At 43.6% G+C, this 144,179-nt stretch overlaps 1 protein-coding gene, 1 long non-coding RNA gene and 1 other non-coding gene across 4 annotated transcripts; 1 reads left to right on the top strand and 2 right to left on the bottom strand.

Annotated features, from left to right (window-relative positions):
• Window positions 1–29,123: 29,123 nt before the first annotated feature.
• On the bottom strand, window positions 29,124–56,802 carry LOC117203501 (uncharacterized). Its single transcript, XR_004486280.2, has 3 exons — window positions 55,332–56,802; window positions 45,761–45,942; window positions 29,124–39,754 (listed from the first exon to the last, which is right to left on the bottom strand). It is a non-coding gene; the product is annotated as an uncharacterized LOC117203501 (long non-coding RNA).
• Window positions 56,803–88,573: 31,771 nt separating this feature from the next.
• On the bottom strand, window positions 88,574–113,943 carry PLEKHF2 (pleckstrin homology and FYVE domain containing 2). Of its 2 annotated transcripts, XM_049700296.1 has the most exons (3): window positions 113,802–113,936; window positions 104,910–105,130; window positions 88,574–91,192 (listed from the first exon to the last, which is right to left on the bottom strand). In XM_049700296.1, exon 3 carries the CDS (start codon window positions 91,176–91,178, stop codon window positions 90,429–90,431), a length of 750 nt encoding a protein of 249 aa, XP_049556253.1. In that variant the 5' UTR covers window positions 91,179–91,192; window positions 104,910–105,130; window positions 113,802–113,936; the 3' UTR covers window positions 88,574–90,428. The 2 variants fall into 2 exon arrangements, with proteins under 2 accessions (XP_049556253.1, XP_033294153.1); XM_033438262.2 differs by lacking the exon at window positions 104,910–105,130 and having other exon boundaries at window positions 113,802–113,943.
• A 5,427-nt stretch (window positions 113,944–119,370) lies between these two features.
• LOC117203512 (U6 spliceosomal RNA) lies at window positions 119,371–119,477 on the top strand. Its single transcript, XR_004486296.1, has one exon. It is a non-coding gene; the product is annotated as a U6 spliceosomal RNA (small nuclear RNA).
• The last annotated feature ends 24,702 nt before the right edge of the window (window positions 119,478–144,179 follow it).

Raw genomic sequence — 144,179 nt, 5'->3', positions numbered from 1 at the left:
ACTCGTATCTACCAATCTGAGAATGAGACTTTACTGATGAGACTAGTAGTGATTCGAACAAGTCATTTGCAGTGGATTTCAGTTAATTAAATAGGTTTTCATGTTTTCAGTTTTAATTTCTAATATAAATATCAATAGATATAATCACAAAAAAACAAGCTCTTTGGGGTTTGCAGTAATTTTTAAGACAGTAAAAGGGTCCTGTGACCAAAAATGTTGAGGACTGTTGCACATTCTTGATTACCTCACCCCAGCCTAAAGGTGTGATTTCTCCCCCTTCCATCTGCTCTCAAACTTTCTATTTCTCATATAATGCCTTGTATTATAATTATCTGTGTGCTTATTTTATATTCATCTTGGAGATTAGATTGCAATATCTTTATAGTCTGCAATGATCTCCTAGTGGTACAGGGGAAACTATCTGGGACCATGTGCCACTAACTTCCTGGGGCATCGTGGGTAAGCCACTGAGTCCTGGGCTTCAAATTCAAAATGAGAGTTGAATTTAATGACATATGAGTTTCCTTCCAGCTTGAGATACTTGAATACTGTTCCTCTTAGAATGCCTTGTGGGTCCAGTGTTGTGCTAGCCATACGTTGGGAGATGGTGTTCGTGTTGTGAGGAAGAGCCCAGATTCTGGGGCCAGAGAGATGCAGGTTTCCAAAACGCATGATCTGCATCCCCTTGGAGCTTTCAGTCAGTGGCAGAAAGAAGTGAACCACTGACTGCTGAGGCCATGAATACTCTCTGAGAGAAGTAAACAGCGTCCTTACAGAGCATAGGCATTGAAATCCAAGTGGGAGGGAAGGAGGCTCTTCTTTCTTGTAGGTAATGATTCTTAAGTTGTTTTTAAAGAGCTGCAAGTAAATTTCTTTGGCTTGATTTATACCGCAGATATGGCAGAGTGGTGTGGTTAGATAAGAGGCTGCACTGGAGAGGTAGGATTGGATTAAGAACCTGTCCCATGTAGTCCCATGAGATGGAACTAATTGGAAGATGCAGTCAAGGGAGAAAGATGACGAACACTTCTTCCGAGTGACGCGTACTATTTGTGTGGAACTTTTGTTCACAATTAATCTTCCCCTTCCTTCCAAGAGGACTGCATGTCCTCATCTGAACTCAGGGGGAGAAGAATAACATCTCAAACTTTGAGAATGAAAGGACCTCAGGGAGCCATTCCAAGAAAGCCTTGTTAGTTAAGGCAGTGTAAGGGCATGTGGAGTTCACCACAAAAGGGCATTCCGGAAGGTGTGGGGAATGAAGTTGCCCAGGGGCAACACTGCGGGGAGGTGAGTGAGTAGGGGATGGCTAGAGATGTTGAGCAGTGTTGAGATGAGAGCCTGAAGGAACTTACATTTTAGCCAAAAAGCAACAGGGAGAGAGACCTGGGGGGTTGGCTGGCCTCACAGATCTAACCAAACTCTGGTTCCAACTAGAAGCAAGATGGTTTCTCTGCATGACATAGGCTCATGTCCCTGAGTGATGACCCAGGCTGCTGGACTGCTGTGTCTTGCATCCGGTCAGCCGTCTACCCTTTACTCTCAGGTTTGAATAGAACTGATTCTGATAAAATCCAAATTGTTAGGAGACTGCAGAGCTCATCTCTGCCTAGAAGAGTACAAAGTACCCAAGAAAAGATGTTTTGTAATGTAGTCATCGTCATCAGAAGGCCATTTGTAGGAACTCTGAATACTAGTGAGTAAGGCCTTTCTTCTCAAGGATTTGTTTATCAAAACAAGTTATTTTCAGGGACCTGAAAGGATCGAGATTCAGACAGATAAAGAAGACCGGCCGGCCCAGGCTTCAGTTTTGCTAGAGATCAATACCAGAGGAGAGGCAAGAAGGCTGGACTCAGGAGATAGTTTTATCATTATTCTTATTTACAGATAAAGAAACTGAGACACAAAGAACTTGCCCAAAATCACATAGGTTGTAAATAGCAGAGTAGGATTCAAACCTAGATCCACTTGACTCTCCATCTGTGTGTAAAGGGAAAGGAGAAGTTGCTTTCTGCCAGATGAGCTAAAGCAGAACCTCAGTTGAGTAACCCAGGGCTTTCACCCTGGTATTCCCCAGCAGAGCCCTGGTCGACTCACTGATGAATACACTGGATGTGAGAATACACAATCCCAGCTTTACCAGAATAATACTTTCAGATATTTTCCATGACTTTGTTTAGAGGACGCAAGGTAGAGTGCCCAGGTGGAGCTAGGCTTCAGATCGTCTCCCAACACTGAAGTACAGGTGGTAGCTTCCAATGAGAAGAAGGCCAGGTTAGACGCAGCAGGAAGGAGTTCCAGAATTCATTACTCAAGCCTTCCATGTGCTCAGGAATGAGGAATGAGAGCCTGCCCCGATTTTGATAACCCTGGGAGAATATTAGGGCCTGGGTTCTTGTCTAGCCTCAGCGGGTCTCAACTTTGGCTTAAGTTTAGTTGCCTGGAGAGCTTTAAAAATTGTCAGTAACCAGGGCTTCCCTGGTGGCGCAGTGGTTGAGAGTCCGCCTGGCATTGCAGGGAACATGGGTTCGTGCCCCGATCCGGGAAGATCCCACATGCCGCGGAGCAGCTGGGCCCGTGAGCCATGGCCGCTGAGCCTGCGCGTCTGGAGCCTGTGCTCCGCAACGGGAGAGGCCACAACAGTGAGAGGCCCACGTACAGCAAAAAAAAGTGTCAGTAACCAGACCCTAGACCCAGAAACTCTTGTCTTCAGTGAGGCCCAAGTATCAGTATTTTTTAAAAACTCTCCCACTTATTTCAGTGCGCGGCCAGGTTGATAATCTACTGGCAGTGATAAGATCTTGAGCATGTCTCATTGCTCTTTGGGCTTTAGTATCTTCACTTGCTTTAAAAATAAAAAAGTTATTTGCTAAGAGCTCTTACTGCCAATATAAAACTATGAGGTTGTACTAAGTGATTTTTAATGTCCCAGGATTAAATTTTCATGGATCTCTTTCCATGATGTAAGCATTTTAAAGTAATTATTTCATATAGGGTTCAGGGTGTATTGTCATCAGTGTTTCTCTTAGTACCTAGAAACAGTGCTGAGTTTGAGGTTTGAGTCCCATAATGACTCATTCGTCTTAACATGGATAAGAATAGCAACCTCCAAATGTGGACAGTGCAGATCCTTGCCCACTAGAAGAGGCATCTCAGAAATGTGCCCTCCAGAAAGTGAGCCACTGGCACCATCTTCCATTGCAAAGAGCAGCACTCCCTAATAATATTAGGTAGAAAACAGGACTCTAGAAAAGAGATGAAGGACAATTTTAAGTCAGTAGAGAAACTTTACAGAGCTAAGAAGCCAATGTATTGGCTTGTATCTTGTATTCAAGATTTTTCTTTTAAAATTGACATCCACAAGATGTGTAGGGGAAATTATGAAAGATTTGCTCTCAAAGGATATAATGTTTTACCTTTACGTTTTTCTTAAGGGATAGGGGATTAAACAAGATTTTTCCCAGTGGATTGAGGCATAGCCTATTATAAGTCTCTTCAACCTCAGCATCTGGAGCCCGGAAGGACCCAGCAAGGGCCTTCCAAATCCCTTCTCTTGGTTTCTCCCCACAGCTGACTATGCACAAAAGACCACTCGGGCTTCTTTCCACTCAGCTTCTGTGGAAGACGTTTATATATTTAATTTAATTGCCAGCACATTTATTCTGAAATACACCCGGTCCAATAATAAACCCAGGAAATGAGAAGGAAAGGATTTATATGGCTCCACCCGTAAAGGCATAGATTTTGCAGGCACACACGTGGCCCAGCACTGTGTCCTCAGCAAAGGGGCTCCTTGAGCCTCCTTGCCTTTGCCCAGTTAATCAGTATTTAGTGCCCTACGTGAGCTGCTGGAGTGGGTGAGGTAAGGAGCACAGACCTGGAAGCAGATGGCCTGGATTGGAATCCTGGCTGTGCAGCACGCAGGGGACATGGTGTTCTGCAGGTCACTAATCCACCCCGAGCCCCTTCTCCCCGACCTGTGCAACAGAGACGGTAAGAATGCTGACCTCACAGAATTGCTGGGAGGAAGTGAGTGAGATAACCCACATAAAACGGTTAATGTGCCTGGCACTAAGTGTGAATTCTTTGCTAAGATCTCTGTCAATATAAAAATGCACACCTTAAAGATAACTTTCTGCCATGGTTCTAGATAGGTCCTCTCCTTCAGTGTTCTCCATTTTGCCTTAAGCATGTTTTAGTACCACCAGGTTTTGTCTTATAGCAGGAGACCCAAAGCGACCCATTTAAAAGGAGCTTCAAAGCACAGGCACGTTTCACCTAAAGTGCCTGCCTGCACTGTGCCAGGTTTGTGGCAGCAGGGCCCGGAGGTGATAGTTTTCAGACAGGAGTAGAGTTGGTAACACATGGGTCATTTCCTAATGAATGGTGATAACTGGTCTTTTATGTTAGGTGTATTTGACTCTGGTCAGTACCAAACATCAAAGTGTCGACATCTACAGGCAGAGCTGGTGCAGGGAGGTGATTTCACAACCAAGCGAAATTCACTGCTGGACATCTCCCTGTTTGCTCATCGTTGATTCTAATGTGACCAAAATGGAAACTGCTAACCCATGTGTCAATGCTTGTGCTAGAAACATACACTGCCCCCAGGGAAGGAGAAAGGAAAGCACTTCGTTAAACTTCCCCTTTCATAGTCTAAAATTCCTGCTGCCACTCCAGGTCAGCTGTCTAGTCATCAACCCACATTATGAGCCCAACACCAGCCATCCCTGAGGCCTGAAGGACCAGAAAAGGAAGGAAGTCCTGAAGAAGCCTTCGTGGCAACAGCTCATCACAGTGGACAGGAAAGGGACAAATTTTGTTCCAGGGACTTACTTGGTGATTTAAAAAGACCCTTCTTCTGAGTAAGGCTGACTTAGTGAAACTAATAAATTGAGAATCTAGCCCATAGGGGGCAGACCTGCACTGAGGACCAGATCTCATGTCTTTGTTGGGCTTTGGTCTCTGGGAAAAGCACCCAGAAGAACACTCTCAAACATCATGCACTCTGGTTTTTCATCAAAATGCTGTTGTTAAAGTTATCTTGTAGTGGTGGAGTTAAATGTCTTTCTCTGCCTGAAAATAGAAATCCTCCCTAGTCTAAACCACCTGTCTTTGTTCTTCGGAGAAAAGGGTAGGCGCCAAACACTAGATCAGTCTTACCGAGAATATTTCACAGCCCTTTCTACATGGAAGCACTTGTCATCTTGAGCTGTGAACCCAGGTGAGGAAGAAAAGTGGAACATTTTAACGGATTCACTTCAAAAATCAACTCCTTGAGCACTTCAAGGAATATAATAGGATCTAAAGTTAAAGAGTTTCAATGAAATGACTCCTCACAACAAAAGATGGGAAATAAGGTACCAGGCTTGTCAAAAGCAGTTGAGGAAACTGCAAGGGTGAGGGTGTTTGTGCTGACAGGCTTTCTGAGACCGGGAAACCATATCTTCCTGACCTTTAAGCATGATTGTTCAGCACAAATGTTCCCAAAATACAGTGATTTGGCTTTATTTTAAGGCTTGTTTTTTTCATTTAAATATAGAGAAAGCAAAACAGAAAATAAAAAATTATTTCCTACTCTCACTTTTTTTTGTGCATTAAAATACAATATAGAAAAATGTGAAAATCTCTCCACTATCCCAAAAGGTAAATATTATACATTTGATGCCCATCCTTCTGAACTTTTGGATGGATGGATAGATGCATGGATGGATGATAGAGATATTTCCTGAAATTTTTTTCTGAACAAAAATGGAGTCCTGATAGATATAGATATATTATCTTGCTATTTGTTTGTTTGTTTCTTACCAAATAGTATATCATGGACATCTTTCCAGACCAGTATACATAGATTTATCTCATTTGTAATGGCTTCGTGGTATTCCATGGTATGGATGTTCCAAGGTTTATTTAACTATTTTTCTATTTATGGAGATTTCTGTTTCAATATTTTTTCTGTAAAAAACAATGCTTCAGGGAATATCTTTGTAGAGATATCTGTACACTTACTAGTATTTCCTACAGATTATTAAAAATGGGATTTCTGGTCAGATTCTGCATTTCCAAGCTTTCAGGTGATGCCTATAGTGCTGGTCTATGGACCAAATTTCGAGCAGCCAGGTCATGTAAGTAGTCCATCAAATAACAAATCCAGAGCTTCCCTGGTGGTGCAGTGGTTGAGAGTCTGCCTGCCGATACAGGGGACACGGGTTCGTGCCCTGGTCCGGGAAGATGCCACATGCCGCGGAGCGGCTGGGCCCGTGAGCCATGGCCGCTGAGCCTGCGCGTCCGGAGCCTGTGCTCTGCAACGGGAGAGGCCACACAGTGAGAGGCCCACGTACCGCCAAAAAAAAAAAAAAAAGTTCCAACTAATCTGAGATATATCCAGATGCCAAAGAGGCCATGTATATAGACCCTCTGGTTGACGGTGCCAGTGGACCCCCGCCTTTCCTACTCAGTGAAGTTGTCTTAGACCATCCAAATCAGCCCCTTTGCCATCTAAATACAGTACTAGCAAGTGACCACAGTTAATGTGGAGCAGAAGAATTGCCAAGGCAAAGCCTTGTCTGAATTCATGGTCCACAAAATTGTGAGATTAAATGGTGGTGGTTTTAAGAAAAAAAAAAAGAAAGAAAGATTGCTTGATCAAATTAGCACATTTTTAATTTAGATGATATTGTCAAATTACTCTTTCACAAGATTGCTTCAATTAGTATGTTAGTATGAACTATGAATGAGGGTGACTAGTTTCTTCCCTAAAGGAATGGGATGAAGAGTCTATATTTGTTAATCATTATTAGCATTTTAAAATATATTGAATTATGAACTATTTCAAACATACAGGAAAGTACAGAGAATAGGAATACTTTCTCTGTACAGAGAAAGTACAGAGGTTAGTGGTTCATACATATTTTCATCACTTCTTGCGTCAAATTTAATAATTATTTTTCTCCAGAAAATTGCCCACTTCAGCTAAATTGTTAAATTGAGATTTCAACCCAAATTTGGTTAACTTCAAAGCCCAGACTCATTTCATTTACCAGCTTCCCTTCGCACACAGTGTAACTCAAATTGTATTCAGATAAATAGCAGTGGAAGTTTCAAACTCTGGGTCATACTGTCTGAGCAGCCTCTGGAGACCACAGAACTAAAAAAGGAAAAGAACAAACATTTGGCTTGTCCTCTGGTCCTCTCCTCCCCACTCCCTTTGCTTTGGCACCACCAGAGGCTGCTGACAAGACGTAAGCCATAATTTCAAAACCAGCAAAGGGCTTCATGGGGAAAGGGGGCCAGGACATGAGGCTGGGAGGGAGTGAGACCATGAGGTTGTTAGGAGGTTCCTGTTGGTAGGATTAAGCATGGGAGGAGGTCAGGGAGAAATAGGGAAATGAAAAATCTTTGAGAAATGCCAAGTAGGAGAAAGAAGCCAACCAAAGTCATATTCCTAAAAGAAATCTGTGTGTAACTTTTGACCGCCTGGGCAGAGAGTTCAGGCAATGCAGTCCCATCCACCTGGAGATAGGAACTTGGAGCTCCCAGTGCGGAAGCCCCTGGCACAGAAAGGCACCTGACATCCAGTGGTATGCTCCGCACCTGGGGCAGGTGATCTAGGTGAAGAGATGGAGGGCGAAGCCCTGTGCTCAGGATGCCAGAAGACAGCTGAGTCAGTTCTTCAGCTGCTGTTCCAATTCCCTGTTGGCTGCCTGGGCAACCACGAGCCCACCATCCTCAGAGGAGGGCTCCCCATGGAGCCTCCGGGAAAGAAGAGCCTGGCCCACCTCCACATACTGTGACTCCCAGTCAGTTAGGAAATGAAGGCTCAAAACAAAGTCACAGAAATACTGATATCATTTAAATGATTACATTGAGCAAATTACTGTATTAACACAAAAGCACAAGCCATGTAATAATTACAGAATTTAATGACACATATGTAATATATAAACTGTATATCTTTGTCTTTTACAGCACATTATAGGCAGTAGGGTCTATGGGGCTTGAATGGTACCTTTGCCCCCCACTCTCTCCGCCCCTCTGTGAGCAGCTGCTACTGTTCTTGCCCTACCATGAGGTCTGGATGCCAGGAGCTGCCCGTTTTCAGTGATGCGACAAACAACTTTCAGTCCTGTCACTCTACCTGTGTCCCTGAATTTATTGTCTCATTTGCTGTCGTATCGAAATCTAAAGCTGAGCCCTTGTGAATGTTCCCACCGGGCCACCTGTCTTCCTGCCCCTCAACAGAGCCTGTGCCTGAGGGGCACCCATCCTCCAGACCCACGGACCAGCCTGGGTGCTCCGCCATCACCCCGCACCAGGTCAGTGTCCTTCCAGTCATCACCAAATGCGGCCTATCACCCACCTTGCTGCTCTGATCACTGACAACCATAGCAACTGCCACCACTGCGCTCCTAAGGTGAGGGCCTTCCCCGTTCTCACGGGGGTTCTCTCAGAGGTGAGGGGCAGCAGCCTTTCAAGGGTCACGGTCACCGGCACGGGTTTTCAGCTCTGCAGAAGGCCACTGGCCGGTGGGCGAGCGCGCTGCAGCACGAGGGCGTTAGGGGGCCTGCAAGGGAGTCCCCAGGATGCAGGCCGAGTGGGGCAGGAAGCACATCAACTGCACTGTCAGCTGATTCACCACCTGCTCGTTCACTTACCTTCAGCGAGCAACATTTAAACAGAAGAAGGAACCGTGAATATTCTTGCTAGGTGCTCTGACAGGCAAGCTCTCTTCAGGGTTTAAGCTTGGCATGTCCTGAAGGTACATGTGTTATTCCCTGATTATAACTCGTGTCTTTTCTGAACAGGGGTGGGGCTTTATCACAGGGGTCACAGGGAGAGAAGACAGCATCTTGGCATAAGATCATCAGAACTGGAAAGGACTTAGGACTGGATCATTAATCCAGCCCCTTTGTTTTATTTTTATTTTATTTTTTTTTTTTTTGTGGTATGTGGGCCTCTCACTGCTGTGGCCTCTCCCGTTGCAGAGCACAAGCTCCGGACGCGCAGGCTCAGCGGCCACGGCTCACGGGCCCAGCCGCTCCGCGGCATGTGGGATCTTCCCGGACCGGAGCACGAACCTGCGTCCCCTGCATCGGCAGGCGGACTCTCAACCACTGCACCACCAGGGAAGCCCCAGCCCCTTTGTGTTATAGACGAGTCAACAGGCTTGGAAAGTTGAAAGGACGTGCCTACAGATACACAGATGGGGGTGTCAGGAACTTTTTTAGATAAGAGGAGTCTTGGAAATTATCAAGTCCAGCCAGAGACAGGTGGGCCTCTGGGAAAGAGGATTCTTGATGCCCTACCCCTCCCTTCAACCTGCCTAATTCTTCTCCCTATCACCTTGTCAGGTGTGTGATCTGCCCAGGCCAAATCTCTCCAAATGGTCCCCTGAATTCTTCATCCTTCTTTCTGACTCCCCTTCCTCAACAAGGACAAACCACTCCTGCCCAGTCTATCATGGCCTCCTGCAATAAAACCAGCTGCACCAGTTGAAAAACAAGCTATAAATAAATGCCCCCCACCCCAGTTGTTAAGAGCTGATAATGGCTTCTGGTGGTTCTGCACTCTCATGTATATTCTCTTTCTTAATTTTTGAAAAGGTAATACATTCATATGGCTCGAAACTTAAACAGTATAAAAATTCTCATTCCTACACCCACCTGTCTTCCATTGAGCCAATTCCCATCCCAGGTCTCTGCAGATAACCATTTTCATTAGTTTCCTGTGTATCTTTTCAGAGTTTCTATATACTCATATAAGCAGATACAGATATGTATTTACAGAGAATTCCTAAAAGGTCTCAGAACTGTAAACCAAAGGAATCCTGCCAACAGTAGAACTTTAGACACTTTGAAAATCTCATTGAGCAACAGGTCTTTCCCAGATGCCCTTTTGTCATGACTTGTAAGTGGCTGCTTTCTTGTAGCTGAAGTTTCCAGCTCTAAAGAAAATTGGTTGCAATGGGACTCTGTAACAAAATCATCACCCAGAAAGAACCACAAGCCACTGCCTCATTTCCGGGTCTGAAAGGAAAAAAGGGTGAGATTGGGGAAGCTCTGAGACCCCTCTCTTCATTGGTTGATTCATTTGTTGAACATTCTTATGGGCCAGGCACTAAGCCAGGCCCGGAGACACAGATATAGTCCCCGTGCTCACGGCCAAAGGAAGACAACATAGACCAATGCTATCATTTAAACTATTTCAATTGCAACTGACAGAAAATCCAACTCAAACAGGTCTATGTATTATAAGGGAATTGATTAGCTCCCATAACTGAAACGTGCAAAGATAGAGCGGGCTTTAGGTACAGCTTGATTCAGAGCTTCAGCGATATCACTAGGAGATATCTCTTGGCTGTCTTCCCTCTGGGTTGGTTCAATCTCAGTCACGGTGGTCCAGGAAAACTCAGGTTCACATCATCACAGCCTCAGGTCTGTGGAAGTGAGTCAGTGCCCCAAACCCAAATATCCAGGGGCTGAGTGTCCTTAGCCCTGATTGGCTTAATTGGATCACCTGCCCATTCCTGGACCAATCACTGAAGCCCACAGGGATGGACTATACTGATTGGTCTAGCCTAGGTCACATGTTCTACTCTCAGTGCCCAGGGGCGGGGGTCAACTTTACCCAAAGCACATAGGTCCAGAGTGAAGGAGGGGTGGTACCCTCAGATAAGACAAGGGTACTATAGCCATACATACAAAATAGGTTGCTGGTCCACAAAAATAGGAAATGTCCACTCCATCCATGTAATTACAAGCACAGTGACTATTTCAAAGGGGAACTGCAGGGTGCCGTGGAGGGTGAGGCGTCAGGGACATTCTCCCGAAGGAAGGAGCAGGTAACAGCCAGTGAAGCTCGTGGGTTTATATTCATGGGAGGGAAAACTATCTTGGGAAGGCCCAGATACGGGAGAGAATGAAGCCCTTTCCCAGAACTTAAAGATCTACGAAATGACTGGAGCCGAGAGAGCAGGAGTGGGGAGTGACCGACACTGGATGGGAAAGGAGCCCACAGGATGGACCTGCCACCTTTAACCCGAGCCATGGTCCACTGCCAAGCTCCACACCTGATGGATTCCCTGCGTTCAGTCCTGTCGCCCAGCACAGTAGCTGGAGACCCAGTGCTGCGTGAATGTGAGGTACAACTCTGGGCAGGTCACTTCCCTGCTTTAAAACACAGAGTTCCAGGTTCAACACGCCTTCAAGGCCACGCCCACTCTCCAGCCTCCTGTCTCTCCCACTCTTGACTTCTCCCTGCGCTGTTGGTTCCCCGGGCCCCAATTCAGAAGGGTATTGGGAGGGGAATCCAGCCAGGTGGGCACACCAGCTGAGAGCCTGTCCTCAGGACCTGGCCTCACTGTACTCACCGAGGCTGCCTTTCCACGGGACACCCACCCTGCAAACTGAGGCCCAGACAGCGGCTGTCTCAGGGCCTGGGGTCCAGAACAAGCATGGGGAGTTAGCAGTAATCTTCCAGGAGAGGGAAGCAGAGTAGGGGCCCACAGGACCAAAAAGATGGTCCTGAGTGCTCTCTGGGCTCAGAAACGTGCTGACAGCTGACCCAGAATCCAGCTTTGAGCTCCTGGGGAAATGTTTCATAACTTCTTTGATGGAAGCCACAGGAAATGCAACTTCTTCAGAGTCTTATGTATAGGAAGGTGAAGAAAACAAGACAAGAGAACATCGGACCTATATTTAATGCCTAGTACCTCTTACCTTGGGTTCTGGGCAGAATTTTCTCTCCACTTCCTCTCTAGTTTCTGCTCTTTCTGATTTATATTTAAGCTGCCCAGTTTACATAGGTGTTTTTAATTGTAAGTTGCCTCCATCACTTTCTGGAAGTGGATTAATCAATAAATGAAAGAAGAATATTATGAGAGTGGGTTGTTTTTTTTAATGCCGTGGAGCCACCATAGGTGTAAAATAATTTACTATAGACCTACTCCAGGCCCTCCCGTGTTTTAAAGCATTTCCTTATCTCACATGTATGCTGTCAAAGTGGAATCAGAGCCACAACTGGTGGACAGTCAGCTTCCTCTATTCAATCAGTTGTTCATTAATACTCAATATACAATTTCCTCCTGACAGCCCGACAAGTGTAACCACAGCTGCAAATGCACATCTGTGTTTAAGCTAACAGACCAGCCAGGCTCATGCCCGTCATCTCTTTTATGCAAAAACAAAAAAGCTGATAAAGCCTCACAAGGGCCCCAATGTCCTCTTGAATGTGGTTTATGTGCCGTAATTGCCATCTGCATTTTCTCATTCATCAGCTCGAAAATTACACTCCTCCAGACCTACTCTTAGCATCCGACCTTAGGGCTCTGCCAGCGTAACCCCTGGCGGCCGAGTCTCTGCCGCAACTCCAGACCCTGCCAGCGCACGGCTCCTTCTTCAGTTTCATGCAATGTATCGATAGTAAATCTCAACTTTATATTTCTTGACATTAGAACTATGTGAAGCCAGCTCAAAGCTTCTTGTTGGCTGACACTGTGACTACCAGAAAACCGGGGAAGTCCTCCCACCTGAGGGAAGACTCCTGCGGGATTCAGCCCCCCACAATGCCGTGAGCCCCTCACCAGCCCTATGCCTCAGCGCCTCTGCCCATTTTCCTCTTTTCTCCAGAGCGTCTCCAGGCACATTAAGGCGATGGCTGCCAGCTCTTCAAAGCAGGGCTTGATCTGTCTGAATGTCTGTGTGGCCACTGTTTCTCCCTCCTCCTCCCCGCAGACACTGGAGCTGCGTGGAGATGGGGCACAGAGGACGGCTCTAGGCCCTTCATCTGGCCTCTTTCCCGCGCAGGTCCTCCTCACCGCCATCAGCCAGGGCTTCCAGGTACCTGCTGAGCCCTTTCGCAACAGAGAAACTGAGTCCAGCAAAGAGCCTAAGAGCAAGCATCCCCCACCCAGAGGGAGCTCATGCCTGAAACAGCCACCTTTCTTGCTAAGCCTCATACCACTTAAAGTCTTCTTAAAAACAAGCCCTGGGGGCTTCCCTGGTGGCGCAGTGGTTGAGAGTCCGCCTGCCGATGCAGGGGACACGGGTTTGTGCCCCGGTCCGGGAAGATCCCACATGCCGCGGATTGGCTGGGCCCGTGAGCCATGGCCGCTGAGCCTGCGTGTCCGGAGCCTGTGCTCTGCAACGGGAGAGGCCACAGCAGTGAGAGGCCCGCGTACTGCAAAAAAAAAAAAAAAAAAAAAGCAGCGGCTCCTGCAATCATTCTTGGCTGGACGTCAGAAGTTTTCTCCTCCGCTTTAGGAAGATTCATCTGACAAGAGTAAGCAGCCTGCATGGAGCTGGGGAAGGCTGGAGGAGCCGGGCCTGTCAGGAGAACGGGGCAGGGCCCTGCGGAGGTGAAGAGATGCACCTACAGCCCTGCTGCTCGCATGTGGTCCTGGCGGGCAGCATGGGATCCCCGGCAGCTGGTTAGAAATGCAGGCTCACAGCTGCTGTCCCGGGCCCACTGGGTCCGAATTGGCATTTCATAGATCCCTGGGTGATTTGAACTGGAAAGTCTGAGAAGCACTGGACTCTCTGGACTCCATGATTGATTAGATCAGAGTGAGTCTCTAGGTCCTTTCTTTAACTTTCCCCTACAGCTACCGTGAACAATAAACGCCAGGTACAAAGGTCTTCACTGTGCAAAGTAAGAAAGTACAGCTTTCCTTATTTAATTCTGGTAGCAGCCCTGGGAGGTTGGAATTCTTATCCCCATTTTACAAATGAAGGAACTAGTCTTAAAGAGGTCAGACTACACGCCCAAGGTTACAAACTCAAAGAGCTAGGATGTCACCCAGGGCTGCTTGACCTTTACCTCCACCACTTGGGGCAGGAGTTCTTTGCTTTGGGGGCGGCACTTTAAAGCCCCAAGGAAAAAGCATCCCCACTCTAAATCCCAGCTGGCAGTCACTCTAGGAATCTGGGCTGAGGCTCCCTGGGGCCTCCCTGCAGGGATGGGAGGAACAGGAGGGGCTGGGCAAGGCTGTGAGCTGCTCCCATGAAACAGCTGGGCACAAGTCCCAGCACCCAGGGCCTGTCCAGGCCTGACCTGCAGCAACAAGCTCCCGTTCCCTCAGACAAAACAGAGCCCTTTGGGCCTGGGCCTGACTCGGCAGCTGTGGGGCAGGTCGGGGACACATTACCACAGATCCCCTTGCTCCTGTCCTCTGGAAGATGCCTTGCCTCAGCTTCCCCAGGTTACAGCCCACAGCTCCCAGACCTCTGTCCAGAAATGCAATTTACAGCTGCCCTCCCCAAATCTAGCGCCCGAAGTCTGTACAACGGCCCCAGGCAAAATCAAAGGCTCTAGCAGCAGGGACAATTTTGCAAATGTTAATTGGGCACATATTATGTGCCCAGTAACTATGCAGGATGCTTTTACATACTACATCTCATTTTCTCTTTAACCTATTGAGATAGGTACTATTGTTCCCATTGTACAGTTATGAAAACAAAGGCTAGTAGGTTATGGAGCTAGGGTTTGTCGACTGAAAAAAGAAATGCACGGCATGAGATTTGTGAGTTAAGTTTTATTTGGGGCCAATTGAGGACCAGAGCCCTGGAGACAGCTTCTCAGGTAGCCCGGAGGAACTGCTCCAAAGAGGTAGGGGTGAGGTCAGTACATATGTGATTTTGGTGAAGGGGAATACATGCAACCAAGCACACATTTTGGCAGAATGCACACATTTTGCTGCTAGTCACGAGGAGCAGACGTCTCCTTTAATGATTTTAGTGCTTCTCTAGATATGAGAAGCTGGAAGAATTTGGGCTCATAAAATCTTCTGAAAATATCTAACTATCTGCAGGCCTGTTCTGCCAGTTTTTCCCAGAGCAGAGCGCCTCATTCCTGATCTCCACCCTGAACTCTTTTTAGGCTGTGTTGAAGGTCAGAGACTGCAGTGGTTAGTGACGAGCTTTGTAGAGGCGGATGGCAATTGGCAGTTTTCAGCTGGCAGATTTAAACCCAGTCTTAACTCCAGATCCAATACTTCTTTACCCAAGAGCTGCATTCTTCATAGATTTATTGTAGGACTTATCGTATTACTTGATAAGGACTTAATTGCAAGTGTGTACACTTTTCCAGTAGACTGTACAACTCCAAGGGTCCCCATCTATTCATCTTGTATCCCAGTGCTTACCTTACAGTGCCTAGAACATAATATATGTGGCATAGACTATGTTGAACTGACTTATTTGGAAAACTTTTTTTTTTTTTTTTTTTTTTGCGGTACACGGGCCTCTCACTGCTGTGGCCTCTCCCGTTGCGGAGCACAGGCTCCGGACGCGCAGGCTCAGCGGCCATGGCTCACGGGCCCAGCCGCTCCGCGGCATGTGGGATCTTCCCGGACCGGGGCACGAACCCGTGTCCCCTGCATCGGCAGGCGGACTCTCAACCACTGCGCCACCAGGGAAGCCCTTGGTAAACTTTTATCAAGCAAACTACTGTGTGCCGGACCCTGTGCTAGGAGCAAGGGACACAAACATGAGAAGGAAGGAAGGGGGCAGGGGGGCAATTTGCATTAGACACACAAGCACTGCAGTAGCATTAGGTACTGGTGACAATGGAAGAAAGCACCGAGTGTGGGGGGACACCTGGAAAAGGAGCTCTGGAGCGCGGAAGGGGTTGGGGAGACACCATGGCTGATGCAGAGCCTGAGCGAGGCTGGAGACAAGAGAGGAATTTGCCACAAGGAGGATGGGCCATTTCAGGGAGGGAAGAGCAGAGGCTGAAGCATGGAGGTTTGAGAGAGCCTGGTTTGGCTCGGGTTTTAGCAGAATAATAAATAGCACTCTAAACTGGATTTCTCCTACCCCAAACCTCAGGCCTCCCCATTCCCCAAGCAAAGCCCAGCCCAGTCAATGAACACCGGCAAAACGGCACCGCACCGGCACCAAATGAATGTTTCTGCGGGACAGACGGGGAGATAACCCCCGCTGAGGGGGCTGGGCTCCTCCTCCCAGGTCCCAGAGAGCCCAGCCCCAGTCCGAGAGAACAGGGCTGCGGGGAGGGCCGCTTCCTCCACGCCTTCCCTTGGTGAGTATTCCTCCTGGTCTACGGAAACAGAAGATACTGGGCAGAGCCTCCACCCTCCCACCCACCGCGTGTTCAGAGAGGCTGCCCGGGAAGTGCTGCAGGGCCGAGGCTGCACAGGTAGCCAAGCCTCGTATGCCCTGCAGTGGGAGAGCTGAGCTCCCCAGGACGACGGGGAGCCACTGATGAAAGGAGAGCAGGTTGGAGCCAGCACCCCGGGAAGCACTCCGGGGGGCCGCGGGGTGAGATGGATGGAGAGGAGGATGTGATGGGGAGATTAACCTGTCAGGGGCCACCTCAGGACTCTGGCCAGAGCTACGAGGCTGGGAAAAAGACGAGGGAGTGGAGAGATGTTTAGGAGGCGACACACAGAGTCAGAGGATTAATTGGCTGTGACAGACAGAAAGAGAGAAGGAGTCAAGCTGCACTCCAGGCTCTGGCCGGGCAGCTGGCTGGAGGGTAAGGGGGCCTAGCTCTGGAGACTGAGAGCAGGAGGGAGAGAGGGTGTCAGGGGACGAAGCGCTCATTAGGGGACATGCTGTGTTTGAGAGCTTGGCTATCAGAAGCCAAGGTGCCCAGAGGTGCGGTTACTGGGAGGGAAGGCTGGCCTGGAGAGAGATCAGGAGTCAGCTGACTAGAAGGCACGCTTCCCAGGCAACAGGAGCTTGGAGTGAAAAGGAACGTGACGGTGAGTCACCAGGACCAGCTTTCTCTGTCTCTGCCTCTCCCCACTCCCAGGGAACTCGGGGTCATCCCACACACAATCCCAGGGAACACTTGAGCTTACTTACTTACATGAACTTACTTCTTGAACTAGACCTTTGAGGCCACGTGGCATCCACTGTTCCCCCCTCCCCGCTCCTGACCCCTGCGGACCCCCCAGACTCAGAGCCATGCCTGTGTCCCGATGCCTACCCAAGAGCCATGGCTCCAGGTCTGACCCACTGGTGCCAGGGCCCACCAGCAAGGGCACTGATGTCTGCGTTGACAGAACAAATGTTCAACAAGCAGGTGAAGTTTGACCACTATTCGAAGTGGCTTCTCTGAAAACCAACAAAACCCACTGCACCCTAGTCCCTCAACAGGCCAGGCCCCATCTAGGGCAGGGCTAACTCAAGCAGCCACCACCGCCACCCCTCCAAAGCCACCACTACCAACAGCACCACCATCACCATCACCAGGAATGTCCCCAGCATCTCCACACCTGGGCATCCAAGCCCCATGGACACCCTAGCCCCAGTCCGAGCCTGCCTCCACTCCTACCCCAGGATTAGCATCTTTCCATAATGATTGACTCTGGGAATATCAATTTGCTTCAGGGTAAAAAAAAATCCCTAGCCCACCCTGACTGTGCAACCTGAAGGCACGGTCCAAGTAGACAAGGACCAGTACCCAGAGTCTGGATCATCCAGTCTGTGGGCCCAACATTATCATTCTATTGGCGCTACCCTCAAAACCCATGCAGATTTTAGCCACTTCTCATCACCTCCATCGTTCCCAGCCCAGACCCAGCCACTGCTATCCCTTGCCTGGATTATTGAAACAGCCTCCCAACTAGTCTTCCTGTTTCTGCCCTTCAGCCTACTCTTTTTTTTTTTTTAATTTTTTACCCATGCCACGAGGCATGTGGGATCTTAGTTCCCTGACCAGGGATCGAACCCGCACCCCCTGCATTGGAAGCACAGAGTCTGAACCACTGGACCACCGGGAAGTCCCCCTTCAGCCCATTCTTAACACAGTAGCCTGAGTAAAACATCCAGCAGACCATATGCTCTGCTCAAACCCTCCCTGTTCCCCACTTCAGAGTAAAACCCAAATCCTTACAAACCCTGTGGTCTCAGCCTTAACACAACCACCACCCCCACACGCACCCCCCCACGATGCTCTGACCTTGACTCTGGGCTGTTCCTCCAGGCCTCAGGCCAAGGACCTTTGCTGTCCTCTCAGGCCCTTTGCACTTGCTGTTCCTTCAGCCTGGAACATTCTCCCTGCATGTGGCCACGCACCCTCCTTCAGTCTTTGCTTGCCTCTCAGTGATTACACTATCTCAAATGTCAGCACCCGTCCGCACACACACGCACGCACTCCTCACCTCCTCACCTGCTTGCTTTCTCTTCTTAGCATTTCTCACAGCATAGCTTACTTATTGATCTTGTTTATGTGTATTTCCATGAAGACCAAAATCTTGTCTGTTTTGTTCCCTCTGATCCCCCAGTGCCTAGAAGAGTGCTCACAAATGTGTGCTGAGGTAAATCTGTTGGTTGATTGTGAGGGAGGGAATGAAACAGTAGCTGGGTTCTTCCCAGGAGATCCCTAGTTCCCTTACAAATAGACCTGGGCGAGTTTGTCCACTGGGCTCCCAGACAGGCCCAAACATGCCTGAGAACTGGGCAACCTTAGCTTCCTTCAAACCAGGAAGCCCTGTTGGGATGCAGGGAGTGGCTGAACCCCTACGTGTGAGAGAGCTGGCTGGGGAATATGGCCCCTGAGAGAGCCGGGGGCCTGGGAGGAAGGCTGGAGAACTCGGCATGCCCAAGACACTGTGGAATGACAACAATAAAACAATTTGGTAACACGTGTGATGTCCTTTTTTTAAAAAAAATAAATTTATTTATTTATTTATAGCTGCATTGGGTCTTCGTTGCTGTGCGCGGTCTTTCTCTAGTTGCGGCGAACGGGGGCTACTCTCCGTTGCGGTGCACCGGCTTCTCATTGCAGGGGCTCCTCTTGTTGCGGAGCACGGGCTCTAGGCGCACGGACTTCAGTAGCTGTGGTGCGTGGGCTCAGTAGTTGTGGCTTGCAGGCTCTAGAGCGCAGGCTCAGTAGTTGTGGCGCACGGGCTTGGTTGCTCCGCAGCATGTGGGATCTTCCCGGACCAGGGCTGGAACCCGTGTCCCCTGCATTGGCAGGAGGATGCTTAACCACTGCGCCACCAGGGAAGCCCACATGTGATGTCCTTTATTCAAGGGGAAACAATCCAGGGGTGCAGGGAGTACAGTGCTTCACAAGCAGAGGAGCCCTCCTCTTCAGAGATTTGGCAAGAGCGAGTTTATAGAGCTTAGAAGTGACGATGGGAAACAGGCATGGTTGGCTAGGAAGTCAGGATGTCCTTGCAAGGCCAGCAGGTCCTATTTTCTAGGGCAAGGTAAGCTAAAGCCGAGTTAGAGAATCATGACTGGTGTGTTAAGTTTCCTTGATGGTGAGGTGTGTCCTACAAGTGCTGGGCTGACTTGGGTTTGTTAGATCTGTGATGTGGGCCTGGCCACCAGAGTGGCCCTCATTTTGTGGGAAATACGAATTACCTTTATCCACACGGAGAGGAAAGCAGCTAGGGCAGGGAAGCAGCGCAGAGAAGGAGTGACTGAAGAATGAGGGGTGCCTGGAAAGCTAAGGGAACAGAGATTGTGAGAGGGTAGAAAGGGGGCTGGCTGATAGCGAGCCCTGCCCACGAGGGTCACCAGGCGAGAGCTGAAAAGACCATGTCAGTGGGCACCTGGGCGGGTGTCGGGGAAATAGTACCAGTGGGAGTGCGGAGGTGGAGAGAGGCAGTGAGGAGACTTTCCAGCACTGTGAGAGGAGACTTTCCAGCACTGCGGACCTCCATAGACCGATGCGCAGAGGTACGCGGGGGCGAGATCCTCATGTTTATGTCCGGGGACGGGGAAGGCGAGGAAGACGAGGCTGAAGGTACAGGACATCCAGGGGACATGCAAAGGCGTGACAGTCCCGAGGAGGCGCGAAGGTGAGAAGTGTAGCTGCCTGCAGCCAGCTGCCTGTAGCTCCGCGAGGAGATGGGGCAGGAGGAAAAGGCTGGTCCCAGAAGCTTGGGCAGTGGGGACACGAGGCGGAGAAGGCCACACCTGAGGACCCCTTTTCTAAAAAAGTAGAAAGCGGAGTCATTCCTGGGGGCCGGAGGAAAGTGTTAGGGTTGAACTAGCGAAGGCAAATGAGAGAAAGGGACCAAGTCACGTAAGGGGCTGAGAGCAGCTGCATGGGGACCCTCGGCTCTGCGACAGGCGACAGAGGCGGGCCTGGGTCCCAGGCCTGCGACGGGGAGCCGTGCGGGGAGAGAACTGCGGGCCAGGGGCAGGAAACTGAGCACGGTAAGTGTGAAGAGGCCAGGAACTCAAGATCCTAGCGAGGACTCAGAATAGACGGGTGGGAGGGAGGAGAGCCCAGGGAGGATGAGAGGCTGTGCTCAGGCGACACTTTAGAGGTAGGATGACGAGGCCCATGCTGTGGCCGTAGGGAGGCGAGGCTGCACGGCCTGTCGTCATGGAGAGGGTCTCACTGACACGGATGCTGAGGTCTCCCACGATGATGGTAAAGTCAGAGGGAAACCAGCCCCGAAGTCCTCAGGGCTTGTGGGGGAGACCCTGGCAGTGGAGGGTCGGGCAGCAACCGAGAGTTGCCTCCCAGTATCCATCCGCCCCTTGCTACTCAGCAGAAGGGGTTGGGTCTTTTTGCTGGAACCATCATCACCCAGACTTTTAAGAATCACACTGCCCAGCCCGGCTGGCAACTTGGAGTGGCCACGTGACCACGCTGGGGTACTTCTGGAAGCCGACCTGGCGTGTTGACTGAAGCTTGCACCGCACACTGGGCCATGAGGACGAGGGTCCCATCCTAAGAAAGGCAGAGCAGTAGAAGAGAGTAAGCCTGGGTCCTGAGACCATGAAGCCAACTTACCTGCCCTGGAACACCTACCTTTGAGACTTCTTTGACTTAATAAAATCTTGTGTTTGAGACACCGTTATTTTAGGCTTTCCGTCAGCAGAGAAGCTAATCCTGAACGTTACAGACGGTGCATGAGGAACGGCCCAGATTTCAAAGGAGGACCTCCTCCAGGAGGGTGAACACGTACTGGCCTATAAATAGTAATAAGAAGCTACAAGAATATCAACAAAGCCTTCCAGGCCTGAGGTAAATTCGGGGTGTGAGAACAAACAGCTTCCCTCGCAGGGGCTCTGGGCAGTGGCATTGTTTCCTTAGCTCAAGCGAGAAGGAAGAGGGAGATTCCACAAAGAGCTAAAAGCCACCGGGGAGGGTGCTGTCCACGAACAGGGTTTCTAAAAGGCAAAGATCACAGGCCTGAGCTGGAGCTGGCAGTGAGAAGAGGAGTTGGGAGGCGTCAGGTCAGAGCTTGTGCGGTCTGTATTTAGGACAGAGGTCTGTATTTAGGAGGGTATTAGACAGAGGGACTGTATTTAGGACAGAGGTCAACGTGAGAGCCAAAGGCCTAGTCAGGCTCACATTTTTCAGTAGAGGTTAGCAGTCTCCTGCTGAACTTGTTGAGTTTGGGGAGACTGGGCTTCCTTCCTGCAGCTGCCTCCTGATGGTAGAGAGATGGGCAGGAAGCCAGCCCACGGTGGGGAGGGCAGGGGAGAGGCTGCCTAGCAGCAGGGGAGCTGGAAGGGTGGTGGCCCTCAGCTGAGAGGTCCTGAGGGTGGGGCCTCGTGTTTCCCACTTACTTTCCTCTAGTTTTTTTTTTTTTTTTTTTTTTTTTTTTTTTTTTTTTTTGCGGTACGCGGGCGTCTCACTCTTGTGGCCTCTCGCGTTGCGGAGCACAGGCTCCGGACGCACAGGCTCAGCAGCCATGGCTCACGGGCCCAGCCGCTCTGCGGCATGTGGGATCTTCCCGGACCGGGGCACGAACCCGTGTCCCCTGCATCGGCAGGCGGACTCTCAACCACTGCGCCACCAGGGAAGCCCTCCTCTAGTATTTTAATCGAGTATTTTCATTATGTGTTTTTAACCCAACTTCCCTATTAACTTCAGAGGACTGTACATGGCTATTGTGAAGGGCGGATCCTTAACCAAGGTTGAAAATGTAAACCCAGGGCAAGCATGTGGGTCTTGAAGAGGACCATTTCGTAGGAATCATCCTGCCAGGCCGCCAAAGGAGGCCAGAGCAAAACTAGCCAGAGGGAGACCCACTCAGGAATGGTGGCAGGATAGGAACCTGGGACTGGAATTATAAAGGGGCAGCTACAGGGGTCAAAGGCTGAAAGGAGACTCACCCCTGAGTGAAATGCAGGGCCACACATGAGAAAGGGAGCAGCGTTCCTGACGAGGACTTACTCCACGGAGGAGCTGGGCAGACATGCAGTTACATTAACTAGTTCACAGTGCAGACCCAGGACAAAGTCCAAAAGTCGGTTATAGGAATTCAGCACAAGGTTGGGCGGATTTACAGCCAGGAATTCTTGCTGTTAACACACTTTTTTTTAATTTTTATTAGAGTATAGTTGGTTTACAATGTTGTGTTAGTTTCAGGTGTACAGCAAAGTGAATCAGTTATACATATACCTATAGCCACTCTTTCTTTTTTTTTTCAGATTCTTTTCCCATATAGGCCATTACAGAGTATTGAGTAGAGTGCCCTGTGCTAGACAGCAGGTTCTTATTATTTATCTATTTTGTATATAGTCGTGTGTATATGTCAGTTCCGATCTCCCAATTTACCTCTCCCCCCATTCATCCCCTGGGATGAGTAACCATAAGTTTGTTTTCTACACCCATGACTCTACTTCTGTTTTGTAAATAAGTTCATTTGTACCCCTTTTTTAGATTCCACATATAAGCGATGTCCTACGATATTTGAGCTGATGATGCCTCAAGTGTCCCCGTCCCACCCCCTCACACCCCCGCCCAGGGTGAGATGGGGGCAGAGGGCTCGGGGTGGGATGGGGCTGGACTTGGGGGGTGAGATTAGGGTTTCCAGCTGTGCGGAGGGGAGGCTAGCAGAGGTCAAGGATCAGACAGGGCCTAACAGGTTGTGTGGAAGCTGGCGGCCACGGCCACTGTCCTGAAAGTCATAGTCCTTCTCCTTCTATTAACCCCGAATGGAGGAATCTAGCCACGCCACCAGGGACAGCTGCCCAAACCACGGCAGTGGTGCCTGCAAGGAGTGAACCTCCCGTCGTTTCCCATGGACCCTGGACCCTAGAGAGTGGTTCTTATTGAAACCACCTGTGTGCTATGATCAAAACAAAAGCAAAAAGCCTGATGCTCAGGCCACACCCCCAAATCAATCAAATCAGAATCTCCAGGGCCAGGAACCAAGGCCCAGTGGACTGTCAAGCTCTCCGGATATTCGCAACGTGCAGCCAGAGTTAGAACCCGAGGTTGGCCTCTGGCTTGGCCATAAAGCTGTGTGACTTTGAGCAATTTATCCAACTACACTTTGGTTTTCAGTGTGAAATGCAGCACTACCTTACAGGGTTCTTGTGAGGCTGGGGTGTGCTTAGGCAGGGCCTGGTGTGTCATAGCACTAGCTACTATTATTAATGCTAGTCAGGATGCAGTTTACAAACCCAACCTGAAAACCAACGGTTAGCCTCTTTGGCTCTTTCGGCATTTGTCAAATGTCACCCTCTTCAATAATGGCATGGTTTGTAGAGGTAGGGGTGGGTCAGGTTCTGTTGTGCTGATGGAGGATCCCATGCTGGTATTTTCTAAACAGGATAGGAGAGAAAAACAAGTCCCGCACAGGCTGGTCATTACGTCTTCAAATGAGAAACTGCCTTTTCAGGAAATCGTTATCTCCATTTTACTTTTTTAATTCTTCTGCTTTGGGGCGGGGGGCGGGGTTACGGTTTTATTCAGATATAATTCTCACACCATATGAGTCACCCACTTAAGTACACAGCTCAGTCGTTTTTAGTACATTCACAGACCTGTACAATATTCTCATTGTTGTTGTTTTGTTTTCACAAATCATCTTCCAAGGGCTTGTTCAATTGTTGCCGTGTCTGGTGATCCTCGTCTTGGAAGAAGGCTGTTAATCCAGCACTGGTTCATTACAAACTTCAACATGCCTAGTGGGGATGGTTCCTCAAAATGGGACTATTTGAGCGTGATACTGTTCAAGTGATTTTGAAATTCCTGTAACAGAAGTCATGTCAGAAAACCTAAGGCACCAGCGGCATGGGGTCCAGCGAGGAAAGCCATCCCCTTGGCAGCCACCCCGGAGAGAGACAGACAGGAGGGGCTGAGATGAGAAGAGTGGTCCTTCTAAAGAGAGGGGAGAAGGAGGGGAAAGAGAGCCTTAGCCTTCCCCTGGCTCATGTCTTGCTAAGATTGGCTAAGCAGGCCCCTCCTTGTCCCAAGAGTAGTGGGACAGGTTCTATCATTTTCTAGGCTTGAAGCACATGGGGAAGCTTAGTGCTCCCAGACTTCTCAGGTGGAAGTAGTCAGTGAAGCTACACCATCTTGGAAGGTGACTGAAGCGGGGACTCCCTGTTTCAGTTACAGGACCCTCCGTTCAGGATCGAGTCCTAAATTCTCCCCATCTGTCCATGGGCGTATCCCCTCACCCTTTTGTTTTTATTTAGTGTTAGAGGTAATATTTCTCTGAGCACTATCTCGGTCCCCAATTTCTACAATTTTAGCCAATCCTTTTTTCTACCATCATCTTAGGTAGTTTTCAGAAGTGTGTTGTTTGTAGAAACACATACACACACCAACTAAGGTTTTATGCTTTGTAATCTCCAAGCACAACTCTCATGAACAGTATTTCCAGACTCCTGCCTGGAGGTGGAGCTGAAACAGGAGGAAACAGGAGGAAAGGGGCAGGACACAGCCTTTAAAAGAATGACATAGCCATAGGATATAGCAAAAACTGGTTAGAACCAACTAGGTCCAAGATGGCAGAATATTCGACTTCCAGTGGACCTGGAGCCTCATCATACGCCCATTGTAATACATTAGCATAAACTAAGTGACACACCTCCCAGCACCATGACAGTTCCAAGGCCAACCGTCAGAGGCCAAAAAGTGGGCAATGGCCCAATTCCTGGAAATCTCCACCCCCTTCCCCCAAATATTGGAATAATCCTCCCACTCCCATTAGCCTAATCCTCCCATTAGCCTATGAAATTACCCAGCCCATAAAAACTAACCATTGCCATATTTTGAGGCCACTCTCGCCTTCTGAGATGGTCCACACTCTGTAGAGTGTGTTTCTCTCTAAATAAATCCACTTTTTACCTATCACTTTGTCTCTCCCTTTGAATTCTTTCTTCCATGAGACATCAAGAACCTGAGCTTCATTAAGTCCTGAGACCAGGTGTGCGATCTCAGTTAAAAGACCATGGGTTCAAGTCCCAATCTGAGTTACACGGTTTCAGTGCCATCACAAAGAATTGCAGGTGGGACTTCCCTGGTGGCGCAGTGGTTAAGAATCCACCTGCCAATGCAGGGGATAGGGGTTCGAGCCCTGGTCCGGGAAGATCCCACATGCCACGGAGCAACTAAGCCCGTGTGCCACAACTACGGAGCCTGTGCTCTAGAACCTGTGAGCCTGCATGCCGCAACTACTGAAGCCCGTGTGCCTAGAGCCCATGCTCCACAACAAGAGAAGCCCCCACTCTCTGCAACTAGAGAAAGCCTGCACACAGCAATGAACACCCAACATGACCAAAACATAAATAAAAATTTAAAAAGAAAAAGAATTGCAGATAGTAGAGAAGGAGGCTTCCGACTAGTTAGATGGTGCCAAAAATTCTCTCCCACAGGTCAAGCTTGCTTTAAACCAGTGCCTCCCTAACTTCTCAAAAGAAGCCCCTGTTTATTTTTGTGTATGGCATTAGAGAATGTTCTAATTTCGTTCTTTTACATGTAGCTGTCCGGTTTTCCCAGCACCACTTATTGAAGAGACTGTCTTTCCTCCATTGTGTATTCTTGCCTCCTTTGTCGTAGATTAATAATGATAGGTACATGGGTTTATTTCTGGGCTTTCTATCTCGTTCCATTGATCTCTATGTCTGTTTTTGTGCCAATACCATAGATAACCCACAAGGACCTACTGTATAGCAAGGGAACGATAGTCAATATTTTGTAATAACCTATAAGGGAAAAGAACCTGAATCACTGTGCTGTACACCTGAAACTAACACAATCAACTATACTTCAATTAAAAAAAAAGAAGCACCTGTTTAAAAATGCAAATTCCAGAACCCATCCCCAACCCTCTAAAGCAGAAAGATAGTTCTACAAGTGTCTCCAGGTGATTCTTACCATAGGAAAGGGCTTTTGTTTTTTTTAATGCAAATACCTCCTCATTAGAGATTCCAGTTTAATGAGGGGCTGGGGGCGGGTGGAACCAGGGTGGACTGATGTTTTTGAACACAGTGGCTCTGATGTGTAATCTACTGAGAATCACTGCTGACCTTCAGGCATACTTGACCCTATTCTCACCACTTTGATCAAAAAAGCCAAACTTCAGTTGGGCTTTTTTGGGGGGGGCGGTTTGGCTGCACTGGGTCTTCGTTGCTGCACAAGGGCTTTCTCTAGTTGCGGAGAGGGGACTACTCTTCGCTGCGGTGCGTGGGCTTCTCATTGCAGTGGCTTCTCTTGCGGAGCACGGGCTCTAGGCGTGCGGGCTTCAGTAGTTGCGGCACGTGAGCCCTAGAGCATGAGGACTTCAATAGTTGCAGCATACAGGCTTCAGTAGCTGCAGAGCACAGGCTCAGTAGCTGTGTCTCATAGGCTCTAGAGCGCAGGCTCAGTAGTTGCGGCGCACGGCATTAGTTGCTCTGCGGCATGTGGGATCTTCCCGGACCGGGGATTAAACTTGTGTCCCCTGCATTAGCAGGCGAATTCTTAACCACTGTGCCACCACGGAAGTCCCTCAACTGGGCTTTGTAGTGATGATTTCAATCAGGTTTTCTCCCTTTTGGATATGATATGTTAGTTTTCTTGATCATCATTATTTAAAAACAAAATATAAAAACAAACAAGAGCTCTGCTTTGGGAACTGTCCTGTGTATACCCACCCTCACGTAGCCCTCTCAACAACCCACTGAGGTTGGTTCTATCATTGCCCCACTTTACAGATGAGAAAAGAGCTTTGCTTAAGACCATCTAGCTAATGAGTAGCAAAGGCATTCTCACCATATCCCAGGCTGGGCTCTCCTCATCAAGGAGGATGCCACACCCTTCCTCTCAGGGTGTGCATCTCTGCCTTGCTTCTGTCTTCACTAAACAAACTGTTTCTCTGTGTGCTCTCCCACTTGTTGTTCTGCTACGTCTCTAATAATAAACTCTGTACCTGTTTTTACAGAGAAAAACAAAAAACGCAGACTAGCCACCGAGTGCTATGCCCCTGTGCTCAGCCTGCCCAAAACTGGCCCACAGAGCAGGGTGGCTCTGAGCCAAGGAACAAGGCTCCACCGAAAAGCACACACACCTGCTTTGTGTCAGGCCAGCAACGGTAGGCTATGTTGGAGTACCCTTACGTACAATCACTCCCAGTTGATGGTGCTTCAGAATCACCTGAGGAAGGTGTTAAAAATGCAGATACCTAGGTCCTATCCTCAGAGATTCTAGCTCATTACGTCTGGGATGCAGCCCAAGAGTCTATAAGTATAGCCAATGATTCTGATGCAAGTAATTGGAGGGCTAGGATGAAAAAAGACAAAAGGGGGAAGGAGGGAAGAAGGAAGGAAGGAAAGTAGAAAGAGTGCCCTGGGTGAGCAATCCGCCTTGACAGAAGGATAAGAAGTCCCCCGTGGAGGGGAGCCTGCAGTTTTAATGACGTCTCCTCTCTTCCTCCACACCTAGGTAATTTCCACTCCTCCTTCAAGCGCAGGTCCCATGTCACACCTCCTCTGTGCTGTCTTTTTCTCTGTGACTCCAGAAAGAGCTAAGGAGGCCTCCTCAGGAATTCATAGCCTTTAAATCTAGGCACGGGTGCATTTTCCTTATCATATTGGCTCAAGTGGTGGTTTTCACTGCTTAGCCTTTGTGGGTGAATTAGTCACTTCACGGGGGTAAAGCCACAACTCTGGGCTGCTGTCTGCAGACCTGCTGCTGGGCTGCTGGGGAGTCAGAGGAGACCCAGAGAGGAGTCCAGGTGGGCCTGAGCAGATGTTCAAAGACTAACAAGAGCTGTTAATGCTCCAGGGGTGATCTGCCTACACCCCACACGCCCACACACAGGCCAAGACTCAGCCCCTTGAGATCAGTGACCGTGCCAGACCCTTTCCTGAACTGTCAGTGCCACGCCTGGTGGTAGGCACTGAAGCAAGGATGCCAATAGGTTTCATCCAGCTTGTCGACTCCAGTCGGGGTCCAAGCAGCTGCTTGGAGGGCCCTGTGGACATGATGGAGGTGGTGTCAGGTTCTATGGGGAAGAACTCTGATAATGATTATTAATGTCTGCCTGGGGCAAAGGCGGTACTTGCCGGCCACGTGTTTGCCAGCTGCGTTAGTTTCCTGGGACTACCACAACAAATTACCACAAACTCGGTGACTTACAACAGAAATTTATTCTCTCACAGTTCTGGAGGTCAGAAGTCTGAAATTAGTCTCACTGGGTCAGAATCAAGATGTTGGTAGGACTGTGCTCTCTCCAAAGGCTCTCGGGGAGAATCCTTTCTTGCCTCTTCCAGCTTCTGGTAGCCCAGGTGTCCCATGGCTTGTGGCAGCCTCACTCCAATTGCTGCTCCCACACTCACGCTGTCTTCCTCCATGTGGTCAGGTCTCCCTCTCTTCTCTTTCATAAGGATACCAGTCACTGCATTTAGTACCCGCCCCAAATCCAGGATGACCTCATCTCAAGCTTCTTAACTACATCTGCAAAGACCCCTTTCCAAATAAGGTCACTTGCACAGCTACCAGGGGTTGGGACTTGGACATTTTTGGGGGGCGGGCGGGGTGAAGAGTGGGCATTCAACCTACTAAACTAAGCTTGCACTAAATAAATGTCAGTAATTAAGTACCCTCTGCTCTTTCTCCCCACCTCCCACCCCCTTGTTCACACCTTTCAAAACCTAATGCTGGTGAACCTCCCTTCCCACCAGGGACAGATGTGCCCTGGTGCCAGTTTGGGCTCATTTCAGGCCTATAGTTGGCATATAGTTGCTTGTAGTAATCGCTCATGATCCTTTGTATTTCTGCAGTGTCAGTTGTTACTTCTCCTTTTTTCGTTTCTAATTCTATTGATCTGAGTCTTCTCCCTTTTTTTCTTGATGAGTCTGGCTAATGGTTTATCAATTTTGTTTATCTTCTCAAAGAACCAGCTTTTAGTTTTATTGATCTTTGCTATTGTTTCCTTCATTTCTTTTTCATTTATTTCTGATCTGCTCTTTATGATTTCTTTCCTTCTGCTAACTTTGGGTTTTTTTTTTTTTGTTCTTCTTTCTCTAATTGCTTTAGGTGTAAGGTTAAGTTGGTTATTTGAGATTTTTCTTGTTTCTTGAGGTAGGACTGTATTGCTATATATTTCCCTCTTAGAACTGCTCTTGTTGCATTCCATAGGTTTAGGGTTGTCGTGTTTGCATTGTCATTTGTTTCTAGGTATTTTTGGATTTCCTGTTTGATTTCTCCAGTGATCTCTTGGTTATTTAGTAGTGTATTGTTTAGCCACCATGTGTTCCAGGCCCACAGTAGGCCTTCCATAAGCTGCTTTTTTTCTTTTTTCTTACTGAATAAAATGTGTGACAACACAGCAGGTGCATCATCCCCCGTTCACCAGGTTTGAACACACTCCTGTCTTTAACCAGCACATGCACATTGGTAACTCCTAAGTCTCTCTTCCTCCTGCACATCTGACCACCTGACCCATATCTCAATGTTTCCACGGTCAGACTCTGCATCCCCCATGCCTCACCTGTTCCTTGTCTTGTAACCTTCAGCTGCGTGAGTAGCCACCCAATCCAACATCTGACAGGCGTCTCTCCTTTACCCCCAAGTCATTCACCAATTGTTATCCGTCCTTCTTCCTTCATATACCTCGAATTTCTCTCCACCTCTTTATGTCCACCTTGTCGTCACATATTTAAAGGCACATCATTTCTCAGCTGAAATGATGAAACATGTTCCCTTCTTTGTCCCTTCCCTGCCCAGTTTATGTTGACACAGCTGACATTTCTAAGATACGCATCTAATCACGCGCGCAGACCCTTTGGGCCAAAGACCATCCTCCTCGGGGTGGCTGCAAGGCCCATGTGACCAGCCCCAGCTACCACTCCAGCCATGCTCCCACCATCCCCTGAACCAGAGCCCTGTGTAGCTGCTTGAGTTCCCAGCCACCTCTGCCCCGCCCTCTTTCATTCCTCCGTGTGTTTGCATATTCTGTTCCCTTTGCTGGGAGCATTCTTCTAGCCATTCCTCACATTATTAACCCTTCCTCAACCTTGAAGACTCAGCTCCTTCAGAAGGCCTTCTTCAACCTTCCCTCTCCAAGCTCCCATAGCATCTTGCCCTTTGTCTCTCACAACACACATTATATCATAAATGCCTATTACTTATCTATCTGCTCCACATGTCACACACCCCTACACCCTGCCCCAGACTGTGAGCTCCTTGAAGTTTGGGACTGTGTCTCTTCTCTCTGTATTTCCAGTACCTGGCACAGGGCCTGCCAATAGTGCCTTAATCAACATTTGTTGAAGTGTTGAATGCCAAGGACAGAGCAGCATGATATTAATAGATATATCTGGTTGATTCTTTTTTTATTCATAAATACGTTGTTTATTTGTTTGTTTTTAGCATTCCATATTGCAGAAAGAGATTTCTATGCCTGAAAAAAATGTTCCTTTGTTCAGTAAATCACATGGAAATCCAGCAGACATCATGAAAATTCTGAAAGGCAACATGGCCATTTTGGAAAAGCAAGTCAAAAAGACAACATATGAGCTAAAGCACTAATATTATTATTAAAATACATATGTTCTGAATCCAAAAACCAATGTAAAAACTTAATGAAGAATCCCAAATATGGTCTGTGATATGTACATAGGGTCTCTATAAATACATTTATAATTTTTGAAGCTTTTTCCTTCCAGCTTTATTGACATATATATATAATTGACATATAATTGGTTGATTCTTATACAAAGCAAAATACCATATTATTCAGTGAGCAAAATAGTAAGCAATACCCTTAACATTTTATTGAAACATATCAAAGTTTCTTCATGTGGCCATTTCTTCCAAGGGCTTAACACAAAATCCAACACAGTGAAGGTTTTTGCTAGGCACTGGGCTAACAGGGTACTTTACAGAACTTGTATTAAATGGCAGTCAGTATTTGATACAGAAATCACTGTTGAGTAAATGGATTAAAAGCTCCAACCAAAAGACATAGACTGGCTGAATGGGTACAAAAAGAAGACCCGTATATATGGTGTTTACAGGAGACCCACTTCAGAACTAGGGCACATGCAGACTGAAAGTGAGGGAATGGAAAAAGATATTCCATGCAAATGGGAATCAAAAGAAAGCTGGAGTAGCAATTCTCATATCAGACAAAATAGACTTAAAATAAAGACTATTACAAGAGACAAACAAGGACACTACATAATGATCAAGGGATCAAGCCAAGAAGAAGATATAACAATTGTAAATATTTATGCACCCAACATAGGAGCACCTCAATACATAAGGCAAATGCTAACAGCCACAAAAGGGGAAATCGACAGTAACACATTCATAGTAGGGGACTTTAACACCCCACTTTCACCAATGGACAGATCATCCAAAATGAAAATAAATAAAGAAACACAAGCTTTAAATGACGCATTAAACAGATGGATTTAATTGATATTTATAGGACATTCCATCCAAAAACAACAGAATACAGTTTCTTCTCAAGTGCTCATGAAACACCCTCCAGGATAGCTCACATCTTGGGTCACAAATCAAGCCGTGGTAAATTTAAGAAAATTGAAATCATATCAGGTATCTTTTCTGACCACAACGCTAGGAGACTAGATATAAATTACAGGAAATAATCTGTAAAAAATACAAACACATGGTGGCTAAACAATACACTACTAAATAACCAAGAGATCACTGGAGAAATCAAACAGGAAATCCAAAAATACCTAGAAACAAATGACAATGCAAACACGACAACCCTAAACCTATGGAATGCAACAAGAGCAGTTCTAAGAGGGAAATATATAGCAATACAGTCCTACCTCAAGAAACAAGAAAAATCTCAAATAACCAACTTAACCTTACACCTAAAGCAATTAGAGAAAGAAGAACAAAAAAACAAACCCAAAGTTAGCAGAAGGAAAGAAATCATAAAGAGCAGATCAGAAATAAATGAAAAAGAAATGAAGGAAACAATAGCAAAGATCAATAAAACTAAAACCTGGTTCTTTGAGAAGATAAACAAAATTGATAAACCATTAGCCAGACTCATCAAGAAAAAAAGGGAGAAGACTCAGATCAATAGAATTAGAAACGAAAAAAGGAGAAGTAACAACTGACACTGCAGAAATACAAAGGATCATGAGCGATTACTACAAGCAACTATATGCCAATAAAATGGAGAACCTGGAAGAAATGGACAAATTCTTAGAAAAGCACAACCCCCGAGACTGAACCAGGAAGAAATAGAAAATATAAACAGACCAATCACAAGCACTGAAATTGAGACTGTGATTAAAAATCTTCCAACAAACAAAAGCCCAGGACCAGATGGCTTCACAGGCGAATTCTATCAAACATTTAGAGAAGAGCTAACACCTATCCTTCTCAAACTCTTCCAAAATATAGCAGAGGGAGGAACACTCCCAAACTCATTCTACGAGGCCACCATCACCCTGATACCAAAACCAGAAAAAGATGTCACAAAAAAAGAAAACTACAGGCCAATATTACTGATGAACATAGATGCAAAAATCCTCAACAAAATACTAGCAAACAGAATCCAACAGCATATTAAAAGGATCATACACCATGATCAAGAGTTTATCCCAGGAATGCAAGGATTCTTCAATATATGCAAATCAATCAATGTGATACACTATATTAACAAATTGAAGGATAAAAACCATATGATCATCTCAATAGATGCAGAAAAAGCTTTCAACAAAATTCAACACCCATTTAGGATAAAAACCCTCCAGAAAGTAGGTATAGAGGGAACTTACCTCAACATAATAAAGACCATATATGACAAACCCACAGCCAACGTCATTCTCAATGATGAAAAACTGAAACCATTTCCACTAAGATCAGGAACAAGACAAGGTTGTCCACTCTCACCACTATTATTCAACATAGTTCTGGAAGTTTTAGCCACAGCAATCAGAGAAGAAAAAGAAATAAAAGGAATCCAAATAGGAAAAGAAGAAGTAAAGCTCTCACTGTTTGCAGATGACATGATACTATACATAGAGAATCCTAAAGATGCTACCAGAAAACTACTAGAGCTAATCAATGAATTCAGTAAAGTAGCAGGATACAAAATTAATGCACAGAAATCTCTTGCATTACTATACACTAATGATGAAAAATATGAAAGAGAAATTAAGGAAACACTCCCATGTACCACTGCAACAAAAAGAATAAAATACCTAGGAATAAACCTACCTAAGGAGACAAAAGACCTGTATGCATAAAACTATAAGACACTGATGAAAGAAATTAAGGATGATACAAATAGATGGAGAGATATACCATGTTCTTGGATTGGAAGAATTAACATTGTGAAAATGACTCTACTACCCAGAGCAATCTACAGATTCAATGCAATCCCTATCAAACTACCAATGAAATTTTTCACAGAACTAGAACAAAAAAATTCACAACTTGTATGGAAATACAATAGCCTGAATAGCCAAAGCCATCTAGAGAAAGAAAAACGGAGCTGGGGGAATCAGGCTCTTGGACTTCAGACTATACTACAAAGCTACAGTAATCAAGATAGTATGGTACTGGCACAACAACAGAAATATAGATCAATTGAATAGGATAGAAAGCCCAGAGATAAACCCATGCACATATGGTCACCTCATTTTTGATAAAGGCTGCAAGAATATGCAGTGGAGAAAAGACAGCCTCTTCAATAAGTGGTGCCGGGAAAACTGGACAGCTAAATGTAAAAGAATGAAATTAGAACACTCCATAACACCATACACAAAAATAAACTCAAAATGGATTAAAGACCTAAATATAAGGCCAAACACTATAAAACTCTTAGAGGAAAACATAGGCAGAACACTCTATGACATAAATCACAGCAAGATCCTTTTTGACCCACCTCCTAGAGAAATGGAAATAAAAACTAAAATAAACAAATGGGACCTAATGAAACTGAAAACCTTTTGCACAGCAAAGGAAACCATAAACAAGATGAAAAGACAACCCTTAGAATGGGAGAAAATATTTGCAAATGAAGCAACAGACAAAGGATTAATCTCCAAAATTTACAAGCAGCTCATGCAGCTCAATATCAAAAAAACAAACAACCCAATCCAAAAATGGGCAGAAGACCTAAACAGACATTTCTCCAAAGAAGATATACAGATTGCCAACAAACACATGAAAGGATGCTCATCATCACTAATCATTAAGAAATGCAAAACAAAACTAAAGTGAAGTATCACCTCACACCAGTCAGAATGGCCATCATCAAAAAATCTACAAACAATAAATGCTGGAGAGGGTGTGGAGAAAAGGGAAACTTCTTGCACTGTTGGTGGGAATGTAAATTGATACAGCCACTACGGAGAACAGTATGGAGATTCCTTAAAAAACTAAAAATAGAACTACTATATGACCCAGCAATCCCACTACTGGGCATACACCCTGAGAAAACCGTAATTCAAAAAGACTCATGTACCATAATATTCATTGCAGCACTTTTTACAATAGTCAGGACATGGAAGCAACCTAAGTGTCCATCGACAGAGGAATGGATAAAGAAAATGTGGCACATATATGCAATGGCATATTATTCATCCATAAAAAGAAACGAAATTGAGTTATTTGTAGTGAGGTGGATGGACCTAGAGTCTGTCATACAGAGTAAAGTAAGTCAGAAAGAAAAACAAATACTGTATGCTAACACATATATATGGAATCTAAAAAAAAAAAAAAAAAGGTTCTGATGAACCTAGGGACAGGACAGGAATAAAGACACAGACATAGAGAATGGACTTGAGGACACAGGGAGGGGGAATGGTAAGCTGGGAGGAAGTGGGAGAGTGGCATGAACATATATACACTACCAAATGTAAAATATATAGCTAGTGGGAAGCAGCCACATAGCACAGGGAGATCAGCTCGGTGCTTTGTGACCAGCTAGAGGGGTGGGAGAGGGAGGGTGGGAGACGCAAGAGGGAGGAGATTTGGGGATATATGTATATGTATGGCTGATTCACTTTGTTATAAAGCAGAAACTAACACACTATTGTAGAGCAATTATAATGCAATAAAGGTGTTAAAAAGAAAATCACTGTTGAAAGTAACACAGCCTTGGGGAGCCAACTTGTGATAGAATCTAGATCGCTGTCAGTTCAAAATTAAATTTCCTGAGTTGGGCGGATGGTGGCCACATCCTGTGTGGTTGATTAAAGAAGATTCGTTTTTGGATGGCAGGTGACAAGGACCATATTCTATGGGAAGACTGAGCAGCCTATTAAAGAGATGAAGCCTGCCCCGTCTCTACCCAAACGTGGGTCACAGGCTCCTCTACATAAATCCCACACCCCAGGTATGCTGGATCTTCACTTTCTCCAAATCCATCATTCACCTTCCCGCACCTCTGCCGTTTTCTCCACCTGGAATGCCCTCCCCCTCCAATTCCTACCCCACAATATCCTGTCCATTTGCCAAGGCCCAAGTCATTGAGATAGAGATAATATTCCCCCATTATCTCTTTCTTCCACATGGAACTTTTAGCTGGACACTTGGTTACTTGGCTATAGACTACATTTCCCAACCTGCTTTGTAATTAAATGTGGCCAAATGGCCAAGTTCTGGCCAACAGAATAGGTGAGCCACTCTGGGTCTGTGCCTTAAAGCATCTGTTTGTTCCTCCATCCTCCCTTCGCCCTTGCCACAAGGTGGGAGGTCAATGCAGCAATGACCAAGATTTAACCTTACAGATGAAGATAATACCCAACAGGACAGTGGAGCAAAGCAACAGCATAGAGCAAAACTGTGTCCCTGAATGATCCTGCGGAGCTGAGCTGTCCCACCAGACTAGTGCCACCTGCGTCTGCACTGTTATGGGAGAGGGAAATAAAATTATATCCTAAGATTGATCTTATATAGACTACTGTGTTTTGGGATCTCTGCGCCATAACTTATTTATCCACTATCTCCTCTAAAAAGACTTCCCTGAGAGCTGTCTGAAGTCCTGCCGTGACTTTGGTGGCAATGCTCATCCAGCATCCATGTGCTATTACAGCCACGTCCATGCATGTTACTTGTCACTCCTGGACTGGAAGATTCTTGAGGGCAAAGGCCACACTGACTTCATCTTTGATGTCCCCCAGAGCAATCAGCACAGCGTCCTTACACGGAAGTCACGTCTGCTGAAGAAGTGAGTGAATACACAGTGCTTCCCACTCGAATACCGTTTTTAGAAAAGAAGCAAAGATAGCAGCAGTGGAGTCAACACACAACACACTTAAACATAAACCAGAAAGAATGGGGCTGACAAATAAGAGGGCTGCGGTGTCAAACTGGTAATAGTAATACTCCAAAAATAAATGTATTGTGGTAACAAAGCCTGAAGAGACTGTACTGAAAAAACACAGAAGGTTACTGAAGCCCTGGAGCAGCGCCCCCCTTCCGCGCAGTGACTGCGTCGCCCTCAGGAGATGGCCAAGGTGGAGATGGCCACACGCTCTCAGGACCTGGACGACCACTTCTGCAAACTGGATCCCCTCCCCCTGGGCACTTGTTGTCGTACTGGGAGAGAGGGAGTAACATTGTTCTTCCAGACCATGGAAGTCTCAGTCACAGGGGTGTGAGGTCTGGGGCCAGACTGCTGAGTTTGAATCCCAGCTCAGCTGCTTACCAGCTGTGTAACCTTGGACAAGTAGCTTAACCTCTCTGCACCTCCATTTCCTCGTCTGTAAAACAGAGATGATAACAGTACGCACTTCTGAGGTTGTTGTAGGATGAAGTGAGTTCATACATTAAGGCACCTACGATAGGGCCTGGCACACAGTCTGTGGCAAGTGCTGTCATCAACATCACCCTTGTCTTTGTTGTCGTCACCCTTACAGGTAGCTCACAACGCAGACCCCTTTGTGCAGTAGGTAGAGCAAACTAAAATGCCTGATTTCCAGACTAAAAATACTGAGGTTCTAAGGGATCATGTGACTTGCCAGGGGTCACCAGGAATAGAAGCGGGACCTGGACTGCCCCTCTGGTATCCCAGCTTTAAATCATGTGCTAATGGGGAACTCTGTAACCTCCATGTGGGAATTCTTCTCCTGCTTCCAGAAGGGCTCCTGGACTTCAGGAGGGAGCAGCTCCGGGGAGGCTAAGAGCAGAGGGGAGACTATCATCTCCTCCTGTTTGACTGGCTTCTCAGGAGTCCAGGTGAGGAGCCAGACCTCTCTGCCTGCTGCCCATCCCCCAGCAGCCTCTTGACCCTCCTGGGCCCCAGGGAGCTGAGCCTTCTCTTCAGGCTGCGTGGGGGCGGGGAGGCACCAGGAATAAGTTTGGGTGCTTGCTGATAAAAATAGATGAAGAAACGTGAAGGGGCCAGAAAGTCTCAGATAACGTTGTAAGCAAACCTGCAGAAAGGAAAATGTGAATGAGGAAGTATAAATGAGAAAATAGAAAAAATGTGCTTGGGCCGTGTCAGAGCACAGGTGCTTCCGGTGATGTCCTGGCTGGCCCATTAGCGGAGGTGATCCGAATAAAGCCAGACTCTGTGTGTGTGTGTGTGTGTGTGTGTGTGTGTGTGTGTGTGTGTGTGTGTGTGTGTGAATGTGTGTGTGTGTTCAGGGGGCTGTGATCGATGCAGACACAGCACGGGACAGAAAGAGAGACAGGAAGAGTCTAGGAGCCATTCACAAAGAAAGGATGGGAGAAGAAAAGGGGAGAAGGGAGAGGAGACAGGAAGGGAAAAAAGACAAAGAGAAGCTGAGAGACGAGAAAAGAGGAGAGGCCGAGAGCCCCACCACCACAGAAGCAGGGACTGTCTTCACCATGTCACGCTCTCAAAGTGCCCCCCTCAAAAACTGAACAGAATGAGACTTCTCTCCCTGAGGGAGCTCTCTTTCAGAAAAGTGCTGGAATGTTCCAGCTACTGGGCGCTGACCAGTATCCCAGCCCCCCCCCTTCCTGGCTAACCTCCCCCTTTTTGTCTCTTCCTGATTTGGTAGGACGCCCTCCCTCTTCCTTGAGCTCTGTTTCTTCCATAAAATTGAAGATGCTGTCGTGGCCCCTCTCGGCCGATCATGTGAGTTGGGCCAGTGGAGCCCTCCAGTCTGGTGTGCCCACGGACGGCCTCCCAGAAGAGGTCACGTACATTCTCAGCCCCAGGTTGCAGTGTCACGTGACAACCAAGGTCCACAAACCCTCAGGCCCAAGGTCAACGCCCAGCAGTAGTGGCAAGGCCCAGAGGTCCCTCTGTCTGCAGGGGCAGCACTCCCTTCCCTCGGGCCAAGCAGACCCAAAAGTGACCCCAAACCACAGCTCCAGGAGCCCCGTCTCTGTCCCTGGAGACACGGGCCATGAGCTCCGTGGCTGGCAGCCTCCGCCTGTTTCCCCTGCGCCCCACACCTTGGCTGCAGGCCTCACAGTCCCCCTGGAGGTTGGCCTCTCCACGCTTCACCCCGCACACTTCCTTCCAGGTCAGACAGAAATCCAGGCCACTTTCCTCCACCACCACTGCCTTGACTTCCTGAGAAACCTGAACCAAACACCCACCTTGGGACGCACACTCCTTGCGTCTGCTTTCAGGTGAAGGAGATTCCAGGCCCTTCCTGGCCAGGCACCTGCCCCCTTAGCAGGGCCAGCAGGACAGGCCTCGGGCTTCCTCCGCCCCCCGCGGCTCCAGCCCGCAGCCCAGTCCCGGGACCCCCTCGCCTCATCCTCAACAGCATGAATCCACCCACACCCAATTCCAAGTCTTCTTAAATCTGTAGTCCCAGCAGGTCTGCCACACAGCACGTGCATAATAAGCGTTTCTGGATGGATGGCTTTCAACTTCTGATTCCTGGGAGTCTATAGACTGTTTTTTAAAACTCTTCTTTCAGACCAACCCCAGTGCATCTCCGCCTCCTCCTCTGTCTCTGCTGCAGGCACAGGGGCCCGTAGGAACCCCTTCTTGACCTTCTAGGTGGCAGAGACCAGAGGACTGCAGACTCTAAGGTGTTCCTGGGCCATCGCCCAAACCTGGTGTATCAATTTCCTGTGGCTGCCGTATCGAATTGCCGTAAACTGGGTCGTTTCAAACAATAGAAATTTATTCTCTTGTGGTTCTGGAAACCAAAGTTCTGAAATCTGTGTCCCTGGGCTGGAATCAAGGAATTGAGAAGGTGGCACTCTGTCCAGAGCCTCGAAGGAAGGAAAGAATCCATCATCTCGCCTCTTCCAGCTTCCGGTGGCATTCACTGGCTTGTGACCGCATCACTCCAATCTCCACCTTCTGGTCACATCGCCTTCTCTTTTCTGTGTGTCAAATTTCCCTCTGCCTTCCCCTTAAAAGGATACATGTGATTGCATTTGGAGCCCACCTGGATAATCGTGGCTACTCTTCCTATCTTGAGATCCTTAACCACATCTGGATTAAATTTAACTTAATCACATCTGGATTATGACAAAGCCCTTTTTGCCATATTAGGAAAGTGACATTCACAGGTTGCAGGGATTAAGACCTAGATGTATTTGGGGGGCCATTGGTCACTTTGCCCCTTGCTAGATCTGTGATTTGAACAAGTTGCTGAATTTATCCAAACATCTATCGAAAGTCTTCTGTGTGCCAGACACCATGCTAGGCATGAGTTCCCTGCAAAATGGAGAAAACAGTATGTTCAGTACTATGTTGATGTATGGACAGTGCCTGGAATTGTGCCTGACTCACAGTAAGCACTCAATAAATCCTAGCTATTACCATTATCCATAGTGTTCAGTAGGTGGGATTTATTTTTAACACCCAGATTATACAGGCATGGAAAAACCGAGACAAAACAGAATCAGGGAAGACCACAGAAAAAAGAGGTCCTCCATATCTTCTTTGATTTTCACAACCCTGTGTGAGTTGGGTGATCTTCTATTTTACTGAGGAAAAAGTAAAGTTCAGAAAGTTAAGATCCAGCAGACACAGTTGATGCTCACCACATATCCATGGGTGCTCCACAATTTCCCCTGTAGCTAGACAGGGCCACGCGACCACTTCTGTCCAATGGACTGGGAGCAAGAGTTACAAGTGTCACTAGCGGGGTAAGGCAGAGGAAGCACCCTGAACGTCCCCTCAGCTCTCCCTTCACCTGCCATGCTCACCACAGAGTTCTCACGTTGAGACGGCATAACCACAATATTGAAACAACCCAGGTCCCCAAGACACTGCTGGAAGAGAGCTGTCTGATCCACGGAGGACTTCATACAAGTGAAAAAATAAAAACAAAATCCAGAGCTTGTGTGTGTTGGGCCACTGAGGCTTGGCGTTTGTTTATCACATCATAGCCTATCCTTGACTTACTAAAATCCAGGTGTTTGTTTCAGTCTACACTTACAGTCTTTACTTCCACACCTCCCACTCACATTTTAGTCTCTTTGGTCAGCCTTCTAGCCCATCTGTCCACTGAATTTGCCCTTTGACCACCATACTGCCAAATCCAATTAACAGTATTAGACTTTTTTCATAATGAATTTCTGAGGAGTTCTGCTGAAATGTTTTCCTCCCTTGGTTACTCTAGTAGAAAGTAACAGAAAACCTAATCTAAACTGGCCAAAACAAAAATAAAATTCATTATGTCACATAGGAAAAGGCTCGATGGAAGAGTGGATTGCAGGGATGGCTGCGATAGTGGATCACCAATGTCATCAAAGATTCCAGTTCTTTCCATTTCTCCTCTCTGCCAGCTTTGGCATGTGGACTTGCTCCCTAGGCTGGGTTTCCTTATGATCACAGATAGCTGCAACTGTTTCTGGTATCCCATGCAGACTGGACAAAGTCCAGAGGTAAAATAGAACCATCTCATCCTTGCCCCCATCTTAAGAATAGGAAACCTTTCCCAGAAGCCCTTTAGAACTCTTCCTCTCACGTTTCATTGGTCAGGATGGGTCACAGGTCCATTCCTATACCAATCACTGACAAGGGGAATGAGGTTACCACCACTGGCTTCCACTGTCAAGATCCACTCTTTGGAACAGGAAGGACCACATACTTATGTCAAGGAGGATAGAGGGACAGACCTTTCTTGGTGTCCTCTCCTGGGTACTCTTCCTCTGAAGGCAACTTGAGTTTTTACTTCCCCAAGGGTTTTATGCCCAGACCTCTGGCCCTACTCCACACCCTCTCCCCAGCAGTCTCATTCATCCCTATGGTTTTAATTTCCACATATGTGACCAGGAGTCCAAATCTACACCTCCTGCTCTGAATTCTCTCAAGCTCTGGACTCAAATATAAAACGGTTTGCTACATGAGGTCCCAAAGGATCTTCAAACTCGCTGTGTCTGAATCAGAACTGATCTAAACCTTCCCACCTCAACTTCCTCAGAGTTGTTGTTCTTCTTGGGTCTGTGGTTCAGGTTAGTGGCATGAACTTCCACTCTCCACTGCTCCTTCTACCACACTGGATTAGTCATCAAGCCCTGGAGTTCCAGCTTGAAACCTCAAATTCATCCCCCCTCCCCATCCTCACAGCTGCTGCCTGGGTTCAGGTCTATGCTTCTTTCCTGGTGCATCACAATAACCTCCTAATGGCCTCCTTGCTCCAGCCTGGGGGCCGTCAATCCACCTAATACAGCCTCCAGGGCAGTGGCATTGTGCCCCTTCTAATTCCCATCCCCCAGCTCTGAACACACCTGCTGGGTCTTCCATGGGCAGACCCTGACCTGCAGCTCTTTCATCTGCATCTTGACAACACCAACCTTCCATATGATGTCACCACTCTGGGCCTTTGCACCTTCTGTTCCCACTGCCTAGAACACCCAGCAAACTTTTCTTCTTCCTTTAGTCATCACCTCCTCCAGAAAGCCTTCCCTGATTCGCTCCTGATAAAGTTAATCATTGCCTCCTCTGTGTAACATTTTCCTTCGATGATCCATTAAGCATGTACTGCCTGCTTACTATGTGCCAGGCACTGGGGTATGACAAGGAACATGACAGACACAGTCTCTCTCCTGTGGGAGGGAGAGGAAAAGGAAACAAAGCTAAGAGATGTCAAGAGGAATTGGAATAATGATGGGGAGGGCCTCAGGGAAGACTTTTCAGGGTACCTGAAAGATAAGTAGGAGCTCACCAGGTGAATGGGAGAAGGGGATTTGGGCAGAGGGATCAGCCTGTGGCGAGGCCTTGGGTGGTAAAGAACATGGCATATCAAAAATATCAAGAGGTTGGGCTTCCCTGGTGGCGCAGTGGTTGAGAGTCCGCCTGCCGATGCAGGGGACACGGGTTCGTGCCCCGGTCCGGGAGGATCCCACATGCCACGGAGCAGCTGGGCCCGTGAGCCATGGCCGCTGAGCCTGAGCGTCCGGAGCCTGAGCTCCACAACGGGAGAGGCCACAACAGTGAGAGGCCCGCGTACCGAAAAAAAAAAAAATCAAGAGGTCAAATCTAAACCTTCTACAGCTTCTCTTGCTGGACCCCCCAACACAGCGCTCACCAGAGGGTCTTCCCTACCAGGAAGAGTCCCTAGAGGGCAGGCTCCAGGACTGACTCACCTCCTTCTCTTACCACTGCAGGATGTGGCACCCAGGAGGAGCTCAGGGGGATTTGGGGAGAATGGAGAGATAGTGGATCTGACAAAGGCGTCACGTGTAAATGTGAGCCACTCTGCACAGGCAAGCTTATTCCCAGGGAAGACATTGCAGGTGGAAGCCCCCTTTGTACGCACCCTCCTGTCCATGCCCAGACTTGCCAGCAGACACCTGGCCCTGTGGGCAGCAGGAGAGATGCTGCCACCTTGCCCCTTGAGAACAGTGCTGCTTGTGTCCCCCTCAAAATTCATATGTGGATACCTCATCCCCAATGTGATGGCCTTTGCAGGCAGGGCCTTTGAGAGGTGGTTAGGTTTAAATGAGGTCATGAGGGTGAAGCGCTCATGAATGGGATTAGTGCCCTTATAGAAAAAGACACGAGAGAGGATCTCTCTCTCCACCATGTGAAGACACAGTAAGAAGGAAACAGTCTGCAAACCAGTGTCAACTGAAAGAAAAAAACACGAGAGTTGTGAGTTAAGTTATTTTCAGGCACCTTACTGAGGACTATAGTCCAGGAATCAGGCTGTCAGCTAGCTCTGAGGAACTACTCTGAAGAGGTAGGTGACGAGCCAGTATATAAATGAATTTGGGGGCTAGGAAAAACAATTAGTCAAGCATACATCTTGGTAAAAGATGACCGCTAATCACAAAGAACAGATAACTGAAGTTAATGTGCTTTTCTAGCATGGAAGACACAAGAATCTGGGGTCGTTTAAATTCTTCCTTAGAAATGCACCTTAACTGGGTAGGGGCCTGTTTATCCAAAACACAGAGTGTCTCCTGCAGTTTTTCCCTCCTGAATGCCCCTCAGGGCACACTGTCCTGGGTGACTGCAGTGGGTTGTGATTTAACCCTTTGTCTAACAGGATAATGAACAACACTGTTCTTTTTGTTTACAGCAGGAAAAGAACACTTACCAGAACCTGACCCTGCTGGCAACCTGATCTCGGACTCCAGAACTGTGAGAAATGCATTTCTGATGCTTAAGCCACCCACTCTGTGGCATTTTGTTATAACAGCCACCTCCTGGCATATCCCTTCAGACTCTTCTCCCCAGCAAAAGGGTGTGAGATCCACCCAGGGAGGGTGGTGCCGAGGGGAGGTTGCAGGCAGCCTTCCAACCTCACCCCCTTCCTCAGCTCCGCTGCCAGCCCCTCACACTTGAGTGTGCCCAGGGAGCCTGGTCCCCCCTCTCTGAAATGCAAGGCCTAAGCCAGTCCTTTGCTGGTCATGGAACAAATAAAACACAATGACCACAAGTTCAGACAGATGCAGAGCCATGTGCCACCTGCTTTTTAAAGAGGGCTGCAAATACGGAATAAACCTAAACTTCGAGATCCAAACTCGGTCCTTGAGCCAATTCTAACACCATAGAGGCTCAGAGTAGCACCACTGGAAAGATCCTTGTTGATAAACCTGTTTCACACTGTCCCACAGCAGACGGAGGCCCAGAGATGCTGTACTATCTGTGAAAATTCAGCGAGCCAGGGCAGAAGGACACCTGAGGCCACCTGATTCTCCACTCAGAACTCTGCCAGGCAACAGGGAACTCTACTCAGTGCTCTGTGGTGACCTAAATGGGAAGGAAATCCAAAAAAGAGGGGGTATATGTATACGTATAGCCGATTCACTTTGCTGTACAGCAGAAACTAACACAACATTGTAAAGCAACTATACTCCAAAAAAATTAATTAAAAAATGTAAAAAACCCTAACACAGTGATGAATGGAGCCCAAGCACACTGTTTGAAAATGAAGTTGGCATTACTTGTTTAGACAAAGACACAAATGTACTTGTAGCTTCATCTGGAAAAAAAAAACAAACTAAAAACCCAAAGAAAAGAAACAAAAAATTACCCCCTACCAAATCTTTGGAAGACAATTGTTCTAAATTGAGGCCCTCCCCTGACTCATCAAAACAAATCTAGCCAATGAAATTTCTTTTACTCTTGATGAATAAAAGTCAACATTTTAACTGTAAGAACTCTATTATGAGTACAAATTTCCAGTTATAAAATAAGTCCTGGGAACGTAACGTACAGCACAGCGACTATAGTTAATAATACTGTATTGTATATTTGAAAGTTGCTAAAAGAGAAGATCTTACATGTTCTCATCTCAAGAAAAAAAAATCTGTAGCTATGTTTGGTGATGGATGTTAACTCAAATTATTGTGGTGTTCATTCACAATACACACAAATATTAAATCATTATGTTGTACACCTGAAACTAATATAATGTTACATATCAATTATACCTCGATTAAAAAACCCTATATTATGCAAATAAATAAATAAATAAAACAAATTCCTCTAAAAAAGAAGAACTCTGCCAGGGAACCCACAGTGGCTCTTATTGCCCACAGGGGATGAATCAGATTGAAGGGAAATACAAAAAAAGGAATGGAGACTGCATCAGAGGCAGCACTTCCAGAGAAGGCAGCCCATCTGAGAGGAGGACAGCCCACCCTGCTGGAAGGAAGATGTGCATGTGCGCCCACCCCTCCCCTCAACCCAGCTCCTCCTTGGCTGAGTGTTAGTTAGGACGGACCTGGACGGAGAGATCCTGGAGTTACACTCTGCTTTAGTCTCACCTTTTCCTGCAGACTCACTCTGGGAGTCCCAGCCAGAGCAACAATAAGATTAGTGAAAATTTAGAGAAAATCTAGAGAATAGAGAATAAAAGACCTCAATTCCACAGGTCCCTAAACAATAGGTTGGAAAGCTATTTGGACCCATTAGGGGCAGGGCATTCTGTAGGAGGGTGATGTGGAGAGCAAGTGAGCATGGATAAACCTGCTAAATCCAGACAAGTCCTGTCTATTTTCTTAGTCTTTCTTTTTCATCATTTGTTTGGGGACAGAGGGTAGCAGCAGAATCCGCAGGTCCCAGGGATCACAAAAAGCAAAACTTGCTGTAGGCTTTAGCCTGTCAGCCTGGGGCGGATTCCTCCTTATCTGACCTCTCTTTATCTGGCACCTGACCTTTCCAAATTATCACTGCTCCCTTATCTGCTGCTTTCCCCACCTCCCCCCCCTCACCTACCAGGCTGCAGAGATGTGGTTGCTGTCAAGGGGAAGGACAACTTACCTACATGATCAGGAAAAGATGGTTCCCCACAGAGACACGCCAGGGAGCCCTAGGACCAGGGCCCTCCTGAGGTTGGGTCCTGGGAAGGGCTGCCTTTCCTGACATCTGCAGCTGCCACAGGAGACTCAGGGCAGGAACCTGCTCTGGGGAGGGCGAGCGTGGGTCTGCTGAGAGCACAGACTCTGAGGGTGGAAGGAGATGGTTATACCTTGTTCTCACGTGTTCATAGTAACATAGGCCCCAAATATGAGCATGAGGGCTCCCCCATGAGCCAGAGTCCTCTGAGACACTTTCCCTGAATTAGCAGTGTTCAGGAATATGTGTGTCCCCCTGCCAGACTGCTCAGTGAGGGACTGCCCAGCCTTCTGTTGGTTTATATCCCCTTTGTGAGTATGGTAGGCTGAACAATGGCCCCCCAAAAGATTTCCACTTCCTAAACCTAGAACTTGTGAATGCTACCTTATACAGAGAAAAAGGGAGGAAGGGGAATTTTGCAGGTGTAATTAAGGGTCTTGTGATGGGGAGAGATTATCCTGGATTTCCTGGTGGGCCCCAAATCCAACCACGTGTATCCTTAAAAGAGGGAGGCAGATGGAGATGTGACACACACAGAAGAGGAGAAGGCGACCACAGGGGCAGATATTGGAGTGATGCGGCCACGAGCCAAGGAATGCTGCAGCCACCAGAGGCCAGAAGAAACAAGGAACAGATTCTCCCCTAGAGTCACCACAGGGTGATAGCCCTGCTGACCCCTTGATTTTGGCCCAGTGATACTGACTTTGCACTTATGGCCACTGAAACTGTAAGAGAACAAATTTCTGTTCTTTTAAGTCACCTAGTTTCTGGTAATCTGTTATAGGAGCCACAGGAAATGAATACAGTGAGTGATCTCATAGGATTCATTCTTATTATTCATTCAACAAACATCTGCCAAGTGCCCGCTCTATGCCAGGCACTGCTGTTGGTGCTGAGATACACAGGACAGAGCAGGCCTTGCCCCATGGAGCTGCAGTCCAGTTGGGCAATGAGGGCCAAAAGGCGTGTAGATGATTATCTGAAAGAGCTTCCTCCAAATAATTATGGACAGCAGCACTGGTGAGGAGAAGGGGAGAATGGTCATTTGAAAGGATCCTTTTTTTTTTTTCTTTTTTTTCAGTACGCGGGCCTCTCACTGTTGTGGCCTCTCCTGTTGCGGAGCACAGGCTCCAGACACGCAGGCTTAGCGGCCATGGCTCATGGGCCTAGCCGCTCCGCGGCATGTGGGATGTTCCCGGACCGGGGCACAAACCCACGTCCCCTGCATCGGCAGGCGGACTCTCAACCACTGCGCCACCAGGGAAGCCCTGAAAGGATCCTTTTTAAAGGCAGCTTTAAAAAAAACCACACAGACCTCCATAAAATAGTCACAGCTACTGCAGAAATTATATACAAGTACACTTGTGAGCACAGATGTGCTCTTCAGGGAAACACAAAGCTCTCTGGATCCTAGCCACACCCCAGAAAGCCTTCTGTGCCCACCTGCGGGGCCAGTGCACTTCTCACCTTCAGGGAACACAGGCTCCTGCAGAGGTGGCGGAGCCTCAGCCCTCACAGGCCTATAGAAATGACCTTACCCAGGAAGACACCAGCAATAGGGTCCTGAAAGTGTGGCTTTTCAATGTTAACATAGAGACTGACTGCATGTAATTTACCCCAAACTGGAGGATGAGGTCATGACTCTGGGTTCACTTTAGGTGAGTCAAAACGTGTTGGGCCTAGAAGACTCCAGGCTCCGGCAAACTTGTGCTTTCCCACATGTAAGCTGGTCACATGCGCAGTCAATTACCTCACGTAATCATGCCTGGTGAACTCCAGAACAGGCCATCTCCAAAGCTGGCTAAGCTCCTAGCCCCGCCCCGGCATGACCAGGTAACCTGATTCTGCAAAATACCTGCTGATCTTCTCGGCCACAGGACTCACTCTGTCTGAACAGCCCGGGAAGAGGCGTGGGGCAGTCCACATTCTGCCCCACCACTGGGGCCCTCACTTCTGAGGTTTAACAGGACCCCTTCCTTCCACATGTTTTGAGAATTAACACTTCCAACATTTGGAAATACACTTTGGAAAGTGTTAGGTGTAGAGACAAGGCTGAGCTATGTTTTTAATCATTGGTATTATTCAGTTGCCTCCGGAAACAATGACCTTTACACTGTCTTTGCTGGGTACAAAAAAAAAAAAAAAATTGCTCTAAACCAGCGGTCCTCAACCTTTTCGGCACCAGGGACTGGTTTCTTGGAAGACTTTTTCCACGGACCTGGTCGAGGCGTGGGGGAGATGGGGGCTGGGTCAGGAGGTGGTGGGGAACGGCAAATGAAACATCGCTCACTCACCAGCTGCTCACCTCCTGCTGTGCGGCCCGGTTCCTAACAGGCCCCGGACCGCTACCGATCCGCGGACCAGGAGTTGGGGACCCCAGATCTAAACGGTTTCAGTAGCTACAACTGTGTGTGTTAGCTGATTCCCACCCCACCCCGACACTCACCCGCTTCCAAGCTGGCCGCTCCAAGGCAGTTTCCAGAGTGGAGCTTGTGTAGTAAAGAATTAACCTTCCCCAAAGACAGGTCTGGCCTTTGTCCTCAGCTCCTGCAAGGTATTGCTAAATTCTTAGAATGTCCTGCCAGATAAGCGTTTACCTGGGGTCTTGGACCACACTGGATAGTCTAACAATGTGATTTATACTGGAGGCTTTGACCACATGATATCAGTTCTACCTCCAGACGCCTGGAGATGAAAGGTCAGCCAAGCAGGTGGTCCACCATGGCTACCTGACTGCGTCTAAATGAAACTTCTGGACACCAAGGCTCAGGTGGGCTTCTCTGGTTAGCAATATCCCATGTGTAGTGTCACACATCATTGCCAGGAAAAGTTGGTGCTGTCCATGACTCCACTGGGAGAGGACAGCCGGAAGCTCCCCTCTCGGAACTTTCTGCTCCAGGTGTATCTTCCCTTTGCTGATTCCTTTCACTGTAATAAACTGTAGCCATAAGTACAGTAGCTTTCAGTAAATTCTATAAGTTCTTCTAGTAATTTATGAAAATTGAAGGTGGTCTCATCCACATAGAGGGACATAGAGATTATCATATAAGTGAAGTAAGTCAGACAGAGAAAAGCAAACATCATATGATGTCGCTTATATGTGGGATCTAAAAAATTGATACACATGAACTTATTTACAAAACAGAAGTAGACACACAGACATAGAAAGCAAACTTATAGTTACCAAAGGGGAAAGTGGGGGAAGAGATAGATTTGGAATTAACAGATACACACTACTATATATAAAATAGATAAACAACAAGGACCTACTGTATAGTACAGGGAACTATATTCAATGTCTTGTAGTAACCTATAATGGAAAAGAATCCGAAAAAAGTATATATATAAATAACTGAATCACTTTACTATACACCTGAAACATTATAAATCAACTCTACTTCAATTAAGAAACAAGAAACTAAAACAAAAAACTGAGGGTGGTCTTGGGGACCCCAGGTCTTGCAATTGGCATCTGAAGTGAGGGTGGCCTTGGGGACTGCCTTCATACTCTGTAAATTCTTAACCTTGTCATGCCCTGGACTCCTCCAGCAGTCAGTCTGGTGAAGCCTGTTGACATTTTCCAGGATAAAGTTCTTAATTGCATAAAATGAATATAAAGTATTAAAGAGGGCTTCCCTGGTGCCACAGTGGTTAAGAATCTGCCTGCCAATGCAGGGGACATGGGTTCGAGCCCTGGTCTGGGAAGATCCCACGTGCCACGGAGCAACTAAGCCCGTGAGGCACAACTACTGAGCCTGCACGTGTAGAGCCTGTGCTCCACAACACGAGAAGCCACGACAATGAGAAGCCCGCGCACCACGATGAAGGGTAGCCCCCGCTTGCCGCAACTAGAGAAAGCCCGCGCACAGAAACGAAAACCCAACACAGCCAAAAATAAACAAATAAATTTATAAAAATAAATAAATAAATAAAATAAAGTATTAAAGAAAAACAGTTACATTGAAATGTAAGTATCAGAATACATGCTTCTTTATGAACACATTAAATAACAAGTTCTAACAGCAGATTTAGTATCTAGTTTTGAAGTAGCATCAAGCCTAGCCAATATTTTATGTGGAATTGTGCTGGTGTCAAAGTCACAGGTGTTGTTACTACTAGTGTATTTTGTTGCCTATGTTCATAATTGAAGGAGATTCTTAATTTCAGTTAGAGGTTAGTGAAAATAAAAAGTCTAATTCTTTTCCTATCCAAGGTCACAAACCCCACAGATTCTACCCACAGACCATCAAGGGGTCCATGGGCCCCAAGTTAAGAGGCCTGGTCAAGGGCTTGGGTGATAATCTCACCCTTCATAGCTAAGTAGAGCTGCTGCTCTCAATGTTATTATTAATAATAATAGCTAATACTCAGTGCTTGCTCTGTGCTAGGCATAATAAAGGTGAAAGTGTCACACAAATTTGAACCATTATTTTTATATTATATCATTTAATGAAGATGAGCTTTCTGGTTGAGTTAAGAAAATAATAGCTACCGCTTTTGGTGCATTTAACATGGGCCGGGCTCATGCCACGTGCTTTCAGTGCATCCTTCGCTTAGGCCTCCCTACAGCCTGATGAGGTGGGTCTGCTCTTCTTCCCATTTACGGACAAGGAGAGTGAGGCTTAGAGAGTTTAAGCAACTTATTCAAATCACGACGCTAGTAATTGGTAGAACAAAGAATTCAAACCCAGATCTCTTCGACTCAAGACAAAGCACAGCTCCCCAAACTGGCAGAATGGCACTCTGCAAACAGAGATGGCCACAAGGGGCCACAAGGTGACCTGACCACAACCGTCCACCTGTGTTCAGGCAGAAAGACCGCCACTGAATGGAAATAGGGATAACTCAGCACAAGGTCCTGCATGCATTAACAAGTCAATGATTGCCTAGGCTGTGAGGAAGTTCCTGTACTAATCATTAGCGTTTAGATTCCAGAACAATGGGGATCACAGAAGACTAAGCTGCCCGGTGAAGAGCTTCCCGGTTTCTCTGAGAACGCCCTTGCTCTGCACACAGAGAAACCCTCAGGTTCCCCACTGAGCTAGCAGCATCCTCTATACCAGGCCTTGCGGGCTTTGCTTTCTCCAAAGGAAAAAAATCTCAAAGTTCTTATCTGACATGAACTCCAGATTCTACAGAGCAGCTATTGACAGCAAAGTCCATCAAAGGACCGGGATACCAGAGGCAAAGGCAGGTAGCAAGGCAGGTAGCAAGGGCTGGGACCGAGGTAGAAAGAGAAAAAAAAAAAAAAAAACCTTAAAGCAGGGACTTCCCTGGCGGTTCAGTGGTTAAGACACCACGCTTCCACTGCAGGGGGTGAAGGTTCTATCCCTGGTCAGGGAATGAAGAACCCACATGCCCCGTGGCACAGCCAGGAAAAAAAAGGAAAAAAAAAGATGTTGCAAACAAACAAACAAACAAAAACCCTTAAAGCAGGGCAAGTCACAGAACAGGAAACTATGTGGCACCCATGCCACTGCTCCCTATGTCCTCACTCACAGCAGACCCCGCTAATGGGACACATAATTCCCCTTGCTGAGATTGGATGCAGCTTCAGAATCCTTCTCAACACAGCTGTCCAGGTAGCTACAACCAATGGACTGAACTTGACACACCACTTGAAACCTATTTTCCATCAGAGCCAGGCATACAAAAAGGCGAGGAGAAATGTTATACTCTTGAAATAATGACATGAAACAAGACGAGCTCACACTCATTGAAAGTTTATTTTGACTCCATCCTTATTCTAAGCACTTTACATGTATTAACGTACATTTTCCTCCCTCACAGCAATCCTATAAAGTTGATACTATTATTACCCGTGTGATAATAATAAATCCTATAAAGTTGATACTATTATTTTCCCATGGGATCCATATGGGAAAACTAATAATAATAATAAATAATAAAATAATAAAATAAAATAAATAATAAAACTAATAATAATAAATAAAAATAAATAATACTAAAAATAAATTAAACTAATAATAATAAATAATAAAAATAAAATAAATAAAACTAAAAAAAATAATAAACTAAAACTAATAATAAATCCTATAAAGTTGATACTATTATTTTCCCATGGGATCCATATGGGGAAACTGAGGCACAGATAGGTTAAATGACTTGCCCAAAGTAGCCCAGTGAGTAAGGGGCAAAGTCAGGATTTGAAACCGGGCCATCTGGGTCCAAAACTTGCGTATTGAAATAATGTCTATGTTGTGTTGATTCTGTCCATGTGCTGGGGGTGTTTTCAGCTAATGATCCCAGCAAAAGACAAAGATGAGAATGGCTTTACATTTTTGTGTGTAAATTTTGGATGTCAGCAAAGGTGACTCGTAACATTCTAAAAGACTGTTCTCTGAAGTCCTTAGACACTTCTGTCAGGAAATGCCCTTGCTCTGGTCTAGCTTCTCAGTGGGGCCCACTTCCCCACCTCCCACCTCCCCACAGCAGTTGATCTGCCCAGGGCCGGTCACACCTGGGGCAGGGAGCAGAACCCAGCAGGAAGCACGTCTGAGCCCTGTGGCTGAGGCTGGGACGCCCCTCTCCCTCCTCACCTCGTGTGTACTCCCTGACCCACCACTGGCCTCACTGCAGATCCCAATCTGGCCCAGCTAGACCTGGGAAGTCTCTGGAATCTGACTGTTCTGTTAATATCAGAAGTTGACAAAAACAGGTGCAGAGGAAACCAGCTCCACTCCTGCCTATGGTCCCAATGGCGACCAGTCAAATCTCCAAGGAAACAAGCCAGAATCCAAGCACATGACTCAACCACCGTGTCACATCTTCTCTTTTCAAAGATGAAGCCAAAGGAGCTTTAGGAGGGTGATACAACCTCAGCCTCTGCAACAGAAAAGGCCCACACCTGCCTTCGCAGGTAGCTGCTCTCAGCAGCAGGAACGAGTGTGGCATCTGAGCTTAACCCAAGGTCACCACCAACGCCCCCTCAAAGCTCCACGCTCAGAGACTGCTGAGTAAGGCAGCCAGCAGGCGGCCATGGCAGAACCCAACGAGGTGCTGTCCGCGGTGCCACCCTTTCCCCCAGCCCCGGAGCACTCCCTCCTCCTTGGCAGGGCACAGAGGGGGAAATGGAGACCTTCTCAGGGGCACCAGCAGCTCTGCAGTGTTGGTAGCCGCGGCCCTAGTTATTAACCGGAGCTCCCGGGGCTGGGCCCACTGGGTTCCCCACCCAAATCCTGACGGGGAGTTAGATGGGAGAGTCTGGGCAGACTGGAAGGTGGGTCCCAGGCAGGCTCAGCTAGTCCAGACCATGTTAGCATCAGCTGTCATGAAAAAGGCAAATTTTCAGAAACCTCATGTAAAGCTCTCTAAGCACTTTCAAAACTTTTGTAGAACATTTTGCAGTATGTGACATTTCATAGGTAACATTTCTCTTACTCTTATATGAAGTCTGAGTTGCAGAAAGGGCAGATCACTACGGCCATTTGGTAGATGAGGAAAGAGGTTCTGGAAGAGAGTATGAAAAGCCCATCACACAGCAAGTAACATGGCAGAAAAAAATCCAAGCCCAGATCTGAGTGTGAAGTCCCAGCTCCTTCCACTACATCAGGCCAACTCCCCACTGTGCTGATACCTCGTCTGCAGCCCATTCATACTTACAAGGTTCCTGGGGTACCGCGAAGCAAAGCAGAATGAGAAATGGATCTCTGGGCGCTCACAGCCTCCCCGAGCCCACTGCTCCTGCACTTTGCAAGCCCCCCACTACTCCTCATCTCCTACCCCCACCTACCTGGCAATTACCGCTGGAGCCAATAGGTTAGGCCATTAGACACTCGCCAACATTTGGTCAGCATTCACAAACCACGGGCGGGGCAGGGAGTAGCTAAAATGAGAGGGTTAGACAATCCTGTCTATACTGGGGTTATAAATGTATAATTCTCTGCACTCATCTCCAGCTTTTTGTAGAGAAAGCATTTCACAAATAGGTCAGGCTTAGGGTGAGTCACACAGAAGCCACTCACATCTGCTTAGGTCAAGAAAACCCAGGTGGAGGGAATGTTCTCAGCAGTTCCCTGCAGCCCACACAATCACCGCGTGGAATTCTAGTGCGAGCCCTGCTTTGGGAGATTTTCACAGGGCCTGTCTGGAAAACTCCAGGCACCTAACTTTTCAGCCTCACCATCTTTTTCCTTTTGGATGGTGGGATTTGGGCCTGGTTCACCAAAGCTGCTCAGGCCCAGTCTCGAGAGATGGCCACGCCCCGAAAAGTCATCCAGTTCACACGCGGTCCTCCTTATTCCTGAGGTCCCCTCTGGAATTTCTGCCCTTTTCCTCACCCTTTCCCCTGACTGTGGTGCCAGGTCATCGTTCCTGGCTCAGAAAAAAAGCATTCTAGTAAAATTATGGCAGGGTAAGATGTGGGTGTCACTTTTCCCAGAAGCAGTGAAAGCAGGTCAGCAGAGGAGAGTGGTGATTGGGTAAAGAGACGGTGATTGGTTTATTGACTGGGCTGGATTTGCTGTGTAATTGGACATTGCCTTTCCTTTTTCTCCCCACTGCCTTTCAACCCTTTGCTCTTGGTTCTCTCTTCCCCTCCTGGGACAATATCTTGGAAAGATCCCAAAATATTCTGGTCACTTTCAGATATTAACCAATGATCCTTATCTTCAGATATTAAAAATTCCAGGCCAATCTAAGTGAAAACCTGCATCTCTCAGCCAACTCAAGGCTTATTGCCTCTTCTTCAGCCCTGCACCCGACACAGACACAGATACCTGCCCTGGGGAGGGTCACGGACCCTTCCTTCTGACTTCCTACTCCTTCTTCCACATTCACCACCTGCTTTGGGTCTCCAGGTTTGGGGCAGGGAAGAGATATGAGAAGCAGAGGGGCAAATCGTCCTTTTAGTTAATGCATTTTCTACTCCTCTCTGACCAGAATTAGCAAATTAGAAAACAACAGGATGCCCGGTTAAATTTGAATGTCAGATAAACAATGAATAATGTTTTGGCATAAGAATGTTGCGTGCCACATTTGGGCAGGCTGTATTTCATCTGACAAAGATACACTGGCTGCTGAATGCCTCCAGGTCATGGAAGGTGTATTAGTTTCCTACTGCTGCCTTCACAGACTGCCACCAATTTAGCGGCTTAAAACAACCAACATTTATTCTCGTACAGTTCTTGAGATCTTAAGTCTACAATGGGCTGCCTTCCTTCTGGAGGCTCAAAGGGAGAATCCCTTTCCTTGCCTTTTTCAGCTTTTAGGGGCTACCTGCATTCCTTGGCATGTGGCCCTCTCCTCCATCTTCAAAGCCAGGAGCACCTTCTCTCCTCTCTGACCTCTGCTTCTGTCCTCACATTTCTCTTAAAATGACTCTTGTGATTATATTGGGCCTGCCTGGATAATCCAGGATAATTTCCCCATTTCAAGATCCTTAATCACATCTACGAAATCCTTTCTGTAATTAAGGCAACGTAGTCACAGGTTCTGGAGATTAGGACGTGGACATCTTTGGGAGGCTGTTACTTACCAGTTGTCTACAGGCAGACTTTTCCCCTATTCTTCAAGGGGGCCTTGAGTGGGTTCCTGAAGACCCCTTGCTGAGGATCCCGCAGCACTGCCCCATTCCCTGATCCAGGCGACATGGGTGATGCCCTCTGCAGCTAACTTTCTACAAACATCCCTTAGCTCCTGCTTGAAAGTTCAGCCCACAGAGGCACTTTGTACTGGGGTGTCCCTTCCTGAGCAGGCAGAAATCTTGAGTTGGGGAGCTTTCAAGACCCTCGAGCCTAGCTATCTCCCAAGGTGTCAGTCATGTCACCTCGGACCCCAAGGAAACATTCCGGCCCTGGCCCAACAAACTATGGAAATTATGCCATGCCCAAGAAATAGTTTAACGAAGCCACATGGGGTTTGGCTGCACACCTTCCTTCTCATTAAAGAAATCCTCAGCGCTCTGAACATTCTTTAGACTTCTCTTAGATCTAGGTTGGAGGTGGGTGATGTGCTAAGACCAGAAGTTGCAGGACCGGTTTGAATACTTCTTAGCAAGCTCGTCACGGATGGTCTAGCACCTCTCTTTAAAATGTGTGGGTTGGTGGAGGTGAGGGGGTGAGGAAGTTGGGGAGGGGGGCAAGGGAGATCACCTATTGTTCTAGGCTTTGGGTTTCAGCCAATGTCCCCAGACAACTGGAAAAGAAAAAACTGGACAAAGAAAAAGTGACCCAGAAAATAAATTTGCAGTAAAGTATGGATGTCACCTATCCCAGAGGAACTAACGTTTAACAGAGGAGAGGGGAATGACTGACTCAAATGTACGCACCGCTAATGAAAAAGTGCCCCGCATCAATGATAAACCTTCCCAGGAATCCTGTCATACACCTGGCACCGCCTACCTGAGCCCAGCGTCAGCATTGCAGGGGGAGCTGGGCCCTAAGACACACCTGAGTCAGCACAAAGAGCCCATGATGGCCGATGGGAAGGCAGCTGGAATGGTGCTGGGATAGCCCACAGGCCTGGTTTGCACACCCACCCTGCAGATCCAGAGTGACCGACTATATGTAGAAGAGCACCGAGGCTGCCCTGGATTTGGTGAGAAAGTGTGTCCTCAGCCGCGGACACAGGGCCGGAGTGGTGGTTCGGAACACTCCCTGATAGAGCCGGAAGGTGGCTGCGGAGTGAGTCGTGGGTGCGAATGCTGACTCCCCCACTTACAAGTTGTGTGACATTGGGGTTCCTGCTTAACCTCTGGACCCCCATTTCTATAAACTGATAAAAGCTATCTACGATCTAGGATTCTTATGAAGAGTAAATGAAGTAATGTTTGCAGACCACCTGGGACCCAATAAATGTTATTTCCCTCTTTCCTCCTCTAAGATGCCCTCGTGTCAGACACCTTTTCTTTGTGTCTATGTGTCAGTGGGTGTTTTCACCATTTAGTCCTGATTCCGGGTCGCCTCGGCCTGCAGCGGCTTGAAGCAGGATTTTGGTTCCCGGCCAGAGACTGAAGTCAGGCTGCAGCAGCGAGAGCACTGAATCCTAATCCCCAGACCACCAGCGACCAGTGGCCAGTGACAAGGCCCTGGCCCGTCAGCTGCGTCGAAATGAATTTCCTCATAGAGACAGAAAGCAGTGAAACAAGTAAAGTGTTTATTAGGAGGAAAAGGGGTATACATGATAGACACACGGGCGGGCTCAGAGAGAGAGTCACGCCCTCATGGTAGTTTGAATCACTTTTATGGGGCATTTCTTCCAGGTTTCCTTTGACCAATCATCTTGCTTTCCTGGTTCTGAGTCCGTATTTGGTTTATCTCAGGGTCCTCCCCTGTGTGTGATCACATCTCTCAGTCAAGATGTATTCTAGCGAAGAGGCCTAAGGGTAGGTTGACATCACCTGCTATGAGGTGACGCCTCCTCCCTTTTCGACCTTCAAGGAGCCTTTCTGTGCATGTGTCGTCGGGAAGGTCTCCTTGACTTCGAGAATGAGGAACATGTGGTCTTTTATCTGGGCAGGGCTCAGCTTCTCCTCCCTCCTGCTATTTTAGAGTATCCTTCCACAGGGGACAACTCCAGCTGCCCAGCCTGGAGCCCATCTGTCTCCTGCCTCAGTCCCTATATCATACAGATGCAAACCCATCTGGGATTAAAGACAGAAGCATCATTAATTAGTGGCCCATCCTGGGTGTGACAAAATTCTTCTGGCATTGGTTTCCGGGTGTGCCTGCTGGTTGGAATTCTGAAGAGACAGGTTTGCAGTTTATAAAGATCAGGTGGCTTTGCTGTGAGCCCGTGAGCTAATCTCACCCTCTCCACGCACACACCCCTTACTGGAGATCAGGGGTGGGGAGGAGAGTAGAAGACTGCCACCTGCCCACCCGCTACCCCCTGCCCAGGACATCTGCACAAAGCAAGGTGTCATGGAAATCTTTTCAGTTTACTCCAGAGAAACCATTTCAACCCAAGCTCAGAGCAGCCTTTCCCTCCTCGTATTAATACGAGGTGCTGGACTAAGCACTTCAGTTGCATCTTATAATGTCTCACAGCAACCGCATGAGATTGGCAGTTTATTAAACCTAATTTGCAGGAACTTCCCTGGTGGTGCAGTGGTTAAGAATCTGCCTGCCAATGCAGGGGAACGGGTCCAACCCTGGTCCGGGAAGATCCCACATGCCGCAGAGCAACTAAGTCCGTGCACCACAACTACTGAGCCTGCGCTCTAGAGCCTGTGAGCCACAACTATGGAACCCGCATGCCACAACTACTGAAACCTGTGTGCCTAGAACCTGTGCTCCGCAACAAGAGAAGTCACTGCAATCAGAAGCCCATGTACCACAACGAAGTCCCAACGCAGCCAAAAATAAATAAAAATTTTTTTAAAAAAAACCTAATTTGCAAAGGAGGAACCAGGGCACAAAGAATCACTAATGTGAGCTGACAGTGTCTGCACCAGAGCTGACCCAGGTCTACGCTACGGGGCCTCTGCTCTCCCCTCAGGTGAGACCTGCTCCACCCGCAACCTGCAAGCCACCTGACCCGACACAAGATTCTGAGAAGCTTCTCCCCTCCCTAAGAGGACTGATGACCTTGCCTTACCTCCACCCTATGCACCCCAAAAATGTAGGAGGAAATCACACCACACTGATCTGCTCACATCCCACTGTCCCCCAACTCTGGTGGGTGAGTCAGCACTCTCCCCACCCTGGGCAGGGACCCCACTCCGGGGTTGGGTGGGGTCTCTTTTGGCTTCGGCAGGAGTGGCAAGACCTGGGAGGTGCTGGGAGGACAGCAAGACACGTGGGCTCTGCAGCCCCTCTCCCTACTGGGGGGTGGGGATGGGTGGGGAGTGAAGCAGAGCCAGTAGCCAGGGGAATCTGAAAGTGTGAGTCCAGAAAGGAATCTCCGCTGTGGGACAGGCAGGAAGGCTCCTGCCATCAGGGGAGCCAGAACAAAGCTCTGATTCACGGACAGGTGTGAGCAGAGCCCGGGAGGGTATGGGGATGTACCGCCGGGGAGCTGGAGTTGCTAATCCTGGCTTCTCCCCGACCTGACCGGAGTGTGACCCAGCTCCTTCTCTGCACCGACAGGCTTCCTAGAGAACCAGGGGGAGGTGACGGATACCACATTAAGCTCCTGAAAGAGATCAAATGCCATTCTTCTGGAGTTTCCAGTCCAAAAGGAGGCCCCAGAAATTCAATGGCCACCATGACACCAACAGCTTGTGTTTGAACAGCACTTGACCTTTTTTAGGTCATTTCATAATACAAGTTCAAGCCAGAAATCTTGGTTAACCTCTCTCGCTCTGTCTTTGTACACCTCCCGTACCGGCCCAACGAGCCTTTGTTGGTTGAATCCGTTTGTGGGAATAAATGAGAGCCTCACAGAGACCTGGGAGGTAGTCAGGGTTACAAATCCAGGCTTACAGATGGTAGGAAGGGAAGGGAACTGACATTTGTTAGGGATAGGGTGCTAGATTTAGCAAATAAAAGTATAGACTTCAAAACAAAGTCTGGGGGCTTCCCTGGTGGCGCAGTGGTTGAGAGTCCACCTGCCGATGCAGGGGACACGGGTTCGTGCCCCGGTCCGGGAAGATCCCACATGCCGCGGAGCAGCTAGGCCCGTGAGCCATGGCCGCTGAGCCTGCGTGTCCGGAGCCTGTGCTCCGCAACGGGAGAGGCCACAACAGTGAGAGGCCCACGTACCGCAAAAACAAAACAAACAAAACAAAACAAAACAAAGTCTGGGCCTCATAATGCCTCTGGTTGATAAATTATCCCTGGGAGTGCCTCACAATTTCTGGCTACTTCCTTCCATAAGCCACCTTAGGGAGTGCCTATCATGGTCTGGTTTGCACATTTCTGTTAAGGTCACTTTCAGCTCCATGCCCTTTGGCCTAATTCAATTAATGAACAAAACAATATGACTGAGAGACTACCAGGTTCCTAAAAATGAGAAGCCAATGTGCCAATCTTCCCAAATTAATTTATGGATTCATTAACTACATTCAAAAATCAAACAGGAGTTTTTGGTGAAACCAAAAAATTTAAAGGGAAAAATAGTAATAATTGGGGAAAGGTGCATCTTCGTTTTAACACTTCTTATTAAATTAAAATAGCAAGTATATGCAAGTTATAGGCAAACACATTAACAGAGCAGAATTAAGAATCCAGAAATGTACCTTATACAAAGAATCTGACAAAGGACACACCTCAAATATAAGGCAAAATGATAGATTACTTAACGAAAACTTGTGAGGAGCAGTACAGTGGAGAAAAGACAGTCTTTTCAACAAGTAGTGTTGGAACAGCCAGACATCCACATGCAAAACAAATAAATAAATAAATCTAGACAAAGACCTTACATTCTTCACAATTCAAAATGGATCATAAAATGTAAAACTATAAAATTCCTAGAAGATAACATAGAAGAAAATCTAGGGACTTCCCTGGTGGTGCAGTGGTTAAGAATCCGCCTGCCAATGCAGGGGACAGGGGTTTGATTCCTGGTCCAGGAAGATTCCACATACCACGGAGCAACTAAGCCCATGCACCCCGGCTACTGAGCCTGTGCTCTAGAGCCTGCAAGCCACAGCTACTGAAGCCCACATGCCTAGAGCCTGTGCTCCACAGCAAGAGAAACCATCACAATGAGAAGCCTGAGCACCACAACGAAGAGTAGCCCCTGCTCGCCGCAACTAGAGAAAGCCTGTGCACAGCAACGAAGACCCAACGCAGCCAAAAAATAAATAAATATTTAAAAGGAAAAGAAAATCTAGGTGACCTTGGGTATGGTGATGACTTTTTAGACACCACTCCAAAGGCACAGTCCATGAAATATCTAACTGATGAGCTGGACTTCACTAAAATTAAAAATTGCACTATGAGGGGCTTCCCTGGTGGCACAGTGGTTGAGAGTCTGCCTGCCAATGCAGGGGACACGGGTTCGTGCCCCGGTCCGGGAAGATCCCACATGCCGTGGAGTGGCTGGGCCCGTGAGCCATGGCCACTGAGCCTGCGCGTCAGGAGCCTGTGCTCCGCGACGGGAGAGGCCACAACAGTGAGAGGCCCGCGTACCGCAAAAAAAAAAAAAAAAAAAATTGCACTGTGAAAAAGACACTGTCAAGAGAATGAAAAGACAAGCCACAGGGTGGAAGAAAATATTTGCAAAAGACATATCTGATGAAGGATTGGTATCCAAAATATACAAAGAACTCTTAAAACTCAACAATAAGAAAATGAGCAACTTGATTTAAATATGGGCTAAAGATGTGAACAGACACTTCATCACAGAAGATAGAAGATATACAGATGGCGAGTAAGCATGCTCAACATCATATGTCATTAGGGAAATGAAAATTAAAACAGTAATGAGATATCACTATACACCTATCAGAACAGCCGAAATCCAGAACACTGATAGCACCAAATGCTCGCAAGGATGTAGAGCAATGAGAACTCTCTTCACTTTTGGTGGGACTGCAAATTAATACAGTCATTTCGGAAGACGGTGCTTTCTTACAAAACTAGACATACTCTTACCTTAAGATCCAGCAATTGCGCTCCTTGGTACTTAACCAATGAAATGAAAACTTATGTCGATACAAAAACCTGCACATGAATATTTATAGCAGCCTTATTTGTAATTGCCAAAACTTGGAAGCAACCAAGATTTCCTGCAGTAGGTGAATAGATAGATAAACTGGTATGTCAATACAATGAAATATTATTCAACACTAGAAAGAAATAAGCTATCAAGCCATGAAAAAAATATGGAGAAAAGTTAAATGCATATTACTAACTGAAAGAAGCCAATATGAAAAGACTACAAACTGTATGATTCCAGCTATAGTATAGGATTCCAACTGTATGATGACATCTTGGAAAAGGCAAAACTAAGGAGATCAGTGATTGCCAGGGGTTGGGGATGGGGAGGGATGAGTAGGTGGAGCACAGAGGATTTCAGGGCAGTGAAACTATTCTGTAGGATACTATAATGGCAGACACATGTCATTAGGATACTATAATGGCGGACACATGTCATTAGGATACTATAATGGCGGACACATGTCATTAGGATACTATAATGGTGGACACATGTCATTATACATTTGTCAAACCCATAGAATGTACAACACCAAAAATGAACCCTCAGATAAACTATGGACTTTGGGTGATAATGTTGTATCAATGTAGGTTCATCGATTGTAACAAATGTACCACTCTGGGGGTAGCAGGGTGGGGGGACAGGGGGAAATATGGGAACTCTCTGTACTTTCTGCTCAATTTTGCTGTGAACCCAAAACTGCTCTAAAAAATAAAGTCAGTTAAAATTTTTTTTTAAGTTAAGGTTATGAGGAAATGAAAACTTGGAAAAATATTTAGCACACCATGTCGTTCACACTCCAAAAACTTTTAAGTCAAAATGTACAAAAAAAATTAAGACACAAAGTATTAAAAAATATAGATATTTTATCTTATATCTGGGTAGGGAAAGGCTACATAAGCATAACAGCAACAAAAGAAATTACAAAGGAAATGATCAATTAATTTAACCACTAAACAACTTAAAACTCATGGCAGAAATCTTAACATTAACTCAAATTTTTAAAATATTACTATTAATATGACAAAATGTTAAAGGATAAGCAGCAAGACCTCAATAGAAAAATGCATATGACATGACTAAAGAATTATAAAAGTAGTATCTTCTTTAGTAACTAATAAACCTGTTATAAATGAAATTCAAATAAAAACAGCAATGGAATATCATTTCCTCCCATTAATTTAGCCAGTATTGTCCAGAGTGATAACACTCAATATTGATAAGGATGTGATGATCAAAGCCATGTAAATTGATATGGTCTTTCTCAGAAATGATATGACACTATGTATCTAGAGCCTTAAAAATGTTCATATCTTTGATCTAGTAATCCATTCCAAGAAAAGAAATAATCTGAAATATGAACAAATATTTGCACACAAATATGTTCATCACAGCGCTATTTGTAATACTGAAACTTTAGAAAAATGTAAATGCCTAACAATAGGGGACACATTATTATTTTACAATCATTAAAAATATCTATGAATAGTTTTCCCCGAAGGAAAACAGCTTTATTCATCTGTTCTGATGATAAAAATAGTCTGTGTTCATTGTAATTCCAAACACATTAAGAAGTATAAAGAAAAATATGACAGTTACCCCAAATTCCATCATCAACAGGCAATCGCTATCAATAATCCAACAAATTATCTTCCAGACATCTTTCTGGGCATATAATTTTACAAAACGGAATCATGATATCCATTTTTTTCAAATTGCTTATTCCACTGAGTGCCTAATAGACATTTTTACAGAATAATAATACAGACATTTTGGGGCCATTATTTTTAATGGCCATATTGTATTTCAGAATATGGCTTGCCCGTTATTTGGATAACTGATTTCCTGCTAATGAACATTTCCTACATTTTTGCTGTTACAAGTAGCACACTCATGCAATCACCTTTGTACACGTGTCCAATTATCTCCTTAGGATACAATCAGAAACCGGGTCAAAAAGTATGCCTGTTCTAATGGTAACACATAATGTCAAGTTGACTTCAGAAAGTCTGAACCAATACACCCCGAGCAAGAGTTTCTGAAAGCCCATTGCCCCGCCACCTGATACTGTCCATCTTTATAATCACTACCGCTGCCACCAAACATGGGCTATCTTTATTGTTTTAACTGGTATTCTTTTAATTATGAGTGAGAATGAACACATTTTCATATATTTATTTCTCATTTGCTTTTCATCTTTTGTGAACTGCTGTTTATGCCATTTGCTCATTTTTAAAAGACCTTGCCTTATTAAAATTAATTTGTAAATGTCCTTTGTATATTAGAGATGTTAACTCAGTGTCATATATGTTGCAAACATATTTCGTTAGTTTGTCATTTGTATTTCAACTTTATTACTCTTAATCTTCAAAGTGTTTTATTTTAATTGTACGTACCTGAATCTATAAAATATTCCTTTATCGTTTCCCTTTGGTATCTTACGTTCTGCACTTCAGGACTATAAAAATAGTTACCCATATTTTGGTATTATATGGTTCATTTCTAATCTTTGAATTTTTTATTATTTACAATTTATTTTGGTGTAAAAAATGAAGTAAGGGGCTTCCCTGGTAGCACAGTGGTTGAGGGTCCGCCTGCCAATGCAGGGGACACGGGTTCGTGCCCCGGTCCGGGAAGATCCCACATGCCACGGAGCAGCTGGGCCCGTGAGCCATGGCCGCTGAGCTTGCGCATCCGGAGCCTGTGCTCCGCAATGGGAGAGGCCACAACAGTGAGAGGCCCACGTATCGGGAAAAAAAAAAAAAAAATGAAGTAAGGCTCAAGCTTTATGGTTTTCCTGCTAGATAGTTGTCAGAGATTTAAAATGCCAGCTTCATCATATACATATAAACACTGCATTAGTTTGCTAGGGCTGCTGTAACAAAATGGCAGATGGAATGGCTTAAACAACAGAAATTTATTTTCTCACAGTTCTGAAGCTATAAGTCTGAGATCAAGGGGTCAGCAGCACTGCTTTCTTCTGAGGCCTCTCTCCTTGGCTTTAGATGGCTGTCTCCCTGTACCTTCACGTGGTGTTCCCTCTGTGCATAATGTCTGTGTCCTAATCTGCTCTTCTTACATTGACACCAGTCATATTGGAGTAAAGCCAAACTGATGGCCACATATTAACTTAATCACCTCTTTAAAGACCCTCTGATATCTCAAATACAGTCACATTCTGAGGTACTGGGGGTTAATACTTCAACATATGAATGTTGGAGAGACATAATTCAGCCCATATCACACACACACACACACACACACACAGACTCACTCAGTTGGGTCTGTACTGTCTTGTTTCATTGATCTGTCTGTTGCTGCATTGGTATCATACACAGTTGATATAGCTTTGTAATACCTCTTAATACTTAGTGGGCAAGTACTTCCTTGCGACTTGCCTTTTTCAGAATTGTCCTGGCTATTTTCATATTGCTCCCCTCCCCCCTGTGAGTTTCAGAATTCATTTGGAATCACTTTGGGGTTTTTATTGAGATTGTGTAGGATTTCTGATTGGTTTGAGAATGTGAATCTTTTTCACATTGTGTCTTCTCATGTGTTATGGGTTGAATTGTGTCCCCTTAAAAAGATATGCTGAAGTCCTAACCCCTGGAAACCGTGAATATGACACTATTTGGAAACAGGGTCTTTTCAGATACAGTCAAGTTGAAGTCATTAGAATGGGCCCTAATTCAATGTGACGAGTGTCCTTAAAAGGAGAGAAGCAGAGACACAGAGACAGAAACACAAGGAGAATGCTATTAATGCCACAGGCAGAGATTGGATGTGTCTACAAGCCAAGGAATGCCAAGAATTCCAGCAACATCTGATCCTAAGAGACAAGCATTAAGTAGATTCTCTTCTAGAGTCTTCAGAGAGCCTGCTGACACTTTGAATTCAGAATTCTAATCTCCAGAGCTGTGACAGTAAAGTTCTTGGTCACTCAGTTTGTGGTAATTTGTTATGGTGGCCCTAGAAAACTAATACACCATCCAATAACATGATTTGTCTTTTCGCGTATTCAAATGTTATTTCTCTCAGGAGAGTTTCATAAAGATTCTATTCTATTTTGGTTTGGTTTGGTTTTTGGTTACATGTACTCCTAGGTATTTAATTTTCTTTATACTCTTGTAAGTGGAATATCTTTTCCATTATATTTTCTAACTGGTTGTTGCTGAGATCTAAGAAACCATTAATTTTATATATATTTACTTTGTACTTGTACACTACAGGGAACTCTATTACTTCCAAAAGCTTTTTTTTTTTTTTTTTTTTTTTTTTTTTTGCGGTACACAGGCCTCTCACTGTTGTGGCCTCTCCCATTGTGGAACACAGGCTCCGGATGTGCAGGCTCAGCAGCCATGGCTCACGGGCCCAGCTGCTCTGCGGTATGTGGGATCTTCCCGGACCGGGGCACGAACCCGCGTCCCCTGCATTGGCAGGCGGACTCCCAACCACTGCGCCACCAGGGAAGCCCCCAAAAGCTTTTAAATGATTCTCTTGGTGAACAATCATATCATCTTCAAATGAAGACAATTTTTCCTTCTTCTCTCCAATATTTAGACATCTTGCTTCACGATCCTGCTCACTGTACTGACAAGCACTTTTAAACAAGGAGAAAAGGGTGACACTTGTCTTTCTCTGACTCTAACAGGACTGTGTCTAATCAAGCGTATTATTATTAGTTTGAGATTTTTCAAAATCACGTGATGAATATGGCTTTTCAGTATCAAAATAATCATATGAAGTTTTCACATAAGATTGATTATACTAACAGATTTCCTAATATTTTGTTATCTCTGCATTCCTGAAATGAAATTCACTTGGTCACGGTACAGTCCTTAAAGTAGATTGATGGATCTCATACCAAATATTTTATTTGATATTTTCATCAGTGTTTATAAAGAAGGTTGAAATGCAAGATATGTGTGTGTCCTGTGTGCTATCATTTCCGTCTTGTGCAATTAAAGTTTGTGCTGTTTTTTTTGTTTAGGAAAATGCTTATGCTGTAATGCATATTCAGTGTTTATCTGTATATGCAGGGCAGAAAACAAAGGACATCATAATGGTAACACTGGTTCTCTAAATGGGGGCATTATAAGGTTTTTCCCTTTAATATCCTATAATAATTGAGCATCACTTTTATAACAAAATGGTTTAAATATATGCCACTAAAAGAGAGTGGGTGGAACTATATTAGCAGTTATCTCTGTGAGAGGGAATGAGACATAATTTTTATCTTCTCTATCCTGCTCTGAATCTGTCTATCCCTCTCCGTCCATGCCCCCCGACACTGCTGACCAAAATATACAAATATACATATTTACATAATTACTTTAACTGCTACGAACTCAGGACTTCTCCAATTATTATAAACCAGTGCAAACAGATCTAAACTCTTCTCAGGATAAAATGAATAGGAAATTCTGTGGTTATTAACTAGGGTCTAATGAGAGAAGTCTGTCAGCTGTGCACATCCAGTTTTGGTCACTGGAGTCAGGTATGAGTTATGCCTCTACTTCTATGAAAGCAAACGATCTGTCCAGGGATCTCAGCAAAACGAGGAAGCCTTTCTTCTTTAGGAAGTTAGCGTCTTAGTTTCAGTGGGACAAGAAGGATTTTAAACAGCCTGCAGCCTCAGAAACTGCACTTGTAGTCTCACACGAGGCACCAGTGCGTGCATATTGGTATCTTTCTTCCAAAGATTCCTAAGCACTGCACCCACTTTGACTAACTTTCTTGAGCTGTTTTAAAAAAAAAAATGTGGGAATTTCTGAGGGAAGATGCCTCACCTCACCCACCGTGAAGCCACCTCTGGCCGTTGCGTCTTCCCAGACGAGGCCCTGCAGAACAGACAGGGCTACACAAGCAAGCAGAACACAGTCAGCTCTCTGAGTCACGGAGTGGGGGACAGTTGATTACATGGCAATAGATAACTAGATGCTTACTCTAGGTTTATTGCAAAACAGGCTATCTTGCAACTGCTCAGGAAAAACGATTCCACAAAGCACTACAGAACTTCCACAGGAAACATGCGAGCAGATACGCCACGTTGTCATGCTAAACAGCCTCGCCCTGGGAAGCGGAGGTTCGGCTCTTACTTCTTACATAAAAGCCGAACGTTGGAGACCCATTAATCATCAGGCTGCTCAAAGATTAGTGGTGAAGGGACAAATGGTGAGGGTTTTCAAAAAAGAAAATAAAATATTTACATCATCTTGCAAAAAAAAAAAAAAACTGTTGCCAGAGTTGTGAATCTTAAAAAGTGAAAGTTGCGTAGTGCCTTCACGCGGTTGATCAGGTTAGCCCTCGACTGAAGGCAAAAGAGCAAGGCCTGGACCAGCAGATCCTCTGGCTCCTGAGGACGTTTCTTTTCATAATCTTTTTAAAATTTATTTATTTCATTTATTCATTTTTTGGCTGTATTGGGTCTTTGTTGCTGCATGCGGGCTTCCTCCAGTTGTGGTGAGCGGGGGCTACTCTTCGTTGCAGTGCACGGGTTTCTCGTTGCGGTGGCTTCTCTTGTTGCAGATCACAGGCTCTAGGCATGCAGGCTTCAGTAGTTGTGGTGCACAGGCTCAGTAGTTGTGGCTCACGGGCTCTAGAGCGTAGGCTTCAGTAGTTGTGGCACACGGGCTTAGTTTTTCCGCAGCACGTGGGATCTTCCCAGACCAGGGTTCGAACCCATGTCCCCTGCATTGGCAGGTGGATTCTTAACCACTGTGCCACCAGGGAAGCCCCTGAGGACGTTTCATCAGCCACAGTCAGCTACACTGACAGTTAAAGGAGAAAAATGAATCATTCAGTCAGCAGAGGAATTCAGTTTCCAATTATCTTGTATTTGTGTCCATCTCCAGTTTCCCAACTGCTTTTGAAAACCTTGCTTCATTTGATCCAAAGAACTGCTTACAATGGAATCAAGGCAGGTACTATCATTCCTAATAAAAACAGCTTCGGGCTTCCCTGGTGGCGCAGTGGTTGACAGTCCGCCTGCCAATGCAGGGGACACGGGTTCATGCCCCGGTCCAGGAAGATCCCACATGCCGCAGAGCGGCTGGGCCCGTGGGCCGTGGCCGCTGGGCCTGCGCGTCTGGAGCCTGTGCTCTGCAACGGTAGAGGCCACAACAGTGAGAGGCCTGCATACCGCAAAAAAACAAACAAACAAACAAAAAAAAAACAGTTTCAATTTTGTGAGTGACTACTGTATGCCCACGACTGGCCTTAAGAGCTTCAAAAACCTTATATCATTTATCTTCACAACAACCCTCTGAGTTTAGGAAAAATTGTTATCCCCAGTTTACAGCTAAGGGAACCAGGGACTTGAGGAAGTTAAGTAAATGCAAATTCATGCAAATTATTATGTCCCCAATTTATGAATGAAGGAACCGAGGCTTTAACAAGGTCAAGTTACTCTGCAAGTTCATAGACTGTTCGAACCAAGTCTTAATACCAGATCAGTCTGACTTCAAAGCCCATGCTCTTAACCATCAGGCTGCCTGCCCTCCCTGGGTCACAGGTAAGTTAACACAGGGACAGAGAGCCCCAGATCAGCAGTCAGTGTGGGACCAGGAGCCTCACTACTCCTGTTTATGACACCACGTCCCTTCCCAGTGAAAACCTCCATGCCAATTCTGAGATTTTTAGGGAGGGTTTTCAAACGTTTTCCTGTGAAAAGTTTCCCTTGGGAAAGTCAGATGACATCGCCTTTCTCCACCAAAACTGTGTCATTCTAAGGGAAACATTGCTACTTCCTCTGTTGATGCTGCCCGACTTCGTGAATGGATTTAAGAACGTCCCCAAGAGGCCAAACCAGCAAAGGGAAGTGCCAGGGGTGCTGGCATGTACCTGAGCAAATCCGTGGGAGCAGCCCAGGCTATGCCGTGGCCTGTAAGCCCCGAATAAGGCTGCAGCACGGGGAGCCGTGCCCTGGCTTCACCCTCAAAGGATGATGCTTTGCTTGCTGTCCCTCCAGCTGGCTGGTGGGGGCAGACAGCCTGAGTCATACGGAGGGGTCTCCGCAGCCTGGGGTTACCATGTCCTCCTCCCCGCAACACATGTGCCGGAAATCCTCCACCTCCAACTTACAAGGATCCTGGGCCGCACGTTCTGGAATGACTCCCAAAGCCAGAGTGGGCATTTCTTCCTCAGGCTCCAGCAGAAGATGGAGGGCGGTGGCACCAACATGGAACACACTAAGTCAGGATGAAAGAGAGGAAGCAGTTCGACAGTGACAGATCTCGTGATAACTGCAACGCAAAGATAAAACAAGCCTCACTCCCAAGTGTCTGCCGCTCCCGTTCCGGTCCCGCTCCTGCTGTGACCGCTGTGCAAAGGGAGCTTGGCCGGAGCTCCTGAAAGAGCACGTGCAACCTCGGTTGGCAAGGCTTTGCGACTGGGTACCAGAGATGCGACTTCACCACTTGGGGGCGCGAGGATCTATATCTGAAGGACTTCTATCATCCTTTTTTCTCTCCAGGCAGGGACTGAGGGGAGAGGGACTTTAGCGGGGTCACCAGGGCAGCCACAGCAGAAGAAGAAGCAACAGAAGTATGAACAAGGTCCAGCCCCAAACCTTTCTGGTGTTTCACTTCCTCCTTTGAGTGCTGAGTAGGTCAATATATTTGTTCCAGCGACAAGCCTAAAACTGCATTTGGGTAAATAAAGCAGGACTAAGCTACTGCAGGAAAACAAACAAACAAACAAAACATATCTCAAGCTTTTAGAGAAAAAACAAGCAGCCTGAACTTGTTTCTGGCACTAAACCTACAGGAGAGAAACACTCCACATGTAGCCTTCCTACCCTTAATGACCAAGTGTGATGGTGGGGCTTGGCCAGGTTAAGGTCCCAAAGCAGATCCACTGAACCTTGGCCAGCTTAACCAGGGTAGCTGTTAATAAATTCTGATATCCAACTTCACCAGACAAATCACAGTCTCAGGGGTAAGACCTGAGCCTTGGTTATTTTTACAGAAGCTTCCCTTTCCCATCCCCACCCCTTCATCTACAGCCAGGTTAAGAACCGTTGTCTTAAAGGCTAAGAAGGGAGAGGCCTCAGCAGACCGGAGGGCTCACAGCAGTCACTATAACGTTCAACACAAAATAGGTATCAGCATCCCTGAACTACAGACCCCAACTTATGACATCCTGCCCCAGGGGTATGGTTAGTTTCACATTGCTTTCTCTCCATCCGCCGCTCTAGGCTACTCCAAGAGTGGCCGTGCAGTGCGTGGCGGACATCTGCTGCTTTTGGAAACAAACATCTCCGTGTTTCTTTGTGGGCAGTGCTACTGGGACTATCCATCAAAGTCCCCAGTTCCTGGCTAAGGGAGGGGCAGATGACCAAAATTAAGACAACCCAGCCCTCTCTCCCAGAAATCTGACTCTTGGGTGGAGTAACACAAGAGCAGAAACTGGTTGGAGCTGAGTTATGCTGGTATGGGCCCAGGAATAACTAAGAGTCCTGGAGTTGTCCTGCCACCTAAGACCCGGACATTTCTTCGAGTCTGTGAGCTGCTCCAGGATCCAACAAGTGCCTCTTTGCTTAAATTAGCCAGAATTGGCATCTATTGGTTGCAATCAAAGAACGCTGATTCATGACTTCATTGATCAGAGTTGGTGAGGTTCTGCTCTGGTAACGCTCCACGCCACCCCGGTCCAATGGGGCTCTGCTCTGTGTCACACCCTCCCTGGTACCCAGGCTGATGGAGCAGCCATCCCTGGAATACTGCCAGTCACTATGGCAGAGTCTGCCTCAGCGGGTCTCACACTGTCTACCAGATGCTCTTGCCCTGAGTGGCACATGCCAGTGCTCACAGCTCATTGGCCAGAACCGGTCAGAATTCCCACGGCCCCGCTCAGCTGTTCCGTGCAACCCCACAGTGCAAACAGCACTAATGGTCTTCAGCGACACTAATGCAATGATTCAAATATAATGAAGATAATCTGCCGAAGTATTGTTTCAATATGTTTTTGAGGGCTAGCTTGGAAAACTGACCACCGTTCCAAACAACGTTCCTGTAAGAAATGAGGTGCCAAGTTCCAAGTAGTTGACGTGCAAAAGGAGGGGTGGAACTCAATCTGCTGAGACGTTGGGCTTCCTATACTTACATAATTATTTGAGAAACGTGGCCCCAGAATCCGACAGGCTGAACTGGATTATTCAACCACGCCCATGACAAACAGGGCCGGTTACATAATTTGTAGGGCCCAATTGTGGGATCCCTTGTTCAAAAAGTGAGAAAAAGAATATAATTAAAGTTACTAAAATATAAAGCTTTTTCCTTTCTTCCATCATGGGTGTTTCTTATTTGCTATTAAATGTTCTCGGGAGAGAAAAAGTAAAACTTTAAAGTATTAGCATGAATTTTACTGTTTAATTTTATATCGTGCAAATGATCTTATGTTTGTTTAAATGCAAACATAAGAGCATTTCACAAAACTCCTGTTCCAGAGTTGGTACATGTGTATGTATTTTGTGCTGGACAGAAATGTGTGGGAAATGCTGCACAAAACTAACTCAACTACTTTTACTTCGCTTCTTCACTGCAAAGCAAAGTACCAGCCGTCCACCGTCATCTTACTGACAAGTAAGGAGGGGCAGGAGGGGAGATCTCTCTCCCTTTGCTTCCACAGCATCGTTTTCAGAGCAAGTGGTCGGCTCATCCAGGAGAGGAACAGGACTGAGGAAGGATACCAGCATGTTTCTTGCCTTCTTTCTGTGTTCAAAGCAAGTTCTGATTCAAACAAAAAGCCCGTCTTCTCAAGCTGTGGGAGCCCTTCCTGACCCAGGCGGAGACGCAACGCGCTCACCTCGCACCTGCTCTGAGCTCACCAAAAGCGAACGCGCGGCCGTCACTGGAGCCGTGTGCTCTGGGGGCACGAGGAGCCATGCAGAAACGGATGCCAGGCACTCGCAGTGCACGTCCCTCTCTCCCACGTGCATGATCCGTGGTCCCACTGGACTTCCCTTACAAGGCACAAGTTCAAAGAAAAAATTATTAAGAATTTTGAGACAGTGACAGCAGAGCCTTGAAGCACAGGCTCCTTCTGAGCACGGGTCCCTGTGATGGCGCAGAGCACAGCCACGGAGACTGCCCTGATGAGACCTTTCCCTTCACCTTTAACTCTGCCACAAAACCAAGGAAGCCTGTAGCTGGCAATTCTGAGGAAGTGTACTAAGAGGTATGAGGTGGGCTTGAGCTGTAGGGCCTGCTGTTATTCTTTCATGCCACAGATGTTTGTTGAACAGCTACTATGTGCCAGGCTCTGTTTTAGGTGATGGAGATAAAACAGTAAAAATAAACAAAACGCCCTGACCTCAAGAAGCTGACTTCCAGCAGGAGAGACAATAAACAAAATGTGTAAACAAAATAGAGTGTTTGTTGGTAGTTAAGTGCTAAGGAAGGAAAAATAAACCAGGGAAGGGGCAGGAAGGATTGGATTGAGGGTGCCACTCTAGGTGTTAATGTTTAACATTTTACAGCCATTTACTGCAATAGTGAAGAACAGAGAAAGTATCATAGGAGAAGGTTGAGAGAGCTGATGGGGAGATGGCAGGCGCTGGCAGTGGGAGGGTGGAAAGCTTTTCTGAGGAGGGACTGGTTCTGCTCATGCGGGACCCCTCTCCCCCAACCTGAGGCAGGACACCTGCACAGGGAGCTTCCTGTCTCTTCCAGCCAAGCTGGTCTAGTCTGTGCAACTGTGAAATGAGGTTCATTAAAAGAGAGTTTCCCTGAGTGTAAGGGCTGGACAAATGATGAGTTCCCGTAACCTCAGGAAAGTTCAGTAGTCCACATGTAAACCGGGTTTTCAGTCAAAGCTTTCACATTTATGGTTAAATAAGCCAGTTGATCAGGCGCCGTAACTTAAGCCAGAAGTGGTGGGGATCCCCCAACCCACCAGACTGCAAATCAGACGTCCAATTTGCCTAAGTGAAAGCCAGAGGGGGAAGTGTATTCCCCCAGGGTTTTACTATGCTGGCTGAACACAGACCAACACCAAACCTTCCAGAACACTGTACTTCCCAGTCTAGCTTTTTAAACATCTCCAGAAACCATTCAGTTTACTCTCCAAGAGAACTGCTTACTAACTTCTGATCACTTTTTAAAAATGATTTATAATGCATTTCTTGACAACTATAGTTCCGACAATAGACATTAAGATGGAAAGGTTTAGAAAAAAGTGAAGATTTTCTCTTTATCTCTTGCTTGTATGATGTTTGTACATCAATAGATAAAGATTATCAGGAGGCTCTAGGGACCTTTTTCTTGAGTCATTGTCACATCCCAGGTTCAAATTCCACTTCTATTAATTTTTAAAACGTCTGCTGGTTTGGGAAGAAGAAATTATATCATCACTTCTGTAACTAAACCGTGGTGACCTTGCAAAGAAGAAGTCAGCGTCAAATATGCTAACCATCCAGACACAGGGCCACGTGTCCCCTCTTTAATTTGGACGGAGCTTAATCTGAAAGTTAATGTTTAGCCAGGTCTTCCTGCTTGGTTCTCCAAGTGTGTCCCCGCGGGTTGGCAAGAGTAGTGGGATGGGGTAGCCTGGATGAGGAAACAGTAACTGGAGGCTGGGATGCTCGCCACCCCAGCCCGGCTTCTTCTGTGCTCTCATGCAGAGCGAAGAGGGCTGGTGGGGACGCCTGTTCCCCATTCACCTCTCCCACTCCGAACTCGGTATGAATGGACTCTGCTGTTGTTATTTATTGGCGGATTCTGTCCACGTCTCTTCAGCGTTAAACACTGGCATCTCTGAAGCTGGCTTTGTCTCCCACCCATTGTTGGGTTGGGGCATTTTGAGGCCCTTAAAGAACTTCACAAAGTAGAAGAGAAAAGAAAAGGGGCAGCCAGACAGGATACACTGGTTGTACTATTCTTACCAGTCCATCCAATTCCAAGGAGCTCCTGCATCTTGAATAGTTAATAAAAGGTTAATGTGCAGCTGGGCCCCATGGACCCGCTACCTTTCCCTTAAATGCCTGATAAAGGGAGTCTTTAGGATGGCTCACAGAACCAGAAATGACCGCCTTAAGAAACAATTTACATAGTTAAAAAAATAAAAGGCAAATGTGGGTTCGTCAACTGTAACAAAGGTACCTCTCTGGAGCCAGACGTTGATGGTGAGAGAGGGTGTGTATGGTGGGGAGAATGGGGCACACGGGAACTCACCGTACTTTCCCTCAGTTTTTCTGTGAACCCAAAACATTCCAAAAAATAAAGTCCATTAAAAACTAAAAAAATAAAAAGCTATGAGGAGATCTCCCTATTCAAAATAGTTTTCATAGCCCAAACTTATTCACATAGACTGGGGGGATGAAACAAAGTGAAATTAAAATGAACAATAAAAATATTCTTTATCCTTAGGCAGCAGGTTTTTGCATGCTATTTAAAATACAAGTATTAAAAAACTGATAATCTTAGTGGTTACTATTAATTAAACATTTGCTGTACCCTGAACTAAGCACTTTATCTCATGAACTTAAAAACAACTCTATCTGGAAAGTGCTATTATTATCCTTACTTCACAGAAGAGGAGACAGGCTTAAGCAAATTGTGTCCAGTCACACAGCCAATAAATGACCAGCTAGGAAATTAGCATTAACTGAAGAGTAAAAAGTAAAGGAGAGGGAAGTCACGCAATATTTTTTTGCCTAAAAAGGAACAAATTAAACACATAAAAAATTTTTAATTAAAAAAACTTACATCTAAAAGATAAACAAGCTGTAATTAACAAGTTTGGAGGAGAGAAGAGATAAGAGAGGAAAAAGAGGGATGTAGAAAGTGGGTACCATTTTGGGGATAGAGAGGAGTAAAAGAATTCTGCCTGGGGGTTAAGTTTGGAGAAAAAAAGTGAAGGGGGGGAAAGGGAGAACATAAGAAAAGAGAGGAAGAAATATATTAAAGAGTGGGACAATTTAATTTATGTGACTTTCATTTTGGAATGAATTGATTTCAACAAAATGATAGTCTATCGTGGCATCAAATGTGCAAACATACTTTTAAATTACTTAAATTCAATTGTATGGTTACGTAAAAAACCTTTAGTTTTTCGTCTTTGTTTAGTGTGTGCCCTCCCTCCCTAGGACCTAAAGCTGCTGTACCTTATCCCTCAGGCTCGGACCCCCGAGCCTCTTGTGTGGGAGCATCTCACTGCTCAACGTCTAAAGATATGTGTTTGGGGTACACCATGGCCCCAAGTGCAAGCCAGTGGCTTCATCTGGTGCTTAAATGAAGAAACAGCCAATGCTGGAGGAAGCTCTAGCTGTGTTTGTCTTACTGAACGCGTGTGTACCAGTGTCTTCCTAAAGGATTTTCAGAAGCCTTAACTTTGCTGGATGTTTACTTCCTGTGCTAGTGTAGAAAGTAACCCCCATGTACGGACAAACTTGATAGGCCATTGTACTTCTGCTCACCACCCAACCGCATCCAAACCCTAGAACCATCCAGAACTGTGAGATGAGCCATTAAGAGAGGCCACTGGGCTTCCCTGGTGGCACAGTGGTTGAGAGTCCGCCTGCTGATGCAGGGGACGTGGGTTCGTGCCCCGGTCCAGGAAGATCCCACGTGCCGCGAAGCGGCTGGGCCCGTGAGCCATGGCCGCTGAGCCTGCGCGTCCGGAGCCTGTGCTCCGCAACGGGAGAGGCCACAGCAGTGAGAGGCCCGCGTACGGCAAAAAAAAAAAAAAAAGAGAGAGGCCACCACAATGTCAACAATGAGCTCTCCTGCTCTCTGTTCACTTCATTAAAACATCATTTTAAATGAATGACACATCTTCATTTCAGCATTTTTGAAATCAAAATTACACTGGTGCCTCAATCATCCCAACTAGCAAATGGCCACCACGGAACTAGGAAATTGGGTTCTCCACAGGCCTCTGTCTCACTGCTCTACATGACCTCGGGCAAGTCACCACCCTGGGGCCCAGATTCCTCAGCTGGACAGATAGAGTCAGATGACCTGAACTCCTCCAGCTACAAACTTCCATTGTCCTGCCTACCTACCGTTTCACAGCAGGTAGAAACTGGAGTTAAAAAGAATAAATCTCAAATTCTGACCAACGTATGAACCCACCCAAGACTGACCAGTTGACTCTCACGCACAGGAACACACACACTTGCACACACATGTACACAGCCTCTATCCCATACACCACAGGCAGGTTAAGGAAGTCAGATCTCACAAAAGAGAGCAAGAGAAACACTCTCTATCACTGCATGGGACTCCCAGGGAACATCTTAGGACAAGCTGATGGTAAGTTCAGACAACAATCTGTCCTTCACCTAAACTATGACTGAACTTCCCAATCTCTGTAGACTCTCTGTTGTTATTATTTCAAAAGAGCAGAAAGAATAAAGTAGTGAGGAGTTAATGTTTAATTGTTGAGCAGTCACAAAGAAACCCAGAGGAAATTCAGAAAGTTTAAACATCCAAATGGTGAACAACTCTGAGACCCACATCGAATAATCAGCGCATAATGCATCTATCTCTGTAGCACTTCAGAGCCCCAGATCTTACCTTGGGTCCCTACTTAGATTTTTGTTTCAGTTACCTTTTATCTCTCTAGTCTGTCCTTGTGTTTCTGAATTCCTTATCACCAGGACTTTTTTTTTTTATTTATAAGTTTATTTGTATTTATTTATATATTTTTGGCTGTGTTGGGTCTTCGTTGCTGCGCGCGGGCTTTCTTTAGCTGCGGTAAGCAGGGGCTACTCCTCATCGTGGGGAACAGGCTTCTCATTGCGGGGGCTTCTCTTGTTGCAGAGCACGAGCTCTAGGCGTGCGGGCTTCAGTAGTTGTGGCTCGCGGGCTCTAGAGCGCAGGCTCAGTAGTTGTGGTGCACGGGCTTAGTTGCTCCGCGGCATGTGGGATCTTCCTGGACCAGGGCCCAAACCCGTATCCCCTGCACTGGCAGGCAGATTCTAAACCTCTGTGCCACCAAGGAAGCCCATCACCAGGATTTTTTTTTTTTTTTTTTTTTTTTTTTGCGGTACCCGGGCCTCTCACTGCTGTGGCCTCTCCCGTTGCGGAGCACAGGCTCCGGACGTGCAGGCTCAGCGGCCATGGCTCACGGGCCCAGCCGCTCCGTGGCACGTGGGATCCTCCCGAACCGGGGCACGAACCCGTGTCCCCTGCATCGGCAGGCGGACTCTCAACCACTGCGCCACCAGGGAAGCCCTGAAGTTTTCTTTTAAGGAATCCTATTAAAAAGTCAGTTCTCAACTTTCTTAAACGAGAGTGATACCAAGTTTTAAAGCTCCTATTTTTCAAACTCTGATCACCTCAGCGTTTTGTGAAAAATGTCTAAGAGCTTGAGTTTTTCTTCAGCCATAGAGTATACAATGAAACACTGACTAAAATTTTAGTTATCCCTGGAAGAAGATGGCATTTCTCACCATACATCCCTATAACGTGCATATTTTTTGAAGTTACCAGTTGATCACAGTCTTGGCCTCTGCTGACCTAAATCCAGCCATAGGCTTCAATAAAGAGGGAGCTTTTGGCCTCTCATGTCACAGGAAAATACAGCAGTGAATCCTCTAAATTTAAATAAACAGATTCAAATTGTTCCCAAAGAAAAGTTACTAGAAAGGCTTTTCCTCCTGAGAGGCAGTGGAAGTCCACTGGAAGTCTGCCTGAAGCTTAGTATTTATTCTTAGACTGGTCTGAGAAAGGATTTGAGTAACCTAAATAAGAGATTAGGAAAGAGGTGACAATGAGCAGAAGAAACATTCTTCACCTTTGCTACAGCAGATTCCATTTCCGAAGCTCACCTGCAAAAGGAAAAACCTATGGAACCTTCTTTTGCAGAAATGTGAAAATCAGGAAAAGGCCCTTGCTCAGCAAAGGCGGAGCACAGACTGTGAAGTGGCACAGACGCCTTTCCAAGGGCAGTACCACGTGTGCTTGTCCTTCTGGCATTGGGAACACAAGCTGGGCCAGCCGCCTCTGCTGTCATGCCCATAGAGCCAGCCTGTTGGGCAGGAACAGCCTGGTGTTCCCTGGCACACTCAGGAGACATTTACCTTTCTCCTAAGAGAGGATGCTCCAGTGGACACTGGATGAATTACATGGTCAACAGGCAGCAGTGCTTCCAACACTTGCCTAAAGAAAACGATGTCTGTGTGCAGCCTCAGGAGACATTTACTTTCTCTTTAGAGAGGATGCTCCAGGGGAGACTTGTATCACATTGAATTCAACAAGCAATTATTGCGTGCTTACTGTATATCAGGCATGGTGTGAGACACTGGGGACAAAAGGATGAACAAGGTGCCCTCCTGCCCTGAACGGTCCCCAAACAAGGCCAAGAAACAGGCACAAATAAAGCAACTCTAAGACAACAGGAGCAGAATAGACCAGCGGATGAAAACGGTTCTGATGGGAGGTGTGGAGAAGGTGAAGGGTGAAGCGGACAGTGCTGGGAGAGTGCCTCAGAAGTGGTCACACTTGAGCTGGGTTTCCTCCAAACTTCCAGCACCAGGAAGCAAATCCCAATCTTTTCTTCCAAAGCTCGCTGTTCTAAGAACTGGCAAAGGCTTGGAAAGAGCTGCATTCTTTAGATACATAATGTCCTAATTAGTGGCTATCCTCCAAAGCCAAACAAAGAGGACAGCAGACTTCAAAGCCACTCATCTGATGACAGACTAGGACACAGAATGGCTTGAAATGAGAATAAGCCCTGACTGAGCTACATTTTGCTAGCATTCCAATTATCACCGCTGCTGGCATGCCTAATTTATTCACTCAAAAGAGCCTTTTTCTCTGTCATCCCACAGCAAGATAAATCTTTCTTCAGTGGTCCCCAAAGGGAAATATTAACAAATTCAATGATTAAAAGATGCTTGTAAACTTGGCCCTGAAAACTGTCATTCTGTTTAAATTCAGTTAAGAGGGCAAGTGCTTGCAACCAGGTCAAATATTTCCTAGCAGGGCCTAGCTTCCTCTAGGTCTAGAGGCCAGCTTTATTTTTTAGCATGAGTTACTTAACAAATGTTCATCCTTCAGAATGGAGTTATAACCTAATAGTTGATTCTAGTCTAGGACAGTAAACTAAATTTCTATCCTGAGCTTTAATTTTCATTCATTCCAGCACTTAGGAAGCACCCGTTACATACACAGTAGAGATTCAAAAAGCTCCTTCCACCACTTTCAAGGCTGCTCATTTAACCCCATTTTCATCACAGCACTTACCCTACCTGCCATTGTATTACACACTAGAACATAAGCTTCATGAGGACAGGAGCTTCAGACTGCTTTGATCACTGCTATAACCCCAGAGCCTAAAACTGCCTGGTGGAAAGTGTATTTGCTCAGTGAGACACTTGGTAGTTTACTCAGGTGAATGAATGAGCCAGGCATTGTGCAGTGCAGGGTAGTCAACTAAAGTTACAGAATGTAGTGGTAGCGCCATCATTTCTATATGGAAGGAGTGGATAGGGCTCAGTCTAGGGTTGGAAGGAATGGTTGTGCCTTAAAGCTGGTCTACACAGCAAGCACACTGTTTCTACTTAGATCATGTTGACTTGGAGTGATTTGGTGTGGAAAATAATGGAGATTTTGGAGGAGTAGCTAAATTCCTGCCACTAAATGAATAAAAGAATAAATGTGGTTTTTTTTTTTTGCAGTACGTGGGCCTCTTACTGTTGTGGCCTCTCCCATTGCAGAGCATAGGCTCAGCGAGCCCGCTCCGCGGCATGTGGGATCTTCCCTAACCAGGGCACGAACCCATGTCCCCTGCATCGGCAGGCAGACTCTCAACCACTGCGCCACCAGGGAAGCCCAAGAATAAATGTGTTTGACTGAATGAATATCACAGTTTCTAAAATAACAATATGAGATCCTTTCCCTCAGAAAGTCACATTTAGTAGGGTAAACGTGGTGTATGCAAAAGTGTTAGAGAAGCCCCAGAAAATCAACAATGAAATGAGGAAGACAGATGAGGACGACTGAACTGAGGCTTATATAAGAGTGGGAATTTTTGCAGTGTTGCCGATGTGCAAAATTCATCAGTAGTTCCCTCAAATGCACACAGAGACCTCCTCAACTTTGGGTAGCCTCTTTAGGTGAGACACAGGAACGTGAACTCGGAGCCAGGCCACCTGGGTTCACATCCTGGGCCTGCCACTTATTAAATGTGTGACCGACCTCGCTACCCCTCTAGATTAAGGCTAATAATACTCTTCCTACTTTAGAGGATTGATGTGAGAATTAACTGACTTAATAGATGTACTTAGAACAGGGCCTGTCATAGAGTAAATCAAATGATAGTTGTTTATTATTATAAATGGGATAACTATTATTATTGTTGGTGTTATGAATAGAATAGTACGCCTAAGGATGAAATAAATTATCAGTTATGATTTAAAGGCAGTTCTAGTTTCCACCCTAGGCAATGAGGTCAACTGGGCCTCCAAATGAGGGCCCACAACCAGAGAGGGCCAATTTTAACAGTCCAGGTAAACCTTGCCTAAAACACACGTAGCACAGCTTTTTATTTTTATTTTTTAATTTTTTAAAATTTTATTCTATTTTTTTCATTGAGATACAGTTGATTTAACATAGCTTTTAATGTAAAGGGAAATCAAATTGAATTATTCATACATATACCTCATGAGCTTAGAAAAAAAGAGACATTACATAGAAGGGAGGTTCCCAATGAAAATAAGGAATTATATTAATTTATACCTTTCAGCCTAGACTCTACAACATGCTTTGGTTGGAATTAAGATAATTTGGCACCTAAGCAACTGACCAAGCAAAAGCTACTTTTAACATTTTGTCATTCTTTCTGCATTTAAGACCTTAAACGCTACTGTGAAATATTTGAAAATCACAGAAACTATTTTCTAAACCACTAGATGTAAAATGTCAAATTATCACCGTAAGCTTAACAGTGTTACCACTAACAATTTCCCTTTACGGAAAATAAATTTTAGGAAATCAGTAAAACTTTATAAGGCATTTATTTGTGTTTATACATCAAACATGCTTTTCACTCTTTTATTCACACAAAGCAACAAGTAAAAACTTGACCTTCATCCATGCAGGTTTCAGTTTCTATGCTCAGAGATTTAGTTAAAATACCCCCAAGAAACACTTTTAAAAGATAGAAGCCTATGAAATTGGGAGTCATTACACACCAAAATATGCTTTACTATACCAAGTTAAAAGTAAATTGGTTTCAGCCTTCCCTGGTGGCACAGTGGTTGAGAGTCCGCCTGCCGATGCAGGGGACACGGGTTCGTGCCCTGGTCCGGGAGGATCCCACAAGCCGCGGAGCGGCTGGGCCCGTGAGCCATGGCCGCTGAGCCTGCGCGTCCGGAGCCTGTGCTCCGCAACGAGAGAGGCCACAACACTGAGAGGCCCATGTACCACACACAAAAAAAAAAAGTATCAAAAAATATAATTTCTTTTAAACTCATTAACCTTGCTCTGGCAGTTTGCTCTGCTTTTTCTATTTCTCGATGATATATTACTCTGTAGAATTATTTTCATTTAATTAGTAACATTACGTTTGTTCACGTGAATCTTACACTTTTCTGAAATATATCATGGTTTACCATGCTGGCTCACATATAAATGTAGAATTGTATATAATAGTGGCCACTTACTTTTTATATCACAGAAATACATTTTCAAATAATTTCTGGAGAATTGTGCACTTCAAATCCATTCCTCTGGTTCCTTTCACTAAAACTCTCTTAAAATTCAATAAATTCAGGACTTCCCCGGTGGTGCCAATGAAAGGGACATGGATTCGAGCCCTGGTCCGGGAAGATCTCACATGCTGCAGGGCAGCTAAGCCCACGCGCCACAACTACTGAGCCTGTGCTCTAGAGCCCACGAGCCACAACTACTGAGCCCGTGAGCCACAACTACTGAAGTCCATGCGCCTAGAGCCCGTGCTCTGCAACGAGAAGCCACCACAATGAGAAGCCCGTGCACCGCAACGAAGAGTAGCCCCCTCTCGCCACAACTAGAGAGCCCATGCACAGCAACGAAGACCCAACGCAGCCAAAAATAAATAAATTTATATTAAAAAAAAATTCAATAAATTCCATTCATGGATTTCTCATTGAAATTGAGTTCCTAGGCCTCCTCCCTCAAGCATACTCTACGCTAGGGTCATACCACTGTTAAAACAGGTTGATTTGTGATTTATTTATAAGTTAAACTGAAGCCCTAAAAATAACTTTACACCTTTACTTTTCAATCATCATTACATAAAAACAACTGGAAACCACTTGGGTTATCTTGGGCAACCTGCAAATGTCAGCTGACTTGGTTTAAAGCTGTGGTTTTCAAATCCCCTGAGGTCTTAGGAAGGTGGAGGGAAGACAAGCCAGGGTCTGTCCTGGTTCTTGGCTCTCCAAACCTCTCTTCAGCCAGAGCAGCTCAGAGCTCCAGTTTTCTCTCTCTTATTTGTACATGCCATCAGGTGAGTTTGTTTTAAAGATATTCCCCTGCTCGCTTGCTTGCTTTCTCTTTCTCTGTTTCTCCACCACCCCACCTTTCTTCTTTTTCTAGTTTTCTCATGCGAATAAGCCCATGTCTTCTCCTGAGCAACTCAGTCCTAAGTCATCAGGTGCACCAGAGCAAGGGAGGGGTCCGTTCAGAGGGGAAGCCTGGTGGGGGGTGGAGGGGTCAGAGCCGGAGAAGAGAGTGTGTTGGGGAGGGTGGTGACGGGGTGAGGAGGGTAGGCAGCCTGGTGCAGTGAGTCAGAGCCCAAAGACGGCAAGGTGTCCGCATGAGGGGAGCAGCTTGGCATGGGTGGTCCGTCAGAGCCCAAGCAGAGAAGAAAGGTGCATAGTTCATGTCCCAAACACAGTGAGGAGGGAGGACATTCACACAGGGGTAAGGCTTGGGGCCTGGTGTCAAAGCAGGATGAGAAGAGCGCTCAGGTCAGAAATGGGAGTTACCCAGTGAGGAGAGTCAGAGACCACACAGGGTAAAGTGTCCTTGTCTGTGGGTGGCTCAGAGTGGGATGTCAGCAGTAGGCAGGGTGCGGAGGCACCCCTCAGAGAAGTGGTCCACTGTTGAATGCTGGAGCCCAGGTGTGGAGGGTATCCATATGTGAGGGCAGCCCAGAACGAGTTGTGAGAGACCAAACAGGGTGGGAAGGATGTCCACACATGGGGTAAGGCTCAGCACTGGCTGTTGGAGTGGGATAAGGGGGCCATCGATGATAAAAGCAGTCTGATATGAAGTATCAGAGCCTGAGTGGGGTTACAGGGTACCCAGGTGGGAGAGAGGCAGCTGTGATGATGAGATAGGTGACATACTGGGAGACTGATCAAACAATCTAAATATATTAATGAGACCCAGTCTTTCACTGTCCGAGAAGAGAGGAAACTCATAGTGTTAGAATTGGAGGTATCAATTCAGTATGAAGTCGGGGATTTCCACATAGAGACAGATGTGGAAGTTTAGATATGAGTGTGTGTGTACCAGTCAGAATGGCCATCATCAAAAAATCTAGAAACAATAAATGCTGGAGAGGGTGTGGAGAAAAGGGAACACTACTGCACTGCTGGTGGGAATGTGAATTGGTACAGCCACTATGGAGAACAGTATGGAGGTTCCTTAAAAAACTACAAATAGAACTACCATATGACCCAGCAATCCCACTACTGGGCATATACTCTGAGAAAACCATAATTCAAAAAGAGTCATGTACCAAAATGTTCATTGCAGCTCTATTTACAATAGCCCGGAGATGGAAACAACCTAAGTGCCCATCATCGGATGAATGGATAAAGAAGATGTGGCACATATATACAATGGAATATTACTCAGCCATAAAAAGAAACGAAATTGAGCTATTTGTAATGAGGTGGATAGACCTAGAGTCTGTCATACAGACTGAAGTCAGAAAGAGAAAGACAAATACCGTATGCTAACACATATATATGGAATTTAAGAAAAAAAAATGTCATGAAGAACCTAGGGGTAAGACAGGAATAAAGACACAGACCTACTGGAGAACGGCTTGATATGGGGAGAAGGAAGGGTGAGCTGTGACAAAGTGAGAGAGAGGCATGGACATATATACACTACAAAACGTAAGGTAGATAGCTAGTGGAAAGAAGCCGCATAGCACAGGGAGATCAGCTCGGTGCTTTGTGACCAGCTAGAGGGGTGGGATAGGGAGGGTGGGAGGGAGGGAGACGCAAGAGGGAAGAGATATGGGAACATATGTATATGTATAACTGATTCACTTTGTTATAAAGCAGAAACTAACACACCATTGTAAAGCAATTATACCCCAATAAAGATGTTAAAAAAAATTTAAAACAAAAAATTTAAAAAAGTGTGTGTGTGTATACACACACTAGATTTGTCCACTGAAAGGGCCTGGGACTGGTACATTCCCCAAAGCAACAAGTACAACTCATGCCCAAATCTTGGCTTCTAAGTATCACTCTCCACTAAAAGGGCTCTTTGGAGAAATGGCCAATTCCTGGGTTGGGGAAGGGAAAGTTCAAGATGAGTCTAGAACATCCTGTAGCAAAAAAGTAAAAAGGGCTCAAATAGTGAAGATTTGTCAATAGGCCACAGAAGCCAGCTTGCCACTGGCCAAATTAGGGACTATCTGAGCATCAGAATAAATTATGATAATAATGGGTAATAAAGTATGGTCCCTGGGCCGGTAACAACAGCATCGCCTGGAAACTTGTTAGAAGTGCAAATTCTTGAGTCCCACTCCAGACCTACAGAATCAGGAACTCTGGAGACAGGGCCCAGCAGTCGATGTTTTAATAAGCCCTCCATAGGATTCTCATGCACACTCAAGTTTGAGAACCGCTTAAGTAGGAAACCATGAGTCCATAAAAGAAATAAATGAAAGTTTGACGAGGAATACAGTATCTATATGATAGATCTTCAAGTACCCTAATGTGACATATTGAAATTGAGCACCACCTGATAAGATGTGATGATGTTTATGGAGTAAAAAGTTTGCCAAAGTAACTCTGGAATTTTCGTTTCTTCAAGTCATTAGGATATTCCTATAAGAAAGCATGATCTAGGGACTTCCCCGTTGGTCCAATGGGGTAGGATGCTGCACTCCCAATGCAGGGGGCCCGGGTTCGATCCCTGGTCAGGGAACTAGATCCCACATGCATGCCGCAACTAAAAAGGATCCCACATGCTGCAATGAAGATCCCGCGTGCCACAACTAAGACCCGGCGCAGCCTAAATAAATAAATAAATAAAGCATGATCTATATACAAAAATCTAGACTTTACAATTTTACCCTATTACTTTTGTAACAGTTTGTCTTAAGTCAGAATAGTTTGAGTCATTCTTTCTGACAGTAACTTGGACTTCAAAATTATATGAAGTCAGCTGCCAGCAACAATAAACCATGTCTTCAGCATATGAAAGAATGTTTTCTGAGCCTGCCTGCAGTATATCCAATAGTTTTACCCTACTGACTTGAAAGAAAAGGCTAATGCAAACATATTGCCGTTTTACTTGACTGGAAATTCGCTAAAGAATTCTAATGAATTATCTAATTCATTAGGAAATAGCTCCCAACTCTAATTCTGGAGGAAATATTAAGGATATGTTCTGTGTATCAATAACCAAGAGTCCTCATCACACTCAAGAGTTAGAAGGAAACATAGGAGTAAATCTTCATGATCTTGAGTTAGGCATTATCTACTGTCTTAGATATGACACTACAGGCACAATCAACAAAAGAAAAAACTGATAAATTGGACTTCATCAAAATTAAACTTTTGTGCTTCAAACAATACCATCAAGAAAGTGAAAAGACGATTCACAGAACGAGGAAAAATATTTGCAAATCAATTACCTGATAAAGTCTTATATCCAGATTATATAAAGAACTCTTACAACTCAACGACAAAAAAGAAAAACCACCTAATTTAAAAGTCAGCAAAGGATCATTAACAGACACATCGCCAAAAAAGACATGCAAATGATCAATAAGCACATGAAAAGGCCGTCAACATCATTAGCCATTAGGAAAATACAAATCAAAACCATGGGATACTTCACAAGCTATAATCAAAGGCAATAAGTGTTGGGGAAGATGTGGAGAAATTGGCTACATTGATGATGGAAAGTAAAATGGTACAGCCACTTTGGAAAACAGTTTGGCAGCTCCTCAAAAGGTTAAACATTGAGGTAACATATAAGCCACTGCTCCATTTCTAGGTACGTACTCAAAAGAAATAAAAACATGTCTACACAAAATCCTGTACACAAATGTCTGTCACAAGATTATTCACAATAGCCCAAAAGTGGAAACAACCCAAATGTCAACTGATAAATCAATAAAATGTAGGTCATCCATACAATATTAATTGGCAACAAAAAGAAGTACTCATGCATGATAACATGAATCTTAAAAACATACTAAGTGAAAAAAAGTAGGTCACCAAAGACCACATAATGTATGACTTCATTTGTCAAATGTCCAGATAAGGCAAATCTATAGACAGAAAGTAGATTAGTGGTTGCCTAGGGCTAGGGGATTGGGGAGTGATTGCTAATGAGTGCAGGGCTACTTCTGAAGTGATGAAAATGTTTTGGAAACAGTGGTGATGGTTTCAAGAATATACCAAAGCCACTGTATAACTTTATCCTATTTTCTTAATTGTATACCTTAAATGGGTGAACTGTATGGTAAGTGAATTATATCTCAATAAAGCTAAAAATAAAGAAGAGTAAAGCATGTTATTTCTTCTAAACATTAAGCTGACAGGAGCAAAATCTGTTTAAAGTGATACTGACTACTCCTTTTTTCTTGATAAACTGTTAGATAATACCATCAAGGCTTTACAGCAATAACGTAATTAAATATAACAATGGTTCGGATGGTGAAGATAATGTTAGCAATATTATCAACCAACTTCCTCAACCTTTTAGTACTGATCAATTAAAAAGATAGGATTATCAAGCCAAGCAATTCTACCTTTGCCGATTTCTGTTTTTGCCAAATACTACATTTAGAGTGGATGCAAAGAGTGATACAGCGATACTGTTAGTTAAATGGCTTAAAATTCTACTTTCTAGAGTTGAAATTTGGTATACTAAGTGTACTGTTGCAAAAAAAATTTTCAATTACTTCAGATGCCAAATACAAAGTAATTTTTAAGAAATTTACTTTAAGAGAATGCCACTGATAATAACCTTTATAGAAATGACGCTTAAAAAGTTTAAAACAACCAACACCAATATTATGAAGCCTAACATAACAGATACTTAATAAATGTTGAATGAACTGAAAATAATTTAGCTTTTAAATTAAAACTTTAAAGTTACTATCAATAAAATAAAGTTTCATGTATTTTCATCCTAGACTTTACTATTCAATTTTATCTTCTAAAATGTATAGCAATCATGTGGATTTGTAGATAATTGCTACTACACTGTATAAAGCTACAACATGTATTTGAGAACAAGTTAGCACATCCAAGAGAAAGATTACAGCTCAAGTACATTTTTGAATGTTTAAAAAATCAGAGGTATACAATTCAATAATACCCATTTATAAGAATTTCAGGGACTTCCCAGTACAGTGGTTAAGACTCTGTGCTTCCACTGCAGGGGGCACAGGTTCGATCCCTGGTTGGGGAACTAAGATCTCACATGCTGCATGCAGTGCGGCCAAAAAAAGAAAAAAATTTCAGCATAAAAGTGACAAAGATATATAAACAAATGACTTTATATAAAACGGCCATTGTATGCACTTGACCCAAAGGCATGAATTCCTGTGTTAAGGTGTATGCATTCAATTTAATATTTTTCCTTGGCATCTACAAATTTTTGCTTCCTTTATGCCAATAGTTATCAATTTGGTTAATGTACTGGGGATCCAGTACAGTCCAAGTAAATTTCATTCAAGAGAACAGCATGAGAAACTGGCACCAAAATCATTTCAGGTTTATATATAAGTAAGATTTATAAAAGCTCTAAAAATTACAGAAAAAAATTCTGGAAGAAAACACAGCTTGGACTCTATTTGCAGGTAAACTCCATGAAAAGGAGGCAATTTCTGTTCACTGCTCTACTCTAGTGCCTAGAACCATGCCTGGCATATAGAAGGCACTCACAGCTGCTGAAATGAGGTAAAATACGCATAACATCTCCATTAACCTTAGCAAGGGGTAAAAAATCTTCAAGTCACAATATGCACAGAAGGTAAGTTGTAAAATATTTTTTATTGTAAAAACAGAGTCAATAGAGGTTGACAACATAAATGTTATCTCAGAACATTTCCCCCTGGTTCCTGAATTTGCTAGGTTCCTATGTATGAGCAAGTCTCCATTAGCACTTCTCAGATTTCACGGTCCTTTTTGGATATGTTTATTGATTATATGTAAATATTGCTTAGAAACAAAAGTCCACATGATATTAAAACAAAACAAAAAAAAACCTGTTGTGCCTTTCTTTCACATTTCCTACAGGGAGATCTATATATCTCAGGTGCTTTCACAACTTAAAAGTAAAGTTAGTGCCTTAACCAAACCAAAGAATCCTCCATCACAAGTTATTAAATCAAACCTCTCATGACATTTGCAATATATCCAGATTTAAAGATTTTAAAACAAAAGAATTTAGAATTTAAAACAAACTTCAGACTGATTTTTCATATTTGAAAGACTACAGTTATTTGCAGCATACAAATGGAGAGAGTAGTGCAAAATGCATCAAGTTTTATATGATAAATATACTTTCAACCTAATGGCTGCCTCAAAAGCAAAGAGTGAAAAATTACCTCTTCTTAAAAGCAGTCTAGACTGACTCAATAAAGTTCACAATTTAGAAAGACCAATTGCTACTCTATTTCCATAGATTGCAAAATGATTTCAGAAACAGATTAAACATACAACTGTTTTACAAAAATAGAAATATTGTTTGGGACTTTACAAAACTTTATAAAATATAACACTATATTTGTAAATTCAAGATAGTTTCACACTGAAAGAGAAAATACTTCCACAGATATGAAGTCTAGTCAAACTTAACTGGTCTCTCTTGACCATTCTCATACATTATTTCTTCCAAATCTTCAACCTAAGGAGATCTGTGCTCTCGCATGAGGTTTTTTTTAAGAGATTGTTTCATTTCAAGAAGTTGTATAAGATTTTTCATTCTAGAAACAATGTTAAAGCAGATGAATTTATACCTAAAAATATGTCTTACTAAAAGTAGCAATAATGCAATGACAATTTGTATTTGATAAATTTCAAACCAAATTCCCCAGAATGACAACTATAATTTGATACCTACAAAAAGTAAAAATATACAATAATCACAACTATTTATGGAAAAATATTCATATAGAATAAAGAACCTCTAAATTTAGTTATTTGTAGCTGTCAAATGAGAAGTATTTTCTAATTACACCCATTTATAACATTCATTTTACACCTCAAAGAGCACCAGTGTATTTTTAAAACAAACTAAAAAGTGAGAAGGTAGGGGCTTATTACATGCAACAGTGCTATTATGATAAGGCACCACCTGGTATATGAAAAAGCCAAACAAAGTATTTCCAAAGCATGTATTTCTGTTACTGGTATCTTAACCTTTAGATAGGAAGGTTAGAAAAAAGCTAATAACATTATTAACTGACCACATCACACTCCTTTTTCCATCATTCTTTGCTTTTAGTTTTTCCATATAACAGAACATATAATAAACAACAGTGTATTACATGTTAAATAAACGTCTTTTCCCAACCATTCAAGAAAATAGTCTAGAATTAAAACAAGAATAAGAAACCAAAACTTTATCTGATATATTCGCAACAGTCTATCCCTGTAGAAGAATAGGGAGCTGGGGGAGGTGAGGAGAGAGTGGCAGCAGCAGTTGGGGCTGGGGGATGGTAACAGGACCTATTTTCTATAGAATATATTGAGGCACATAGGTTATAAGTTTCTCAGGCAAATTCATGGCTAGAGCAAAACTGACAGAAAGCTCAGGATTTTACATTCCCCCCAGAGCTGATTTCTCAGATAGTCACATCTGATTAAATATTTCAAAATACGCCTTTAGTCACTGCTATCATCATCGTCATCATCGTCAGATACATCATTTAAAGTAGACTTCAATGACTGACTATAAGAGTCCGATCTAGTAGGCTGGCACGTGGCCATGTCCCCAGTAGAAAGCAGGTCATAGCAGAAGTCACAAATCCTCACAGGTTTAGAGGACTGGCTGGGAAGAAGAAATCTCTTTTCAGAGCAGGGCCCACAGACAACAAAACCACATTTGCGGCAGTGGTGACGACGATTAACAGGTGTGAATTTTGCTTTCTGACAACGCATACATACAGTTGCCTCAGAGTCAGGAACCCAGACAGCAGCATGTTCATTACTGGGTGTCTTCCCACTTTTGGAGAGTAAATCAGTAACACATTTATTTATGTGATTCATCCATTCTGATTTCTCAGTGGCAGTGGCAGCATAAACTGCAAACGATTTAGTTGGTGTCTTGATCAGCCATCCATTCCTCAAGTCTCCCTCATCTTTGATAGAATCAATTGTGACATTTTCCAGGGGAATAATATGTTGTTTGTTATATTTTTTCTTCTGGATGACAATATTGCCATATACAAGAATATCATTAAATAAGAAAAACTGCCTTGCTTTAGGCTTTTTTCTGCACAACTTAGTCAATACTCCTTCTCCAATAAGAACCCGTCCAGGTATAGTTAAGGGTTGACCAGCTGCTCCAAAACAGTTTTCTACTATATTTATACGTCTAGTATTTGCTTCACTGTTTGCCAAGCGATCCACCATCTTTTGCTAATAGCCTTAAAAAAGAGAGAGAGAGAAATCAGCACACAGAAATTATAAATTCATATAAGTTAAAAAATTATACAATCTAAATTTAATCTAACAAATCATTACTTCTACCCAAAGGCAAAATTCCCCAATTGTTTCCCTCTAAGATAATCACTAAGTATACCAAAAGAGCTAACATCTCCCAATTTTTATAATCATCAAAAACATTTATTAACCATCTCCATATAGTATCATTAGCAGGTATTTATAAAAGTATAAACTTCTTACAGACATAAAACAACAAATAATTAGAAAATGAATATAAGCCATCAGCTACATGAAATTTAATCTCAGAGGGATTCTGAACAAGAAGGCCAAATATTATATAAGAGAAACAACTATGATTTTTCCAGTAGGCTCTATTACCATTGAGCTAAAGCCTCAATCCTCTCACCTGGATTACCAGAATCGTTTCCCAACACACCTTACTGCCTTAGCTCTTGCCCCTTAAATCAATCTTCAGGCAGTGATCTCTCAAATGCAAATCTGACCACACCATTACTCAAGATTATTCCCCTTAACCTAAAAAGTGCAGAATCTTTAACATGGCATTTAAGGCCCTTCATTATCTGGTTCTTGCTTATCTTCCCAGACTCATCATAAGTCACTCTTTACCTCCAATGTTACGTTCTAAGAAAACCCTACCACCTGTAGTCCATTTCAATCATACATATCTTCTCTCATGCTCTTGTATCCTTTACTATTTACTACCCTCAGCTAACTCTTATCATCCTTCAAGACTCAGTTTAGTTTATCACACCTACTCCAAGAAGTCTTCCTTAAACTCTGTTAGACTAAACACCTTCCTCTGTGCTCTTCATATTCCCTGTACCTTCTGGACTCACTCTCACCGAAGGATTGAAATCTGTCTTCTCCATAGGCTGCAATGGAACCTAAAAGGCAGAGACCATCTGATATCTATCTTTGAAACACACATTGTCTGGCCTAGTAAAAGTGCTCAAAAAGGTTGACAAGAACATCTTGGCAATGTGCAAAAAACCCACATTAATCTAGTCTTAAATGATCAAAGATTTAATCTCCAGATCCAATACTGACTTCACTCAAGTCCCAGAGTTGTGCCTATTTCAGACCACTAACCCAACAATACCATACTATAACCAAATCATATCAGAAAGGAGAGGAGCATTTAAAGAGTAAGAGCATAGTTTAAGTTCCAGTATTCAGCTCACAAACTGATGAGACTGTAACCCTTCTTGGCCTCCATTATAAAGGATACAACAATTCTGATTATTCCTGAATTCTGTCTCTCCCCTAATCCTGGGTCCTTATAAAGCCCTCTTGCCTTCCACAAGGGTGGACTCTGCCCTGAAAGTTGTTCCCAAAAATTAATATGACAACACATGGCTCCGAAGTGTGATGGCCTCTCTTTCTAATTAGAGCAAATCTGCCAGCCAATTAAAAGTCTACTGCCCTATGCACAAGTGCATCACAGAAGAGAAAATTTAAAAAGTAAACATGAAAAGAGGCTCAACCTCATTCATAAATAAATGAATAAGACATTAGGATATGTTTTCATTCATCAGATTAACAAAAATTTTAATAATTTCTTAAGATGCAGTAATACTGAGGATATAGGGAAACAGGTACCCTCATACACTACAGAAAATATGTGTACCCACTGATCCAGGCACTCAAAAGATATGTACAAGTATATTCAACACAACACTGTCTGTAACAGAAAAAAACACTGGAAAAGCTCCACCTGTTCATCAAGAGGAACTGGTTGAACAATTTATGATACACCCTTAATAATATGCTAGATATCTGTTAAGAGTGACAGATCTAAATACAGTGATACAGGAAAATGCTCAAAATATTGATATCTAGGTGGGGGAGTTGAACCTAATGATCTCATTTTTGTTTCAAATACATACCAAATTTCATCAAATCTAAGATGCTATTGATTTTAAGACACAGCCTCATTTTATGTGCTATTGAGAAAGAAAAATGCTGCCAATTAAATCATGGCAAACTCTTGATTATACGACATCCCAATTTTAGAGACATAAAATACAGTAAAACATGTTCATCTTTAGACTCAACGAAATATGGTATAAGAGCATAATATTAGACACTAGTAAGTATGTAAAATTAGAAAACTATATACCATAATATCAAGAATGGTTATTTATCTCTGGGAAGTACAATTATGGATAACTTTTCATACTTTACATGATAGTCAAACATTCAACAAGTGTTTGTTAGGCACTGATCTGGGTACAGGACAAAATAATAAACAACACAGGCAAGGTCCCTGCTCTTCAAGGCTTACATCCTAGTTGGGGAGGAGGCAAACAGAAAACAATCGAGACCCAAGTAATGATTAACATTGTAAGTTTTTAAAGTGATTTTTAAAAAAATCCACTGGGACTACTCAGTCTACTCAGACTGGATGGTCAGGGTATCTAAAGTGGTATCTTTTCAGCTGATAGGGCAGAACTAGATATGCATACATGAGGGACGAGGATGAGGGAGAATATTCCAGACAAAAGGAAAAACTACAAAGGTCCTAAGGCAAGAAATACGTTGGCACCTGTGGAAAACTGAAAGTATCTATTTATTCCCACCTGAATCAACTACTGATTCTACTCATTATACAGTTATTAATCAGCTCATTTGCAATGCAAACAGGTTTCCTATTATTGCTACTACTGGAATTAATACCACCACAAATTTGTGCAGTGCTTTTCACATTTATTATCTTCTGATTTTAACTGTCTCAAACTGCTGTGAAGTTTTTATCTCCCAAAGAATCATCTAGTAATATTAGCTGAAATGCGAGCAAACTAAGGGCACAAATAGAGATTCAGGCAGAACAGCCTGGAATTTACTCACTGGGAGCCCAAGCAAGAGCTGAGCACTTCACATGTATTACTGTATTTCCTACCCAGGGCAACCTTATGATAGATATGCACTATTAGCTCCAGTTTAGAGATGAGCAAACTGACATAAAGGAGTTAAGTACCATGCCCAAGGCTGTCACAGAACTGAGGCTCAAAAGCTGATTCCTCCGTGCTGTTACCAGTGTATTATGGCACACTGATTATTTCTTAAGGCTCCACTGACTCTCTATATAAGAACTAAGAAAGCTATTGCTAACCTCTGGACCTTCACCGCAAACCTTAAAAATACTGAAGATAAAAGAATACTAATTTGAGCAAATAACCTGAAAGGGTAAGTCATCATGATTTATTTAGCCAGTCTTCTGATAATGTTTCACTGTTCAAATTCTGCAATACATTAAGCCTGAATCCCTGTTCATAAATCTTTCCCCCTGTTTAAATATGATGCAACAAAAGTGAAGTTTGGGGCATTTTTTGTGTGTGTGTGTGCGGTATGCGGGCCTCTCACTGTTGTGGCCTCTCCCGTTGCGGAGTACAGGCTCCAGATGCGCAGGCTCAGTGACCATGGCTCATGGGCCCAGCCCGCACCGGGGCACGAACCCGTGTCCCCTGCATCGGCAGGCGGACTCTCAACCACTGCACCCCCAGGGAAGCCCAAGTTTGGGGCATTAACTGGTATTTGGCTGGAGCAAATAGCTTTCAAAGTTTGACAGTGACGCTGGTAAGAAATATATTTCATACTGCAATGTTACAAACAATATACAATTCTATGAATGATGTATTCTAGCATCTTCATTTATTTTAATGATAGTTGCAGCCCACTTGACTTCAGCAATGGATTGTGACCTATATTTGAACATCAGTGAGCACAAAGAACTTAAGGCCTTTGGCCTTAAGCAATCCTTTCCATTATCCCTGCTGGTCCTAAAATGTTTTCAGTACGTGTCTGACAAGAAAAAGAAAGGAAGCACTGATTTTGAAACCCCAGGAATACACAAATGGCCCCCCACACACACACACGAGAAAGAGGTGGTGGGGGCACAAAAGGGAGGGGCTGAGAGAAGGGAGATTAATCAAAAATGAAATCAAAGTACCACCATTAGCTGGATTACTTCCAGACACCCCAAAGCAAGGCTCTTAATAAACTGGATTTAAGGCATTACCCTTTAGCCCAGGGCCTAAACAGGACCCTTTACTTTCCTCCAAAGTCCAAATCCAAATCTACTACCTGTACAGTGAGGTGCCCCAAGCAGGGGGCACTCAAAGACTTCTGTGAGAGTATTAGAATACAAGAATACTGGGGCTAGCCAAGGAGTGAGTCCCTGGCATATCTGCATGAAAAGAAACAGAAGACAACTATAAAATGTGGCCCAATTGGACTTCCGTCTACTTTTCTTAGGAAGGAATATCAGTGAATACAGTAAGAGCTAGGAAGAATGCTTCCCCATCTTCTGGCAGAGATGACTTCTTTAGGATAGATTCCAAGAAGCAAAATTACTGGGTCAAAAGGCACTAATGTTTAAAGCTCTTGCTATCTTTTACAAAATTTCCATTCTGAAAGGTAACACCAATTTACCAAGTAGCACAATGACTATATCCATCCCACCTTGTTTCACAGAGTTTTTTCCTTTAAAAATTTCAGCAAATAGAGTAGATTTTTTTAAATGGTATCTCATTTTTATTCATTTTTTACTTCTCTTTTATTCATTATATTTATTCAATAACTTTATTGAACACTTTCTAAACGCCAGACATTATCCTTTTCCTCTCAGAGCTCAGCGTATAGTGGAGGAGAAAGACAGTAAGTAAGTAAACCAATAGGTGATTCCAAAAGGTGAAGTGCAATGAAGGAAATCAGCAGTGTGCCAAGATATAGGGAAAAACTCATTTACTGAGTAGTTCAAAAAGACTTCACTGAGGTGGTGCTACACACTGGGTCTTAAAGGATGAGGAGTCAGCCTTGCAAAGGAACTAATACTATGGACAAAGGTCCTAAAACAGGAAAGAACAGTACTTTCAATTTGACTGAATATTTTATTTCATAGTTACCTCGTGAGACCAGCTACTTTCTAATGTGTTTAGTAACTTGTATTTCTACACTCATACATTTAGGTTATTAATCTATATGAGTATATTACATATAAAGTCTATTAACCCAGTTATTTCATTGCTTTTCCTAGTATATTAAGCTGTAATTTTGTTTATGGTGTTTGACACAAAAGGAGTTTTATTTCTTAAGTAGTTACACTTACAGATATTTTCCTTTGTAATTTTTTCCCCAATGACTGACTCCTAAGTTTCCCTTATCCAGATATCGGATGCACCTATTTATTATTCTCTATGGTTTAGGTTTTACATTTAATTCTTTTATCCACCTGAAATTTATTCTGTCATAGGTAAAAACCCTTTTTCCTTTTCAAATATTTGTATTCTAAAGGAGCTAACTGCTCCAGAATCACCAAATACTCTGTGACCTCAGATTTCCTCACTTATAAATGGAAATAATAATAGCAGCTATATCGGGAGAGGATTAAATGAGATAATGCATACAAAATGTTCAGCAAGTAGTCAACATGTGGTAGCTATTATTTACTGGTATTAATAATCTAATCTACTGCTTTATGACACTCTATTATATTAAATTTTTATATAGTATTATAACACTGCTTCTGGGCTGTCTGGTCTAATCCATTAACCTGTTTTATAATTCTTTTGTCAGTACCATGCACCTGGTAAAACTAGACTATTTCCCATTACTTAACCTTTTAAATGTTTTACCTAATCTCTTCTGCTTATTTGTCCAGATGACATCTACTTAGAACAGTGTTTCCCAACCTTAGTTGCCTGGAACCACAGGGAAACTCTTAACCTTTAGTATACCATAAAAAAATAGCCATCCCAATTTACTCTCTGAGTCCAAAATACCCTTTTTATTTACTTTTAATATTTTAAGCCATTTTATAACTAATTTACAGAAACAAGAATAAACGAATAGTAAAAAACAATAACTTTAAGAACAATCTTTATAAAAACTGAAACACAGCAAATTTCTTATTCTACATTCCTGTTACTGAAGGTATGTAGATACAAAAGTATAGTATCCTTTAAATGCAACTAACTGCTCATAAGTTGTCATGCATGAATCTATAATATTTCCATTTCTGTTTTTAGGAATATTGTTTACTAATTAATTCTGAGTTTGAGAAAACTCATCTAGAAAATCATCAACTGAAGGCTCATTGTCTGAGAGTTCACTTATAATGTTTCACCATCATTATTAGTTTAAGTGTTGCTGTTTCTTTGCACTCACCCTGTGACTTGTCTAATAGTTCTGAAATGTCTAGTTTTGCTCATTTTTTCTTTGTCATTAGATGAAAAATGAAAAAAATCTAAATTCTCAAATATGCTAAATGAAAGCTTAAAATAAAAAGACTAAGGATATCTCCAAACTGCTTTCGTATCTTTTTGAAAGATGATGCAATACTTTGGTTAATGTAATAATAAAACTGAAAAACGGTGCAATAGTGGTGATTTATTTTATCACTGCATCATCCTTCCAGGCAATTACATCACTTCTATTTTCTTCTTTTTGGTTAAATAATTCCTAAGAAAATAAAATAGTAAAATGCTTCAAGATATAGGAAAAACAAGATCACTCACTAAAATCCTATAATATATCTTAGATTTACACATGTCCAATGAACCCATATGGTAATAACAAGCTATGTTTTTTAATACATAAATTTCCTTTTTGTTTTGAAAATCTCTAAGAAATAATAACAAAATATCAATCACTACAAATAATTAGAACTGCTTAAAATATCAATAGAAACTCAAAATACAAAACTGAGACCAATAGGTTGTGATGATAGATATTAAAGGTTAAGAAATACTGATATCTAGATCCCTCCCTCCAGGATGTTCTGATTTTACTGGTCTGGCCTGGGTACTGGGACACTTTAAAGTTCCTCAGGTAATTCCACTGTGCAGCTAAGGTTTAGAACCATTTCCAATTACAATAAATAAGTGAAAAAAATAGAGACCAAATCCACTGAAATTTTGGTGAATTCATATTACACTTGCAGTGTTCCTAGCAGGTTGATACTATCTCTTCCCAAGGTTTCAAATCTTGTTTAATGGCCCAGTAATTTTGTACATTTCTTCTCACAAGATTGTTACATTACTTAAATTCAAGTATCTCCTATCTTTTGTTGATATTTTGAATCTAGTCTCTTTTCCACATTATATTTTCTAATTCATTACTACTACTGATAAGAAAACTACTACTATATCTGTTAGTTTCATCCCACATCCAGCCACTTCAGAGAACTCTACACATGCAACAGTTTTCCAACTGATTTCCTTCAGAGAACTCTACACATGCAACAGTTTTCCAACTGATTTCCTGTCTTCTTTTCCAACAAATGGTGTCTGGCAGCCTTAATTCACAGTTGAAAATGTAAGAACCACAGGAAAAGCATACCAAAAACAAAACAAAGAAACACTCTTAACTTTTATAAAGACAGCTTTATATACCAATTTTTAAAAATTAAACCATCCAAGTTTCAAGTTATCTCCTTCACAACTGTAGACAAGAACTACATTTGCATCGTCCAAGTTCCACACTAGTCTTTTGGTAACATCTTGTTTCTAAAGTTAATATGTTCTTCAATGGAGTGTCTACCACCTGTTAAAAATGTAATACTAGAAGAGGCAAAAACTCTTTTTTAAAAAGAGTCAGAATGCTATTTACAATTGAGAAGAGAGCCCAACTGTCACAGAATACTATGGCCCAGTTCTTCTTACTGAAAACCAATACTTCTATCTCATCCCTGCAGGTGAGTTTAAAACAAAAAAATCACCTAATTAATTTCTTACACGTATCCAAGACATCTGATATCAGTGAGCTTCAGTATTCAACTCTGCATTATAATGGAAAAAACAATAAACTATGAACCAAAAGACCTGGATTCTAATCTCAGCTCTGGCACTAAATAAGAGATTTCATACAAGCTACCTAACTGCTCTACACACACACACCCACACCCACACACCCACCCACACACCAGCTACCACCTTGAATAAAATAATCTGCAAGGCCCTTTCTTGTCTTTAAAATAAGAGATTTCATACAAGCTACCTAACTGCTCTACACACACGCACACACACACACACACACACACACACACACACACACACACACACACACACCAGCTACCACCTTGAATAAAATAATCTGCAAGGCCCTTTCTTGTCTTTAAAATAAGAGATTTCATACAAGCTACCTAACTGCTCTACACACACACACACACACACACACACACACACACACACACACACACACACACACACACACACACACACCAGCTACCACCTTGAATAAAATAATCTGCAAGGCCCTTTCTTGTCTTTTTTTTTTTTTTTTGAATATTCATTTATTTTTAATGACTTATTAGAACAAATACCTATAGATATCATTATATATATGATATATAAATTAATTATACAATATATCATGTATTAATTATTAAAACATACTCTGGTAAATATTATATATTCAATATGAAACAGGAGGAAAGGGGGCAGGGCACAACCTTTAAAAGAATTACATAGCCCGAGGACACAACATAAACTGATTAGAACAAAATAGGTCCAAGATGGCGGACGAGTCTACTTCCACTAGACCTTGAGCCTCAGCATACACTCATTGTAACACATCAGCAAGCTAAGCGACACACCCACAGGTGCCACGACAGTTCCAAGGATGACCATAAAGGTCAAAAAGTGGGCGGTGGCTCAATTCCTAGAAATCCCCACCCCTTCCCCAAAATAGCTGGAATACTCCTCCCACTCATCAGCGTATGAAATTACTCACCCCTATAAAACTAACAACCCCATACCCTGGTGCTGCCCTCGCCTTCTTTTTTTTTTTTTTTTTTTTTTTTTTATAGGTATACCTGGATTTAATTCTCACTTCTACCGCTTGGTAGCTGGATAGCCTTAGGCAAGTTTCATACCTCCCTGAAATTCACTTAATTCAGTCTGTAAAATGGCATAATAACTTATTATAGCATCCTTTTAGGAATTTTAAATCAGTTCTTGAAATAAAAGTACACAATATATAGACAAGTATGGATTCCTCAATAGATGTTTGACCTTTCATTTCTCCAGTATCCCACCCGCATCAAATAAAGAAAAATACTTTTTAAAATTTACGAATATTTCATTGTTGTAAAGTTAAAGCCATAAAAATAATCAAATGGCCTACTATCATACCGTTAGAAGAAAAAAAAAAAAAAAAAAGGTGTTCATGAGAGTTCCATATTAGAATACAAGTTTTCCTTAGGCACCTGTTTATGTATGCTATTCTGCTCTTTACAATAAATAATTAAATTTAAAAGACTTTTAAGACCTTATTAGTTTACAAATTACATATTGACCTATGCTAAATTTTATACCGACCCATGCTAATGAATTCAGTACAGAAAACAAAAAACACTGCACTCAAGCAAACTACATATATATATATATATATATATATATATATATATATATATAACTTATATGAGAATTGCTACTCCAGCTTTCTTTTGGTTTCCATTTGCATGAAATACCTTTTTCCATCCCCTTACTTTCAGTCTGTATGTGTCTCTAGGTCTGAAGTGGGTCTCTTGTAGACAGCAAATATATGGGTCTTGTTTTTGTATCCATTCAGCCAATCTGTGTCTTTTGGTGGGAGCATTTAGTCCATTTACATTTAAGGTAATTATCGATATGTGTGTTCCCATTCCCATTTTCTTAATTGTTTGGGGTTTGTTATTGTAGGTCTTTTCCTTCTTTTGTGTTTCTTGCCTAGAGAAGTTCCTTTAGCAGTTGTTGTAGAGCTGGTTTGGTGGTGCTGAACTCTCTCAGCTTTTGCTTGTCTGTAAAGGTTTTAATTTCTCCATCAAATCTGAATGAGATCCTTGCTGGGTAGAGTAATCTTGGTTGCAGGTTTTTCTCCTTCAACACTTTCAATATGTCCTGCCACTCCCTTCTGGCTTGCAGAGTTTCTGCTGAAAGATCAGCTGTTAACCTTATGGGGATTCCCTTGTGTGTTATTTGTTGTTTTTCCCTTGCTGCTTTTAATATGTTTTCTTTGTATTTAATTTTTGACAGTTTGATTAATATGTGTCTTGGCGTATTTCTCCTTGGATTTATCCTGTATGGGACTCTCTGTGCTTCCTGGACTTGATTAACTATTTCCTTTCCCATATTAGGGAAGTTTTCAACTATAATCTCTTCAAATATTTTCTCAGTCCCTTTCTTTTTCTCTTCTTCTTCTGGAACCCCTATAATTCGAATGTTGGTGCGTTTAATGTTGTCCCAGAGGTCTCTGAGACTGTCCTCAGTTCTTTTCATTCTTTTTTCTTTATTCTGCTCTGCAGTAGTTATTTCCACTATTTTATCTTCCAGGTCACTTATCCGTTCTTCTGCCTCAGTTATTCTGCTATTGATCCCATCTAGAGTACTTTTAATTTCATTTATTGTGTTGTTCATCGTTGCCTGTTTCATCTTTAGTTCTTCTAGGTCCTTGTTAACTGATTCTTGCATTTTGTCCATTCTATTGTCCATTCTATCTCCAAGATTTCGGATCAACCTTACTATCATTATTCTGAATTCTTTTTCAGGTAGACTGCCTATTTCCTCTTCATTTGTTAGGTCTGGTGGGTTTTTATCTTGCTCCTTCATCTGCTGTGTGTTTTTCTGTCTTTTCATTTTGCTTATCTTACTGTGTTTGTGGTCTCCTTTTTTGCAGGCTGAAGGTTCGTAGTTCCTGTTGTTTTTTGTGTCTGTCCCCAGTGGCTAAGGTTGGTTCAGTGGGTTGTGTCGGCTTCCTGGTGGAGGGTACTAGTGCCTGTGTTCTGGTGGATGAGGCTGGATCTTGTCTTTGTGGTGGGCAGGTCCACGTCTGGTGGTGTGTTTTGGGGTGTCTGTAGACTTATTATGATTTTGGGCAGCCTCTCTGCTAATGGGTGGGGTTGTGTTCGTGTCTTGCTAGTTGTTTGGCATAGGATGTCCAGCACTGTAGCTTGCTGGTCGTTGAGTGAAGCTGGGTGCTGGCGTTGAGATGGAGATCTCTCGGAGATTTTTGCTGTTTGATATTATGTGCAGCTGGGAGGCCTCTTGTGGACCAGTGTCCTGAAGTTGGCTCTCCCACCTCAGAGGCACAGCACTGACTCCTGGCTGCAGCACCAAGAGCCTTTCATCCACAGGGCTCCTTAATTTGGGATGATTCGTTGACTATTCAGGTATTCCACAGATGCAGGGTATATCAAGTTGATTGTGGAGCTTTAATCCGCTGCTTCTGATGCTGCTGGGAGAGATTTCCCTTTCTCTTCTTTGTTCTCACAGCTCCCAGGGGCTCAGCTTTGGATTTGGCCCCGCCTGTGCGTGTAGGTCGCCGGAGGGCGTCTGTTCTTTGCTCAGACAGGACGGGGTTAAAGGAGCCGCTGATTCGGAGGCTCTGGCTCACTCAGGCCGGGGGGTAGGGAGGGTCACGGAGTGCGGGGCGGGCCTGCAGCGGCAGAGGCCGGCGTGACGTTGCAGCCTGAGGCGCGCCGTGCGATCTCCCGGGCGAGTTGTCCCTGGATCCCGGGACCCTGGCAGTGGCGGGCTGCACAGGCTCCCCGGAAGGGCGTGTGGCTAGTGACCTGTGTTCGCACACAGGCCTCCCGGTGGCGGCAGCAGCGGCCTTAGCGTCTCATGTCTGTCTCTGGGCTCCGCACTTTTAGCCGCGGCTCGCGCCCGTCCCTGGAGCTCTCTCAAGCAGCGTTCTTAATCCCCTCTCCTCGTGCACCAGGAAACAAAGAGGGACGTAAAAGTCTCTTGCCTCTTCGGCAGGTCCAGACTTTTCCCCGGACTCTCTCCCGGCTAGCCGCGGTGCACTAACGCCCTGCAGGCTGTGTTCACGCCGCCAACCTCAGTCCTCTCCCGGCGCTCCGACAAAAGCCGGAGCCTCAGCTCCCAGTCCCGCCCGCCCCGGCGGGCGAGCAGAAAAGCCTCTCGGCTGGTGAGTTCCGGTCGGCCCGATCCTCTGCGCTGGAATCTGTCCGCTTTGCCCTCCGCACCCCTGTTGCTGTGCTCTCCTCCGCGGCTCCCAAGCTCCCCCACTCCGCCTCCCGAAGTCTCCACCCGCGAAGGGGCTTCCTAGTGTGTGGACACTTTTCCTCCTTCACAGCTCTCTCCCGCTGGTGCAGGACCCGTCCCTATCCTTTTGTCTCTGTTTAGTTTTTTCTTTTGCCCTAACCAGGTACGTGGGGGGTTCCTTGCCTTTTGGGAGGTCTGAGGTCTTCTGCCAGCGTTCAGTAGGTGCTCCGTAGGTGCTCTTTAAAATAAGAGATTTCATACAAGCTACCTAACTGCTCTACACACACACACACACACACACACACACACACACACACACACACACACACACACACACACACACACACACACACACACACACACACACACACACACACACACACACACACCAGCTACCACCTTGAATAAAATAATCTGCAAAGCCCTTTCTTGTCTTTAAAATAATGAACTCTGATAGTAGATGGGCCATAGTTCTGGTTTACTAAGACTAAAAATTAATTTTTAATCAAACTTTTGACTATGTCTTAATATCAATTGATTTTTTAAAATCTGTGTTACTGCTGAATTAAGACTAGAAACTGTAAAAGGAAAAGGAGAGACAAACAGGAAAGTGGGGAAAGAAGAGATTTTTTTTTTAAAGCAGCAAGAAACTATCAGAGGTACATCCTCCCTGGGCAAATGTGTAGGTATTAGAACAAACTACCCCTCTCTCCTAATGCACCTAAGTCAAATGAACAATTATTCTAAGCACCTACCATATGCAAAGGACAGAGCAGTTTTTACTTTCAAAAGTTCTATAATTTAGTAAGCATAATAATAATCAGGAAATTCTAGGAAATTCTAAAGACTCTCAATAAAATACTAGAAGAATAACACAAAGAAGAAATACTTGAACATTTAGCAAATTAAATTTGGAATTTTAGAAAATTTAAATATTCTATCAATAAGAATAGACAGTTTTTCCCTCCCCTTTCCACTAGCATTTCTGCCACTGTGGCAAACCAATTATACAATATGTACTGCAGAAATCAGTAGTGATCAAGGAAACATTCATTTCTTAGATAAGAAAAAAGAAAGGAACAATCTTTTATATTAATTTTAAACTCATAAAGGTGGATTGATAAGAACTGAAACTTCTAAACTTTGAATCACATTTACAGAGAGCCATAGTAATTTGTTTTATATCTCTTGTAGGCACTAAATTTGCCTATTACTGAAAAGTAGACCCAAATGCACTATACTACAGGCTTAACCAAGAAAGGAAAAAGAAAAAGCATTTACTCAACGCCTACACGTGCTAGGCACGTCCACATTTTTCTATTTCATTTAATAATCTCAATTTTGTTAAAATGGATAATCATATCCATTTTACAAAAGAGTAAATTGAGTCATGGACTAGTTAAGGAATTTTCCCAGTCGCACAGCCAGTTTTGTAAAAAATGCATGTTCTTTCCATTATACTTTGCTACCTTCAGAAATAAATATTCCAGAAATATTTCACTCATGTGGACCTTATTAGGTATTTGGAGAAAGCCACTGCTGACACAAAAATCTTAAAACACATGGTAATAAGTAAACGTATGCTGAAAATAATTCTTCAAACACTAAAAGGAAGTGAAAAGTAAAGTAATGACTAATTTAGGGTGTTAGTAAACGCAGTTTCACATAGGTTAGGCTTGATAGAGACACTCACCATGGTATACAAAGAATGACTAAGCCACAGTCGAAGTTTTTTTTTTTCCCTGTACGCGGGCCTTTCACTGTTGTGGCCTCTCCCGTTGCCGAGCACAGGCTCCGGACGCGCAGGCTCAGCGGCCATGGCTCACGGGCCCAGCCGCTCCGCGGCATGTGGGATCTTCCCCAGACCAGGGCACGAATCCGTGTCCCCTGCATCGGCACGCGGACTCTCAACCACTGAGCCACCGGGGAAGCCCAAGATTTTTAAAAATTAATTTAGAAAACCAGAACAGTCACATTGGGAGTTTAAAAAAAAGGTCTTTAGAAAGAGAAAGAATACAAACCTCAAGCTTGAAACAAGTCCTCTAGTCTTCAGCATTTAAACCATGCCACACAAGGCAAGATTAATATTCTTTAACTACAGCTATGCTCAGGGAACTCTCTATTAACAACCAAAGGTTCCCTGGCCAGCGGAATTAATTCCAAAATCCTTGACCTGGTATTCAAAGCCCTTCAGTCAAGCCCCAGCCTGCCCAGTCTATCTTTTCAGTTTTACCTCTTTCTGTATGTTCTCTTTGTTATAGTCAAACCAGTCTACTAGCTATTCCCAGGTTATGCTCTGAGCTTCCTCTCCTCTACCTGAGCTCAGTATGTCCTTCCCCACTTGCTGTTCTGAAATCTTACCAGTCAGTTCAGTAACCTCATAGGCACATATTGTTTACCTTTAAATCATCATACCATTTTACCTGTACCATTTATGGCACTTATATTCTATTACGTTGTTTTTTGTTTGGTTTTGGTTTTGGGTTTTTTTTGGCTGCGTTGGGTCTTCGTTGCTGCACATGGGCTTTTTCTAGTTGGAGGCTACCCTTCGTTGTGGTGCACAGCCTTCTCATTGCGGTGGCTTCTCTTGCTGTGGAGCATAGGCTCTAGGCACGTGGGCTTCAGTAGTTGTGGCATGCAGGCTTCAGTAGTTGTGGCTCGTGGGCTCTAGAGTGCAGGCTCAGTAGCTGTGGCACACGGGCTTAGTTGCTCTGCGGCATGTGGGATCTTCCCGGACCACGGCTCGAACCTGTGTCCCCTGCATTGGCAGGCAGATTCTTAACCACTGTGCCACCAGGGAAGCCCTCTATTATGTTCTATAAAAACTTGTATACCTGCTTATTCCCAACAAATTTGGAGGTTCCTGAAAGAAAGAAGATCATTTCCTACAACTTCGTATTCCCAACAGCACCTACAAAATTGCTTGCATATACATGCCATCACTGTGCACTGAGCAGTTAAAAGCAGCAGCAGCTTCTTGACCTTGAGTTTTATGAAAATCAAAGACTTCATTTTTGACATCCATAGTACTAATTTTCACACAAAACAGGAACCACACCCTTCACTAGGCCCACAGATTTTAAATTTACAAGGCAAATGTTCTCGTCTATTTAACTATGGTATCTAACTGTGAATTCTAAGTATTGAGCATAGCAGATCCTGTTTTTAAAATCTCAATCTCAAGATAATATATAAAAATGATTTCTTCTCTTACTGAAAAGCACAGCTGTTTAGTTAGCAAATAAAAAATGATGGTGTATGCGTATTTTCAACATCAATATTCAGATAAAAAACTTCATCATTTCAAAAAGTATTTGTACAGGGGCAGCTGTACAGTGCTGACAGCTGTTAAATCATTGTATAATATTTGAAAAATAAAGCTGGTACCCATCACATCCCTAACAAATTTTCTTTAGTATTTTTCAAAGCAGTTACAATCTACTCACTATGTTCAAGACTTTATGCTTTGTGTTAAAGGGAAAACAAAAATGAACCAGACACTGGGAATTAAGACATGTTCCCACAAGGTTTTAATAAAAAGCACAATGAAATAAATACTATAATAAAAACGTTAAAGCGGTAAGGAAGAACGCAGCAGCTGAACACTTGAAACAGGTTCTGAAAAATACACTGAAAACAGGTTGTGAACTTCAAGAGGCAAAAACATGATACGTAAAGGCATAAAGCTCTGCAAGTACAAATGTGTTTTTAAAAAGTTACATGTACAGCTGCAGAAGAGGCTGGAGAAGAGATATTTAGTAGAAAACTGGGAGAAAAAAATAAGACGAGATCTTCTTGGTTCCTGAGAGTTCTTTTTGAAGCTCTGGGAAGGAGTGGCCTGATTTGATCTGGATTCTTCTAAGATAACTGTGGAAACAGTGAAAGATTTCAGGAGGGAGAGACTGAAAGGACCCAGCTGAAAAATTATTGCAAAAGTAAAAGGGAAAGTTGATGAGAGTCTGAAGTTTGCAACAGGAAAAGAAAGAATCAGTAATGTTCAGGATTGCCATAACTAAACTAGATGTAGAAGAGTAAAATTGAAATTAAATCCCTGGGTTTTTAGTCTAAGCAATATGGAAGCTAGTAAAATCAATAATTTTCAATGAATTTCACGTAGCAAACATTTACTGATTACTTACTCCGTACAAAGATAGAAGTACTCAAAACTAACAATCTTTGTGAAGGAGGACAGACATATACCCAAGTTTATATACACAAGTATATATAATTCATGTATTATACATTAGGGTGTGTTTCTACAGGAAAGAGGATAATGGAAGTAACTGATAAGGAAGGAAACACCAAACAAAACAAGAAAGTGTTTGGTACTCATATAGTATGCTATGAACTGAGGAATATGATTACCTCAATCTGTGCACTCAAAATCTAAAGGAGCAGAGGAGAAACAAACCAAAAACATAAAATTTTTTTTAACTAAAAAAAATAAAAAGAGTGATGAAACCTTAGACCAAAGAGTGTAGTTGGGAGGTTAATTTTGACCAGGGGGAATATTTAGGAACAACTCTTAAATGTCTAGAAATTCAAGCTGGGCCTTAGAGCAAAAGTAGTAGGTCAAACTATTTAGGGGAGAGGGAGAGAGATAGGAGATGATGGTGTACAAATAGAATATATTCCCCAGAGAGGAAATAATTGAGTCCAGGCTGAAGGAGGTAGGACGTGGAGAATGTATAGTGGTAAACTAGAAACCTGGCAAGACAGGGAAGAGCCAAAATGCAGAGGAAAGTAAGCATCACACTCAACAGTTTAGACTTCACTGTAGAGGCAATGGGAAGACCAAGGAAAATAGGAAATAGGAAAATATTAATAAGTCCACAGAAGCAGAACACAGGATGAACTGGAGAGACTACCAAAGAAGCAAAACTGGAGGCAAAAAAAGCAGGAGCATATTACAGTAGTCTCTAAGTGAGAGGAAACAAAAGCCTAAGCCACAAATTTGACAGCAGAAATAAAAAGGGGAAGATGGAAGTAAGAGAGACTACTGAGGTAAGGCAGAAAGGATTGAGGAACCAACTGAATGGGTTTGAAAGTGAGTATAAGACGACTTCAAAGGTTTAAGCATAATCCATTGGGTAGATCAGATGCTAGTTTTGTTTCAGGAGGGGAAGAAATCAGTCTGGGGCATACTTATCTTGAAGTACCTTCAAGGTATACACAAGACAAACATCTGTCAGAAAAACAGAAACCCCAAGATGAGCAGGGAGCTCCAGGACAGAAAGAGATTTCAGAGTTATCTGTGAAGAGATGATCATTGATGCTGTGGAAGAGAGGAGAGGGCAGAGGACTAAACTTTGGGGAATGCCTAGTTTAGAAAGCAGGAGGAGAGAAAAGGGGAGACAAGAAAGCATAAAGCACCTTTTCAACATGCTTTCACATGTCTCCCAAGTCTCAGAGACTAAATGACCTCATTGTGCCAAAAGGTCACAATAAGCAGTGAAACGTGGGGAAAAAAAATCAAGGACTGAAGGTAATGTACAGTAATATTTCAGAAAGCACTGCCCTTTGACCCTGGAATTTTTAATCACAGAAATTTATCCTGAGAAACAAACGCTTGGGGTTGCGGGGAAGGGAGGCTGTACTGTAAAGTTTTCCCTCTGGCATCAAGTCTAATAGTGACAGACAGAACTTAAATTTCTAGCCCTAGAGAGGAATGGCTAAATATAACATTAAAAAAAGCCAAATACCATAAAAGGAAACATTTTACCACGTAAAAATTTTAAATTTCAACACTAAGAGGAAAAAAGCCTTAAAGTTAAAGAAAAAGTTGCACAATATGACAAAGGGTCAACATTTTTAATATATAAAGGGCTCCTGTAAATCAATGAGATAAAAGGAAAATATCCCAAAAGAAAAATGGGTAAGATACAAATGGCAATTTCCAAAGGAACAAATGAAAATGACCAGTAAATGGAAAAATGTTGGCTCTCAGTGCTAATCAAAGAAATAAAATTTAAATGATGTATTATTCACCTGTCTAAGATGTGGAAAAAATAAGCACTCATATTCTTGAAAGTATACACTGGAATAACCTTTCTAAATGCCATTTTTGGCAATATAATCACTTTAAAAAGTTTACACAACAATTCTACTTCCAAGAATATATGCAAAAAATAATTAGAGCAGTGTACAAAGTTGTTCACATGAAGATGTTCACTGTAGCTTTGTCTATAATGTTGAAAAGTCAGAATCAATCTAAATGTTCAACAACAGGACATTAGTGAAACAAATTAGGGCATATCCATATAATGGATTTTTAGATAGCTTTTTGGAGAACACAGATTAATATCTAATGTGGAAAACTGTTAAATATGGCAATTTATTAAATAAAAGCTTTTAAACAGCACATGCAATATAAAAAAATTTTTTTTTAAAGTCTGGAAAGACACCCACCAAAAATTTAGTACTGGTTATCTCTAAGTACTAGGGTGAAATATTTTGATATTGCCTAATTATTTTATATTGAACACATATTCTCTCATAGACAAAGAAAAAAGTTTTTAAATTAACAAAATGCAAAGAATGTTGAGAAAAATATAATAAACACAAAGTTACAGGTATAATTAATAAAAATATAACCAAAGAATACAAAAATCTTTTTTATTTTTTTCCCCAACCACTGTTTAAATGAAACAAGTATAAAGAATTAAGGATAGTTCCGCTTATGGAAATGGACAGGAGAAAGGGATTTAAAAAGTTGATGGAAAAAAGAAAACAGAAAATTCACATCATAAAATCCATAGAAGGAAGCAAGGTCATCTGTTAAGAGTCAAGCATTTCAAGATTGGGGTTAGCAACCTAAGAGTGAAAAGGCAACAGAGAAAACGAGTCAACTTTGGGATAAGAAAGCATTAGAGAGGAACTAGTACACAGGCAGCTGGAAAACAAATATTTAACAGTCACCACAGATGTGACTTTTTTCAGGAGTGCTACGCAGGGACAAAAGTAGAAAAAGTAAAAGGTAATATTTACAAGTTGAGAACTGACCAGTTATATACAGCAAAGGTCGAGGAGAGGAGGACTATGTGGTACTAGTGGGTTCACAGTATATGAACTATAGAGTTCAGGACTGGAAAAAAACGAGAAAACTAACAGCATAGGAGGGACTGCAGGTGACGATGAGAAAAAGCTGATTCATAGTTATGATGGAAAACAGGCCCTTGAATCACCTCTGGTCACAGATTAAGGCCTGAGGTCTAAATGATGATAAGGTTAAATAACACAGGCATCCATGTAGGTTGTTAATGCAGAGTGGAGACAGTTGCCACCGGGCTTAGTGAACTGTAGTTCCAAATGTGGCCTTTCTGTTCTGAAATGAAGGTAACTGTTATTTTAACTTCTGTGCACGTCACTTTCCTCTAATGCAAATTCATTCTTTCTAACCTGACGGGGAATTTGGCTGGCACTTAACCTCTCTCTGCACTTCATTCAACAACAAAATGAAGAGAATAAGGAGATGAGAGGTTGAATTAATGGTTCTCAACCCTGACTGCACATTAAAACAAACAAACAAAAAACTGGCAAAGCTACCTATGCTTTGACTCCAAACGCAGTAACTGTGATTGATTTGCTCAAGGGTGGGGTTCAGAAGTTCCTCAAGGAATTCTAATGTGCACCAAAGTTGAGAACTGAAGTATGTATTTCTAAAGGTTGCTTCCCTTTTAAAATTCTATAATTAACTGCCACTCTGCTCATTTGCTAATTAACTTACTGAATATCCTGCACCACGCACTTCCACAAACATCATAGTAAATCTTCACAACACTGTTAGGCAAATACTTTTGTGTCCATTTCACAAGTGAGTCCAGTGAAGCTTAAAGAAGTGAAGTGACTTGTTCAAGAGTCACAAGCTAGAATGGAGCCGACCTAGAATTCAGGTTTGGTTTGCTTTGGTTCCAATCCACCCTACATACAACTTGCTTTCTCTAGCACTCACAGCAACTACTTGAATGCCTTCTATATTCTCTCCCAGGACCTCCCAAACTGAGCACACAGTTTGTGGTTTATAGAGTTATTGGAGAGAAAGTTATGGGGGCAGGGAATTAACCCCAAATTCTACAGTAATTTCATTACAGAACGCCACCTAGTTTAAGTTTTGCAACTTAAAACAGCACTGTGAGAGTATATCTACAAAGACTATTTTATTAAGCCAGCATACACCTTGCTATTAAGCATGCAGCTGGTGGTACAAAGCTGGTTCTCAAAGATAAACTTATCAATAGAAAAGCAATTGTTGTATGTTTTCCAATAAGCAAGGCATTCTAAAACAAAATTCTAAGACAATTCTAGCAAAACAATAATTGGTAGAGAAATGAGAGTTGCTCTATCAAAGAGCTTAAATGTATAAATATGACCTTCAAAATTTTCAGGCATTACCTCTACTTCCATTCAGTGCAAATACTAAATACAGTTGCACTTTAAAAGTACGATTATTATCCTTTTGTTGACCCACAGCTGCTGCTTTTTTGTTGATTATACTTCAGTCCATTATGTACTTGGAAATTTCATAACATTCAAGTTCTGTATCCCCAGTCCAAAATTAATTGAGTTACCAAGGTAAATCCCCCCTCCCAAAAACAATTAGAGAAGATTTAACTACTTATGCCCATGGAAAGTACAATTTAACAAGAAATTCATGAAGTATATTTACAAGAAACATATGTGTATTCATCCATTCAAACCCTTCCTGAACATCTGCTATATTCTTGGGACGCTGGGGATGAAGAGGCAAGTTAGACCTCATGTAATGCCTGCTGTCAAGGAGGTGCCATGACAGATAAATGTTATATTTACTGAGATGCAATAGGATAGATAAGTGAATTATTCTCGGGGAGAAAGGGGGGGTGGGATAAGGAGAACAGGGCAAAAAAGCGTCAAAGAGTATATGCTCAAGTGAGTATTTTTAAGAGGAAAAATTTCCTTGTAAATCAGGAAATTTCCTAGGAAATACTCTAGGAAATATATGTGCTGAGGAACTAAATTAAAATCAGAAAGAGCAGCTAAGACAGAGGAACCAAGGTGGACACAGACTGCACCACAGGAATGAGTTATGTACCCTGCAAAGTTATGCTATTAAAAAAAATGAGAAGGCTTCAGTCATAAGACCTCAGTTAAATACCAGCTTGGCTGCTAGATTTGTGAAGTTAGTTAAATCACCTCAGTCTCGGTAACTCTTACATCCAGAAAAATAAATATGTATAATGGCAATTACCTGACAATGAAGCAAAACAAAAAGAAAACCCTAAGAAAATTAGCAATCAAATCTGAGAAGCTATATTTTTACCTACAGTTCAAGAAGAGAAATTCTCCAAGACATGTTGAAGGGTTTATCTTATTTGTGGTTAAGAGTGCTTTCAGTACAATTAACAGAATTTGGAAACTCAGATGCCTTTATTAAAACTAGTAATTTACATTCATTTACTAGGGTGATTCAAGCTGAATCTTTTTTGATGCCTTCCTTGGTCAGTACACCAGGTTTTATTTTTTGAGGCGATTACATGTGCTTTCCAAATAAGTAACTTAATACCATTCACCTCCAACGCTGTGAGGACCCGAAACGATTTAAAATAGAAGCCTTCGTTAATACTGAATTAACCTCAGGACCCCATGAGCTACCAGAGTACAGAAAAATGTAAATGCTCGAAACAAGGTAGGCATGCACCTTTAAGGAACTAAAGTGAAGGAAAAAACCTCGCAATGTCAAGATCACTTCACCTTATTCCTAAGTGAACAACACATGCCTTTAAGTCTCTCAGTGAACGTTCGTGTCTGTCTTTACTGAATTTTTTTCAGTAACGTACTAAAACACAACAAAGAAGGTATTTATCAGCTTACACACTTTGTGAGTCTATGAATTACACAGAAGGGCTTGGTTATCTGTAACCTTAATACCACCCATTATTCCCACCGCACACTCACAAGTTACTGCTACTGTACTAAGAGCGCGCAGGGGTATTCAAGACACATGAACAGCAAGCTCTCGGCCTTCAATAAAAATTTTAAAGGAAAACTAAATTCGTCAAAAGACCATACGACTTTAAAAGACTCCAAATAAGTAAGGCGTTAGAGCCAGCGCTTCTATCAGAGCAAATTCTGCGGTGCCATTTTTTGCCCGAAATCACATAAAAATGTTGTTCAAGTTACAACATCCCTGATGCCCAGACCCTGAAAACTTTTTGGATAGAAAGATGTTGGCACCCTAAGACGCCGGTGGCCACGACTGGACACCAGTCCTCACGCCTCACTTCTCGCCCGACCTCGGGGCCCCCTTCGCGCGTCTGCCCGGCCCCCTCCCCGCGGCCCCGTGGACTGGACGAGCACCGGCGCGGCCCTGCGGGCTGCCCTCAAGCCCGGCGGGCGGGCGCGGCTCCCCCAGCGCGAGGGGAGCGGCCCGGGAGCGCCCCGTTTCTCACAGACCCCAACATGGCGTCGGTCGCCGCCGCCCGAGACGACGACACCTCCCCGCGCCGCCGACGGCCCGGGGACCGCGGTGGGAAGCGCCCAGAAAGTTTCGCTTCTCCTCTCCCGGCCCGCCAGGAGCCGCCGGACAACCAACCCCGGCTTCACCTACCCGGCCGGGCGCAGAAAGCGGCTGCAGAGAAGGTCCGACTCCTCCCCGTCCCGGGCGCCGGGCGCAGACTCTGCTTGCTCCCCCGCCCGAGCCTCCCAGGGTGTGCAGCCAGCGGCCCCGCGCAGCCGGCGCAATCCGGACTCAGGTGACCCTCCGCCCCTCAAGACGAAAGCCACAACGGCCGCCGGAGCTGGCCTCTCCCCTGCGCGCGCACGGGCGCGCCGCCACACACACGCCAGGCGCCAGCGCGCGCACGAGCACACCCACACCGCTCGCTCTCCGCCCTTTCTTGCCTGTTCCCTCGCCCCGCCCGGGCGGCCCCGCGCGACGTGCTCGAGGGGGCGGGGCCACCGCGGAGGCCACACCCACCTGGGCAGCCGGGGCGTGGGGTTGGTTCCTCCGCGCCGAGTGGGGTAGTGGGTCCTGGAGCTGATTGAGTGCACGTGGGACGTCTTACCTGGGTTGCCTCGCGCGGGCAATCCCTTAGAAAGGATTGTTCATCTCACCAAGAAGGTCTTAGGGAAGCTGGAAGAATGGAAGGAAAGCTGGGCCCCCTCTCCCCCCACCACCGAACGGGCCTCCGCGGGGAATTCAAGAACTTCCCGCAGCCGGGAAATAAAAGCTTTGGATTTAAAGCGTCGGGGCAGACATTTGTTTGCTACACCCACTTAGCACAGCGTTCCTTCCCCGTCACATCTTCCACTTGCTTTCCCTAAAACCCCTACCACTTGAAACAGGGAGCTGCGGCTGCAACACATACCCCACGTACTCTGCACAGCCTTTTAAGTGATGCCTTTATTCCCGGACCTAGAACCCCGGTCTTTCCAAAACTTTTCTCTGACGCCGCAAGCCTCATCTACCTACTTCACACACCTGGAAACAGTAATGATAGTATATAAGGTTAAACCTGCCCTTCTTCATTTATACCACAGCTAAGCGCGCTGGTGGGTACGTGGAGAGATATTAAAGATGCCTAAAGTAGACAAGGAATGGTGGGGGGAGGGGACAGCATATTCACTTCAAGCAAAAAGTGTATAGGCGGAAATTAGATTTGGGTAAATTTTCTTTCCTATTGATCTATTATTTCAAGATTTTGAAATAATACCTTTTTTTTTTTTTTTTTTTTTTACCTTTGATTGTACCTGAATTAGAGCCGCCAGCACCCACCTAGGGAACATAAGCAGGTCTTGGTTCCAACCAACCTTCTTTTGGTCTGGGATTCTACCCCCACCAGGTCTGCAGCCTCCCATCTTCCCCTGGTCAATATCTCAGAAACAAACAAATGTTTTTTAAAAATTAGTAACTAGAACAAAACTGGCAAGGATGATTTTTTTTAAATAGGAAAACAAAATCACCATCACAGAAATCTTTACATGTGTTAGCTATAGTTGTCTCTGTAGACAAGTACAAACGTCCCCAGGACTCTCATCTCAATCGTCTCTCAACTTCATTTAGCCTCATCCACCTCTCCGTACAGAACAGCAACTGTCAGTGGAAGAAAGGATGGACTTGATCATCTCCAAAATCCCTTTAAAGTGTGAGATTAGGAATTGCTATGCTTGACTGGTTGCCAAAGGTCTAGTCTGGAGCAATAGTCACCAAACATTTTTCATCACCCACCTATCAGTAAAAATGTTTGGCCTCTCCCACCTCCCAGTATACGTATTTAGCTTATCCTAAAAGGCATGGACTTAGAAGCCAAAATGACTACTCAAATTTTTGCTTTGCTGCCAGCTGCCTGTGTCCTTGGCCACATCCAAATTTTCCCTTAGTTTCTTCATTTGTAAAATGAGGATAATTAAAGTATCTACCCCACAGTGTCATTATGAAGATTAAATGAGTTAATATATGTAAAGCATAGTGCCTGGTAGATGGTAAGGGCTATCTAAGTGTTAAATAGATACATATATAATTAATTATGTATAAAATAATATATGTAACATATGTGTGCATATATGTATATACACACATGTCTATTATAATGTTGATGTAAAACAAATAGATTGCCAGTTATTTCTCCGGTAAAAATAATTGCAGTTCAGGGTATGCTACCATGGCAAGGCACCTGCAAGTCTCCCCCCACACGCACACCCCCAGTAAGGAGAGAACTCTTTTAATGAGGGGAAAAGGAACTTCGGAGGGCTAGAGTAAACAAAGAGTCCATTGGAGGAATTGAGAGTTCCAAGTACAGGGGCTTTTCATTGGTAGAGTTGTGACAACCTCTCATTGGCTGAGCTCTTGCCAGGCAAGAAGAGGAAATCTTTCTTCCTTTTGGTCTCTGCTACTGTCATAGGGCTTAAGAGCTCCCTCTTCTGGTCTCCTGACTCTATATTAATTGAGGTTTCTGTTTATTAATTTTTATGATATGCCTAATATGTTAGGTACATTAAAAACATATTCACAAAATATCAGAAATAATGATTTAAAACATACATGTGTACGTGTGTGTCTGTATGTTTTCTTTCTGTACTCTGCATATTCTGTACCCTCCTTGGTCTGTGTGCACCCCAACTTAGAGCCTATTGGCAAACACAGTATTGACGAATACAGTAGCCATTAGCCACATGTAGTTACATAAATTAAAATTTTACTTCCTCAGTCATACCAACCACATTTCAAGTTCTTAAAGGTCACATGACTAATGAACAGTTCAGATATAAAATATTTCCATCACTGCAGAAAGTTCTACTGCGTAACACTGACAAAGCTGAAAAAAACAAGGGACTCAGGCAGTAGGATCAACTCCTGACTCAAACCTGTAACTGTGGTACCATGTTCAAATCAAGTGATAAGATCTCTCTCTGAGCCTCACCTCTCTACAAAGTGAAAATAAAAATAGGAACTACCTCATGGATTGCTGAAGAGGAAATGAGATAAGGTGTGTAAAGTCTTTGGCAGACTGCCTAAAACATAGAGGAACTTGAAAATGTTAGTAAAATTTGAGTTTAACCCAATTCTATCCATATAAGCCTGAAAGGCAAAGGTCTTGTTATTGTCCTTGACTCTAGCGAGTAAGTTTTTCAAGGATATGTATTTTGGAAAAGACAAGAGTTTGGTTAACTTTTAGTTGAAAACAGAGCATTCAGAGAAAGATGGCAAATACCTGGATTTCAGTTACTGCTTGATTTCTTTGTCCTCCTCACCCACAACCCACGGACAGACCCTGGTCTTCTCCCAGTCGCGCCCATCTCAGCGAAATGGCCCTGCCATCCACAAACCCGATGAGTCATCACTACCTCATCCTCTTTCCCATCTTCTTTATCCAATCCCTTTGCCTCCAAAATATTGTAGGATCTACCTCCAGAACACTTCATCTGATCTCTTCACTTCTTGTGTCCGCTCCACACAGGGGCAATAAAGGCTTGTGTCACTCCCCACTGAGGCTGCTATATACAGTGGTACAGGTTGTAGTAGAACAACCTTATGGAAGAGTGCCTCTCACAGTGAAGCATTGTAAACTTTACATTTATCACAGATATTCTTTGGCAGGTGTCAATGAAGTGCCTTGTTGTAATAAAAGTATTTTACAACAATTTTCCAACAAGATGGAAATGCCTTGAGGAGTGGATACCTTTTTCTAATTTGCCCAAAGGTGCCATATGGGGTAGTAACATTTCTACTTCACTTAGAACAAAATGGCAGCTCATCACCAGGTGCTTTAAGGCCTAGCAGAACCCAGCTTCTGTCATCCTCTCCACCTTAAGATGACGCCACACTCCACCAAATTCCAGTGATGTTGACCTGTCATTTTGAAAATATATCATGTTCTTTTCCACTGTTGGAGGCCCACTGCCCAGGCTACTTGTCTATCTAGACAGCCCCAAGGCCAGCCCGCCCTGCCCTTCGCATAGCTGTGGCTCCTCGATATCTGTCAGGCCTCTGTGCCCTGAGAGAGTACCCGTTATTCTACGTCACAACCCTGTGTGTTTCCCTCTCGGGACTCAGAGGTCTGTCTGGACACTGTAAACTCCATGAAGGCAGGGAGCTCATTGTCTTGTTCTCCTTTCTATCCCCAGATCCTAACAGGACAGGAGGTTGTCCCAGCTTGTCAGTGGTCAGTCAGCTCAGCATTATTGCCACCCCTTTCTATATTCGCCTCTGCAGATGGGGAGGAAGCCTAGAACTCTATTTTCCAGAGAACTTTTCCCTGAATGGTCCCAGGTTAAATTCTGCCAATGGAAACACATATGTGAGATCTGAAAGGCAGAAAAGGAGAAATCATTTCTCTCCAGTACACCTTCAGGCAGCTCAGACGACAGGGAGCTGTTTTCCTAGACTTCTGAGAAAATATCAGACAAACCTGAAAAAAATGACATTCTATTTTTAAAAGGGTGTGGGGGGGGCTGAATTCTGAAAAAGGGCAGTGGAAACGTTCCAGATTAAAAGAGGCAAACGAGACATAACAACTAAATGCAATACAGCCCGCCCTCTAGATCCGCAGATGCAGAATCTGAGGATAGAGGGGGTCTGACAGTACTATGCCATTTTATACAAGGGACTTGAGCACCTGCGGATTTTGGTATCCGTGGGCAGAAAGGTGGGGGAGGAGGACATGGGGGAGGGAAGGCTTTCTGAAACCAATCCCCCCTGCGGATACGGAGGGATGACTGTAACTGACCCTATACTGGGTCCTGTACTAAAAGGGGAAAGTGCTGCAAAGGATATTACTGGGTCAATTGACAGAATTGGAATGTGAACAGAAAATAAGATGAAAGTGTTGTATCAAAGTTAAATTTATTGTTCTGGTTATATAAGAGAATATCCCCATTTCTAGAATATACACACTGAAGTACTTAGGGGTAAAGGACCATGATGTATATAATTTATCCTCAAATGATTCAGAAACATTTTTAATATATAACCTATAATGTAAATATTAAATATGAAAGAGAGAAACCACCTATATAAATGATAAAGCAAACGGGGTGAAACGTTAGTAGGCGAATTTGTATAAAGAGTATATGAATATATAGGCACTATTTCTATTCTTGCAAAATGTAAGTTTGAAGTTATTTCCCCCCTCAAAAAAAGTTAAAAAATATATATATAATGAAGCATTAAATAAACTATAGTGAATAATGCAAGACAAACTAGGATAGTTGTCTTAAATATCCAGTCTCAAAATAGGCCCAGCCTGATAGCTACAATTAAAAAACAATACATTTGCTGTTTTTTTCTAATTCTTCTGTGAACAAAAAGTGAATTTATTCTTCTTGCAGAAGACAAATGCTCCCTGGCTATGGGAAAATAACCTATCATACACAGGGTGTCATTCTAAACATTTAAATATGGGACATTTGTGGCTTTGCTGGCCACTGTGTCCTACGAACTAGATTGGGACAATATATTTCCTGCAGATACTGGATGAAATGGGAACAGATATTATATTCCTTATAAAAATTCATCATGTAAAGAGAATAATCCAAATTATAACCACATCCCCAAATTGCAGCATTGCACACTTTTCACTTTGAAGAAGGAAGTCCCCAGTACCCATGGAAATACAATTCTATGTTGTTTTAACAGAGAGCCTTATAGTCAGTTTCTAGATCATTTAGAAAAGTTTCCAGTGCTTGCTTGGGCAGCACATATACTAAAATTAGAAAGATACAGAGAGGATTAGTATGGCCCCTGCACAAGGATGACATGCAAATTCATGAAGTGTTCCATATTTAAAAAAAAGAAAGAGAAGATGGTGTACTAGGAGGATGCAGAATTCATGTCTCCTCACAACTAGGGCACCTACCAGGCACCGGTGGGGGACCACAGACACCTAAGGAGACGGGAGGAACCCCCAGCAACTGGGACGTGGGGCGTGGGGGGGAGTGAAGGGGGAGGAGAAGTGGAGGCGGGACTGGACTGGTGCCCCTGAGGCGCGGCTGGGGGAGGGGAAGGGATCCCACGCCAGAAGGGGGAAATTGGGGAACCATTGGGAGGGCAGAGGATCAAAAGGGAGTGTGGCCAGGTTTCCCCCGCCCACTTGGACCACCAGGAACCTGCTGAGATCCTCTGCCCACTGAGGAGGTCCAGCTGTTTGGGTCCTGAGGGAGTGGGAGGGAGGGAAGGGGGAGCAAAAGTAAAGGTCGGACCTCCTGGACTGGCACCCCTGAGGGGTGGCTGGGGGAGGGGAGGACTTACTATAGCCAGCAGGACCCACCCATGGTTAGGGGTCCAGCAGCGACCAGGGAGACCCTAGGGGAGTCAGTGGAGGGGGGGGGGTGTGGCGTGAAGGAACCGAAGGGAACGGGCCAGATGCCTTCCCTGTCCACTTAGACACCCGGGAGCCTGTTGGGCTCCCAGGACTAATCCTCTGCCCTCAAAGCCTCCCTCCTGCCCTGCAGAGCCCAAGCCCCGCCCCTACACCCCCACCCAGGGCCCCACCTCTACACTCTGAGACCCCCTCCAATGAGCTGAGCCTAAACCGAACCCAAACATCCTCACTCAGGGCCCTACCTCCTAACTCGGGAACTCCACACTCCAGAGGCCCTCCTTTCCACGTGCTGCCGCTCCCCTTCCATGCAGGTCCTAAGCAGAGGCCCCGCCCCACGTTTGAACGTTGGCCCCCCACCCGAGTAGGTCCCTACCCACCCTAAACCCCACCCCTGCCTAAGTCATGGTCGTCGTCGTCCCCCCCTCCCCCCCCCCCGTCTAAACTCTGCCCCCATACCCAAGGCCTTTTTTTTTTTTCCTTTTCTTTTTTTCCTCTTTTAGATTGGGATTCTGTTTTATCTTGTTGATTCATTGCTGTTGACTCTTTTGTATTTTTATTTTTCCTAATAAATCTTTTATTTTTCTAACTTTATTTTATACTTTGTTAGTGATCTCTCCTTTTGGCTTGTTACCCCCCCCCCCCTTTTTTTTTTCTCTTTTCTGTTGTGGTTTTATTTTACCTTGTTGCAGTTGTTTCAATTATAGTTTTATTTTTCTTTCTTTCTTCCTTTTTTTTTTTTTTTTTTTAACTGCACCATGAAGCTTGTGGTATCTTGGTTCCCAAGCCAGAGGTCAGGCCCAAGCTCCTATGGTGGGAGCTCTGAGTCCAAACCTCTGGACTAACAGAGAACCTCAGACCCCAGGGAATATCAATCGGAGTGAGGCCTCCTGGAGGTCCTAATATCAGCACCAAGACCCAGCTCTATCCAACTGCCTGCAAACTCCAGTGCTGGATGTCTCAGGCCAAACAACCAGTAAGATAAGAATACACCACCACCCATCAAAAAAAAAAGAAACGACCAAAAAAAATTTTACAGACGAAGGAGCAAGGTAAAAACCAACAAGAACAAATAAATGAAGACAAAATAGGCAGTCTACCTGAAAAAGAATTCAGAGTAATGGTAGTAAAGATGATCCAAAATCTCGGAAACATAATGGAGAAAATAGAAGAAACATTTAACAAGGATCTACAAGAACTAAAGAGCAAACAAACGGTGATGAACAACACAATTAATGGAATTAAAAATACTCTACAAGGAATCAATAACAGAATAACTGAGGCAGAAGAACGGGTAAGTGAGCTGGAAGATAAAATGGTGGAAATAGCTGTCAGGGAGCAGAATAAAGAAAAAAGAATGAAAAGAATTGAGGACAGTCTCAGAGACCTCTGGGACAACATTAAGTGCACCAACATTCGAATTATAGGGGTCCCAGAAGAAGAAGAGAAAAAGAAAGGGTCTGAGAAAATATTTGAAGAGATTATAATAAAACTTCCCTAACATGGGAAAGGAAATAATCAAGTCCAGGAAGCACAGAGAGTACAATACAGGATAAACCCAAAGAGAAACACACCGAGACACATATTAATCAAACTATCAAAAATTAAATACAAACAAAAACTATTAAAAGCAGCAAGGGAAAAGCAACAAATAACATATAAGGGACTCCCCATAAGGTTAACAGCTGATTTTTCAACAAAACTCTGCAAGCCAGAAGGGAGTGGCAGGACATATTTAAAGTGATGAAAGGGAAAAACCTACAGCCAAGATTACTCTACCCAGCAAGGATCTCATTCAGATTCGATGGAAGAAATTAAAACCTTTACAGATAAGCAAAAGTTAAGAGAATTCAGCACCACCAAACCAGATTTACAACAAATGCTAAAGGAACTTCTCTAGGCAGGAAACACAAGAGGAGGAAAAGACCTACAATAAGAAACCCAAAACAATTAAGATAATGGTAACAGGAACATACATATCAATAATTACCTTAAATGTAAATGGATTAAATGCTCCAAGCAAAAGACATAGACTGGCTGAATGGATATGAAAACAAGACCTGTACATATGCTGTATACAAGAGACCCACTTCAGACCTAGGGATACATAGAGACTGAAAGTGAAGGGATGGAAAAAGATATTCCATGCAAATGGAAATCAAAAGAAAGCTGGAGTAGCAATTCTCATATCAGAGAAAATAGACTTTAAAATAAAGACTATTACAAGAGACAAAGAAGGACACTACATAATGATCAAGGGATCAAGCCAAGAAGAAGACATAACAATTGTAAATATTTATGCACCCAACATAGGAGCACCTCAATACATAAGGCAAATGCTAACAGCCACAAAAGGGGAAATCAACAGGAACACAATCATAGTAGGGGACTTTAACACCCCACTTTCACCAACGGACAGACCATCCAAACTGAAAATAAATAAGGAAACACAAGCTTTAAATAACACATTAAACAGATGGACTTAATTGATATTTATAGGACATTCCATCCAAAAACAGCAGAATACACTTTCTTATCAAGTGCTCATGGAACATTCTCCAGGATAGATCATATCCTGGGTCACAAATCAAGCCATGGTAAATTTAAGAAAATTGAAATCGTATCAAGTATCTTTTCTGACCACAATGCTATGAGACTAGATATCAATTACAGGAAAAAAATCTGTGAAAAATACAAACACAAGGAGGCTAAACAATACACTACTAAATAACCAAGAGATCACTGGAGAAATCAAAGAGGAAATCAAAAATACCTAGAAACAAATGACAATGAAAACACAACGACCGGAAACCTATGGGATTCAGCAAAAGCAGTTCTAAGAGGGAAGTATATAGCAATACAATCCTACCTCAAGAAACAAGAAACATCTCAAATAAAGAACCTAACCTTACACCTAAAGCAACTAGAGAAAGAAGCACAAAAAAACCCCAAAGTTAGCAGAAGGAAAGAAATCGTAAAGATCAGATAAGAAATAAATGAAAAAGAAATTAAGGAAACAATAACAAAGATCAATAAAACTAAAAACTGGTTCTTTGAGAAGGTAAACAAAATTGATAAAACATTAGCCAGACTCATCAAGAAAAAAAGGGAGAAGACTCAAATCAATAGAATTAGAAATAAGAAAGAAGTAACAACTGACACTGCAGAAATACAAAGGATCATAAGAGATTACTGCAAGCAACTATATGCCAATAAAATGGATAACCTGGAAGAAATGGACAAATTATTAAAAAAGCACAACCTTCCGAGACTGAACCAGGAAGAAATAGAAAATATAAACAGACAAATCACAAGAACTGAAATTGAAACTGTGATTTAAAATCTTCCAACAAACAAAAGCCAAGGACCAGATGGCTTCACAGGCAAATACTATCAAACATTTAGAGAAGAGCTAACACCTATCCTTCTCAAACTCTTCCAAAATATAGCAGAGGGAGGAACACTCCCAAACTCACTCTATGAGGCCACCATCACCCTGATACCCAAACCAGAAAAGGATGTCACAAAAAAAGAAAACTACAGGCCAATATTACTGATGAACATAGATGCAAAAATCCTCAACAAAATACTAGCCATCAGAATCTGACAGAACGTTAAAAGGATGATACACCATGATCAAGTGGTGTTTATCCCAGGAACGCAAGGATTCTACAATATACGCAAATCAATCAATGTGATACACCATATTAACAAAGTGAAGGATAAAAACCATATGATAATCTCAACAGATGCAGAAAAAGCTTTTGACAAAATTCAACACCCATTTATGATAAAAAAAAAACTCTCCAGGAAGTAGGCATAGAGGGAACCTACCTTAACATAGTAAAGGCCATATATACAAACCCACAGCCAACATCATTCTCAATGGTGAAAAACAGAAACTATTTCCTCTAAGATCAGGAAAAAGACAAGGTTGTCCACTCTCACCACTATAATTCAACATAGTTTTGGAAGTTTTAGCAACAGCAATCAGAGAAGAAAAAGAAATAAAAGAAAAAAATAATAAATAAATCCAAATCAGAAAAGAAGAAGTAAAACTGTCACTGTTTGCAGATGACATGATACTATACATAGAGAACCCTAAAGATGCTACCAGAAAACTACTAGAGCTAATCAATGAATTTGGTAGAGTAATAGGATACAAAATTTATGCACAGAACTCTCTTGCATTACTATACACTAATGATGAAAAATATGAAAGAGAAATTAAGGAAACACGCTCATGTACCATTGCAACAAAAAGAATAAAATACCTAGGAATAAACCTACCTAAGGAGACAAAAGACCTGTTTGCAGAAAACTGTAAGACACTGATGAAAGAAATTAAAGATGATACAAACAGATGGAAAGATATACTATGTTCTTGGATAGGAAGAATCAACATTGTGAAAATGACTCTACTACCCAAAGCAATCTACAGATTCAATGTAATCCCTAACAAACTACCACTGGCATTTTTCACAGAAGTAGAGCAAAATATTGCACAATTTGTACGGAAACACAAAAGACCCTGAATAGCCAAAACAATCTTCAGAAAGAAAAACAGATCTGGAGGAATCAGGCTCCTGGACTTCAGACTATACTACAAAGCTACAGTAATCAAGATAGTACGGTACTGGCACAAAAACAGAAATATAGATCAATGGAAAATGATAGAAAGCCCAGAGATAAACCCCAAGTACCTATGGTCACCTTATCTTTGATAAAGGAGGCAAGAATATACAATGGAGAAAAGACAGCCTAGCCTCTTCAATAAGTGGTGCTGGGAAAACTGGACAGCTACATGTAAAAGAGTGAAATTAGAACACTCCTTAATACCACACACAAAAATAAACTCAAAATGGATTAAAGACCTAAATGTAAGGCCAGACACTATCAAACTCTTAGAGGAAAACATAGGCAGAACACTCTATGACATAAATCACAGCAAGATCCTTTTTGATCCACCTCCTAGTGAAATGGAAATAAAAACAAAAATAAACAAATGAGACCTAATGAAACTGAAAAGCTTTTTCACAGCAAAGGAAACCATAAACAAGACAAACCTCAGAATGGGAGAAAATATTTGCAAACAAAGCAACAGACAAAGGATTAATCTCCAAAATATACAAGCAGCTCATGCAGCTCAATATCAAAAAAACTACCCAGTCCAAAAATAGGCAGAAGACCTAAATAGACATTTCTCCAAAGAAGATATACAGACTGCCAACAAACACATGAAAGAATGCTCAACATCATTAATCATTAGAGAAATGCAAATCAAAACTACAATGAGATATCATCTCACACCAGTCAGAATGGTCATCATCAAAAAATCTACAAACAATAAATGCTGGAGAGGGTGTGGAGAATAGGGAACTCTCTTGCACTGTTGGAGGGAATGTAAATTGATACAGCCACTATGGAGAACAGTATGGAGGTTCTTTAAAGAACTAAAAATAGAACTACCATACGACCCAGCAATCCCACTACTGGGGATATACCCTGAGAAAACCATAATTCAAAAAGAGACATGTACCGAGCTTCCCTGGTGGTGCAGTGGTTGAGAGTCCACCTGCCGATGCAGGAGACACGGGTTCGTGCCCCGGTCCGGGAAGATCCCACATGCCACGGAGCGGCTGGGCCCGTGAGCCATGGCCGCTGAGCCTGCACGTCCGGAGCCTGTGCTCTGCAACGGGAGAGGCGACAACAGTGAGTGGCCCGTGTACCGCAAAAAAAAAAAGAGTCATGTACCACAATGTTCAATGCAGCACTATTTACAATAGCCAGGACATGGAAGCAACCTAAGTGTCCATCGACAGATGAATGGATAAAGAAGATGTGGCCCATATATACAATGGAATATTACTCAGCCATAAAAGGAAATTAAATTGAGTTATTTGTAGTGAGGTGGATGGACCTAGAGTGTGTCATACAGAGTGAAGTAAGTCAGAAAGAGAAAAACAAATTCCGTATGCTAACACATATATATGGAATCGAAAGAAAAAGGGGGGATTCTAACAAACCTAGGGGCAGGACAGGAATAAAGATACAGACATAGCGAATGGACTTGAGGACACAGGGAGGGGGAAGGGTAAGCTGGGACGAAGTGAGAGAGTAACATTGACATATATACACTACCAAATGTAAAATAGATAGCTAGTGGGAAGCAGCTGCATGGCACAGGGAGATCAGCTCAGTGCTTTGTGACCACCTAGAGGGGTGGGATTGGGAGGGTGGGAGGGAGACACAAGAGGGAAGGGATATGGGCATATATGTATATGTATACCAGATTCACTTTGTTATACAGCAGAAACTAACACAACACTGTAAAGCAATTATGCTCCAATAAAGATGTTAAAAAAAAAAGAGCAATAATACCAATAGCTGGTGAGGATGGAGAGAAACTGGATCTCTCATACATTACTGGTGTGAATGTAAAATGGTATAGTCGCTCTGGAAAAGTATTTGTCAGTTACTTACAAAACAAAATATGCGCCTATCATACAGCCCAGCAACTATACTCCAGGGCATTTATCCCAGAAAATTGAAAATTTATGTTCACAGAAAAATCTGTTCATAAATGTCCATTAGCAGCCTTAGTTGTAAAAGCAAGAGAGAAAAAAAAAGAGACAACCCACATGTCCTTCAAGGGGTGACACTCTGGAATATTCATACAATGGAATAGTACTCAGCAGTAAAAATGAGTAAACTATTGGTGAGGCAAAAAACTGGATCTCAAATGCTTTATGCTTAGTGAAAAATGTAAACCACAAAAGGTTACATACTGGATGATTCTATATAACATTCTTGAAGTGACAAAACTACAGATTTGGAAAGAGATTGGTGATTGCCAGGGGACAGGGAAAGGGTGGAAGGGTTTTATATATATAAGGGTAGTAGGAGGGAGTTCCTTTGTAGTGTTGAAAGAGTTCTATGCCTTGATTGTTGTGGTGGTTACATGAATCTATAGAAGGGATAAAATTGCATAGAACTACACACACATACACACACACACACGAATGCACGTAAAAATTGGTGAAGATTGAGTAAGACCTCTTGTAACCTATAAGCTACTTAACGGTGTTAGACAATGTCAGTTTCTTGGTTTTGATATTGTACTGCAGTTAGTTATATGACATGTCACCATTGGAGGAAGCTGAGTGAAGGATACATGGAACTCTATGTACTATTTTTGCAACTTCTTCTGAGTCTATAATTATTTCACAATAAAAAGTTTTTTAAAAAGTTAAAAATTAAAAGAAAGAAAGAAAAGTTTCCCAATTAAATGTCATAGAAGTATCCCTTAAAAATAGTGCAAGACAGTAAAATGATCAGTGGTTGCCAGGTGTTGGCAGGAGGGAGGGCTGAACACAGAGGATTTTTAGCACAGTGAAACTATTCTGTGTGATAGGATGATGGTGGGATACATGTCATTATACATTTGACAAAATATATACTGTACAACACCATGAATGAACTCTGATGTAAACTATAGACTTTCGGTAATATTGACATGCCAATGTAGGTCCATCAATTGTAACAATCTGTGGAAGACGTTGATAGTAGGTGATGTTGTGCATATTGGGGGGAAGGAGGTATATGGGAACTCTGTACTTTCCCCTCAGTTTTGCTGTGAACCTAAAACTGCTCTAAAAAATAAAATCTATCCAAATAGAAAAAAAAAAGTTACTGCATATATTCCTTGGAGAGATTGGAATTTAAGCTTGGGGACTTATTTGAGAAGCTTTTTGGCAGGCATTTAAATGTATTTCTTGAAAGATTTATTGTAAATTGCATTTCTCAGACTACTGCTCTTTTAACCATCTGTCAAGTTATCTTATCTTACAATCAAAAAATGACATTTAAATCTCAACAGAGAAGTTTATCCATATTTTTAAAAATTAAGTTTTCTTGGCAGAAATTTGATCTTGATCTTGGAAACTTTATCATATAAACCTAGTACACTTCAAGAATCCTGTGACTTTTCCCAACAATGGATAAAAATTGATCAGGGATTTGCCTCAATTCAAACTAAGTTTACATATTTCTAACAGGGACATCATTTATTTATCATATTGAAAACTAAGGAAATAGCTTTATGCTCATCTATATCTTATTAGAAACATAAGGCTTAACACCCTGTACTAAAATAAATTCCAGGTATATGAGTGAATTGCAATGTAAAATTTTTTAATTTTTGTATAAAAAAGCCATGTAAAATACGTATCTATCTTTGGTAGGTTATGCATGATTATTTTCTTTGCTGTAATTTACCAATCTTCTATAATAAGTACATATTTTTTAATTTTTGTAAAAAACATTCAAGGCACAGTCATGGGTAAGTTTTTCAATGAAGCGTGAATCATATTCAAATACTCATACACAAAAAGACACAATGGCTGCTTTCTTTGGTAGAAAATTCCTAAATGATTTGCATATTACCTTCTCTGCCAGTGGTAGGAAATTATACAACAAATGCCTTATTTCTCAACATTAACTGCTGTAAATGACAAAACATTAACCTCAACAAGCAGTTATTGAGTAAGCTTACCATCTATAAAACTAGCTCAAAATAGGTATACAACCTGTGAAGTTAGAACATTGTATTAAGGTTTTCAAAGTTGGTGCCAGATTAAATGAAATTGAACAGAAACTTTAAATCCACATATTACCAGGGAATTTTTTTAAATTAATTTATTTAATTTATTTATTTTTGCCTGCATTGGGTCTTCGTTGCTGTGCACAGGCTTTCTGTAGCTGCAGCAAGCGAAGGCTACTCTTGGTTGCAGTGTGAGGGCTTCTCATTGAGCTAGCTTCTCTTGTTGCGGAGCATGGGCTCTAGGCCTGCGGGCTTGCTCAGTAGTGGTGGCTTGCGGGCTCTAGAGCGCGGGCTCAGTAGTTATGGCACACGGACTTACTTACTCTGAGGCATGTGGGATCTTCCCAGAACAGGGATCGAACTCGTGACCCCTGCATTGGCAGGTAGATTCTTAACCACTGCACCACGAGGGAAGTCCCAAAGGAATTTATTTTTTAAAGCAATAGATTTTTCTAGAATACTGGTATAAATAAGTTGTCCATACTTTTATGTAAAGAGAAGAAATTTAAGCATGATTTCATTTAAAATTCATTTTCAGGGCTTCCCTGGTGGCGCAGTGGTTGAGAGTCCGCCTACCGATGCGGGGGACACGGGTTCGTGCCCCGGTCCGGGAAGATCCCACATGCCGCGGAGCGGCTAGGCCCGTGAGCCATGGCCGCTGAGCCTGCGCGTCCGGAGCCTGTGCTCTGCAACGGGAGAAGCCACAACAGTGAGAGGCCCAAGTACCGCAAAAAAAAAAAAAAAATTCATTTTCAAATAAAAATAAAAACTTTTACAGTTTGGAGCCAGATAGACCTGAGTTCAAAATCTGATTCTGCAAATTATTAGCTGTATAACCTTGTGTAAATAGTTTAGCTGTTCTGCACCTCAATCTTCTTATTAGTAAAATTTGTAAAATGGGAAAAATAATCCCTGCTCCCTAGAATTATAAAGATTAGGGGTAACATAAGTAAAGCACATAGCAAATAGCACGTGCTCAGGAAACAGTGGATGTGGTGGTAATAGTTGTAGTGGTAAATGTTGTTGCTATTGAAATTTTTAATAAAATACAAATTTTACCACTTATGTAAAAAGGCAGGCAATAGTATATTAAACTTTGACATGCCTGACTCACAGATCCCTGGCCAGTTCTTGCAAAGAGGCTTCCTCCATATTTGTGCCTCTCTGTACGCTTGACATTGAGAACAAACAAGGAATGTTCATAAGCAGCGCAAATCCTATGTAATGAGTGGTCATTCAGCTGCAACCACCCAACTGCAGTCCTCACCTGGTCTCCCTCTGACTCTGTATGGAACCACCCCCAACACTCACCTCCAGCCCCTACTTCTGCTCACACCTACCCACAGGTTTCTTTACTTCTTAGGCCAAGCTCAGCCACCAGGCCTAGTGGGCACTGGGACAGGCAGGCCAGGTGGAACAGGGCACCTGGTTCTAGAAGAGAGGCAAGGTGGCTGGACCAAGAGAAAAGGTCCAAACTTCTTGCTCCGCTGCAACTGGGCCTCAGCACATACAATCATTGCTTACTGCGTTATGACTCATGCATAAGGAAGTCCAAATTTGGAAGTGAAACAGAGTGGCAGGGCGGCCAAAGCAGCCAAGAAACAAGAAACAGAGGTAAGAGATATAGGCTCACAGCCAGGGACCATAGGACTTGGCGCAGAGGACTGTTTCTAAGCTGGAGTCAAAACTCCTAAGGGTTGGAAAGGATGTTTTGATCTGGAAAATCCTGAATATCTTTTCTTTTCGGCTGCTTGGGGTCTTAGTTGTGGCACTCAGGATCTTTGTTGCAGCGTGCAGGATCTTTCGTTACAGTGCGCAGGCTCTTCTTGCACAGCGCAGGCTTCTCTCTAGTTGTGGTGATCAGGCTATAGAGCGCTCAGGCTCAGTAGTAGTTGCGGCACACGGGCTTAGCTGCCCCATGGCATGTGGGATCTTAGTTCCCCAACCAGGGATGGAACCCGTATCCCCTGCGTGGGAAGGCAGATTCTTAACCACTGGACCACCAGGGAAGTCCCAGAAAAGCTTTATTTTTAAAAAGATAATTGGACATTAAATGCCCCTGAAGAGCTTTCCGTGGATGTTGGATAACAATTACTGATTACAGCCCTTTAAAAGATGTCAAGTTCAGACTCCTTAACAGAGCCCCTCGCTATCACTCCTCAGCCTCCCTTTCTGGAGAGCTTACAGTTTTCCTCTCAACACATTCAGTAGAGGATACTGGTTATTTTCCCTCCTTGCATCCATGTACCCTTCTTTTGGTAAAACAACATCCCAGTTGTGTTTTGCATAATCATTTCTACCCCATTCTCAACAAAATGTTTTGGAGGGGATTAACCTTCCCTCAGCTCCAAGGAGGAGCTGGTTTTTAACAAGCAGGCTATCCCATACTCCTAAATACAGTAATTGGTCCCATCAGAATAAAGCCCAGCATCATCAGAAAATCTACAAACAACAAATGCTGGAGAGGGTGTGGAGAAAAGGGAACCCTCTTGCACTGTTGGTGGGAATGTAAATTGATGCAGCCACTATGGAGAACAGTATGGAGGTTCCTTAAAAAACTACAAATAGAACTACCATATGACCCAGCAATCCCACTACTGGGTATATACCCAGAGAAAACCATAATTCAAAAAGACACATGTATCCCAATGTTCAATGCAGCACTATTTACAATAGTCAGGTTATGGAAGCAACCTAAGTGCCCATCGACAGACGAATGGATAAAGAAGATGCGGTACATATATACAATGGAATATTACTCAGCCATAAAAAGGAACGAAATTGGGTCATTTGTAAATGGATCTAGAGACCCATACAGAGTGAAGTAAGTCAGAAAGAGAAAAACAGATATCATGTACTAATGCATATGTGTGGAATCTAGAAAAATGGTACAGATGAACCAGCTTGCGAGGCAGAAATACAGACACAGTTGTAGAGAACAAACATATGGACACCAAGAGGGGAGAGTGAGGGCGGGGGGTGGTGATGGTGGGATGAATTGGGAGATTGGGATTGACATATATACACTGATATGTATAAAATAGATAACTAATAAGAAACTGCTGTATAAAAAAAATAAGTAAAATTCAAAAAATAAAAATTAAAAAAAATTTTTTTAAAGAATGAAGTCCAGGAATTTTATTTGACAATTGAAAAAAGAGATGTTCTTTCTCCTGTGGACATGAACAAGGAATCATAAAACCTCAGGACTTTTGGTATCCATCTTGGGACCATAAAGGAAGTCTGCCATAGGATGCAGCTCACATAGTGGAAGCCAGAACAGAGAGAGGAAAAGAAATGAGATCTTGACGCCAACAAGCCTTACCTACAGCCTGAACCACCTCTGGCCTTTTTAAGTGGGTTGAGTTCCCTTCATTGTTTAAGTCAGTGGAAGCTGGGATTTCTGTTGCTTTCAACCAAAAGACTCCTAATTAATAGTACCAACACTATGACCCAGCCACCTTGAGTCACTAAAATACATGTATTTTTACTTCAAATTATGATTAAACTGAGCTCAAAATGTATTAAGCATAATCACCATAAAAAGCACAATCTGGCTAGCTGATGAACAAAATCACCATCTGCAGCATCTAGAAAACATTTATAAAACTGAGAACATTCCAGATTTCCAGCTGTGGAGAAGCGCCGTTCCTTAAGTGTTGACTGGCTGGCATCTGCAATTTTAGGGCACTTGGCTCGACAAATGACCATGGGCAGCTCTCTGAGCTCCCAGCTTTTCTCAAAAATATCTGCTGAGCAATCAGGTTGGGCGCCACTGAGAAGAAACCTTGGGGTCTTGTGAAGACCTCATCTGAGGCCTGATGACTCCTCCGTATGGAGAGCATGAGAATAGAAAAACTCCATTGGAGTCAAAGGTGTGCTTCTAACTTCCTGCCGTGGTCATTTGAATGGGTAAGTCTGAGTACATGCAACTCAGCTCCAACCAATGTGGCTGAGTCAACTGGAGAGGCTTCAAGGTAACATAAAAAGGGGAAATGGAGGAACACTTTTTAATTCGGGGAGCCATATTCTCCCTTCCCTTCATATTTATAATTCTGTTCTCTCACTACATTTGAGCCTCCAAGGGACTTCCCTAGTAGTCCAGCAGTTAAGACTCCGTGCTCCCAATGCAGGGGGCCCAGGTTCGATCGCTAGTCAGGGAACCAGATCCCGCATGCAGCAACTAAGAGCCTGCATGCAGCAACTAAAAGATCCCGTGAGCCGCAACTAAAGATCAGGCATGCCACAGCTAAGATCCAGTGCAGCCAAATAAATAAATAAATTTTTTTTTAAGAGAGAGAGAGAGAAGCCTCCAAGATAGAATGAAGTAACAAAATAAAATTTGCCAAGGGAGACCTTCCAGAGATAACGGAGTGAATGAAACACATGGTTTGTGGTCTTCTCCGTCATACAAATCCATCTTTTCTTGAGTCATATTTTTTTCCTCTCTCCTTCTTGGTGTTGACAAATATTAAGGTGTTCAAGGAGAACTTTTTAGATTTCTGTGGTAATGATGGATGAAGCAGATCCATTAAACGTAAACATGAATTTTTGAAGACAGCAATTTGGCAAGATGGGTACACAACTTGATAAGGTCCATCAAATGCAAGACTGTCTTTTTTTTAATTTATTTATTTTTGGCTGCTTTGGGTCTCTGTTGCTGAGCACAGGCTTTCTCTAGTTGAGGTGAGCGGGGGCTACTCTTTGTTGCGGTGCGCGGGCTTCTCATTGTGGTGGCTTCTCTTGTTGTGGAGCACGGGCTCTAGGCACACAGGCTTCAGTAGTTGTGGCGCTCAGGCTTAGTTGCTCCACACCATGTGGGATCTTCCCAGATCAGGGCTCGAACCTGTGTCCCCTGCATTGGCAGGCGGATTCTTAACCACTGCGCCACCAGGGAAGTCCAAGACTGTCTTGATATACACTTTTGCTTATTACAAATCTCAGAAGAGCATTTGCATTAACTTACTTGTAATTTCAGATCTAAGTTGAAGCCCTAGTGTCAAGGTTAGTTTTATAAACCTCCATAAAATATCAAAGAAAACCATAACTGCCTTTTTTTGTTGTTGCTGGTTTGATCTCACAGAAGAATGTAGGAGCAGGTAAGAACATAATCCTCACCTGTATACGCTGAACAAAAGAATGCAATTCCAGAACAGTGGTAGAAAACATACACAGAAAGTCGGCAAGATGACTCATAAGTACCAGCAATGAAATAGCTCGGCGTTTGTATATGGTGTGAGAGATCTTCCAACAGCTAACTAATGTGATAGAATAATGAATCACTCGGGACTAGATTTATTTAAAAGTTCCTGTAAAGTACACCTACATATGTAGTACCAGAAATGCCGCTGACTTTCAGCAAACATCCGTATGAGGGGGCGGGAGGGGCGGGGAGAGGCAAGGAGGCCCCCTGCTGGTAAATTCCACTGCCCCAGCTGCCCTTGCTTTAATTAAGTCCCCCTCACTTTCCCTTCCACCTGTCTGTCTGGGGAGCAGTGGGTGTTCGGAGGTTAAGCCCCAGGGGCCCTGCATCCGGCTGAGGCCGAGGGAGACCTCCCTGGCTCTCTTTTCTTCTCCTCTGCAGGCGTCAGGCTGCCAAGGACCCTCCCCTCTTTGAAGCCAACACCACCCATTTCATCTCTGGCTGCATTTTCTCCTCCAAGGCTGGGGATCCAGGTTTGCTTGTTTCATCCAGCCTCTGCTTCTCTCTCACAGAAGCACACGTGTCCTTTCCATGCCACGGCTTCACGGGGGATAAACCAGAGAAGCAGGCAGTGAAAGAACAGTACGTGTGGGGATGCCTCAGGGCGCAGAAACTCTTAGCAGCATCTCACCTTTGGGGTCCTGACTCCCCTGGGCGTCCCTTGGCCTCTGCACGCTCTGTTCTCTGCACTGGATAGTTTCACAAGGACAGAGCTCACCTCTCCCTGGGATGGGGTGGGGATGGGGGGATGGGTGAGCACCCCACACTCCTGCCCGCTCTCCCTCAGGCCTGATGGGCTCTTGGGCTTGCAGTTCCAATCAGGACCGAATGACAGAATCAACTAGTATCGCCTCTGACGCCATTTTTCTGAAATAAATATTTGACATTTCCGAGGGCCCCAGACCCAAGAACACTTCTTTCTGTGTATTCGCTACTCCATAGAGAAATGACCTGCTCTAGGCCTTTCTTCACACAGCCCACAACAGAGCAGAGTCAGACTGCCTGCATTTCAGCCCTTACTCTGTCACTTGCCTGCTACCTAAATGACCTCGGGCATGACACTGAACCCCTTTAAGCCTCAGTTTTCCTCACCCATTGAATTGTGGTGAGGTCTCAAAGAGATAGTAGCACGGTTCCTGGTACACAGTAAAAATTAACACCAGGACTCTTGGCAACATCTGGTAGCCACAGTCCCGCACCTAAAGGGGTAACGCCTGGCATGGCAGGGGCCTCCTGGACTTTGCTCCATCACTGCAGCCAGCAACCATTCCGATCGGTCAGCCCCTGTGCCGTCCTGGTTGCCAAACATTTTAAGTCTTAATGCTGGTGGTACTATGTGTACTGAAAGCAAAGTCACACAGAGGAGTGTGTGCTAATGGGTCTTTAAAGTGTAGGAGAGGTGAGAAAAGGAATCACAAGCAGAAGCACGGGGTGTATGGGAGGGAGCAGAGGTGGCTTTTGTCTGCCCTGTGATAGGCAAACAGGATCTTAACGGCTCACAGCCTAGTAGAGAAGCACAGGGAAGACCGCTGTATTATTTCCTGTGCTACCATAATGAATGACCACAAACTGGGCTTAAAAACAAAACAAATTTATTCTCTTACAATTTAGGAGGTCAGAAGTCCAAACTGCCTCTGAAAGTGTGGCAGGGCCATGCTCCGTCTGAAGACTCTAGGAGAGAATCCTCCCTTCCCTTTTCCAACTTCTGGTGGCTCAGGTGTTCACTGGCTTGTGGCAGCGTCACTCCAACCTCTGCCTTCCTCTTTACGTGGCCTTACCCTGTGAGTCTCTGTGCCTCAGATCTCCCTCTGCCTTTCTCTTATAAGGACATCTGTCATTGGAGTTAAGTCCAGGATGATCTCATCTTGAGAGCCTTCATGTCATTACATCTGCAAAGATCCTTTTTTTCAAGATAAAGTCACTTTCACAAGCTCTGGGGGTTTAGACTTGAACATATCTTTTGGGGATCCACTATTCTATACTATCACCCCACTACAATTACACACAAAAGCAGAGGCCTTTGCACACAGAGGGCACTTAATAAATACTGTGGCTGATACAAATCTTTATTGCGCTTGATGACTTTCAGAAGACTGTAATTCTGTGACATTGAAGAGTGTGATGTGGGAGCCTTGGTGCTTACCCAGAAATGGTCCTCAGCAGTGTTCTGCTGCTCTGGCTCTAGCAGAGACTCTGTGGCATCATCTTTTCTAGCTTCTAGAGGCCATCTGCAATTCCTTGCTCCCATGTCACTCCCGCCACTTCCTTCTCCGACTCTGGCCCTCCTGCCTCTCTTTTTTTTTAAATTAATTAATTAATTTATTATTTATTTATTTATTTTTGGCTGCATTGGGTCTTTGTCGCTGCACGTGGGCTTTCTCTAGTTGCGGCGAACGGGGGCTGCTCTTCATTGCAGTACATGGGCTTCTCATTCCGGTGGCTTCTCTTGTTGCGGAGCATGGGCTCTAGGCGTGCAGGCTCAGTAGTTGCAGCTCACAGGCTCAGTAGTTGCAGCACGTGGGCCCTAGAGCATGTGGACTTCAATAGTTACGGCATACAGGCTTCAGTAGTTACAGAGCACAGGCTCAGTAGTTGTGGCCCCTGGGCTTAGTTGCTCTGCGGTATGTGGGATCTTCCCAGACCAGAGCTCGAACCCATGTCCCCTGCATTGGCAGGCGGATTCTTAACCACTGCACCACCAAGGAAGCCCCTGTCTCCCTTTTATAAGGACCTCATAAGGACCCTTATGATTAGATTGGGCCCACCCAGATAATTCAGTATAAGCTTCTCATCTCAAGATCCTTAATTTAATCACATCTGTAAAGTGTTTTGCCATGTAAGATAACATAATCAGGTTCCAGGGATTAGAATGTGGATATCTTTGGGGGCTATTATTCTACTGACCATATCTGGGAACTCAGGTTTCATTCTAAAAGCAGTAGAACTCAATGGGTTTCAAGCAGGGAAGTGAAACCAGCAGAATCAGCAGATGATAAAAGCAGAAGAATCATGCTGGATAGCAGAGACAAAAAGACTAGGTATGGCCAGAGGATTTTAAAGTAAGCTAGAAGCACCCCATACAATATTTTTAAACCTACGGAATATCTGGTCATGTGTAGGATAACTGGTTTTGGTCTTTCCTAATTAATCCTTTGAAGTTTTTATGAAGCCCTGAGTCCCAGGAGGTCTTTGGTTATTATTTATTATAGGTGGACAGCTGGACAAGGTGGACCTGCATGACTATTTGGGCCAAGATTCCATGCCCACCACGAGTAAGCCAGGTGTGTGTGTGTGGCTGGGGTAATGCTGTTTTAGTAGGCACAGTTCCTTGTCAAAACATTGCCCAGTAGAGAAAGATACTGGAACCAATTCAAAGATCAGGAAGTGGTCAAACAGCAATAGGAAAGAATGCCATAAAACTTTGAGAAATCCAAGAATGTGGATTATGTTGATTCCTGGAAATGCTTTATCACCACTAAGTAAAAAGGGTGAACAGAATTGTTCATACTGACTACATGTGTGTTTAAGGGATATGTAAATTCATAAAGATTTTCATAGAGTTTTAACTTTTCTCTGAAGTTGGTGCAGTTTACCCAAACATGTCTGGGCTTCTGGCAACAGCTTCCTGTCTCTGATCTTGCACGGAGTTGCTCAGAATTGCCCAGAATGCCTTCCAGGGACTCCTTTTGGCTCGCTTCTTTCTGCTTCTCTCTTCACTGGGTTTCTGAGCCCATTCCTCCCTACTTCAACTCTCTTTACCTACCTCAATGCTACCTTGTTTAGATGACCTGTTAGAATAAAATTCCTGTGTTCACTGGCTGCCCCTGCTGGCCCAGGAGTCCTGGCTCCCCCTTCACAGCTATGGGTGAGAACCTCAAGGCTCCCTGCCCAGGCCACTTAAGGTCAGACAAGTCAGGCCGGTCCAGCAGGTTTCATCTCCAACTAGGGGATCAGAGAGATGGGATAAAAATTCCTTTCCAGAAACACATTGCCTGGAAAAGTTACAAGTTATTTACCAACCAGTATAAGAAAAACTGCATTGTCATAAATTTTTCATAGCAACACAAATCTTAGAGCTGACACTGAATATTGGGATCCAGAAAGGGTATTATCCAATGACACCTTGATGGGGAAAAGCGAACAAACATGGAAAGGCCCAAAATGTCCTTCAGGAGACTGGAAGACAGCACGGTTCTGATGTGTAATTATCCATTACATCAAACCATACAGCCCGGGATTGAGAAGCAGGGGAGAATAGCATAAAGATTTCAAAACACAGATTCTGGACCCAGATTTTCTGAGCTCAAACTCCAACTTTGTCACTGTTGCTTTTGGACAAGTGATTTAACCACTTTTTATCTTAGTTTCTATACCTGTTCAGTCAGGATAATAATAGTACCTTTATTGGGTTGTTTTGAAGATTAAATGAGAAAATATATAAAAAGCACTTAGAACAGTGCCTGGAATGTAGCAAGCCCTAAATGTGTGTTAGCTACTGTTAGTTTTACTGAAATCTGTCCAATGCTGTACATTTTGGATTTTGGAAACTGCTTAGATAACCTATCTGGCTTCTTAAATAAGTGGCACCCATGAACCCAAACTCACAGAGCAATGAAATTTTACCTGTTGATATAAACTCTCCAAAGGCATCTTGATGGTAGCTGGATAGGAGGCTGAAGCATGTTCTGTCTGGTGCATGGTTTATTGGTGAAGCAAGATGCTAATAAGAACACAGGGCAGAATAGTGAAGTCTTTGCTCCTCCAACCATCTCTCAAGCATAAGCCACTGGCCCAAAGTACATCTAGTCACCATTACTGGCCATTATTGGACTGTGGGCACCATTATGGGAGAAATTACCACAGCTCTATAGGCAACATATGATAGGTCATTAGGATTCCCCCAGCTGAATAAATAATGCGTTTTACCACCATCCAGGGGATTGGATAAGGATAATTCGAAGAAGATAGAGCGAGGGACTTCCCTGGTGATGCAGTGGTTAAGAATCCACCTGCCAATGCAGGGGACCCGGGTTCAATCCCTGGTCTAGGAAGGTCCCACATGTTGTGGAGCAACTGAGCCCGAGCGTCACGACTACTGAAGCCCATGCGCCTAGAGCCCGTGCTCTGCAACAAGAGAAACCACCGCAACGAGAAGCCCGCGCACCGCAACAAAGAGTAGCCCCTGCTCGCCATGACTAGAGAAAGCCCACACACAGCAATGAAGACCCAACACAGCCAAAAATAAATAAATATATTTATTTATTTTTAAATGAAGCAGATAGAGAGGAAAAGAATCCATATAAGAATATACTGATACCCAATTTTGAATTGCTTGGAAGTGTGACAAAATATTACATAAAAAGAGGCAGAGATAGACCCACATGCATAATCTTGGATAAGTAACTTTCACTTTACCAATCACAGTTTCAGCTTCCTTATTAACAAAGGGATGGGGGTGCAGACGGTGACCTAGATTAGTCTTACTGGAAGACCAAATCCTTTCTTATGTGAAACATCCAGAATCTCACATGGCACATTATTAGAGACACTATCTTAGAGGATCTGTAATGAGGAATATCCCATTTACTATGCCCCCAGGGCTTCAGCAACAGCTCACCTGGCTCAGACAAAGGTCTCCTCCCCAGGTCCCCATAACAATACCTCCCCTTAGCACTTCCCTGTGCCCTTGGGTCTAGGTGTCATGTCCATTGATGTTATTCCAGTTTTCAGACTCCAAACACATATGTGAATATGAATATTTATGCATAAGCTTGAAGACAGAGAGAAAAGAGAGCCCATAAGAGTTTCATATTGGTCTGAAACTCAAGACTCCATTTAATTCTTCTGGGTCCTCTATCTTGATAGAACCTGGTTGATGGTCTCTGGTGTCATTTAATGTCCTCTCTGGGTTAATCTCATGGCATTCCCCACTCCCCAGCCCACCCCTCCCCCCACCACCACACTCACCACTCAGGATAATTGCCTCAGTGCTGCTGAATTTGTTTTTCTACAGAAAACAGTATAGTGATTCCCCTACAGTAGCTGCACCATTTTATGTTCACACCCACAGTGCACAAGGATTCACATGTCTCCATACCCACACCAACATTTGTTATTTTCTTTTTTTTATATATAATAGCCATCCTAACAGATGCAAAATGCCAGCAGATGTTTTTAAGATCATTTGGGTAGGAGGGCTTGCCAACACAACTTAACCAGACACTGCCACCCAGACTATTTAATAGCACAATTAGGGGACATCTTGCCACTTCTATTTAACATAGTACTGCAAGACCTAGCCACAGTGATCAGACAAGAAAAAGAAAAAAATGTCATCTAAAATGGAAGGGAAGAAGTAAAACGGTCACTATTTGCAGATACAGAAACATATATATGTGTATATATATATATATATATATATTAGAATTAATAAATGTATTCAGTAAAGTTGCAGGATACAAGATTAATACACAGAAATTTGTTGCTTTCCTATGCACTAACAATGAACTTAAAAAAGAGAAAGCAGGAGGGACTTCCACAGCAGTCCAGTGTTTAAGACTCCACACTTCCACTGCAGGGGGTGCAGGTTCAATCCCTGGTTGGAGAACTAAGATCCCATATGCCTTGTGGTGTGGTCAAAAAAAAAAGAGAGAGAAGGCAGGAAAACAATTTAATTTATAATTGCATGAAAAAGAATAACATACCCAGAAATAAACTTAACCGAGGAGGTGAAAGATCTATACTCTGAAAACTGTAAAACACTGATGAAGGAAATTGAAATTGATACCAAGAAATGGAGAGATATCCTGTGTTTTAGGTTAGAAGAGTTAATATTGTTAAAATGCCCATACTGGGCTTCCCTGGTGGCACAGTGGTTGAGAGTCTGCCTGCCGATGCGGGGGACACGGGTTCGTGCCCTGGTCCGGGAGGATCCCACATGCCGCAGAGCGGCTGGGCCCGTGAGCCATGGCCGCTGAGCCTGCACGTCCAGAGCCTGTGCTCCACAACGGGAGAGGCCACGACAGTGAGAGGCCCGCGTACCACAAAAAAAAAAAAAAAAAAAAAATGCCCATACTACTCAAAGCAATCTACAGATTCAATGCAGTCCCTATCAAAATACCAATGGCATTTTTCACAGAACTAGAAAGAAAATTTGTATGGAAACACAAAAATCCCTGATTAGTCAAAACGATCTTGAGAAAGAACAGAGCTGGAGGTATCATGCTCCCTGATTTCAAACTATACTACAAAACTACTGTAATCAAAAGAGTATGATACTGGCATAAAAACAGACATCTAGATCAATGGAACAGAATAGAGAGCCCAGAAACAAACCTAAGCATATATGGTCAATTAATCCATGACAAAGGAGGCAAGAATATACACTGGGGAATGGACAGTGTCTTCAGTAAATTGTGTAGGGAAAACTAGACAGCTACATGCAAAAGAATCAAAATGAACTACTTTCTTACACCATATACAAAAATAAAATCAAAATGGATTAAAGACTTAGAGGTGAGATCTGAAACCATAAAGTTCCTAGAAGAAAACATTGGCAGTACACTCTTTGTCACCAGTTGTAGCAATATTATCTTTGGATCTGTCTCCTTAGGCAAGGAAAAAAAAACCAAAAAATAAACAAATGGGACTATATCAAATACAAAGCTTTTGTACAACAAAGAAAAATGTCAACAAAATGAACAGTCCATCTACTGAATGAGAGAACATATTTGCAAGCAATATAGCTGATAAGGAGTTAATATCCAAAATATATAAAGAACTCATACAACTCAACATTAAAAAAATCAAACAACCTGATTAAAAAATGGACAGAGGACCTGAATAGACACTTGTCCAAAGAAGACATACTGATAACCAACAGATACATGAAAAGGCACTCAGCATAACTAATCATCAGAGAAATGCAAATCCAAACCACAATGACGTAACACCTCACACCTGTCAGAATGGCTATCATCAAAAAGTCAAGAAAAACAAGTGTTGGCAAGGATGTGGAGGAAAGGGAACCCTAGTGCACTGTTGGTGGAAATGTAAATTGGTGCAGCTGCTATGGAAAACAGAATGGAGTTTCCTCAAAATGTTAAAAATAAGACTATCATATGATCCAGCAATTCCAATTCTGAGTATTTACCCAAAGAAAACCTAAACACTAATTGGAAAGGATATATGTACTGTATGCACCCCTATGTTTATTGCAGCATTAGTAGCCAACATGGAAGCAACTGGAAGTGCCCATCAATAGATAATGGATAGAGAAAATGGCATATATGTGTATATGTGTGTATGCATATATATAAAGTGGAAATTACTCAACCATAAAAAAGAATGAAATCTTGCCATCTGCAAAAACATGGATGGACTTAGAGGGCATTATGCTAAATGAAATAAGACAGAGAAAGACAAATACCATATAATTTCACTTATACATGGAAAGTAAAAAACAAAACAAATGAACAAATATAACCAAAAAAGAAACAAATTCATAGATATAGAGAATAAACAGGTGGTTTCCAGAGGGCAGGTGGGTGGGGGGATGAGTGAAAAAAGTGAAGGACATCAAGAGGTACAAAATTCTAGTTACAAAACAAATGAGTCATGGGGATGAAATGTCCAGTATGGGGCATATAGTCAATAATATTGCAATAACTTTGTATGGTGACAGATGGTAACTGACTTGTATGATCACTTAGTAATGTACAGAAAGATTTTTTTTGTTTTTTTCTTAATTTTTATTGGAGTATAATTGTTTTACAATATTGTGTTAGCTTCTACTGTACAGCAAAGTGAATCAGCTCTACGTATATATACATCCCCTCTTTTTTGGATTTCCTTCCCATTTAGGTCACCACAGAGCACTGAGTAGAGTTCCCTGTGCTATATAGCAGGTTCTCATTAGTTATCTATTTTATACACAGTATCAGTAATATGTAGAAATACTGAATCACTATGTTTACATCTGAAATAACATAGTGTTGTAGGTCAATTATACTCCAATTTTAAAAAAGGAGAGAAAGAAACACAGCTGTCAGTGTGATATGAAAAGGAACTGATGGCAACTGAACACATGGTGGGGTAACTTACAGGAGGGGAAGCCTAAGACTAGGAAACTAGAAAACATGAATCTTTTGTAATGGATATATATATCTATATCTATATCTATATCTATATATATATAGCCATTTGCTCCAGATAAGTGAGGCATCATCTTTATTATACTGGACTGTAAGCATGACTGCTCTTTGCTCTATAGGGAGACACTATATCTTCCAAGGCTGTTCAGTATATAAACTTCCTTAGATGAAGCTAAGAAAGATAATCCAGATTAAAGGGAAGTCAGTATCTCTGCTTGCAAGCCATGAAGAAACAAGAAAGATACATGGAGAATTATCTCCCAATAGCAGTTACTAGCAAATCCCCCTTCCTCACCTTTTCGTATAAATACTACGAGTATCATAGGGTTTAATTGTGTGTGCTTTGATTTGAAGTTTATGAATGTGAATGTGGACATTCATGGTGATTATAATGGACCACTGCAGCAATGCTTAAATGCAAAGGTAAGATGCCTATGGTCATTTTATTCTTTTAAGAGTTGTAGAAATAGACCAGCCTTTGCCTGGGCCCTTGTAGGCTGTACCTGGTAAGTATTTACCAGCCCCACCTAAAAGAGTACAGATAGGTGTCCACCTAGTTTAACCAGGCTACCCAGAATGACAGGACAGGCACCAATCATAGGAATCTAGCATAGGGAGTTACAAATTTAAATGCCTACATTGGCCAGGCTGGTAGGTAAATGAGTGAGGTGGTCAGTTGTAATAACTAGAGTAGTAGTGACAAGAGCAACAGGAGAGACCATGAGCCATCTGAAGCTGGTGGCCACTTCTCAGCTTCAACTGATTATTTTCATGTAAGAATGAGGGTCCCAAGTTGCTTGACTTTTTTCCCCAAAGAAATTGGAAATGGGACTTTTATGTGATATCATTTGCTCCTTTAAATGTTGACAACTAATGCAAGTTTAAAGTATTACAAGTGCCCAGGAGAAAACCCAAAGGAACAGTGGGTTGGAATTGAGAGAGCAGTCATAAAGGAAGGAGCCAGCTCTGATAGACCCCTTATCTCCTCTTCTAAGGGGGTAACTAAAACCTTGGTTGACCATAGTCTTAATAGGTAAACCCAACTGATTAGGAGAACATAAAGTTAGGAGAAGTAGATGGAGATCTGCTAGAATCACTTTCCTGCCCTCTCGTCCCACCCTCACTTGTCCCACCCTCACACCCCCAGGGGAGGAAGAATGACTTACTTTATTGGGAATTTAGAAAAAGGGAATTGTGCATGTCTGGATCAGTT

The sequence above is a fragment of the Orcinus orca genome, chromosome 17 (genome assembly GCF_937001465.1).
Source record: "Orcinus orca chromosome 17, mOrcOrc1.1, whole genome shotgun sequence".
Taxonomy (NCBI): domain Eukaryota; kingdom Metazoa; phylum Chordata; class Mammalia; order Artiodactyla; family Delphinidae; genus Orcinus; species Orcinus orca.
This window is presented reverse-complemented; position numbering and strand designations above follow the sequence as displayed.

Bases quoted from the DNA above. Each gene is read 5' to 3' on its own strand.
- PLEKHF2 (XM_033438262.2), bottom strand. From the start codon at position 91,178: ATGGTGGATCGCTTGGCAAACAGTGAAGCAAATACTAGACGTATAAAT.